This window comes from Lichenostomus cassidix, chromosome 3 (genome assembly GCF_008360975.1).
Source record: "Lichenostomus cassidix isolate B80296 chromosome 3, HeHo_3.0, whole genome shotgun sequence".
Taxonomy (NCBI): Eukaryota; Metazoa; Chordata; class Aves; order Passeriformes; family Meliphagidae; genus Lichenostomus; species Lichenostomus cassidix.
In genome coordinates this window covers 58050806-58194984 of record NC_139483.1, presented here as the reverse complement: position 1 = coordinate 58194984, position 144179 = coordinate 58050806, and the positions used below count along the sequence as shown (strand labels likewise).

At 37.8% G+C, this 144179-nt stretch overlaps 2 protein-coding genes across 3 annotated transcripts; one reads left to right on the top strand and one right to left on the bottom strand.

Annotated features, from left to right (window-relative positions):
- Nucleotides 1-31593: 31593 nt before the first annotated feature.
- SMLR1 (small leucine rich protein 1) lies at nt 31594-36018 on the top strand. Its single transcript, XM_085055963.1, has 2 exons — nt 31594-31856; nt 35223-36018. The coding sequence occupies exons 1-2, from the start codon at nt 31724-31726 to the stop codon at nt 35417-35419; spliced, it is 330 nt and encodes a 109-aa protein (XP_084912089.1). The 5' UTR covers nt 31594-31723; the 3' UTR covers nt 35420-36018.
- Nucleotides 36019-39573: 3555 nt separating this feature from the next.
- Nucleotides 39574-141753, bottom strand: EPB41L2 (erythrocyte membrane protein band 4.1 like 2). Of its 2 annotated transcripts, XM_085055961.1 has the most exons (24): nt 141626-141753; nt 103496-103971; nt 102260-102472; nt 88324-88428; nt 84582-84624; nt 79001-79076; nt 77294-77512; nt 76751-76838; nt 75338-75490; nt 74239-74336; nt 68573-68745; nt 65505-65686; nt 63318-63965; nt 61350-61379; nt 58152-58298; nt 56669-56773; nt 53863-53994; nt 52976-53029; nt 52206-52766; nt 50235-50357; nt 49633-49731; nt 47494-47574; nt 44755-44893; nt 39574-40809 (listed from the first exon to the last, which is right to left on the bottom strand). In XM_085055961.1, exons 1-23 carry the CDS (start codon nt 141654-141656, stop codon nt 44786-44788), a joined length of 3945 nt encoding a protein of 1314 aa, XP_084912087.1. In that variant the 5' UTR covers nt 141657-141753; the 3' UTR covers nt 39574-40809; nt 44755-44785. The 2 variants fall into 2 exon arrangements, with proteins under 2 accessions (XP_084912087.1, XP_084912088.1); XM_085055962.1 differs by lacking the exons at nt 52976-53029; nt 53863-53994; nt 56669-56773; nt 61350-61379; nt 63318-63965 and adding an exon at nt 61060-61122.
- Nucleotides 141754-144179: the final 2426 nt, after the last annotated feature.

Sequence of the window (144179 nt, the reverse complement as noted above, 5' to 3'; positions counted from 1 at the left end):
CTAGCCCTGTGTTTACAGAGTCAGTCTAACATTAGATATGCTTTCAGTAAATTGATGGTAGAAACAAGCCTTCCCAACTCTGCAGCCATAGCAGTGAGACATACAGATGGAGAATGTGTCTTCTCTTGCCTGTTACACCTCTGTTCCTTCAGTGGGGACACAAGAAACCAACCAACTGCCCTGTCTAGAGTGCAGAGGGGCTAAAGAGGATCTGAAATAAGATGAAAAAGAAACTGTGATAGCCTCAATAGCCTACAGGGAACTCATCTATTTAGTATTTTATCCATTCTAGATTAAGAGGTCCATTGCAATTACATAGCAGACTCACACATTTCCCAAACAGGTGTCTTTCTACCCTCTTCCTCATGTGTCTGTCATATGTCCTCATAAATGTTGTGAGCTTATCCTGAGGAAGATTTTCTACAGAAGTGCAAGATATCCAACTAAATCTCTGTTAACCTGACAGCTTCTTCCAATTAGTCCTTCTTATTTAAGCACATGCCCTCTCTGCTGCTGCAGACACATTCAATTAAGATGAAGAAAAAAGTGCAGTAGACAGGCTTGACGTTAATATAAATAAATGAGTGTCTTTCCTTCATACACAAAGAGATCACAGTTCAGCCTTCAATCGAGCTATCAGCTCAAGGGGATTTAAATACAGACAAACTTGCATCACTACAATCTCTGTTTGCAATAACTGTAAGAAAAGTGACATTTACAAAAAAGCCAAAATGTGTTTGAACATCATGTACCTTTACCTGGATCTCTGGATAATAAAATTAAGAGTGATTTTAGTGTCTGCTAATGACAGCGATTTTTTCCATACTGACAACACTGTAAAAAGCTACGGGCAATTTGATAACAAGCATGGATTGCCTTCTTTCTCAGAGAAACACAAATCTGTAGTGAGCTTTGTCTTTTGCAAGATCAGAGAGGTGTAGCCTGTTCTCCTTCCTGTCTGGAAACACTGTGCACCATCAGCTGGGTTTTGTGCAAAACAAAACCAGTTTTATACAGAATATTCTATTAGGCTACATTCTTCTCAGCCATCTACCATGAGCATCTCTGTCATTTATTTCTCTCTGTGCCAATCTCTCACCCTGTTCCACAGCATCAACTAGCTTCTCTCTCAGGTGGCCTAAGAGAAAATGTGGTCAAGCTAAACCTGCAGCAGTTTGTCCTCAAATAGTATTTAAGCATACAACACCTCCATTTCTGATCTTCTCTCACTAGCAACTTTTCTAATCTTTTGTTGGCTGAAATAATGGGATTTAAAAACAAAAATCCAAATTTTTCTCTCACAAGCTTCAGCTATGATGTCTAAACTATGAGAGTAGACTATCTTTGCAAATATGACAATTTGTCTGTTTAAAAGCATGGATTTCTTCAGCTAAAGTAGTGCTTCCCAGTGTGAAGCATTTGCTTCATGTCAAAATCCTTGGTTGAATATCCCAGAGTTCAGCTGAGGGGCCAATCCCTTCAGGAACAGCAATTATAACCATTTCCAAGAAGGCTAATTATGGTCCCTGTTAATTAGGATCTAGTCAGTGAGACATGTTCATAGGTATTCCTCAAGGATGAGACACACAGTATGAAACACTCTAATGATTGTAACAGGCATCTACTAGGCTATTAGAAGTGTGGTTGTTCAGACCTCAGCTGAGAAAACTATTTTACCCTGAGCATTCAAAATATTAAAAGCTGGCCATGTACTTCCATGCTTCACCACATGTGAATAAGACAGGAAAATATTGGCTTTACACAAGCAAGAAACATTCTCCAACTTTCTTTCCATCTTATAAACATACCAAAACCTGGGAAAAAATGAAGACACCTGCGAGAAGCATTATGAGACTTATAAATATAGAAGCCAAAGTCAGTTAGGAGAAAATCTACAAAAAAGTAATTTTAATAGTTTCAGAGCAAATTGTGTGTGTTCTGATTTAAATCAAGCATTGACCTCCTTTTTACAAACATTCACATCAGTTATGCTTTCTGCCATATGCTTACTTAGCTAATTATGTCAAAATATTCTTCTGCATGTATAAAGGAAATGGACTATGGGCTGTTGAGTGCCAGAGTAACACAAAAAGCATGTGTTAAATCCTCTTCTATTTATCCATAAAAATAATATAAAACGTCTTGAAAATGGCAAAGCCAGAATAAAATTTATTGGAGCAAGAAAAAAAGTCCAGAAAACCAAGGACATGGAAAGGCTCACAAGCTACCATGACTTGAAATAGACTAACTTGGGGGTTGGAAGAATTTCCAGCACTCTGAAAAAGCAAAAAAATATGTGAGAAAAAATTGATTGGATGTTTGGGAGCAGAGAGAGAAGAACTGCATTCATGGCTGCAATTTATGTTTTGAGTAATTTGCTCTATCTCAGTAAAAATGGGAATTCAGCCAAGAACATTTGTTTGATCTCACTGCTAAGCATGCAGATAATTGGATTATCACCAGGGTTATGTCTTAAAAGGTCTCAAGCACACATTGAGCATTAGTAGTTCCTGAAACACCACTCCCTGTATGAACAGCAGTTGTCCCTGCAACAACCAGGCCAAAAGATGGATAGCTAGAGCTCAGCACACTTCCCCGCTTTATCAATTTTTCATTATGTGGTGCCATTCGATTCTGAGATGCCTCTGAATTTCAGAGATGAACCTGACCACTTTGAAAGCTTCCTGAAAAAAAACCAAAACACTAAGTCAAACACCACACCAGCACCACAACTACCATCTCTTGACATCTTGGTATCCAGTAATCTGGTATTGTTCAGAAGTTTAGTACAGACCAACTATATCTGGACTTCTTAAGAGCAGAGGTCATGCTAAAACCCAAGAAAATTTGGTAGATTGTCATCTCAACATTTTTGCTTTGCTCTCTAGGTAAACACAGACTGAAGTGCACCAAGGGAGGTGTGGCTTAAAGATAGAAATAATGCATTAACAATCTGGATATTTTTCTTGGGAGGTTACTGTTGGGCATCACTTGGTTTGTGCAATGTTTGCTTTAAAACTTAAGGGTTATTCAAAACCGACACACTGTGGGTGTAATTCACCTCTTGACAGTAAAGCCACTGCCTTAGGTGATTTCAGCTAACCCATTTCATGGCTGAAGAATACACAGTTTGATATTACAGCTCAGCTGATATTGAGGAGGCAATTTTAACTCAGACATTTATGACTCTGAGAAAGCACTTGGCTGCTGCAGTTGCTCAGACACACTGACATCTGGAAAGATGGACTGAAGCACAGTCTGAGCTGCCTGGTCTGAGCTGTGCTGCACGTCACTTAGGGAAGAAGGCTACAAATCACTGCAAATCTAACTCAAACCATAATGCAAATCTGTGTAAAGGAAAAGAGTCAGGTTGTCTTCTTGGGAAGGTGCATGATTCCTAGCTCAATTACAGCCTGGACATTTTAACTACCACAAATATCTCCTTGAGGATTTTAGCTTAGGAGGGTTTGGTCTGGAGCATTGACAACCTGGAGTTGGTTTCATGTATGGATCAGAGCTGAAGTCGGGGAGCCATGTCAGATTGCCTCACCCCTCATGCAGGGTTTTAACTAGGGTAGTAATTGGAGGAATTAAAACTTTTTTGGATGGTTGTGCTTGCTTGAGCTGCCTTCCCACTCTAGCCACCATGTTCACTGGTATATGGACCCAAAACCTGCAGTTGCACTGGGACCATTTTAGGCAGTTTTAAAAACAGCTTGGAAGATACAAACTCTCTTGTATGTGTTTTTCTCTGGCTGAGCTCCTGTCCAGACACCTGCCCACACAGAGGTGGCTTAAATTGCATTTTTCCTCAGGTCATTTAAATAATTTAGAAACACTGCGCAGAGGGAGTGAATATTTTGTATTTTAAAAGTCTTTCAAGGGTCTCTGAGAGAGAATTAAGGGATACTGCTTGCAATCAAGTGGAGGTGGCATTATCCTTTCTCTTGAGATCAAATGTTCCAGTAACAAAATATTTAAAATAACTTCACTCTTCAAATGTATTTCCTGTTTTCCACAAGTGCAAAAAGAAAGACCATGCATTCTTGGTCTTGTATAATGAAATGTTTTTCTGCATTTCTTCATCTATACCATTCACGTATAAGACACTCCATGCCCTAGAGGTTTCCATAGCAACGGAACAGAATCTTCAACAATAGTAGCTGTTCTTTCCCCAGGTATACTTATCAGCTGGTCATAGATTATCCTTTGAAATTAAGCTTCTTTTCTTTATGGAGCTGCACATCTACAGTGAGCAACTGTTTTCCACTCAGCTTAGTGAGTGATGCCTTAACTCCAATCAGCTCATTTAGAAATGAGTACAGGAATTTTAACAGCAGAGAATACATTACTGTGTCTGAGTTCTTCAGAAGCTTTGAAGCGTGTACTCACATCTCCCTTTCCTACTGTCAGGAATTTATTACCTTCATCACAGGAGACAGGGGGAAGGCAGAAGCATGTAGAGAAAATGAGAGTCTTTCCCAAATCACACCAAAGTGCTGTGACAGAGCAGACGGTGAGATGAAGGTTTACATTTACAGGCTTTTGCCCTGTCTGGCACACCATCTTGTGCAACACCAACGAGATGCAAATGATTGTTTCTGCTCAGTGTAATCGTCCATCCAAAGTATGCTGAACTTAAAATGAATTTTGTTTCCTGCTCCTTCATTTGATGGCTGCTTGGGTATTTTTTCTGAACATCGAATATTTCCTTGCATTCATTGTAAAGAATCAGAGTAATCCCATCCTCACTTCTATTATGACCACAGCTCCTTTCTGAGTCCTTTAACTTTGTACTTTCTTGGACTCACTTCTTCATCCAGCACTCTGCAGAAAGGACAACGCTGCCCATGCTAAATGTGCTCAATTTCCATCTTCCAAAGTCTTTTTAAGCAGATACTTTGGCCTAAGATTAAACTCATTAATAAAGCTTCTTTTTTATCTTTTGTCTCAGACTGCTCTTTTGTCCCTATTCACTTAGCATTTCTTCAGAATACAGAGCATTTCACTTTGCATTTCTTAACTGCAGTGTACATTTATGCTACTGGAACAGTAAAAACGCATGAAAGACACAGATGTCGTTCTTGTTTTGTAAAATGAATGCAAAAAGACAGATGGGTGCTGGTTTTCCAAGGCCTGGAAGGCTGAGTACAGACAAGCTCCACAATCTGGCACACATCAAGCAGAGGTGGTCCAACAGGAGGGAGATCTTCCTGGCTCCAGAGAGCTGTGGCACTGTGGTTCTCCAGTAGACTATCCTAAAGAAGGCACAGCTCTGCTCAGACCTACCCATCCTGGCCCAGATAATTTAAACTGACATTTTGTTCCATTTTTAACTGCTTTCTCTGTTGAAAAGTACAGTTTCCAAAGCTGCTGATGTAACATTGAGTGGAGGGGATTTCAAAGCAACTTGCTCTGTGCCATGCAACATATCAGATCTCTGAGCTGTCCAGGTTAGAGCTTCCCAGTCTCAATCCAGAGCTGAGCTGCAGCCTTTGCTTTCTGGAAAACCACAGCAAAATCAACCACAGACCCAGGAGGGACGTGATGAATGTGAAAGTATATTGATTTTATTTTATGGGCTATCACAGCAGATGCTTTCAAGTTAACATTTTCACCACAAATACTCATTTTAATTTAACTCAGTTGCTCTTTGGTAATTCAAGAGATGATCAGTCTCTTGACAGGACAAGGCACTGAAGCAGTGAGTAAATAAAGGAGACAGGTTCTGCTGCTGCCACATTACCTCTGTTTTGTCACACTGCACGTGTCACCAGGGAGCGAGGATTACTTTAATTACCAACTGCTTTAATGTCAAATAGTTATTATGGAAAATAGTAGCTCACATTCATTTATTTTGGCAGCATGACAAAGGGATCACTTTTAATCCTTGGTGGTGGCTTGGGGAGGCTGATGGAGAGGGAGGCAGGAATGGAAGGAAAGCACTTCCACAAATTTCAGTTTCAGAGGGGCTGTTGTCATTCAAAAGAAAGTATGAGATGGCTTTCAAACTGCTGGGTCCCTTCACTTAGTCTATCAGAATTTCCATGCTGATAATGAGCTGTCCAGAAATCTTCCATTTCAGTAGCTTATAAATGATGCAGCTGGCAGGAAAAGTTTATTCCCTTAACTTCTGTTTTTCCAAATGCCATTGTAAACTTTCAAACATCTCTGATAGGTTAACATGGAAAGCAAATCCTCTCCTAGCCCAGTCACTTGGGAATACCATGGATGGGTATAACTAGATATATTTAGTGATTAAAGTATTTTTGAAACTTCTGAGTTTGATACCCCTTGTGGACAAGAGGTTGAGCTTAGATGAGTTTAAAATGGGAGACTCAGCACTGTGGTACCACGTTGAGTTGCATGCCTTTCTGCCCCTCCACCCAAGTGTCTCTCTTTAAAGGCTAAGGGAAGGTCTAAATTCAGGTAGTTTCATGTACCTTTGCTTTGCCTTGAAACCTCCTGCCTCCTGCCTGGTCCTTGCTGTCAAAGCCAAATACTATTTCTTCCATCTCCACCATACAGAAAAACATAAAACTATGTTTTATAAAAATAAAACTTAGTTTTGACTTACTTGTTGGTTTGTTGGTTTTGTGTGGTTTTTTTAAACTCAGATGGTCTCAGCAATCCACTTTCCAGTTCAGTCTCAAAAAGAGCTGATTCAGCTCAAGTGAGGAAACTTGAATAAATGATTGAGGACACAAATTTCTTAACTGTGCTTCTATAATATACAGAGAGCTGTACCATAGACTATAAATTGCAAACTAATATCTCTTGAGATTACAGAGAATTCATTGCCTTTTTTGATTCATACAAGAGCGTTTTTCCAGGCTAAAAAAATCTCAAACAACAGATATTGTTAATTAGGATTTTTCTTATCTTTGGACCTTAAAGAAATAAGGAAAGTCCAAATTTCATCCCCTTTAACTCATCTGAGTTAATGTTTTTTTACAAATAAATCAAATACACACTGAAAATGCTGGAGACTGGGGGAAGGTCAGGCACTAGATGCTCTCTCTATCTTTTTTTATTCCTGACTTGAAATGAGAATACATGAGGGCACATATTAATAGCTGATCCAGGACACAGTTGTCACAATCTCTGGGACAAGACTGGGACACTGACTATCAGATCCCCTTTGCCTGAGGCACCAGAAGCAGCTGCTCATTCACACAGGGCACTGGCAAAACCCAGGTGAAGCACTGGTGGCAGATGATGTGGATGTTGGCTATATGATCCCAGTTTTCCCTTTGGGAGAGGAATGTTGTGGTGTGAAATCTGCTATGGGAAGGGGGTTGGTGATCCTCCAAGAGGCAACTGAGGTGCACAGGTGGAGACCTGACAGTGCCATAGCAAAGGGAGCAGTGAGACACACAGGTTTAGCAGTGATGCTGCTGAGAGGGCCAGAGATGAGGAGTCACCTTAGAGGTGACAGAAACAACTTTCCTAGGGACCACAGAAGACTGCACAGAACTTGCTACAACCCATGAGCTGGCTGAAATGAAAGAAGAAAGCATCAGTCCTGCAGAGGGCAGGGACCATGTGGTTTATAAACCTTGTATTTCTGCTATCTCTTCCCGAGCTGCAGGATTTTCTCTAAATATGGCTTGTTTCCTAATAGAGCCTGGCTTGTTAAAGCTGGAAAACTTTTTGGTCTTTTAGGACTGTCACATCATAGGGAGGCCCTGGCAATCCGAATGCAAAGCACTGGCCAACCCCTCCTAGGCTTCGTAAGAATTCAATGCCTTCAAGTAAACTACATCAACAATATGTATTGCTGTGTTCTTAACACTCAGCAGATATTTTCCCTTCAGTACTTCAGCAAGGCAAAGCTCCCAGTCTCAGTCCCTCTCTGTCTCCTGTCTCCCTGGGTGGATTCTTCAAGCACTTCACAGGATGGTACCATGGTAGCATGGCAAAAACTGGGCCTTTAGAGTTCCAGTAGCATGGCAAAGACAAGGCAGGGCTCCTGCCTTTAGAGTTCCAAGCCCACTGGTGCTCCATGGGCTCCCAAAAAGGAGGGGCAGTGCTGCTGTGCTGTTGCTGATCTGGCCTACACACCCAGCCCCTCAGCTGCCCTATTTCAGTCTGGGAGCTGCCATGACTTTAGAGCATATTTCAAGCCCATCCATATCTCTTAAAGGACTCCAAAATTTGTCATTTTTCAAAAGCTACTATGACAATTACTTCAACTTCAAAGTCATAAAAAGGTTTCTTGATTGGTTGGTTTCTTTCTTTCTTAAACTGTCACTGTAAGGGCAATGATTGTGTTTGTTTTCTGTAGGTTTTTTGGTTTTGCTAAGGAGAAATAAAAAAAAAAAGATCAGAAGTATTTCAGAAACAATAACAAAATGCATTTCAGAAAACACATTTACATTTTAAGGCACACTTTGCAGAGTAAATGTTCCCCTGAGATTTCAAAACCAGAGGCAATGTAAGTTTGATAATAACAAACGACACAAGTGCAAGCCACAAGTATGCTTAACATTTTCTGTGTCATTTCTGAGACAGCTTTGAAGGCTAGTTACACTTTTATTTGGATTCCTCAAAATTGCTTCAGGCAGTCATAAATGTAAATTGAACTCTGACTTCCAAGAATACTAGTTGGAATCAGTAACTTAAAATATTGCTCTTGCTTCAAGCAAGGGCAGATTACAAGGAGATGTTGTGCCACATAAGCTGTCTTCGTTCTCTACATCTATTGTCTTCTGAAGATTTTTCAAGATTATATTAACCAGAAATACATCCCTGGAAAGCATTTATCTTTTAATAAGAACTGCAATGTCTGAGCTATGTTCATTTTCCCTTTTTTTTAAGTTCCAAGTATCCAGATGCTTTTGTATATGAGAGTTCTAGAAACAATTTAATTTCATGAAAACCTTTTTATGCTCTGACTGCCAGATACCACAGGGAAAACTGGATTACAAACAGAATAAGCAGCTGTGTATATTTAATCCAAAAGCAGCTTTTTTTAGCTCTGAGATTTATGCTAATTTAATAATTTATTTTTAAAACTTGTTTGGGAGGTTGACATCTTAGATTTGTCGAGTTGCTGTGGATGCACTTTGATATCTTGAAAATAAGCCTTGGGAAGAAGAAAAGTGGTTTGAGATACAGAGTTGTGCTGTGATTCTGCCTGGTGTTGTTCCACTAAAGATAAAGCAAAGGGGTCTGGGTTGGCCTTGGGGGGCAGAGCCCTTAGACCCTTTAATGGCAACAGGAGATTCTCGGCCCCGTCATGGGACTGAGCTTTGCCCCAGATTTAGGGATCATCACTAGGGAATGTACATTCAAATGTGCATTTAGTCCTTCTTGTGAATCAACACACAGGACTGCAGAGACATGTCTGCTTCGCAACAGTTTTTGTGAAAAAGACTCCAGCCAGAGAGGCCCTCTGTGGAAAAGCTCTCTTTCAGATATTGGCACTATCATTCTCTGGATCCAAGAACAGGGTTTGCATTACTCCAGGACTTCACTTGATTGCATATCTCATGGTAAATTTCCCACGTCACCTCAAAACTAAGATGTCATTGTGCTAATGCTGCTCTGAGAATTTATTTAAAGTGTAAAAGCAATTATTACAGCTTTCTAAATTGCTTTAGACATTCTGACCTGTTTGCCCAGAAGCACTAAAAGAAAATTTGCAATATGATCATTGCAAGGAAATTATAACAGTGTTTAATCCCCTTCTTATTTTCTGTACTCCTTAAGGATGATAAGTCCCATATTCCCTTGAAGTCACCATGCCCAACAGCACACCTGGAAGACATATCATGTACTCTTACACACGGCAGAACTTGGCAAGTCAGAGCAGAACCACACTGGAAATACACGGCAGCTTTTTAGGGACAAGGCCCAGCATTCTCAATAGAAAAACTCACTGAGAATGTAGAGCCTTATTCTCATCAGTTCAAGCATCCATTGCTATTTTTGGCACCTAGCAGTGACAGCAGCAGAATAAATTCCCCTTCCTCAGTTTCCAGATCACAGCATGAGACTCATCCCTTCACTAATCCTGAGGGATTTGTAAAGTCACTCAAACCCCTCTTGGGGTCTGATCCTTCTGAGCAAGAGTTTCTGAGAGAGAGCAGAGAGTTATTGCTTACATATTGCCCCACAGACACACTGTGCCATGCAGCATCTCTGGTTCACCAAGAGCCCCAGAGAGAGTGCAGAGATGAGCTCTCCCATTTTTGGGGGCAGTAAAAACGTTGAGATCTCCAATCCCCACCCATACAGCACAGCTGAGAGCTGCTGGGTGAACTAAAGTGAAACAAATGGGTAAATTAAGAGCAGCTTTTCCCCCAGGCAATTAAGATACCAAGAGGAAGAACGCCAAGGAAGAGGACTCATGGGAATCCCCACAACTGCTGCTGCCATTGAAGTGGCAAGAGTTCCCTTGCACGGAGCTGTGTTGAATATGTTGACTTTTGCTTTCAGTTTTTAGCTTGAGCCTGGAAACAGCCAGGGAAAGCATTGTCTCAGGGATGTCCCTCTGAGATGAACAAATAGGAAGTTAGGGCAGGGTGAGAGGGAAACTTTGCCATAAGAGCCATGGATTCAGCGCAGGGTCAAGCATGGGCAGTGGAGGACCAGAGCTCTCTTTGCATCCCACTCCCAGGCACTTCATTCTCAGGCTGAAAATATTTCCTCCAGCTGCTCCCAAGGGCTGATTTCCCGGCCCCTGTGCCACATTTTCCCTGTACACTGTCATATGAAGATGCAGACTGTGTGGGCATGGGCACAAAGAGTGGTACACAAAGCAAGCAAGGTCTTGGGCAATAGTGAGTAAGGTGGAATTAACAGCTGGTAATCATATTTCCTGCACAAAAAAAAACCCAAAAAACCCCAACCCTCATTACTTCAGCACTGTATTTCTCAATACGTTTAGGAGGTTAGGAACATTCAACACCACTTTGACTTTTGATAGATACTTGAAACACATTCAGAGAAAAACACAAATATGCTTCACTGCTATGACATAAATGTGAAACTTTGTGCTGCATTCCTAGGTTGTAACTTGTTAAGGAACCTTGTTCCATGATAGCATTTCAATGGCTTGTTCAGTTGGAATTGCCTTTCACGTAATTACGCTGCCTTCTTGTCAGCCTACCTTTCTATTGCAGATGTAATTTCCCCAAAAATTAAATAGAAGCTGAAGCAACATTTAATAAGCAATCACTGTTGCTGATAAAGATGTAATAAACTCCTCAACAGCAATAAAAATAGTTTCATAGTTCATATAAGACATGTGATTCATAGTTCTTTCCAAGACATGTGATTTCAAAGAAAATTTCCTATGTCATCTGACGAGTGTTAGATCAGAGGCCAGAGGAAGGAGCTTCCCTCTTGGCTTAGGATAACACATAGCTGTGGGCAGAAATCCTCACAGGAAGATCACGCTCCAGTTGCAGACTTTTTAGTAGAGCAGATCTCTGTGGGTCTACAATCTATTAAGGGCTGATGAGCTTCAGCTTTCACTGCAGTCATGAAAAATCAAAGGGATTACTCATTGATTCAGGAAGCATCTGTCTAACAGCAACTTATTAAGCAAAATAAATCTCTTTTTTAAGACCAGCTCTAGTCCTTGACTACTTAATTGACTGTGAATAACCTTGCTTGCTCTTCAGGAGATACATCAGAAGGAGATATGTTAATAGTGTAATGGCTCACACCTGTCTGAGAAGAAAGATTATTATTTAAAGACCAAAAATACTATTTTTTCTTAAATGTAAAAAATGGAAAGATGATAGAGGGGAGAAAGGCTCTGCAGCAGTTACATCACTGCCAAAGAGGGTTGTATTTCCCTTTAAATAGTCACCAGAAAGTGAGGGTAACTCAGGTGAGGGTAACTCTGGACATCTGGTTCTTCCTGCAGTTTGGCTGAGAGAGAAGGAATGCAGTGCAGTCATGCTACGTCCCTTAGGGAAGTCCTGCCAGGAGCAGTTCAGCTGAAAATGAACAGCAACAGTGGCAAATGAACAGCTCATGTTGGTGGCCTCTCTCAGCAGATGCTGCACTCAAACACACCAAGTCATCTGCGCATCTTTCTCACAAGTGGCTTTTTATCTTGTCCCTCCAGATCAGCAGTCTGCCTTACAACTATGTTCCAGAACCTTTTATGGCATTTCTGATGCCTAACAAGAGGGGTTGAGGGTGTTTTGAGACAAAGTAGGAAAGCTGAGTTTAAACCCACCAAAGAGCAGGACATGAACTTTTGCTTTGTCCTGGAACAGCACAGAACAGGTTCAGCAAATCATGGTCTCTGTATGTTGCATCCTGCAGTAGGATCTGATCCCTAGTTCATTCTGGCCTGATACTGAGAATTTATTGGGTGAAAGAACCTTTCCTCCCGCATTCCATCATAACATCTGGGACAACAGTAGTCAGTACTTTAGAAGCCAAGGATGGCAACAGCTCACCAAAGAGGTTCTGGGGCAGGAAAAATGTTCAATTTCTTTCCAGTGCAAGGGGGGACTAAAAAAAACCCCAGAAACCAGAGTGACTTTCACCAAAATATGCCAGAACAAATCATGCTGGGATTTGAAATTTAGTTTATCCACTTCACATTATCTTTAACTTTCACCCCCTTAGCATTTGCTACCAACTGGATTTTAAATTACAGAAACATATTTTTTAAAAAGTTCTTGCAAGACATCCACTTTGCAGGCTCAGAGGAGTCAAAGAGTTTGAGTTGGGCTGAGATAAGCTCTCAGAGGAATGAATACTTATCTGAACCAAACTTTCTGAGCTTTTTCATGTTTCAAGCAAGCGTCTTAGCTGCAATCAGGGTTATAAGAGAGCAGGGCTGGCCTTGGGACTCGATGGTCCAGCCATCGTGTTTCTATTTCTGACTCTTAACTAAAGTCCACCCATCTGACCCTTGGCCAGTCATTGAGCCTCCCTGCTCCAGTTCACTGCAGTTAAAAGGAGATAGCAGTACTTCCCTTCCTTCAAATATTCATTTCTGCAGTCTGTCCTTAATGCAGCCAGAATGGAGACAGCTGTTAATTGCTCAATACGGAGAATTCCCCAACTCTGTTGGACCCCCCAAGACATTGCTGTAATATTAAAAACACAGTTAGTTAATAGTGAGGGAAATTGCAAAACCATTCCCTTCCTAGGGAAATTCCTTAATTTCCTTCCCAAGTTTGTTTAAAAAATGCTTTTTTTTTGAGTGACAAACTATACTTCATAAAGCCATTCAGTAGAGGCTTTAGAATTATATATTTAATTAGAAATAAATTCTTGAGCATTTTAATCACTAATGCTTTTCAAAGGAAAACATCAAATATACTCAGGAAAGTGGTGCTAGATTATGTAGGGCCTTTTCATTTCATCTGATAATTTCATATATGCAAGCTCATGTCTCAAAGTGTTGGGTGCCAGAAATTAGAAAAGGCCAAAAACAGGTTTGAATGCCTGAGCTGTGACAGCATCAATTAGAAGAGGCGTGTGCTGAGTTTCCCTCTCTCCTTGAATTCCTACCAAATTTTACTGATTTTTTTTTTTTGTTGTTGTTCCTGTTCCAAACATTTCAAGTGCTTTGGAAGCCAATGAAAAATAACTAGTGGTTAAAACTAAATTGAGCCAAACATCAAGCTTTCATACTTCCTGCTGATTTGACACATGTTCCAATATTCATTAGAGGACAGACTGATATTAAGTCCTTTAAGACTGATGTGACAGTGGTGGGAGTAGTTGTTGTCCCAACACATATATTCAAGATTTTGGTGTAGGGATACCATGAAGTAAAGTCTTAATTTTCAGCTTCTAACATCTGTTTTGTACTTTATCCAGCTCAATAATCTGAGACAGGATATGTGTCCATTCAAAACTGCATAGCTGGAAATACTAAGTCAATGCAGATTTTCAGACAGGTGTTTGTTTTAAAGCCAAGACCTTAAAAAAGCATAATAATAATAATAAAAAAAAATAAACTCACAGCTTTTTTGCCAACTGTGTGCATGAATACGAAATTCTGTGTTAACTGTAGTGCATTTCTGACTTAGAGATAATAAAGTAGGTTGATGACACCTGGATAAAGAATAAAAGTACATTGTCAGATTCTATAATTTACAGCCAGCTTCCTTGCATGGCAAAGAAAAGCTCTATTGGTGGTTGAAAACAATGTGCACATCATGGGGCAGCTGACAAAATTACCCAAACAAAAACATGAAAACAAGAATTTAATCAGAAACTGTACTTAGTACCAAGTTTTCTTTAATTCTTGGGTTTTCATTCACAAAGCATTTTGTTTTCACAGATTGTGCAGCTTCAGTGAGCACACAAAGAAGGAGGGCTCTGTTCCCTCCTACCATACATGCTGCCCTACAGCACAGCAGTTGGTCAACTTTTATCAGGGGAGCCCAAAACCCACCTTGTCACTGAAGTTCATTCAGGAAAATATTTATCTTCTGGGGAAAACAAAATCTGTGCCACAGAAAGCTAGCATAAACTTTGCGATTCACTTTGCAGAACAATGTAGATATTGTGCATAATTTACATTTTTCAAGAGATATGTTCTTTGTGAATCCCTTAGGATTAAGAGTAAAGTCCAAAATATCCCAGTATGAAATCTCAACTTGTTTATGATTTAACAGGAAAGTGTGAAGCCAACACTGTGAGCTCATCTGGGCCTTAATTATCTCTCTGGTGACAGTGGTTTAATCAATGAAAGATTACTGAGACAGCTGAAGTCTGCACCTTAAGCCATGAAAATCTAACAAGGCATTTGTAAGCATGTTTTGACTCACTTGAGTGAGAGGCTTTCATTTCCATTCCTTTCTTTCTGCAGCTTCCTCCTCCCTGGTGCAGAGGTGCAGCCATGCCCTCTCCTCCATCTGCTCATGTCCATGCAAAACCTGCACACCTGCAAAATCTGCTTTTCTAGACCATCAGTGTGGAATCTCATCTTGCAATTTATCCATGCCACTACTGCTGTGTGCTACAGAGCATCAAGTCTTGTCTACCTCTTTTCTCTTCCAAGACTTCCCCTATTCTGACCCACCTGACTGACCTGCTTTTCTGAACAGCACCAAGAGACCGATAGGCTCACACTGCTAGTTTCCTTCACACAGCCACTAAGATTCAAATTACTACACTTTTATGTATGGGAGGTGACCAGAAGGTAGCAAATTAAAATTGCCTCAATGCCTGTATTCAGATTACTTCTTAAAACTTTCCCTGCTATGACAACCACCACAAGCCATAGTCACTGTGCTAGGTTTGTTGATTATTACATACACTACTGTGGTCTACTGTTTGAGTTTTTTTTCTCTTGCTGTGTACTTGGGTTATGCAGTCCCCAAGGCCACCTTTCTATTTAGCTCTATTTAAAGCTTCCAGAACTATGTATGTGTAGTTTATGATGGACGATAGATTAATACAATGCAGCAAAATGTTTTCAACTGACATTGCATGTATAAATGGTGTTGGAGTAAAAAAGTAGTATGACCCAACTATGAAGTTTTTAAAAAGTAAAGCTTCACTATTTTTTGGTAAAAGCACTTTTCTTCACAATGCCAGGGAGCAAAACTAAAACACTCAATTTCCCACAGCAGATATTTCAAGAAGAGATGAAAATAAGAATTGAAAAGGGGATCACTATGAAACTAAGAACTGAGAAGGGAATCACTCCATGCATAGAAAACAACTCAATAAAGGAAATTAAACAATAAAATATTACTACATTACTGCTCACAATTTTACCAGATGTTGAATACCATGGCCATGTTTCAGCTCATGACTTCTCATACTTGGCTTTTAGGAGAAGGTGACCATCTGTCTATATGGAAAAACTGAATCAATATTTTTTTTTATTTGCAAGAGAAGGCACATTTCCATTCCAAGTTTCAAATTTACTGAATTTTGCAAGCTACACCACATAATTCCATTATTGTACTTTCAGGTTCCATGTTTTGCTTTTTTTATTCCTAGTGTATTACTAAAAAAACCTTCCAGTTTTCTGATGAAGGGATGAATAAATGGTGTAGCCATGTGGGATAGCTGAAGGCCTAGAAACTAGAGCACACTCTATGCTTTTTCAGATCCTTACACTTAATTTAAGAGCATCATATGCCATCAAATGTATTGTTGGCAGGACAATGTCCCTCCTAACAGATGTGATTACAGAAAAAAGGTAAATATTATGCAGGGCAACATAGCAGTAACACAGCCCTTTGGGAAAGGAGAAACCTAGCAATACAAGAGCCACTCCAAGCAGCAGTGCGCTATTTGGCAGGAATTTAAACTTGCTCTGGAACTTTCAGTCCTGCATATAAAGGTTCACAAGCTATCCAAACTTTATCTCTTAGACCTATCCTGAAAATAGACATTGTTGCCCTCCAAAGCACATAAACACACTCCAGACTTTATATTCTACCTCAGAGCGAGGTTGAATAGAAGTACAATTAACTTTCAGCGCTGATGACCTGTATCAGATATGTCCAGTCCATTCATTCCCCCTTGGGACACAGACCCCTGACCAGATGGCACCTGCATCCATGAGTGATGAGAAAGCCCCTGGAAAGCCAAAAGCCCCTGGAAAGCCAAAAGCCAGCTCCTGCACCAGAGGGGACAGTAGAAGTTGCACCAAGCAATCACCAGCTTCTTGAGAGCAACCCACACCCCAACATGCACAAGAGCATTTGGGCTGCTCCACACTCCACTGGGTGTAGCCACCTTACTGCCTGGTGAGCCATTCCTCCAGGTCCTGGTGCCTCCTTCCTGCCGCTGTGCCAAACTGGGAATGGACCAAAGCCAAACCATTTAACAGAAAAACAGGAGGATGAGAAGACAGCAGAGGGGAAGAGAAATAAAACAAAACAAACCGCAAACAAAAACAACCACAATGAAAAGGTGAATGGAGAATACATGAAAAAGGAAACACAGAGGGAAATTATTTAAAAACTGCTTGAGCTTTAATGTTACGTCTTGCCATACAAACTGGACAGCCAATGCTATTGCATGGGCTAATGGAGAACAGGAAAGCCATGTAAAGATACTTTAATCTCTTGCTTACTTGTTTATTGCTAGAATATCTCTGATATTAAAAAAAAAATTGGCTCATTTGTATTATTTATGTTATTTAATATCAAGGATGAAATAGCTTTAAAACCACCTTAGTTACTGCAAGATAAAATAACTATTAACTGAACCAGTGTAGGCTAAAATAGAGTTGAGCTTCAGCGTTCAGCTGCAACTGCCAGAATAATTGCTGAGTGCAATTATTCCTTGTGCTGGCATGGAAACTGCTTTTAACTGTAGCCAGTCAGGCCTCTGGCCAGCTATGGCAATAGAAAATCCCCCATTAATGTCAATGGGCTAGCTAACTTATTCACTAAATGGTTGTAGTTCAGCTAGCATACATGTTTGATAAGAAATTAAATGGAAAGAGGATGTCAAAACGGTTTCTTTCTAAAGATACAAGCATGGAGAAAACCCCACTGTCTTTTTATCAGGGAAGCTGATGCTCTACAATTTTGACTGATGTCATTGCAGAGTTTCCAACCCCAAAAGCAAGTCCTTCCTCAACAACACTGTATTTGTCAGGAACAAGCTGTAAGAAACCTTTTCATCTTTTCCTCTGAAAAGATGACTAGTTTCACATAGGGAAAGAAACTACTGATGCAGTATGTCTTGATGTTAGCACTCCTTTGATACAGTCCCATTTCTGTTCTCAGAAAAGAGCTTGAAATAAAGCCTGCAAGGTAAATGCACATTTGTATGTTGGACTATCTGCTTTAAATGAGAGGGTCATTCAAGTCAGGTCACACAGTCTCTCCCAAGACAAATCTATTCCTTATCTTGATCAATGACTTGGGTGATGAGTTAGCATGTAGGTCACGCTAAAATGAGATTAGGATTTAAAATGAATGTGAACAATTGGAGTGATATTCTGAAAATTATAAAATACAAAGTACAAAGGACCATGTCAGAAGTAAAACTGAATGACACACATACACCATGGGTGATAGCCAAGATGTGTTCCAGCACTGGGGGGTTTTGTGGCTTAAAACATGAAAGTGAAGAGACACAGTTGCAAAAAAAGGATATACTGAAAGTCACCCAGAACCACCTTTCTTTCCCTCAGTTGGAGGGGGGTAGTGACAGTGTTCTCAGCACTCCTTTCATTCTTTCCTACCTTTTATTTCTTCTCCAGCCCATTCTGTAGGTACAACTCTGTGAGTTTTCCCCCAGACAACAATTCTCCAGTTGCTCCTCTCCATAGGAACTCTTTTAGAGGAGCACCTTTTCCAAGAATAGTAGATCTACTAGACCTGCTAAGCCAGCAAGATTCCTCCCAGGAATTTATACCAGTCCAGCTTTCTGTAAGATTCCCAACACTTCCTTAGGCTTTCTCCTGCTTGATCTCTCCTTAAAGATGTGGTCTTTACATATTGTATAGGATGGTCCCAGTTACCAAGTAATTCTCCCTTTTTGAGCCCTCAAGATCTCCTTTTCTGAAGATAGAGCCACTCTGTTTCCTTGTCCCATTACTCTCTTTCCAGATGGTTCAAGGCCCTCTAGCACTGCCTTAGTATCCAGGTCACTTCCCTCTTCCAAGGTCCATCTTGAACCTGTAGGATCAACCTACAGGTTCTCGTCTTTAGCTGATTTCCTACTACCATGCTCATCTTTTTGTTGGCCCACGCTTGCCAGACATGGAAGGCACGTCCAAATGAACAGTTCTGGCCTGGGTAAGCCCTACATGTGAAAAAAACATTGCTAGACAGAGAAAAGCATTATAGTCTGGAGAATACTTGAGACCTTTAAGTGGGTTTTTCTCAAAAATGTTGGGCATAATTCAGAGAAGAAAAGACACAATTATAAAGCTTTCAAAAATAAGGTAGGGAAATAACAACAATTACAAATATGGGGGTGGAAATGGCTTTTTCCAAAATTGGAATGAAAGGACATATAAACCAGAGGACAAAGTTATGGTGTGTGTCAAAAAAAGGATAGCAATAGACTGCAGTTGAAAGATAAAACAATAATTCACTTAATTTGCAGTTATGGACACAGGCTGGACAGCAGGGATGTCTCAGCATACCACTCATTATATGGCACCCCAGGGAAGCAGTACCTCAGGAGGTTACTGGAACCTTGGTCTCAGAGGGTGTTAAGGATAGGTTATTTTGACACGTTCAAGGAACACAAATGCTCCTGACCCTGCCTCAGAGGAGGAGTATTGTCTAGACAGTTTCCTGAAAACTTTTCCAATGCTGTTTGTTTGATTTCTTGTATTGCTCTCAAATGCTAGAAAATACCTACAGTGAGAATTAACAGCTGCCCAGAGATTGTGTCTATGTGATCATCAAAGCAGAGGGACAGTGAATGACAAAGACCATCTGGGGTGTTTGTGAAGGAGTTAAAAGAAGAAATACTCTGAAGCAGAGCAAAATAATTCAGCAAGTAAAAAGAGCAGATCTCCAAATGGTTACCAGAGAAACTGAATGTCCATCTCAGCCTCCCTTCAGCAGTTACCTGCATTGTTAATGCAATCAGGGTCCTTGATCTTTATTTCAGCACCAACAGTGAATTTATAAAGAGAAAGGAGTATTTCATATTCGCTGAGACAACAAACCAGCAAGAAGCTCACAGTATTATGTTTTAAGAGTGTTTTCAAAATATACCTAACTTTTCTGAGTAATTTTTTTCTTTAAGACACTCTTGTAGCCTGAAAGCTTTTCAATACTCTGTGAACTTTTTTAAAGGTACAGCAAATTACTTCAATTAAGTCTTTTTTAGCCTGATGGTGCTAACTTGGTTTTGTTAAACAAAATCAACAGTGACAGAAGACTAGGCACTTACATAAATTTCCTGAAGTTTTACTGGAATATTGCTAGTATCTGGAACAAAGTAGTCCATCCACATTATTGGTACTACTTCTCCCAGTAACTCCAAATAATGGCTAGAGCAGTAAACTGAGTGATTTGCTTTCACTTTTCCTGCTTTTTTTCCTTGTAATTTTGGCTACTAGGGTTTAAACTCCCTTTCCTTTCTTGCAGCAAGCAGAATTAACTTAATGGGAGCAACATATGTGCTCGTCACCCTCTTTTACCAAGTAGGTTGTAGGAGTCATTCTTTCTGTCTCATTCCACTTCAGCTGGTAATGAACACTTCCAAGCTGGATCATTATTTAGAGAAGTGAAGTAGGGATAGAAATGTTTATTTCTTTTTGAGAAACATTACTCATTTTAGTAATCAAAAAATAGGTGGACTTTGCTTTGCTTTTCCAACTTCTCAGTAGCCAACAGTGCCCATTAACACAGCTTCTCTCAGGCTATAGCCACCAAAATTTCTGATTCAACTCCCTGGTTTGCCTATTGCCTTTAGACTGACAGGCTCCATTAACCTACAGCCATTACCTTCCCTCATGTTCAGAGCCCAGAGAAAGTCCCAGCTCTTTTCTGTCAGTGTGCCATCTCACCTTTTCCCTACTGATTTGTGATACGGGAGATGTTTCTTAGTTCTTTGGGTATCACCAAATAAAGATACACTGAGTTACTCTGCCACTGATTAAATGAGATTATTCTCTGCCTCCATCCAGCTCCAGGGAAATCTGCCAACTACAGCTGCCCTGTCTGTCCTCCATCAAGGGGACCTTAGAAAATTCTTAGAAGATAAAGCCATTGCTTTCTGATTAAAAATTTGTTAAGACGGGGTAAAATCTTACTTTTGTTGCTGTAAAATTAGAATCGCCAGTTCCAGCATTCCCAGGAGGTGCTGAAGTCCCAGCACATTTAAGGGAGTGAATCTATCAGAGCTTTGCACAGCGCTTGGGGACCCTTAGAAAGAAAGCCCTATTAGAACTTCAAATGTCGGCATCAGGACTCTGCCAAATGCACAAATAAGCACTACAGAAAGACAGGAGAACATATCTCTGTAACGTTGTTTGATTGTAACCCATTATCTGAGTATCCCTGAGTGCACTGTACTTCTGCAATCCACTGATTGAAGAAGAGTGCTAGATAATGAGTGCTGTTGGAAGCCATTGAAAAATCAGCAGGTCGCTGTCACACAGCTAACTATAAGTGAAAACAGATAATGCCACCAAGATAAAAACAGCATGAATGGAAGAAACAGTGTGGGGGTGATTGGGAAAGAAAATGAATCAAAAAACTTTTTAAAAGTGTATTTTCACTAATTTCCTTCCAGTCTTTCAACCTACCAGAGAAGAAGCATGCTGTAAAAATAATTACTGATGATTGCAGCTCTGCAAATGCCATGTTGGTTCTGTTTTTGTAAACAATAAAACTGCCTGGATATTCAAGACTGATAAATCATAGCCTTCAGATCCGTGCATGCACACAGATATAACACAAAAATATGTCACCAGACAGAGCAGGCTCTGAGTTCACTGTTAGTCCCTGATTACTGCCCAGGCAAGCACATGCTCACCAGTAGAGCGATTAGCCACCACACGTTGGCAGGGCAGGTAAAAATCTGCTCGGGGGCACATACCCACTGAGCTGGCAGAGTGCTACTCTGTGTTCATACACTTTTCAGTCCATGCAAACTAAAGTTTGCTTGATAGCACACTGTGAGGTAGAGTCCTCAGTGTGTTTAATACCTTAAACATATCTGCAGCTCTTCCTGCCGATGTGTTTTATTTGATTTCCTTGACATTTGTGACTTCTGTTATTTCAAGGAGTCAAAGCACTTAATGTATCTTTTGAATAAGGACCAGACATCTCTACAAGGGCAACTCTGGCAAAGCCACTGCAGGAAAGCTATTCCTATTACAAAATTCCTTTTGTAAATATTCACTTTGGAAGAAACTGGGGACATTCCCATACTGGAATTCCTGGGTGGAGAATAAGGGGGCAGCAAATATCTGAAATATGAAGTGGCTGAAGAAGAAGTTACTGAACTGTGAAAATGAACACTAATGTATCCCTATTATTCCCTGAGGAGTTCTAAGAGAAATTTAAGATGAAATAGTTGATGTACCAAGAGTCATGGGTAACTGTTTAAAACTGCTTTGCTATCTCAGGTCTTGATAATGTAAATAATGCAGTGGGTTTTGTAAGATACCTTGGGAACTTCAGTGTAAAAGCCAAGTTAGTAAAATTGCTATTTTAAGCAAAAGAGATTTCATTTCCCCTCACTCTCATCCTTCAGGATCCATTATGCAATCAATGCCTTGAGGTACCAGTATAAATCAGCTTGAGTCTTGTCCCTCCTTACATATTTGCCATTGTATCAGTCAAGTCTTACAGGGTCTATCAGATTTCTCAGTACAATGTGAAAAGTCAGCAAGTTGGGCAGTAGATCCCCAGAGCAGCTATACCTTTTTCAAACAGGACATATTTGCCTCAGACATTTCCCCTTCTTTCTATTTTATCAGTTTGAAGCTCCTCTATTCTACTTCCATGGTTCTGCATGGTTTAACATTCATGCTAGAGAAGTCGCTGCCTATGGGGCAGTTTTCTGATGAGGATGGACTGTCTTTACCTTGCCATTATTATGAGTAAAAGACCTTAGAATGCATTCCTCATTCAGGAAAAAAATGTAGTTTTTGCTCTTTTAAAACACTACATGAACCTTCCCAAGACAGAATGTTCACAGTAACTATTATCACAGTAACATCAAACAATGTAGGGTTAAAAACTCTTTCCTTGGTCTCAGCAGTTGCATGTGTAAATTAGCATTTGTTGTTGCCAATGTCAGTGTTAAGCATAAGGTTTTCTGGATATGTTAGAGTATAAGGAAAAACATGAAAGGCGGTCTGTCTATCTCCTTTCTGGGGAGAAGAGGAAAAAAAAGATCATTTCATGCCAGCAGATGGCTACAACTCATTACTGTGTAAATGTACAGTGTGGAAAGTGGAATGACAAATTAATTAGCACTCACCAGAAATACATAACAGAGAATGATATGTGCTCATGCCATTTTATTTCATGTCACATTAATTGAGTACTAGATAGCTGACAAAATGCATTAAACTAACCATAGCTTTTGCTGGCAGCAGCTGAAAATTTGTCTCACACAGAGATTTCATTTCCTCACAGACACTATGACAGAGGAGGCAGCTTTGCACACACTCTCACTTCTCCAGCGTTACTGACGAGCTTGCTGTACTGCTCATTTCGCTGTCAATTATTTCCACCCAGGGTTGCATCAGGCCTTAGCCCAGTGAGTTTCTGATCATCCCAATTCACCCAGCAGCTTGGATCCCTCTATGGAGGAACGTTCTTTCTCCAGAGAAGGAGCCTGTGCAACAGGAGGCAGGCACAGTTCCGTTTCCTATGAGGGAATCTTGCAGGGAAAACCCACATAAAATATCTGCCTAGCATTTAATGAATAACTTGAAACTACTTGAGTTACTGGCAACCGTGGCAGAGACCCTTTTAACGTGGATCTTGAGCTCTCTACAGCTCTACCAACTCTATGAAACCTGGGCTGTTCCTTAACAGCCTCTGTATGTCTAATAAGGACATACAGAGATACTGCAAAATCCTCAGACATCCTATAAGGCAGCTGAAGTGTTGTGGCTTAAGTCACGTTGGGAACACAAGTGGGTACAAATAAGCTAATATGTCCTAGAAATCACTGTAATCTGGAAGATTCCACTTTTTTTACTTTGCAAAGCCATGCTTCAAATTCAACACAGATAAACATTTGTGGATGTTTAGGCCTTGAATAAAATGCAGCTTTTAGCACCACCCCATATCTTGTTCTCAGGATTTTAAACCAGCCTGTGGCACTGGTGTGAGCTTCCCTCACCACCCACACTGCAGATGCCTCAGCCCCACACTGGATAAAGGAATCATAGAATACCCTGACCCTGAAAAGATCACTATGTCCAGCTCCTGGCCCTACATGTGACAACCCCAAAAATCAGCTGGGGGCTGGGGTCAGGCTGCCCAAGAAGCAGAATCTGGGGCATTTCCAGTTCAGCCTCTAGAGCTGGCAGGACACAGCTGTAAATCTTGCTGCTGTTGCCTGCTCTCCATCACCTTTTACTGTGGGGAAGTGGGAAGAGAAACAGTGCGCTGCTCTACAGCTATATGGTGACTCAAAACTCCCTGAGGTATGGTAAGGTAGCAACACTAGGGCAGCAGTCAGGTGGCAAAGTAATATCAAGAAGTATTAGCTAATCAAGAGGCAACAAATGGCATAACACATTTGAAATCAAGCCAGCTAAAAATAAAAAAGTCAGCCTAGCTTTTACAATTGCTCTGATCACTTCTCTGGACCTTTACACAGTGGTTTCAGGATCAGTTACAAATCAGGACACCAAATGAAAGCTGAACCCATCCTAGTTTCTAGAAGCACATCTCCTTGCTTTGTTGCTGTGTGAAAAAGCGAGCTGGCAGTGAGCAAAGAGTGATACAGCAAACTGCCATCACAGCTGGGGCCATGGGTTATGGATAAGACAAAAAAACAGCCCTGTGTTACCACTGTACAACCATTCCCAGGTCTTTCCAGCATATCAGAGCAGCACCATTTTCACCACTCACTCACTTATCTACACTGTCTAAAGGTTACATTGATTTAATCTTTACTAATAAAGGAGAAAAGCACACTGACAGGCAGCTCAAGAGATGCCCAAGAGATGGGACGGGAAGAGATTTGGTTTGTTTTGCAGTGCTTAATTAAAAAGATAAAGATACTCTTCTATTTAATACACTGTTGCTTGAACTCTCATGCAGGGAGCATTCATCACATGGCTTCTAAAGATCCATGATCTTCTAACAGAAAGGGATTCAGGGATTCAGCTGTCAGGAGGGATGCTGCAGGACTAGGTTATGCCATGTACAGTGAAATAATCCCTGCACTGCAACTGGTGAGGAGCAGCAGGTTACAGAAAGTCATTGGGGACCAGACTCAGTGGATATGGGTGAACAGTGGGCAACTCAAACAAGAAACTGTACACTCACACAAAAATGGGTATTAGAAATTGACCCATTTCCAAAATTTTTAGCAAAATTGCTTGATGGAAAGAGTAAATGTTTATTAACTTAATAAAACATCTAGCACACTTTAAAATCTGTATTTTACAGAAACACAAATAATAATTGCAAAAGAAACTTTTACTGGCTCTCTGTCAAGTCATATTTCAATTCAAGGACAAGCATGACTAGCCATGAACATAAAAAATGGACTCTGTGGAAAATGCTCTATGGAAAATGCAGAGGATTAGGAAAAATCAGATTTTTCTATTCTTTCAAGATTATACTGGAAGCAAGAGAGATGTTCACAGCATATATCAAGATGTTCAAGTTCATATCAAGGTGGTTTAAGTAATAATGAAGAGAATGCATTACTCTCAATCAATGTTTTGGTTTTTACTCAAAGAGAAGGCTCATCCACTTGTACCGCTGCCAGATGGTTGTGCACAGGTAGATTAATATTCACCTGTGCAGGTGATTAACTACAAGGCTGAAATTTAAATAACCTGTACTGAACTTTGAAAATCAAGAAGCCTGAAAGAGGCCTAGAAGTCACCCAAGAAGCTTTTGGCGTTTTTTCCGCTTCAGCTAATTTTTCGTAAAACTTAAGCATAATATTGAGAAGCCTAGAAACCAATTATTTTAATGCCAATGCTGAAATTATCTGGCCTAGTTATAGGTAAGAAAACTAAATGGAAGCCAGGAAGAATGCAAAGATTGTTCAAAGAGATAGAAAATCAGAATATGAATAAGCTACTTAGCACGGTTTATGCAAAATAGATGTTACTTTTTTAATGAGATTACAAGTCTGTTTGATAAAGTCAGCTACAGCTTCAATACACCTAGAAGTCCTAAGGCACTTGAATTAATAGCACAAGATGTGCTCATTAAAAAGTAATCACTTTTCTATATCAATAGAGCACACAAGTAATGAATTAGGAATTACTGCAGGGATATTAAAAGTCATATCCACAGGGTGGCTGCTGCAGTGCCTCTGGTGAGGGGGTGGTTAGGTATTTGGCAGCAAATCCATTTCCAAACTCCACCAGAAAACAGATCCAGTTTCACAACAATCTCATTAATACTTTCCCTCAAAGCCCAGAAACAGTTTATACAGCTTTTCAGCTGGATTGATAACTTGAAGTAACTTACCCCATGAAGATACAAATGTTTGTACTAAAAAAGCAACAAAGTAGAAAATAAGCAAAGTAGGAGAGGGAAAAAAAACCCTCAGGTAGAAATTGATATAAAATCAGCACTTCTAAAAGGTGCAGATAATCAAAGGCATGATGCTAAGCAGCAAGGAGAAGTAATAACCAGTTAGGCTGTGTGATCTCGATCATTTGTGAGAAGCTGGGATAATCATAAAACAAGCCATTGCAATGTTTCCAAACAAAAATTTTCCATCTAGAAACAAGTTTAAAAGGCCATCTCTAAACCTTGCCCTGGGCAACCACAATCCTGAATAGGACTGAGACCTAGAGCAGGTGTGTAATCTAAGTGCCTCCAAATGCTCTAGCAATCAGGGCCGCACAAGCTCTGCTGATGAGGGAAAAACTGATTAGCAAGTGGGAATAGAGACATGAATTCACCTCTAGGAGTGTCACAGGTGACACTGTTATGAGATTGCAAGTGTCAGGATTAGACAAGGCACAGAAAACCTGCAAGGAAGTTTCAAGGATGGGCAAAACCCCAGTAATTCCTGCTGTAAGGAATTAAAAGACTAGCCTGGGTAGTTTAACAGGAAAGAGACTGAGACATGATGCTGCAAGGCATAAGTACTTTCACAGAGGAGAAAGTAACAGGTCTCCCAAAACTCCCTGATGCTCTGAGGAAGGTGCAGGCAGAACAAGTGGCTGAAAGCAGAAACACAAGAAGCTCTAAACCAGACACGAAGTGAGTGTTTTACATCATGAATAAGGCATGGAAAGAGATAGATGATTCTCCATCTCCTGATGTTTTCAAACAAAGGCTAAGTGCTTTTTGAAAAAACAAGCCTCAATCAATTTATTGGATTCTGCAAAGGACATGGAAGGAAATGAAATTGCCTGTAATAATAAAAATATCAAACTACCCAATCTAATAACCTTTATTGAATTTATGCTGGAAAGGAGAATAAATTATTTTGGTGTATGCTGTGGTTTTACCCTGGCCAAATGCCAGGCACCTATGACATCTGCTCTCTCTCTGCTCTCCCTTGCCACAGCTGTGCAAGAGGAGAGGAAAAAAACCTGTTCAACACACACATACACAGAGCCCAAGAGCTGAGATAAAGGACCAGTGGGAGGATGCGCTGAGAAAAAAGGGAAAAACAGGGGATGAAAACTTACAGTTGCAAAGTGATTTTTTAACCTAACAAAGTCAGAGGGCCAATGAGAAGTAAAAATAGCTTTTAAAACACCGTTTCTTCACTCACCCCCTCCCTTTTAAGACACTTTTTCTGCTCACCCACTTCCCTCCTTGCAAACAACAGCATGGGCAGGGGGCAGGGTGAGGGGTTTGTTCTCTGGTCAGTCCAATCAGGAAAAGAGGTTCTCTACTTAGCCACGGGGTCCCTCCCACGAGAGACAGTCCTCTGGGAACTTCTTTGGTGTGGGTCCAATCTCATGAGCAACATCCTGCCCGAATCCTGCTGCAACATGAGTCTCTTTGTCCATAAGGTGCAGACTCTCCTGAGCTGAGGTCAGGCTGCTTCCATCCCTGGAGCAAGGCCTTTCTCTCCCTTGCATGGCCTTTGTAATTTTAACTCTTTAGATGAGACTCCAGCTGGATCACAGCTTTCTCCAGGCATCCACCTGCTCCTCTGGCATGGGCTGTGGGTGAATTTCTGCACTCCTGTGGACTCCATGGGCTGCAGGGGGACCTCCTGCTCCCCCATGGCCTTCACCACGGCTAGCAGAGAGTTTTCAGCTCCGGCACTGGGAGCCCCTCCTCCCCCACCTTCTCCACTGACCTTGGTGTCTCCATGCTGTTCTCCCTCACGTATTCTTAACTCCTCCTCCTCCTCTAGCTAAAAAGAAGTGCATGCTCACATTGTTTTGATTACTTCTTAAACATATTTTCACAAAGGTGTAACTAACATCTCTAACTGGCCCAGACTTGGCCAGCAGCTTTGTCCATCATCTTCAGAGCCATCAGAGATTGGCTCTGCTGGACATGGTGAACACTTCCAGAACCTTCACACAGGACACACAGGAGCCATCTTTGTACCCCTCCCCACTCACTAGCAAAACGTGGACTAAGAAAAACTAACTCATGAACACAGGGATATGCCAACCTTCTCCCAACCCTTCAGACACTTCTTCAGGCCTACCACAAGAGCTTTTTAAGGGTTTAAATTTCTCTCAGATGCTAAAGATACCTTGCTGATGTTGTGGGCCAAACAAAACCAACACAATGTTCTAGCAGAACATCCATTATAAAGATGACATTTAAATGCTCATTTAGCATTTAAATTCAATAAAATTAATATACATTTCAGGAAATATTGTGCCTTGATAGACCAGAGAACTAAAGCTCTTTTTCATCCAAAATGTGTTTTCTGAGCAGTGGAAACTTACCAACTTACCAACAGCCTTGCCCAGCTTACCAACATGTGTCCTGGGCTAGGGACACCTGTGGGAATATCTAGCCCTGTGGGGCCATTTCCAGACCTGGCTCAGGGAGGAACAGGAGTTTTGACCCACGGGTGTGTGATGGAAGGCTCTGTCCTTACTGACCCAGGACCAAACTCCTACTTCCTCTTTCCACCATAATGACAAAAATATTGATTTTATTTTTTTTTTCTAAAAGCTTCAGTCTCACAGCACCTTTTACAGTGTCTTCCCTAAGAAAGTGCAGCCTCAGCTCTGCCAAGCATCTTGGCTTCTGCCCAAAAGGCTCTCAAGCACCTGCAATAATCTGGGATTTTTAAAAATTTATTGTGGTTCAGTCTTTACAGGCACATCTTACTCTTTCCCCTCAGCACCAATTCTTTGCCTTTTTATATTTCCTAGTAAAACCATCTAGAAATTTTAAGGGAATGTTTTCCTTTGGAAACTGTGATTGAAAGAAAATATTCAACAAGAATGTGTGTGAAAATATGTGTCCTTAACACATACACACACAAAGATGAGCAGTAAAAGTAATTCCTTCCAACAAGGTAGGTGTGATGTTCATAATATCTGGTGTGAGTTGGCAATTTTGGGAAATAGAAAGTCATTTGAAGTTTGAATTAATTCATTTGTGTTCATATTTCATGCAAATAATCAAAATTACATAGCTGAAATACGAGTTTCATTTGCTGTAAAATAATGTTCCTTAAATTCCCTCTCACAGGAAATTAAGTTTCTGATTCAAGCCAAAAGGAAAACTTAGAAATGGCTGAAATCCCTGTTAACCAGAAAGCAAAGCAAACTTTGGGCACACCCACCCTGCAGTGCCATAGGGGTAAGAAGCAATCTTTTCCATTTGTCCAGTGGGTGAGAAGTCAGTGACAAGTTCGCAAAGCTGTGAATCCATCTATTTTCCCAAACACACCAAAGCTCCACAGATCAGCCAGGAAACCATATGTTCTTGTGTTACTAATCCACGCCTGGCCCACATTTCTCAGTTTTCCCCTGGCTGTGGCAGATGACACGTGAGGCATTGCCTCTGGGACCGGGGCTTGCTGGGGAGCAGAAGCCCCACGCTGCCAAACGCCACTGCCTGTCCAGCAGCAGAGCTCCTCTTGGCTTTGCACAAACCATCCCAGCCAGCCCAGGTAGGAAATGAACTGCCTTCATGGTAAAAGTGTGTTTAACCCTGTTCCCACCATGTTTATTCTGCTTCAGTATGGAAACTTGCATTACACATCTGCCACATGTAGCAGCCACAAACCAAGTTTTGTTTCTCACGTAAATGCTGAGACCAGAGCTGGCACCTGCCATTTCACAAGGAGGTTGTACAAATGTCGAGGGTTGAGAATTTTCTTATCCTTCCTGGGCAGAAATTAACCACTTCCAATCCATCACCTGCCTGATCCACCAGAGGCAGCTGTGACAAGCAAGTCAGCTACTTACTTCACCTCCCCCGACTTGCAATTGACAGAAAGAAATTGCATCACAGGCACACAAAGGAAACCAATTTAAAATCAAGTGAGTGTTTTGCCCTTGTATGCAGGTATTTAGCTCCTATAAATGTCATTACGATCCATAACAAGTGTACCAAAGAGAAATATCTCCTGGCTCATTTTGTAACGTCACGGTGGTCAGAATTCAGTCACAGACTTCACCCTCAAAGACGGAGTTCTCTGATTACTCAAGGTATTTTTATTTAAGAACACCGGTTAGGAAGGAATTAAAAAAATGTGCCAGAGGAGTATTCATCAAATACTGCAACTGTTTTGCAAACTGGAACAGTAACAATCACAATATTTAAAAAAACCCCCAACCTGAATTAACTTTCCATGCACAAAGAAAAAGTCTAAGGAATTTATTGATCACAGCTGACAGGTATCTATTCAAGGAAGGAATCATCTGGCAACAGATGGGCCTATAATAATATTAATATCCTCACCATCTGGCTTTTAATCCATGCTTTTCATCAGTAGATCATAAAGCACTTTACGAATGAGGTCAAACATCTTGTGAGAAAAGGCAAAATAAGATATAATGGTTAGAATCTGAAGCTGAACAAGTATAAGCAAGAAATAAGACAAACCCCATTTGCTCTTTTATTAATTACAACAACAGGTGATTAACAAAACAAGCAGTTTGCCTGTAAACATTATATTCTCCATAAATAATCAAAAAGGGAGTGCCTCTAATATCTTACAGTTCAAAAAATTTACAAACTTCAAATAGTTTTTGGGTAAGGTTGTTTGCCTTTTGAAAACAGTTGGTGAAGAAAACAAGGTGAACACAGAATTACCTCTTTCCCCCGAAAGCCTAAAAATCGACTACATTTCCCCTTGGCTCCAGCCTACCCACCTACCCAGTAAGTCAAGCAAATCTCATACAGTCTTTCTGGGTGCTTGGACAGAACTGCTCTCAATAGGCTTGTAAACCTGAAGGTGCAGAGGCCTACAAAATGACTAATCATTCTTAAAAAAAATTATTAAGGCAATCAGTCTATGCTAGGTACAGTTCTGCCATAGGCTGGTGACCACATGGGAAAAACTGAACACACTGAACTGCTCAAACACAGCTACCTGAACAGTTAAAAGGTTCTTGAATCCTCTGTGCCCCTCCAAAAACATACATTTTCAACTTTATTAAGAAAGAAACCTCCCTGAGTTTCACTGTTCTGCAGCTGCTGTGTGGAAAGAATGCTGTTGGTACAGCATTACCTCAGTCACTTGCTCCTTGCCTCAATGGTTTGGTCTGAAAACTCCTCAGAGTAGAGAACACACATATGCCTGTGTGGTATGTTATGTACAACAGGGTCCTCACCCTGAGTGAGCATTTGAGATCTACTGTAAAATTAATAACATATCTAGAAAGGGGGTGCTTATTATTCAGAATGGCTCCTACAGGGTTAGCAGATGACAGAAGCCACACTGCTCAAAAGGCAGCAGCAGCCTCACATACCGAGCCCTGCCCAGCCCAACATATCCAAAGGTTTCAAAGCCCTACATTACTTCAATACACACTTTTAAACTTTGTTGTTGAGTAACTTGGCGAGTGAACTCCAGTACTACTGGGTTCACAGACCTACATAAACAAACCAAAGTCCAAAGAGATAATGGCCTGAGCAAAGGGCAGAATGCCCATCAGGGAAAAAAGGATGAAAGAAGGATAAATAAGGTCTAGACTTGGAGACCTTAGAGATCTGGCTTGGCACTGCTGCCAGAGAGGAAAATGAGCGTGGGTTATGTGTTGTCAGTGTTTGTGAGGGAGCTGCCTGGTTATGTTCTCTTTGCTGGGATCTTTATGCCTGTGACTTTACTCCTGCTGCTGCTAATTGCCTACTTCAGGATCAAACTAAGAGAAGGTGAGTCAGGACTCTGGGACAAAGACTGGGTAAGCAGACAAATCGTCTCATTCAATAGAAAACTTAAGCTTGTACCATTAACTAAACCGAACTATGACCAGAAATAATTTTATGAAGTTGTACTGTATTTTAGACCATTTTCTATTTGAAAAACACTACAGGTATTTGATTAGAACTTGGACTGACCCCTCACTTAAAATTGTAGTTTTATATACCATACCATAGAAGATTTTACTGTTTTACATTATAGGAGGGGCAACCAGAATAAAAAAAATAATAGGGAAGTTAAAGTACAGATCATTTTCTTCTGCGCTTACACTGTGCAAGTCTTCAGTGAGACAAGTAGCAGCAGTTACGCCCCGTAAGTAACTGGCTTTCGAGTACATCTGTGTTCTTTCAAAAGAATGTATTTGCTTTTACTTTGGACCTAAATGCACATTTTCCACGTTGCCTTTTCTATTTTAAAACCAGCTTATACTCACTTCAAAAATCTATTTTCTGAGTAAAACCAAAACAAACACCCACCCCAAAGCAAATGCACAGTGATTGTAACACATACTGAGAATCGAGGCTGGTCACAGAAACCAACTGGGCTACATTTGTAGCAGCCAGGGAATTCCTTTTAGAAAGGAAAATCCTGTACCACAGACTGTCCAGTCTTGATGGGATGATCTTCATGCCTTCCACGTCTGGGTCCCAGCTGCAGCAGCAGATTCACACATGCTCTTGTTTTAGGGTTCCAGCTGCCAAGGCAGCACTGGGGCATGTTCAGATCAGAGGCCTCAACCATTCATTCCTTCAGCCCTTTGAAAACACTCTCACAGACACTGGGCTAAGCTTGTTCCTCAAATTATCTGTCTTTTGAACCTTTTCTCCATATGGAGTGGCAGGAGAGCTAAGAGGACAGCCTGGAGTTTCTCTGTAAGTTTCAGATGCTTCTTGATATAGCTGGGTGAGGATCCTGCTTGGGATTTGTTGTTTCACAGCTCTCCCACTATAGGTTTCAGCTCTAGCAGGGACCTGGCTGGGGCAGACAGGTCAGTCCTGTCCACAGGGCTCTGCAGATCAGCTGAGGTTTCTCACTGAGCTGGTCCAGTGTGCATCAGCCCAACAGGAGAAGGATTTACCCACCAGTGCAAGGCTAGGAAAGAAATCTCAGATGCCAGGCCAAACACTATACTTTGTGCACTCACATTTTGCTCTATCCTGAAAATTGGGCCATTTAACATAAGAAAGGTCATATGTAGCCAGAAATATAAAATTAACTTCCCGATCTGTGTAACATCTCCAGGCATTTAGATCCCAGGCTTTAATAAAGAAAGTGTGTTTGTTTGCAAGTTGCCTTCAGGCTGCTAAAACTTGAAGACTTCCTGCCCAAGATGTGCTTTCAGATACTGAATTAATCTGCAAGGGAAGCCTGCTCCCCATGCCTAACCCAGCCCTGCCTTGGGTTACAGATTATCCTTAGAACAAGGTGCTGATGGTTTTTCACATACTAATATAACAACCAAAAAACTCCTTGGCAATGAAAAAACATTGTGCAATTCAGTAACTATAGGGAATAAGGGAATAGGAAGTCTAAGTACTTAGAGCTCTTTCTTTGACATGGTTGAAATGGAAGCTAGTGAAATTATCGCATTTGACTTAGGATAAAAGCAGGTATTTCCCCTTTCAGTAAATTATAAGCTCTGTGCTCAGATGTTTAAGTCACACATCAGTTATTATGAAATAATACTGAGCTGCTACTGAACTCACTGTTACCTGGTGATGCTCCTGCTTTTCTATTCCAGCTAGGCTGAAGCAAGCCAGGAAAAGCAGGGGGGCTACTGATCCTACCAGTTCAGGTATTTTTCTGAGGTTCAGACAATACTTTCATTAAGCCAGATGAACCCATCTGAAAAAAACCCACAGACATTTGCATTCGTGATGCATGGTCAGCTGCTGAAACACTGTCCTGCCTTTTTTCACAGCACTCATATCCTCCTCAGCTACACTTTCTGCAGGTCTGTAAATAATCTACAGCACCAGATGTTAAATTCTGCTCCTCTTAAGGCACAAAAATTTTAGCTTTCGATTTGTAATGAGTTTAAGCAAGCAGCAGTTTCCTTAATTTTCTAAGATTAGCAATCAAGGGTGTAAGGGAGAGGTGAATGAAGTAGTTGGCAGACTAATTTGCCAAAGGAATATTGCTGCCGTGCTTCTCTCTTTCACAACCAAGAAGGATGCTTGAAGGGAATCATCTGGCTTTTCAATGCCTCAGGAAAGGAGAAACTCAGTCTGTAGATCACAGGTGTTCTGTCTGGAATTCTCAAGAGGATGCAAGATGAATTCCTGTCTATTCAATACTATGGGCATTGCATTCCCAGCTCTGACTCCAAGATCTTCTTTTTCTTGAGCTGAGACTGTCAGAGTACAACCTACTGTTTTGGTCTCCAGCCAACTTACACAAAACATCCTGAGCAGCTCTCCTCATACAGGCAAGCAGAGCCAGCTTCAGCTTAAGACCATCAGGTGAAAGAAACAGCCACAGAGAAGCCTGAGAACAGACTCCTTCAAATGCCAGCTCTCCTACAGAACATCAGAAATTCAGCAGGTTTCAGCTACCTATTTCCTTAGATGTCTTTTTTTGGAAAAAAAACCCAAAAAAACAAAGAAGAAAAACAAAAGAAAAGAGGAGAGAACTTGTCATTACTAAAATCAAGGCTATCTTGCTTCATTAAATAAGCATTTTTCTCTGTGCAGCAAGAAAGAAGATTAGCATAAATACCTTATAAATAAAACTAAATCATCTAAAAAAACAGCAGAAAAAAACATATTTCTCCTGAACAATTACCAATGACAAGGGGCTTTTTTCTATTTTTTTTCTCTGTTTTTCCAGTCTTCTTCAAAAAATCTCCAACCTCCACACAGCACTGTGTTCTGAAGATGTCCAGTTATGTGGGCAGTGAGCATTTTTCTGGTCTGTCTGTACCATAGGCAGCATCAGGAGGATAATGCCAGGTTGATGTTCTCACAGGACAGCCACAGCAAAGTAGAACATGAATTGCCTGTATAAGCTAACTACACACTTGGTTGTTGTTTAAGGGTTTCACTCTGATTGAAAGCTGTGGAGGCAAATGAAAATAGAGCATTTCTGCTGATGTCAATAATTTGTGTTAGAGCTTCACTGGGCATAGTAACAGCTGCAGTCTCACACTCAGAAGACTTTTTTCTAGGAGCATGGGAAAACTAATACCAGTGTGTTACTTAGACACCTTCACCTTAACAAGATTAGTTCTTAATATATGCCAGGTCTTTTATAAAAACTCACCATAAGAAAACAGTATATTCTTAAGGAATTTTTGTGTTGTTTGGATTATTTTTCAGTTGATGAGGAAATGGACATGGCACAAGACCCCAGGAATGCCTTCCTGAATCACCATGGCCAGTGGAAGAAACCCAGGAGATTCAGACAAAGGGAAAACAAATACAAGAACTCAAGGACATTTAAGGGAGCTCAGGTCTCAGGAAGCAAGCTTAAACCCAGTACTTCGTGCTGCAGGTTTAGCAATAACCAGCTGTAAATAAATACCACAGAGGAAAACAAAACTGGAGAGAAGGTTTAGTGCTGTGCCACCCTAATGGAACAGCTGCCGCCATTCAAGGAGTTCTTGTAAGCTCCAAGCGGCACTTTGTGCAGCTCAGCAGAGACCAAAGACCTCCTGCAATGGTTTCCTTGTGTGACACAGGATTTGGGGGGAGGGACAGTGCCTTCCCCACCAGCCCTTCCCTGGCTTACCAAGGAGAAAGCTCCATAACGAGCTCCTGAGAGAGCTGAGCCGGCACATACAAGGCAGGCAGCCTTATTAAATCGAGATGCATGAATAAAAAGTTCCTATCAAGCACCGACATCTGGGAAATTGAAAAGGGTTTTGAAGGGGAACTGACATTTTTTTATTAGCTTGCACACTTTGGGAAAGATTGTGGGTTTTGTAAAGTATCCTTTTCATAGAATTTGGAAGCAAATTATAACAGTAATGGGAAACAAAAGGACTTCTCTCTGCTGACTGACAATGCCAAATTTTGAAACCATGAAATGATTCAGTCAGTATTCTGTAAAACAGCTATTATTCTCCTTTAAGGACAAATGGATTAACTTTTCAAATAAAAAACTGCATAAGCATAGAGCTATCTTTTTTGTGTATCAACTGACACACATTTTAAAAAAAAATCTTCCCCCCACTCTCCCCTAGCTGTAGATGCACAATTTTTAGTGCATCTCAGATTGGTTGCGGCAGATGGCCCACAAAAATGCAACTCAAATTGTTTGCAAGTTCTACTGTCTTTTAGTTTCTCTGATCCTGACTCTCAAGTTTAAGCCCAAACTGGTGAGGAATGAGAAGTGACTATCATTACTGTCCTCAGTGTTTACTGTCCCTGTCTGCTAGTGATTGCTGTCTGCAATTACCTCCCATTAAAGCTGTTTGTCATTAACCATCCTACAAGAACAGAGTGGATAACGTCCTGTTCTGAGATTGTGTGTGGTTTGCACAGGTTCAATTCTCACAGGCTTTTAAGAATTCCTTGGAATAATTTTATAGAAATACTAATGAGGCCATGATCACAGGTTTAAAAAAACACTGCAGTTTATCAAAGCCTGTGGAGAAAACAGAATTTCAATAGCAAGTACCTTTACAGTCCTCTCCCATTTTAACACTACCCAATTTTTAAAAAGACAGAATTCATCACACTGGTTTACATCTATGCAAATAACACAGAAAAGGCACAGGTGATGAGACTATTGTTTGCAATTGCAAACACAATCTTTTGCAGGAAAGCTGAGACCACTGCTGCAAAGAATTTACTTTCTACATTTAAGAGGGATGCTGCCTTCTTAGAGCAGTGATCTGGGATATTGATCAGATGCTAAAGAAATTGTAACATACACAAGCTCAAACACTTATCTCTCAGTGCCCAAGAAAAGACTGGCCAGGACCACATGTAAAAATACAGAATGAAAACGGATTTTGTAAATTCCAGTGTACCTGAGAATGGGGAGATTTGAAATGTCAAGAAGTGGTAACACTCTTAAACAGCACTTCACTGTAAAATGGTGGTATGGATATTGAAAATACTACTATATACATACATTTATTGAGCTGTAACTGCTAACATGTAGGAGGATCTGACATTCACAATTTAGTAACATGAAATGAAAATTCTCAGGCCTTGTTGTTTTCAGTTTCATTACTGAACAGTGTCAAGAAAGGTGTTTTCATGCTGCTGGCATGAATCATATAAACATATCCTATGTAATTCCTTCACAAAGGAAAAATATGTTTTTAAGTAATACCATAGAACTAAATATTTGTCTAGATAAATTATACAAGCATTATCTGAACATATACGAAGAGAGTGAGTACAAGGAAATAACTGATTTTCAATTACTGCTCTCACTGAGGAGTCCTCTCTCTTCCTGTCTCTAGCAATAATGTGAAGTTATGACTCTGCTCAATCTACAACCAGTAAGCTCATTTAAAACCTTCCTGCCTGTGACTGCCTCCCCTTCACTTCCCAGAACAAAATTTAAAGTCTCAACACTCTAAGGTGGAAAGGTACAGAGAAAGATGGCAAAATTATAAAGGATTGTGAAATCACTTTTGGCTGGGGAACAACTGAAGAGAGGGATTGTTAGTTGTCTATTCCAGTATCTGCAGTGATGCTGTCCAAGGAAGCTAGAGCAGGGGCAGTTTCAAAAGACACAAAGGGTTTTGGTTCTCTTTGTCCTTAAGACACACAGAATGGTTAAAATGACTGCCAGAGGAAATTTTTTTAAAAGCAATTAGCCAAACATCAGAGGCAGATAAATATAAAAGACTGATAGACCCTTAGGTCTTTGAAAATCGCTCAAAGCTGGAATATTTGGGAAAGTACTGCCTTCTAGTATAGTAATTATACTTACACACACCCCAAGGCAAATACCAGTAACCTCAGAGACAGAGATCTGGGAAAGTTGAGTTAGTAGTAAACTCAGTATTTATTTTATTCCATCTGCTTGATGTCTTCTGTGGCCAAACTTAAAGGTGCTATTCAGCTTAATTGTCAAATAGAAGAATACTTCAAAAAACACTTTGTACCATAGTTGCTCACTGCTTTGAACAATAAATCTTTGGTTTAAAGTTTTTCATTGGAGTTACATGCTTGCGCTTTACAAAACCTTTATCTAGGAAACAATCTGTAGAACAAGTCCAACATTTATTATGAACCCTTAGGTTATCATTACTAAAAAGGAAGATGTATTAAGTGTTTTTGTGTAAGACCCACATGACTCACTTTTCTAAGTATTTAAGCGGAATTAATTACTGGAAAATGGGTCTGTAATTGTATTATTTGAAATTGCCCATGTATTATAAAGCTGGCTTGTGAAGTGCCTTGAGAACAATTTCTTTTTTTGTATGTTGTAGTTTTTGCTGTAGATATATAATTTATAAAAAAGTAACAATGAAAATTCATCAGAATTGCAATATATTTCAGAACATTGGAATAATTACTGCAAAACTACTATTTTTAGGACTGATCATACTTAGAGCTTATGTTTTTCTGCATGACAATGGCTGTTTAATTAGTACATGTTTAATCAGTGCAAGTGACAGCTATGCACAAACTATGCTGACCAGAAAATACTATTATTTTTTTGCTGACAAAAGGTTTTATTAGTGTTTGAAGAAATAGCTCAGTGAAAATATTGTTTCAAGAATATTATATTTGCAGTTTTAAGGATTAAATACAATTGCAATTAAACTCATATTGATCTAGTGTCTAACTAATCAGACCAATCCAAATCAATGAGTTCAAGTAATATGCTTTCCTCCCATCAAATGAGACATGCAACTCATACTACACCATATCAAAAATACCTTAAAGATTTTTATATAGCTTTTTCTTTCGCTTTTACAGGAAAAATTCACTGAGACATCCTTCTAAATGCATATGTGTCCATTTTGACCTACACTTACAATATCCCAAACTTGCCATTTCTTTGACAACCTCCCTACTAAAGCAGTGCTGTGGTAGTGTTTTGTTATCAGGCTGGATGGGGTTCTCTTCCCCTTTCTGAAAGGCAGAGTATCTCTGTTTTAGAAGGAAAGCAGGCAAAACTGTTATCTGCTAATTTTCCAGGTAAAGTGGATGCAATTGAGAATGACTACATATGTACAGAAATTAACATCTCTGTTACTGTTGTCTTATGTTATTCAAACTATGCAGAGCCAAAGCTAACACGGAACTTCTGTTACATAAGCATGCTGACAGATGGCAGCCATCTAAACTGAGAATAGCACCAAAAATACATTGCTCAGAAGTGAAGAAGAACGTAGTGAGAAGTTTTATGATTTGTTTTGTTATCTGAAAACCACAGTAGATCCTAACTCAACAAACTCAGTAGAACCACTTGCAGATTGAGGGGCATTTTAACTTCCACTGTGATGTTCAAATCTCCTGTGTTTTTGCAACTGAAAAATTTTTCTCCGAACTACAGAAATCAGGATGTTTATTGGAAGATGTTTAAAAAACCCTGCTACTGAAGTATCAGGCAATCATGCCACCCTTCTGGCAGCCCTGCAGACCTCTTGCACTAATCCCTGTTTTTAAGGTTCTGTGACCTCTAGAATTGCAGTTCTCAGAAGTAATCTGCTCACTTTAAATATCCTCCAAGCTTATGTCTGAGTGCCAAAAGTCATACAGAGAATAAACAACTTTATTTTATAACAGAATTACAGAAAGCAAAATATCACTTAATACAACTTCAAGCTACTATAAATCTAATTTGGCATTTTAACTATACACAGAGTCAACAGCAAAAAAAACCCCAAACAAACAACCCCCCTGCAAGAACAAATTAAAAATAAACCCCAATATAATTAACAGGTTTTTGCCATGGCAGTATCAACTGATAGTACTCTCTTATTATTTTATGAATGTAGTCCATCTTACACCTTTTATTCAGTATCCCAAAAACCTGCATTAACCATTAGAGGAAGCATGTGAAACATATACCTTCTTTGTAACAGAAATGTCAGTTCTAACATGGAGACACAGTGAGGTTTAATAGCAAGCGAGCATTCTACACATGTATTCAAATAATGGAAGTATTGAAATTGGGACACAGTAAGAAAAAAAGCACTACGGTTTTAAGCTGCCTAGATCATCTCTTGTTGGAAAAAGAGAAAGATATTTTGTTCTTCCTTCTTTCCTTATCTGGAATGCTGCAGACAGCAAAAAGTCTGCAAAAAGTTGAGCATTGGCACCAAAGTGCAAAAAGAACACAGTGCTCAGTCAGAAGAAATGTGTCTGCAACTCCTTCTCCTCTACAGACTGCCACACCATCTCTGCTCTACAGAGAGGAGAACCTTAGAACAGAAAGAGTTCCAGAGATACAGTATAAAATTTATTCAAAGAAATATATTTTTTCAAATTTTAGCAAATGTTTTATTTTTATAAAAAACTTCGTAATGTGATATCATATATTTACCCAAATAATCTGAAAAAAAAATCTGTAAATTACTCCAGTAAGAGATTTTACTTGAAATATTTGAAAAAACCTATATCTAAATTAGTAAAGATCCTCCTTCCTGCACAATTACCACCTGCTCCAGTGAACAATGCTTTCCAGATTTCTTTTGTTCACTTTCATATAATTAATAATTGGTTTCAAAAAATACAAGTATTTGTGCAAAAGAAGATCATACCCTCTAAAACTTCATTTTAAAAAAATCCTCTAAGATTGTTAAGAAGTGGTTATAAAAATAAACAAGAAAGATTGTAAGGGAATATAGACCAAAGATGTTAAAATGGAGTTTGGTATTGGCATTTAAGTCGTGAACATCTGGTCATCATTGCTAGGCCTGGTGGATTCAGTGGAGTAGTGACGACTTGGAATGGTTACAGTTCTTCGTGGTCAGTATCATTTTTATTTCTGGAAGAAAAAATGAGGTGGAAGGTTACATAAGCATTTGTAACGTATACCACATGAATGTCACATCAGAGTGAGAAATTAACTTTCTCTATGCAGGGTTCTTAGGGTTTTTTTCACAGGAAAGGGAAGGTTATTTCATAAAAACAATGTTGTATTGACTAAAATCCCCTTCAAACATTAGGCAAACAGTACTACACTTTCTCCAAGTACTCATCTTGCTTTAGAGCATTTTTCCTGTCCCAAAATTCTCATGTAATTTTAATTATGGCCCCTTGCACAGTTTACTGACAATTTTAAACCACAACACAAAGCATAAATAAAAAAGGAAGGTTCTTGTTCAATCCAGCAATCCCTCAGAATTAGAATGCAGTATTTTTTTTATTAGAGGAAACAAGTCTACACAAAGAATACTGCTATAGTCATCAGAGCTTTCATCTGAAACACAGAATTAACACAAAATTCATTGCATGAGTCCATTGCCTAAGCACAGGAGAGCAAAGGGCTCTTGACAGATACTCAAGGCACTTCAGGTGGCTTGCTTTTGTTTAGACCACTAAATTTTTTCCCTGAAGTTTAACTGAAAGGCATCATCAGTCAAACAAGTCTCCAGGTCTGACACAAAAGCAGCACGGAGAAATGTCCTCTTTTGCTCTCACACAAGCATTACAGACCATGAGCCTGTAAAGTAATTGGCAAACACAGACAAGAACATCTGACACACTCTGGTACTTTGCAAACAACCATTCCACAATATATATGTTTCCAAAATTCAAAAACACACAACCCTCCACCAATGGAAGGAATTCTTCGAATGCTTTTTTCCCCCAAATAAAATTTTTACAAAGTAGTTAAATATTTGATGAATGAATGGAATCAACTTTGCAGCTGAACAGTAATGTAGAAATGAGGTGCAAACGCACCAAGATAACTTTTTCCTCCCATGACACAGCCTCTTCTAGAAAGATGTAATTACTCCTATGGGATAGATTCCGTTGAACACTGATTCTGGATTAAGGATGAAGAAGCTGGCACATTCTACACACATAGAAGAGAAGAGGCAATCCCTGCTCACAAGACCTTTAAATTCACACTGATTAATAATAAATGTAAAATGTGATGGTAGCACATATAATAGCAAAACCTTGCAAATCCAAACCATCTGTTCTGCTGTCTCAGTGTATCTTTCTACCTTAGATCCTGCGATGGAAGTGCTGAAAATATGCGAGGAGTGGTCTGAGTGTGCATGTTTAATGTTGCTGTGTACCCAGGGACCACTGAAATCACCCAGAGCACAGGCATTCTCCTTACTGCAAACAGCTCTCACAAAAGTAATGTGTATTTTTCCAAGCCTTCTAGAACATTCATGTGATGTAGGGACTCATTGACAACCCCCTATCTCACAGTTCAGTACAGTTTCCTGTTCTCTCCTGTGCTTTCAAAGCAAATCTGGAGCACACATGTTATACTCATTTTCAGTGTCACTAAGCAACAAAGCTACGAAACAAATCCAACTGAACGCTGAAATAAAGGTACCATGAAAAAACAGAGATCTGTGTTTTTCCCCCATGCCTCACAATCAACCCCCAGCTCCATTGTTATGCAGAGTTTCTACCATTATCTAATGGGAAAATAGTTTTTAAAAGTATTAATGCTATAACATTAATATCCAAGTGAGTGTTGATCTAGCACTTCTGAACGTGATCCATGTTTTCTCCTGATTTGTACATTTATGAGCAAAAATTACTAACTTCTTTTTCAAACACACAATAACCTGACCAAATCTGAAGAAATTTCCCGTAGGCAGCTCAAACATGTAAATTTACATGGTGAGAAGCTCAGAGAGAAACTGGCCAGAAGATACTGTCTAAACACACACAATCCAAATAAACATTGTAGTTCTAGCACAATCTGTATGAGGTCAGGAAATGCAAGTAGAACCACTTTGACAGAGAAGGTGGATAAACTTCCTGACTTCAGGCAGAGGGCAGGCATCCTACTCTTATCCTCATATTCTCCACAGCATTTGACATTGCTGCTCTATGCAGTAGTGCACATAGTAGGAGTTCAGGACAAACTCTCGGAAGAGTTACATGTTCAGTGATGAAATCCAACAATTCTGCCAGCAGATGAGAAAAGCTCTCACCCCAATACCCCACCACAGGCAGTCTCTTAACTGACTGTGTCAACAGCTAGCAATGTATATCAGCTCTCCCCTCCCTCAGCCACACACAGGTACCCCCACTACTACCCAGATGTTAAGAAAAGAGACACTTGTAGGCAGATTAAATAAACTAAGGCTTTAGTCTACGTCTTTTAGCTGAAAATATGCATCTGTGATCACACTAGCTCAGGAAGAGTCTAATTCCTCAATTACGGTCATCCTTCATGGAACAGCATTCAATAGACACACTTTATATCCTCTCAACCAATATCTGAATCTTTTCTCTTCTGGATCCCAGAAGTGATACTTGACAGTGAAATCTTCAGCTCTTAGGAAATTCAGGCACAGGAATAAAATGGATCTTTTTAACATGACAAATTATCAGGATTATGTGAAAAACATCCTCCCCTCTAGTAGCTTACACCAAATTTGGAATCAAGTCAAGTGCATAATTTTTCATATATTCCTGGCACTTCATGACTGTGCTCAAGTCTGCTAAAGCTGCAGGTTGAAATTTATAAAAGGTAGTTTCCTCGGGTAAAGAATTTAATTCAATACTAAGGGAATGCCTGTCAGCACAGGACATAGAAGTCTCTTTTCCATGGGCAACAACCACCACTGTATAAAATACTGAACCAGGGAAACAAGAATCATGACCACTCTAATTTCTTTAAAACATATAAAATATATTTATTTTACCCTGTCTGCCCCTACAATAACATTAATCAAATGGCATAATAAAAGCTCTAAGTTGTACTAAAGCAATTTTCCTTCTTGAGATGAGCCAGTAACATCGCTGCTCTTCTAGCTAAATCAGCTACAGAGACTGATCAGTGAAAAATCAGAGGTCTCCTAATGAAGGCTTAAAGCAATGGTTTTTAAACTCCATTTCTTTATAAATCTCTCCCATTGGTATTTAACCCTTCCACACAAAACCTTTTTATTTAATCTGAACCTACCATCAACAAAATCATCAAGTTTGAAAAAACCTGAAGCTTGAGTCTCGTACTAACAGCATGGCAAGCAAAGGAAATCTGAAGCTTTACACCCCCAAATGGTTACTGAGCTTTGAGACATTAGCCTCTAACAAGTGCAAGAACAGATTATTCAGTGCTCATCCTGATCTTTCTATGGAATACATGAAGCAGAGCTGTATTGTGGATTTTTTCCTTCTTTGTTTTCTTTTTCTACCTAGAAAGGTGGGCCTAATAAACTAACATTACTTCAAATAGCTTTTTCAGCTGATAAAAGGTTTTAAAACTTGAGCTTCCAATGCATTTACCTTCTTACCCAGGAAAATGTTAAAAGGACAAAAATTTCAGTGTGTTTAGGATTAAGAATTAGCTGACTAAACTCAAACTTCCAAATGTGTCCTTTCACTACTGGAAACTACACAGTCTTCCCACTAAACAAGCACAATGTGAGGCAAGAACTATAAATGTGCAGGTAAACAGAAAAGTGTGACACATCCTTCATATTTTGCAGAAATAGCTCAAACTCACTTCAATATAAACTGTAACAACTTGACCAAACATCGCAGAAAATGCCATGAGAGTATTGTGACAAAACTGGAAGACATATATAGGAACATTTGCAAGAATAAATGACAGCTTAGACCTAAGATCAAAATTCTTACACTAACAATCTTCTATTAGCACCTGTTTCAACTCACCCTTTCGTGAATGCCTGTTTTAAAGGTGCCCCATATTCCTCAGCTGAAAGACATGAATGCAACAGAAAACTGATGCTACATTTTCCTATGGTAATTATATGCATAAGCTTACCTGAAGTATTTGCTTGAGGTCGTTTTTGATTTTAGTCTTCATCTTCCTCAGCAAGTTCGGTTTCTTTGTGCACCACCACTCTTGTTACAGACATGTCAGGGTGCTGTTCTTTGGCTTCTTTGATTGCCTGTGCCAGGGCCTGCAAATGCATTTGAAACATGGAACTTAACAATACCAAAAGGACATTCATGGGGGAGCCAGAGAATGGGAGAGTAGCTTTGATTATAATCTTTCAGAACAGCAAATTTCTGAACTTGAGAAGGATCAAGGGTAAAAAAAAAAACAAGCAAAGCCCAAACCAAACCAACCCTCAAAACACAAAACCCAAACAAAAGGAAAAGAAAAAAACCCACCAGCCAAAAAATTTACCAAGATTTCCAGGAGGTAACAAATAACCATAAAGTTGTAAGATAACTTTCTAGCTCATCTCAGGAAAAAAAAGTATTCTTATATCGCAGATGTTTTTGAACTTATACAAAAGATCTAACAAATAATGCCTTAAAAAGAATGTAAGACAGTACAGAAAAATAATAGTTTCCTCAACAAAACAGAAATACTGTTCCAAATTCCAAATACTTTGGAATGTATACTAAGTATGGTACTGAAACTCTGGAATACGATCATAACAGAAATTCCTTTCTCAACAGAAGAATCTAATTTTTCCCCTTGCACTAGTTTTAGAGAAATTTCTCTAGCTTAATTCAGGAAAGTGTAAATGTAAGTATTATTCAGTTTCTAATAATCCCTCCTTCCCATTCTGAGAAATTTTATCATCTTAAGAGCTGTACCAATATACACAGGTGGATTAGATGACTATCATAGGTCTCTTCCAACTGAAATGTATTATTTTATTCTACATCACAGTCAACCACATAAGATCGCCCTTTGAATCATCACAGGTGAAACAGCACCTGGGACATTCTCTTTCTTGCCCTGATCTACACATCTTATTTCAGTGAGCTGTATCACTGCTGGAACCTAACATAAGAAAAAACCAGAAGACATGGGAAGGTGTTCAAAGGCAACAGTTCATCTGTTCACCTTAGCACCAAATACAACTAAAAAAAACCCCAAAAATACTAGAAGGAGCAAGAAAAATCTAATGATAAAAAAGGTTTATTTTAATTAAGAAAAGTGATTATTTCCTGAGCTAGCTACAGGTATTAAGTGAGAGAAGAAATAACTAACTCTGAAGAGAGATTGAAAACACCAACATTAGGCATCCTGTTATGTGATACTGAATTTGAAATCCTATTAAGGGAATATTTACAGGACACATGATGTGCATTGGTACAATACTGATGTTTGCTGCTTGTTTACAATCAAATCAAAAACAATGAAAAAGCCCTAAGTCTCTAACTGTTAAATTACAACAAGTAATACAAACATTTGTATTCTGAAACTCCAAATTGAAATATTATTTTTCTATTGAAAACTGTTCTAGTGATATAGGGAGCTAAAAGACAAAATAAAAAACATCCAGCATATTCTTTGGGCATTTAAGAAGCTCCACATTCACTTAAGTGGTAGATATTTCTTAGATCTCTTAAAGCTGCTCACTGCGCTTTTAAACTTTAGTGATTAAAACTATATTTCGAACTTCTTTTTTTATAATTTATTTTTTTACTTCATTATTCACTTATCTCAAATTAAAGAAGGCCTTTGAGAATTGTCTGGTATACTAAAGCTATTTTGTGACCTTTCTAGACATCTGAAGTACACTGAACATGAGGCAAGGCAAACAAGCCATCCATGCCTGATGCTAAACAGAACTGTTTTACGAGTTTCAAGAAGAGATTCAACTTTTCAAAAGACACTTTCTGGATGCAAATCAAAATGTGAAAGTAAATTCCTCAAGAACTCTCAATATATTACAATTCATAAGTTAAATTAATCCCTGTTATGCTGATTTGTGAAACCTTTATGAAGTTAGAAATGGATTCACTGCAAGGTAGGTTTTTCCATTTGTATTATCCAATGACTGGCTTGTTACTGGCTTGTTGGCTTGTTGATTGGCTTTCTTACTATAGTTTCTTAGGTAAAAAAAAACAACCCTGTGTAATCATCACTACAAAGGCCAGATAATTAAGTTTTCTCAATTATTTTCCTGTGTATTGCTCAAATTCAGCCTTAATAATTGGGCACATACAAGCAATTTTAACTGTAGTTTCTAAGACATTGTAAAATACTGCTTTAGTACTGATGGAGATGAAAGGTACATACAATTTCAGCAGATCAACAATTACTTTTGTTACACATAATTCTACAAATACTGCCCAAAACCTAATTTTTAAATCGAGCAGTTTATATTTTAATGTATTTCAAAGCTTTCAGCTGAAATGAATGCTGCATTCAGATGTTGCTGATACAATGCAGTAGAGACTCCCATCTATTCAGATTAGCGTATCAAAATGAGATTATTTCAGTAATGCTTTTCCTCCCAATGCAAAAGCTGCACTAAATAAAACGGATCTCTTCCAAAAAGAGTAATCCCTTCAAAAATAGTAAAAATCTATTCACATGACCTATGATGCAAATTTACAAATGCTGTTTTTCTTTCACATATATTCAAAAGGCTTCTTATTTGCAAAACACAACTTCTTAATAACTATGCCACAATTAACAGTCTCAGGATCTTTCTATATCCTTTTATTCAATTTTTCTACCTTTTTCTTACTTCAGATTTCTGACACATGATCTAGATCTCACACATTTTAAGTGTTAAGTTTGCATACTCACCTCATCATGGTCAATATCTGCATCTCCAGTAATGACAATGCGCTTCTCAATTCTTGTTTCTGATACTCCACCTTTTACCATCTACAGATGGCAAAAACAAAAAAACCCAAGAAAACATCCCTGTAATTATTCCATATTTCCACAAAGCACTCCTTTCTGTTGCACTGAAGCAAACAGATTTCTGCGTCTGAATTGTGATTAGTAGTAAATGTGTTCAGTGCTGAATCATCCTTTCCTTTTCCAGCTACGCAGTTGGTCCCCTTCTAGAAATTGCTAGACTTGATAAAAATCAAGCAATAGAGAATTACTTCTGTTACATGGAGCCCATGTCCAGCAAAAAAATTCCAGCTTCTTCCACCACATAAATCTGGCAACATGGAAATTTCAGGAGCCTTTTCTTTGATTTTAACCCATCTATCACGGGCCTCTCCTCAGTCATAATTCTATGCCATTAAATACAAAGACAACTGAAAACCATATCTGGTTTTCTGGTAATTTTTCTCTGGTAATTCTGCCATTCAAAGACTTTCATCAGATATTTTCAACATATTTTACACTGCTGAATACTTTTGGCTTTTTTTTCTTCATTTCTTATTCTAAAGATTAAAACACTTTAACTTACAAAAAATTCTCACAGAAATAACATTCTTTGCCTTTTAAATCAGCCTGTGCATGAGCAAAGAATAAACTACTACTTAAGATACACTGACCATACTAGAGAACAGTCAAGATGACTCTGTTAAGAACACCACTAGAATGTTGAAATTATTTTGGCAGGTCCCTTTACCAGTAATGAAAAGTTTGGGATATAAAATAGTAAGTTAAGTTAGAAAATTCAAACAATCTTGTCCCTGTTTATCATCAATTCAAAAAAAGGTAAGAATCTATTGCATCGTGGTAATCCCAGTAATTTTTCAGTAGAAAACAAGACTGAAACTATTTTCTTTAACTGTTCCTTCCAAGAAGCAAGATTATTTGACATCTGAAATTGACAAGCAAACGTACACTTCCCATCAAAACTGTGGGTCAATTCACTGAATAAAAATTTTTTCCTAAAATGGTGTGGCTTAATGATTCCAAAAGGGAGCAGGAGTCTGAAAAGGATCTGTTGACTGGTCTGTATAACCAAACATATGCATTTTCAATTCTGAGCTTATTTTATTTCATGTGACTCACTTTCCGAAATTATCCTTCCACTGTCATTTTGTGCATACAACTTTCAATCTTCAGAACATTTCAATCTTTAGAAAATATATCCAGTAAGAAGTGAATTATTGTTCTATTCTGTCATGCAAAACTTCTGCATCTTGGGGGGAATCCTGAGTTCACAATTTGTGTTTCCCTCTTCCATTTTGCTTTACCCTAAACAAAGCTTCTGTAATTTTCTTAGAAAAAGATGCTAAGAGTTCAAAGAGGAGTTGAAAACTGTGCTGTTTAGGCATGCCTAAAATTTGACAAGTATTTACATAAATTAGCAATAACAATAATCATCATCCCACTTTCGTAGTTCTAATGCACTCTGGCAAGAAACATTTCACATTTTGTATTTTACGTGAAAGAGATGTGATGTCTGGTTAACACCGAGTTTTCCTTTCCTTTACAAGCATGGAATGCAGAGCAAATAGTTCAGCATCCAAATACGCTTCCAAAGTAATCTAGCAGAATCATCTGTTTGTAAATATACCCTAAACCTAACACAAAGTTTGGGAAAACATTGTTTCAGTTCATCACGGTGCCATTAGCAGGGCTCCTGTGGACTTCAGACAAATTAGTTACATTAGTAAAGATTCTGTAGCATATCAGTGAGTGATGACAGGACTGAATCAGTAAAAATTTAGTTACATACTTATTTGTCAAATGCTGAAAACAAGACCTATATGAACTACTAAAAACCCACTAATTATATTTTTCACCCTTTCCCTATCCTCTTCCCAGATATTCCTGCTTATTCATTAGGGCTTCTGTCTACAAAATCTGTGTACAGAAAGATTAACTCTCACACACACCTGGAACAAATCCCTTCCATTTCAAGTTACTTTTTCTCAATGAATTAGCAGATATACAAGAAACTTAATGCAAAATTGTTTTTTGAGGGTCTGGTGTCTTTTTTAGTTAAGAAAGACATTAGACATATTTTACCTTTGTGATGTGTGTAGTTGTGGTAGTAGAAATGGACTCTGATGTAATTGTCTGTGCACTCACCAGCACGCCGGTATCACCACCAGCATTGCCATCAAGCTATAAGAAAAAAGAAATTGTATTTTTGTAGTTTGGCATTTAAAAAACTTTGTTCCCACAAGAGAAAAGGCTAGTTTTCTTATTAAACACATTCTTTAATTCAGCTAGAACTGAAATCTAAATAGAAGCTATCCAAGTTTACAGAGTCATGTAAGGATATTATTATGGCTCATGCCTGTGTAAATTTCATGATCACAGTTACATGTTCCTTTCAGGAGCAATGAGGTATTTTAATCAAGTTTCCAAAACTGTATTAAAGTGAGTTATACATTAGTAGACGACAACTAAATCTTTATGTAGAAAATTAGCACTTCTGAAGTAATATGGTTTTGTCACATTTCACATACCTAATTCATAGCCAAAGTATATTCTTATCAGCTAGAAAAAACTATATGCTTTTGAAAAGCATATTTGAACATTATCTATTTTAATCCATGTAACTGGAATAAAAATAAGATTGCAAATATAGCAAAAAAAAAAAAAAAGCAAACCAGTCACCATACCTGTGACGACTCATATGTGATAGTTTTAGTTTCTGTTTGAACAATTGGAATTTCTTTAGTGGAGATTTCAGTTCTCTGTGTAGCATCTGAAATGGTTACCATCTCTGTTTTCACTACTGGAGGCTGTGATGCAAGAAATAAGCAATCAATTCAAAAGACAAAAGAAGGTTTGTAAAGTGGACCAAGTAAACACAACCAAAAGCTCAGAAAAAACGTAACAGTAAGATAAGTATTTGACTGAGTTCCCATATAAAAAGCATGCAATAAATAAGCAAAATGAAATGAAGATTAATACATCAGCCCTCTAGTATATCAATAACATCGAAGGAAAATTTAATCTCCTAATAACCTTGTCAAAGATCAGTGTTTCAGCCAACAGTGCGTATCAAAGAACAATTTCTAAAACAAAGCTGCAACACATATATTGAAAATGTGTAAAAGCACCACTACAAAAAAAAGTTAAAATCTTAGTTTGAGTAAAGAAATTGATAGCTAGCTCAGACAGATGAACTTCATATTAGAACTAATCTGGGGAAATACCTATCATGCCTCAGTCTGCAAATCAGGACTAGAAATTCTGTAAAAGTTCAACTTTTTAATATGTACTACTTCTGGAAAAGAAAATCTTTCGAAAACTGGATTTTAAGCAGTCTAAATTTAATGCAATACTTCTCTAAGTCAATGACTTATTTTGAACAGCAATCATAAAAAGCCACTTCAAAAATTTAGAGTTAGCTAGTGGTGTTCTCTGCAGTATCACAAACAAAGCAATTAACCTGGGGTCTGTAAGCTAATGAATTCATGACTTATTATATTGGAGCAGATTTTAATTATATTTAAGAACTAAAGCCTTTTGATCTTTTTCTAGATGCATCAGCTGCTATCTTATATTGATTTTGGATACACATGGGATAAATCCTAGGAAAAAAACCCAAAACCTTTCCACGCTTGCACACACAGCAGTCCTTCTCCCCTTCCTCCAACCTATCTATGTTTTTAGGAAGTGTGGGTGCTTGCCAATTTTAAGTCTAATAAACTAATTCTTTCACGTCATTAATCAGAGCAGCTGTGTATGCAAGAGACTACAAAAGAAAGAATATGAGTTGTTTGGATATAGAAGTAGAGGGAAAAAAATTGCCACCATTACAAGAACAAGCAGGTAGAGAATACAAAAAACCCACTGAGTTATTGAAAAACTAGGCAGAAGATCATGACAAATTTACAAAGACATACATTCCTGCATTTCATTTTTTCCCCCTTCTGCTTCTTTATCATTTGCCCAGTAATGAACTCTTTAACCTTGTTTGGATTGAAACAACTGGTTGTGACAGGAACCCATGCATACTTCCTCAGTATCTACTGAACTAGGAGACTTCACAGAAACATTGTGATGTGAGCCTCTCCCCTTCACAGTGCAGTGCTCTCACCTGTGCAATTTCTAGCCATACATATTCTAGCCCACAAATCTGCAAGGTTTTATTGAAGGAGGAAAAAAAAGACAAGAAAAGCAGTGAATAATTATGGGGGGAAAAGGAACAAAAATTTGTGACGGGTGCTTTCTAATTTCAATTTGCAAGAGTTTTCCAATCACAATTACGTCATGGACTTGTCAAAAACAGTTGACAAATAGACAAGACAAGACTTAAAACATTTGAAACACGTAAATAATAAATACACATTATGTATGTGCATATAAAATAAAGAGGAGATTAAAAAAAAAAAAAGAGAGATCTCAGTCTTCGGAAGGTTTGCCTTTACTGGTGATTTTCACTCAGTTCTAGCAAAAAGTCAGAAACCATAACTGAAGGAGACAGAATTTCACTGCTCATCAATGGTTTCCCCTTCCAAATGATCTGAATCTTGTTGGATGCCAGAAGATGTGGAGGAATAGGAGAAGAAGAAAGGCAGGTATATTTTCACCCCAAGAAATATCTCTGCTTAATCTAGTTGTCATACTGTTCTACCATTTACCTCAGAACAACAAATTAATTGTGGTGCAACATCAATGTCAACATGAGACACATCTCCATTGAGTTTGAGCTGTTCCTCCTCTTTTTCTTCACCTAAATCTTGCTTAATTTGCTCTGACAAATTCTTCTCCTCTGTAGCTACAGTAACTGTATTTTCCTGGACCAAATCTTCAGCTGTAACTTGTGTGTGCTCAACTGGTACATTTAGTTTACTGCCTTCTGTTGTGGTTTCCACATGCTGCGTTTTTTCTTCATGCTCTTTCCTTTTCATGTCTTCCTCTTCTTCCTGTTCTTCCCTGATGACTTCCTCAATTGACCTATGATGTGGCTGGTACTCTCCCACCTCTTCATCCTCACTCTCACTACTACTGCTGCTGCTGCTACTATCTGATGGCAATGATGAAGAGTCCTTTTTTGACAGGTGCTCCACCTTACATGTCTCCCCAGCATCAGTGGCAACTTGCATTTTCCCTTTGTTGGTTTCGTCTACGACTAGTGTTTCTTCTATCCCAAACTCTGCCTGCTTCTTCTCCTCCACTATGTCCAGAGTCTCATGTGAACTCTGCACAAAAAACATGGATGAGGAAAAACAAAAGTAGAGTATATGAATAAATTAAAATGATGAAATAAAATTAGCTGATGGCTGGTTCATGTCATATGGAAGACAAAAGATAGCTGTGATGGTTAACTGAAAAAAGAGGGAAGGAAAGAATGAAGATGGATTGAAAGAGTTAGAGCCAAATTTAGCCATGGAAAAAAAATCTGTAGAACCTTATCAGCATCGCTGACTCCAGTACAAGGCCCTTCTGCTCTGGAAGCATGTCTCTGTGAAACAAAAAGCAATCAGGGACAAAAATCAATGCATAACCCTTTTCAACAGTGCAATATCCTGCAAGCAAGCTTTTAAGAATGTATACACATGATACTAGACAGATGCTACATAGTCACTGCAAGATGCTAGTTTCCTTACCCTCCATTGAAAAAGTTATCAAAAGTAGACAAGAGTTATGGAAATTATTATTGGCATTTAATTTAATCATGAAAACCGGAAAATAAAAGCATAAATGCACTAGCCAGTGATACTACCGAGGTGATTACTTCTCTCAGTTAAATCAGGAATTAAGAATAAATAATATTAAAAATAAACCGAAAAAAATAATGTTCTACTACCAGTTTGCCATAATTAAAAGAAAAGTAAAAAAGGCTTTATTGTAGGGTTTTGTTAATTGTCTTTTGGTCTGTAACTTTACAAAACTGAATAGATAACAAGAGGAAGACTGTTTAGGGTAGTAATACATGACTATCAAGAAGATGTTATTAGAATTTAGTTTGGAGCCGAAAGGATGATATTAAGATAGTTATATTAGTATTTGTTTCATAACAAAATAACGGCGGCTATCCAAGAGCCCACAGTAAATGATGCATCAGGCGTCAGTTTTAACAGAATGTATTTTTAGCGCACAGTTTGCAGCAAAATTAAGAGCTCGAACGAACACAAAAAGCAACACACCATCTGTGACTTAATCCTAGCTGTCGCTGCCGTTTGCCCAGCGCAGCAGGCAGGGAGCGCCAGCTAAGCGGCGGCGGGCCGGACTCTGGGTCAGCCGCCCGCAGCCCGGCCCGCCCTGCCCCGGCCCCGCGCCCAGCCCGAGCAGCACCTGGGCCCGCGCCGTCTGCTCCCCCGCAGCGCCCTCTGCTGGCCCCGGGCTGGCGGCGGCGAAGGGCCCCGTGGTGCCGGCGCCGAAGCGCTCCTTACTAAACAAAATGGAGGTTATCTCCTCTTCCAGGCTCTAGACGGGTCAGAGAAGGGAAAGGGGACAATTAGACAGCGGCGGACGGAGCGGCAGCCACCTACAAGGGAATGGTTTGGCAAGAGAGAGAGACGTGACAAAGGCAAGGGCAGGAGCGAGGAGACACGGACAGAAGACACAGCACAGCCGAGCGCTGGGGCTGCGCCTCCGCCATGCACAGCACACCGTGCAGCTGAACACATCGACATCTACACATCCACATTTACACGGGATGCCTAAACAGCACCGTTTACTTAGTTGGTAACTCCGTATCTACTATTATTTACTATTATTTACTATTATTTATTATTTTTTCCTTTTAAAAGTCGATTTTTGACACTTTCGAATGCCCAGTTGGATCAGAGCTCCAGGGCTGTCAATCACATTTGCTTAGAATACATACCCACAGCACTGAAATGTTGAAATATTTCTTATTTCTTTATAATAAACGTTATATATAGATATGTTTTAAAAGACTTAAATATCCTAAGCACATTAATGTCGATTAAAACTCTGTTTTCAAAAAGCCTTTCCCATTTTAGTGGGAAAACATGTTTTTCTCAAACCTATATAAAAGGTTACACATTGCTTTAAAGCATAAGTTATGTTCATAGTCTGGTCTGTCTTCTGTAGGGCTATAAATCTGTATGTTTAAACAAACTTTGAAAGGTCATGTGGGTACAAGTGTCTGAAAAGGCTACAATTCTTTATTCCAGGTTTCCTTCCACAAGCTCTGCTAAGAAGTTAGAAGTAAAAGCGGTTAAAATAAAAAGCCAACAACATACAAATACATAACATGGACATAACACAGATGTTGACAACATTCCATGAGATACATTTCAGCCCTCCTGCAAGGCACTACAGAGAATCATGCCAGAAGCAGACACCAGAGGAAAGCCAAGGTGCCATGCACACAACTGCAGCCGTGGGGACTCACCGTGTGAGCAGTGATGTAGAATATGAACTGACAGAGGTTACACCATGTACATACACTACAATGCATATGGCATGCAGAAGAACAGAGAAGGAAAAACAAAAAGAGCCCCTAACTTGGGTTTTTTTTTTTCTACAATAAAATTCAATGGTGGCTAAGAAAAGCTAATAGGAATGCACACTATTAAATCTACATTCATGCAACACTGAATATCCATCTGGGCAATGTGCTCCTTACCTCTACTTTCTTTCCCTAGTTTACTACCCACAAGAAACGTTCATCTTTTAACATTATATCAAAAGACAAAAATGTTCATGATCCTCCTTTCACTGTAGTCAGTTTTTATGGGGTATGTGGTCAGACTGTGTGCATCTCTCTCTATCCCTGTGCTTCCCCTTACATATACAATTAAAGACAGGCTCATACCACCCATCTTTTAGCATCTTCCCACCTTCAAATTTTTGTGTCTTCCAGTCTTTTGAAAGGAAAACCCCAGTCACACAATTTCATTATGCAACCCCTTTTCCCTGGAGCATTTATTAAAAAAGGTTTAAATGTAAAGATAGAATTCATAAATTTTTTATCAGCCTGTGTTTAAATTCCTGGCAAATTCCTTCTGGTACATGGTCATACAGTATAACATGAAATACTGTTTACAAGCTGTGGGAGATGGATTAAAGAAAAAAATATTGTGGGTATCCATAAAATAGAAATATTTAAGGTATTTTTAACATATATATCAATGTGTCATAATTTTTGTTTAATTAAGTCACAGATGCTGTGCACTTGCAAGAGTATGGTGATCTAGAAGTATAGTGGCACAAATGAGATGTACCCAAAATAACATTTCTAATACACAGAAAATTACTTATTTGCAAGCATTTTTGCTGAAGCAAAAGAAAGAAGAAAAGAGAGAATATTAGCAGTAGTATCCCTGCTTTGTTCTCATCTACTATCCAGCTATCCTAAAGGACAGGCAGGGATCAACAGGCATCCATCAACAAATAATTCAGGATGGAAATACAGTTTCCCAAACATCATACTTATATGTGTTACTGAAATAGGACTGCCAGCTTCACATAAACCTAATAGGCTAAAAGTGATGTAAAAGAGCAACATCACAATTGCAACTCAGCATCACTATCACACTGTTCCTAGTCCCACTGGTTACAGAGTACTTTTCATTCAACAGATGTTAAACCAGTTTATCAGGGACAAAACTTCCCTCTTTTCCTGAATGAAAAGCGACATACAAAAGTGCAGAGGTACTTGGAATATGTTGCCTTTGAAACAAAGCTGCACAGCATTAATGATGTGAATAATGATTACACAGTGAACAAACATACAAAGCAAAAAGTTCTTGTGTGAAGTGTCAAATAACTGCAAGCAATTATTTCCATACAGAATGAAAATAAATGCTTTGCTGTCATCCTAGTCACATCAAATACAGTATTTTTTCAGTGAAAAACTGGTTTTCTTTTCAAATAGTGGCCATTCAGAACTTCATGCTTAGCTTGATGTTAAAGCAAAATGTTGCTGGCATTCATATATGTGTGTATCTATACACATATACACACAGAGATCCTGCTTTACAACTCCACATTCTCCTCTCAGTATTGGCTTACAAAAGTTATTTCCATCAAGGAAAAAAAAAAAAAAAGAAAAAGAAGAAAGTGCCCAAGCAACCAAGCTAGCCCACAGCAGATACAGCAAAAAAGCAGCAGGTTTCAGGGCAGCCACCTTATCGGTTTCCTCTGGTTTTGCTCCAGCAATCCATGGCATTGCAATCCATTGTTTCTCCTTCCCAGGCAGTGTTTTCACTTGGAAAATGTGGTCTCCTTTTTTCTATTTGGTTTTCATTTTATAAAACCAGTGTAAATCAACAAGCAATGAGACAGACATACACTATACATAAACATAAAACCAAATCATCTGGAAGTCACAGAACATACTAAAAAAGGAATGAGAAAAAAAAATCCCCAAACCACCAGATGATATAAAACAACTTGCAGGAGCCTCAACTTCAATACAAAGAAATCAACACAGAAAATACACACAACCACATAATAATAAGTTACACTTTTAGATAAATGTCTGTTTCAACCAAAAATATATTCATAGCTATTAAATGAACCACTGTGTCATGAATATTTAAAATATGACCAACATTTCTACCACACCACTATGCGTAGAAATATTAAGGTACTACTCAGAAATTTGAGGAATTTCTTGGCAGTAACCATAAATTAACAAAATAAAGAAGTGATGCATAGTCAGTTGCTATGTTTTCTGTACGCACATACTCGCAGTTCAGATCGCTTACATATCTTACTGAAATAATGTCCTATTATCAAAAACAATTTTGTAGCGCCAGGCCTGCTAAATTGAAAGCTCACCTTTCTGTGGACTGAAAAGAATGCTGAAGAATTTTAAGGGGATAGGGCAACAATACATTTAAGGAAGGACGGGTGGGAAGCATGGTGATAGACAAGGACAACAACACAACAAATTGATTGCTTTAAAAGATTGATTTACTCCTCTACTGTATGAAAGAGGCAGCTAATAACACAATAAAACTAAAAGTTTCACAACAGCATGAGAAATTTGGGCAGCTTTCTTGCTACAGACATTCAGGATGATATCTGTAGAAAACTGTTTTCCATACTGCTGTTTGATGGTTCAGTGAGTTTCTCGTTCAGTCAGAAAGGAGCAGTATAGAGAAAAAGTAGATAAATTCATTTTACAGACTAAGATAGGTACATTTTAACAACTACATTAAATGTGTCCTGAAGTCACCACTGCAAATTAACTGATCACAAAGTCCTTCTGAAACAAAACACAGACTGTGTGTGTATTTATGCACAAGCTGTCTATGAAAAAATAAAGATAGGGAAAAGAAAGGAAAAGTTCTACTGTCACTGAAAAGTTATCTCCATCAATCTGTGTAAATCAGAGTGAAATTTAAGATGTCCTTAACATACAGGAAAATACTGCCATCACTTCAGTTTTCTTCTAATTCAATTGTTCATATAGAAAAATAAAATTCCACACACTATTCAAAGTCAGGTCCAACAGTAAGTGGTAAAAAAGTTAATGTATACTTAGTATAAACAAATATTACATCAGACAAATCAAGTGTTAACCTAAAGGACAAACTGCATTTGCTGTATTACATGCAAGGCTGTATGGAAAGGCATGCGGACAGGTGTGTGCAGTGACATACCCCTTGTGTCTGTAGGGACAGAGGTGTGATACGCCGCTTTTCCCACTCATTTGGGCGTGGTTCAGGTGTGGATTCCATGAAATTGCGCTTGAGCTCACTAATGCTAGCCTGGTGTTTCAGTAAGTCGTCCTGGGTCTTATCCAGGTCCTAGCAACCCGCAACATAAAACAAAGTAGGACAAAACACGACAACAAAAGCAAACTTAACTGGAAAAAAAAAAAAAAAGAAACAGAAGCAGCCAAACCAAGGAAAGTGCCTTGTGTCTAAAAAAGGTAACCTTCTTCGGAGTGCCTCAAAATAAAAAAGTTTAAGGCTATAAGGGACCAAGCTTTTTTGGGGTTGTTATTGTAATGAAGGTCTCTGCATATACTGTTACTTACTTATTTTAAAGCAAAGGAAAAGAATGCCGTACATCGTTATTTAGCAGAGGGTTACTTTCATCCAAAACATGAAACTACTAGCCCTTTGAAACACTAATAATTTCCAGGAGCTGTTTGCTTTCACTTAAAATTTGTAAGCACAGAAGCAAATGTTTCACAAAAGCACAGCTAACATAACTGAAGGTAGCTGTAAGAAAGAATAGCTTAACCCAAGGAACATAAAAATGCATCTTTCTTGATATCCCAAGCTCATGAAGTGAACACAATACTACATGGCTGAATATGCACGCAGCTAACACCAGCATGGCTTCAGAGGGACGACTCATTCTGTCTCTCATGGGGGCTTAAATTTACTGGAAGTATCAGATTTAAAGACTTAAAAACTGTTACCTGCCAATTCTACATTTAAGAACCTGACAGCAGACAGACACAATTAGGAATGGTTTTTGTGCATGCCAGTACCAAAAAAATTATCTCCCTAAATTGCACCTCCACAGACCACTGCCAAAGGGGACACCACAGCATGAATACCAAATTAGATTTTTTGATGACCCTTTGAGGCCAAACTGCAGCACCTTGGATCAAGTAACTACAAGGTATACTTTCACTGCATACCAGCTACAGGGCAGAGGTAAGGTTTAGTAGTTATGTCAAAATGTAACTAGTCTAGTAATGAGGCAAAAGTATACATGCTTAGCTTTCTTGGGAATTCATTGTCTCCTAAATACAATATCTGGGCTTTGGTGGGAAAAGTAGATTTCACCCTGCTTTCACAATTTGTCCTCCATCCAGCATTCCAGATGTCAAGAAAAACCCATGTTGCTTATGCTCACGCTAAACAAAAATATTTTTTCAGTAGTATTCTGTAGTTATATTCAAGTTTAGGCCTCGGATCCATTTTTAGTACAGAACTAAAAGACTGAAGATTGAAATGAAATATTACCAATGCAGACATAATTATTAAGGAAGATTTGTCGAAAGAATGTAATCAGAAATAATAATATAGGTAAAGAATCTGGATTTTTTACAAAGATTTTGCATACTTTTTAGCAGAGTGCTCTGAAATTTACCATTTAGGTCAGGATTTTTATTGTCAATGATCACAATGCAAAGAAACGTCACATTAAGTAATGAAAAATCCAAACCCCAAACTCATTAGTTTCTAATTTCCTTTCACTTGCACATTGAGCCACAGTAAGGGTTTGGTGCTGCACATCTATTTCCTAACCCTGTGGATAAGCCTGCATGCAGTTTGAACATTTGAGCCTCTCCCCTTCTGGCAACTCAGTAGGCTTGTATTGTCACAGGACCACTTTTCATCCTGGACTAACAAATGAGACATTAAATATGTCCCCCTAAAGTTTGTATTTCCTGAGTGAAGTAAAATCTTATGCCAAAGGCATTCTATTATACAACTGAAGCTCGTAACAATCATGTCATTATTTTAAGACCTGTCTTGGCTTGACACAAGGCACATTTCTTGGGCTTGATCAAAGCACAGTTATGCAATGCACACTTTCAGTGCTTTAGTAAGTTATACACAAGCAAAGTTTCAATAGCGATCAAAAGCTGCAGAAAGCCATAAAACATTAGTCGGGTTACTGTGATCCACGCATCTCCTTATTACTGAAAAAAAAAAATTTTTAAAACCTCAGTTTTTGTGACAAAGGGAATTATTTATAGCCCCATCTGGATGAATAAAATAAAGACAGCAGTAGGATTTTCTAAAACATCTTCAGTTACTAGCTTAAGTTATAAACCACAAATTAAATGACACTGATTATAAGTACAGTCTCTGATAAAACAATTGAGATTAGCAATCTATATGAAAATTCTTATAATAAAAATCTCTACTTCAGTGACAAAGCACTACACATGAACATACTGTTCAAAGCTCTTTGCTGGTGCTCATCTTCTTGAAAACCAACCTTCAAGACGTGAAATTTACTTCCATTTGAAAAGGAAAAAATAAAGCAAATATTTCAGAAGATATCCAAACATTCCCTTTGAAAATCTAATCCTTACATCATTTCTCAATGCTCCTAAAACCAGTATCAGAACCAGAATTAGCTTTCTATACTTCTACTGCTTTCCCCTTACTAACTCCATTTATTCAACTAATGCATTTGATGAAGGTTGATTAAACTGGCAAAAGCTAGAAAGTCTGCTCAACAGAAGATGCAAACATTGAGGTGCAATGTACAAAAATCCATTTAGTATTATGAATTGCACTCAAGTGTTTCCTTATCTAAATAGGGCTATTATTCCCAGTTGCCACCTTGAAAACATTTAGCAAAAATACACAAATTTACATTCGACGTTCAAGCTGAGGGTTGGTTGTGGGTTTTTTGCATTTGTTTGTTTTTTATTTAAACTCAGAAACTAGAATGATAACATGCAACATTTCCAAGCTGGTTTTCCCCATGCACTTCATGCACTGTGACGGTAACAGCCTGCAAGTGACCTCCCATCCCATGCAGCCTGGCAGCCCGTGAGAACGGAGAGTATTTGTTGTATTATATACAAACCTCCAACATTAAATTGCTATGTCTGACATAAATATTTTCCCCGTCTACTCTCAAGGAACTGATCTGTGAAATTGAGCCACATAAAAAAAAAAAAACAAACAAAAACAAAACAGAACATAAAATGGACCAGCAAGTAAACAAAAAAGGACCCTTACAATCAGACAATTAAATAAAGGAAATAAAATGGTAAGGTGAAAAGGCACTATTCAGACAAAACCAAAAGAAAATTCAGGGTGCTAACAAGGCAGACAGCCACAGCCAGGTTCAATTGTAAAAGAACAACCAAGCACCTTCTGCTGTGCTTCTTCCTCTTCGTCCACCTATGCGAGCGCATGAAAAATTATCAAGAAAAGGAAGCATTAACATTCGCTTACAGACTAACACAGAGGCTTCATCACTTTGTAAATGTGGCAAAGCGTGCTGGATTTTACAGACCTTTACTCTTTCGGCCCCAGATGTCGAAATTAAGCGACTTGGGTCTTCTTGCACCTACATTGTTGTAGAATGGCTGAAGTAATTTTTGGCATAAGTGGCATGAAAAATGGAAGTTTCACACTGTGTCCCTTTCTTGCTGTACTTTTTATTGTTTCCCAGGTGAGAATTTAGGAATGAGTAACGAAGAAAAATGATACACATAATTTCTATGGTAAGCAACTTAAATTCTCCAACAGTTGATAGAAAATGTAATCTAATCCAGGAGTTCTTTTGGGAAAAGAGACTAGGGTTCAAGTCAAACACTTATACACTGTATTTACAAACTAACTTAAATTTTAGAAATGTTGTTGTCTTGGGATGAGCTATTTGCATACACACAACACCCCTTTTTATGGGAATATATTCATTCTTAAACTGCAATGCATTCTGTTGGAAGTGATAGCTAATCTTCCTATCTTATCTCCAAGTATTCTAAATGTCTTAAGGAACAGCATTCCTTAAAAAGTGAACCACTTCCCACTTGTCTTTCCACAAGTACAAATATCAACTGGTAATCTTAGGAAAAGATGCATTTAGAAGTCAACACTGTGCAAGTTCATAAATTTGAAGAGAGATTTACTGCTTATACTGTTGCATTTTGGATTCTGTGTGAATGCACATATGATGTGGTACATACCGCATTTTTATTAATTTCTGACTTATCTGTGGTTCTATTTTCTCTAACTATGTTAAAAATTATGGATTGAATTGGGCTATGGAAAAACTGAAAAAATCTTTAAAGTCATGTTTTTCATTATTTTACACTTAGACTGGTATTACAATAACATGTCATATTTAGCATGTCTTTAATGCATACATCAGTTTAGCAGATTTTGTTAGATGTAACATTAAACAGGTCCTCCTCCTTTTTGATTCTACAATAATTTATTTAATATTTTCTTTGACGATCAAAATAAAATACCTTTTTCTAGTGGTATTGCTGTAACATGTGCAGCAGATACAAGGAAAGGAGGCATTTTGTCAGCCACTCCAGATGATCAGAGCAACATACTAGTGTGACTGAGGCTTCTGTACAGCAATTTTAGCAGTGTATTCCAATGAATGCTCAGACTTCAGTGATGCAGTCTGACACAACCTGCAATTCCAGCTAATGAAGGAAATCAGTCTCAACTGCTACTAGAAATTAACCAAAGTATGTAAAAAAAGAAAAAGTGCCTTGGACAGACTCAACTTTGCACACACCCTTGTAGAGCTGAAACATCTGAAATCTGGAATAACAAAACACTGATTTTAATGTATTCACAGTTTCCTGAATTCAGCTTTTGGGAATTTCATTTTTGAGATCTAAACAGAACTTCAGAGATGTGCATTCCAGTCAATGCATGCAGGAGACACGCATCTTAAAACCAGTTGACAGTGCAAATAGAACTTGCAAATAGTATCAAATAATATATCTATTGTTACACAGAGCACTTTCAGTATTCAGATTTATGTGCTCATTAACATTTTGAATTACAATGAAAGTCCACCTGCAGCTCAGTATCTGTGGAATTCAATGAAATTATGCATGCTCGAGGAAATTAGGCAGAAAAACCATAAGCTAACTATTGACTAAAGATCCCACAATGGCAATTTTTCACAAATGAGAAATGCTAAAAAGATACGGATATACACATGTGCATTTTTGTATTTATAGATATATTTACAGGCATGTACACAGATACACCTCTAAACTAGGAAGTGTGCAAAACTGAGCAAGCCTCGTGAGAACAAGCATAAATGCAATGTGCAAGTGTTAACATTTAAGCAGCAAAATTACACACCTCCTCTTCCTCTGCTTTGTCATTCAGGTCATTGCCATTAGAGCTACTAAAGGAAGTCACCTTAGGCTCCAGGTAGCAGAGGGACAGAGCAAGAGGAAGGGAAAATGTGAGTGAAAAAGGAATAGACTGGAAAGCAGACAGAAGCAGGAAGAAGATAAGGAGAAAAGAGGGGATGAAGGAAGGAGAAGTAATAGGAACGTAGTGCTGAAGGCCAGGTGGGAGGAAAGAAATGCAAACATCAGGAAGGCTAGGAAAAGTAATATAGCCATCCTCATCAAGCAGTGAACGGAAACTAAAAGAAAGGCATCTGAAGAAGCTGAATGAGACGCACAACTCAGTGCTTTTGTAGTCATTTGTATGCATTCTTCCCTCAACAGCAGGGGAGCCTCGACTAGCTAGGGGTCTCATAGATTCAAAGGTATTACTTGGTGAAGCTGTTCTGGTTTTATTATGATCTGATGTTTGTTCCATGGAATTGCACTCTGAAATGTCTGGAATGGTAAGGAGGGGCTCTTCAAAGGTATCTTCCTCTGAAATATCTGAAAGCATGTCCATCTCAGGGACAGGTGACAAGTTTGTGAGATGGGATGACACAGAATGGATGGGCAGTGATGATGGGTGTACGTGAGTGAGCTGAAGAAAAAAATTCTGTGCACAGTGGAAAATGAAAGCACAACAAAAATGCAAGTTTGAAGGCACATGAAGAGGGGAAAAAAGAGAAATTATTAGTTAGTGGAAACTTTTACTTAGAAGAAGGGATAGCTTTACTAATGCAATAGAAATAAAAATAAAAATCCCGTTGTGTTTTACAAGCAGCCAACTTGTTTACTTCTGTGGATTATGAAAGGAACCCATTACAAATGTTTTGTTCTCAGGCTGTAAAGAACTGTGCACTTTTGAACTGTAATAGTCACTTAAAACAGATGGAAGCATACAGACATTCAAAGCTTTGGCAGAAAGGTCAGAGGACAGCACAGTACACGAAAGACAAGCTGGCACTTTGATTCTTGGGTTTATAACTGTTTTCTCTAAGACTTAAAGAGAGACAGAAAGGAAATGAAGCATCTGCACTAGGGAGAAAAAAAGCTGTTCACAGAATAGGCGTGTGTAACAAAACCTTACTGAACAGCTTCCTGGAACAACTTCCCAAAATACTGCCTCCCCCTCCACCACTGTTTTGGTTAAAATATTGAAAGATTACACCACTTGGAAAACAAGGGACTATCACTACTGAGCCCAAAGGCTTGGTAAAACATAGTAATTTATTTTACCGTTTTTCTCCAATAAGGAAACTGTGTGTGCCTTTTTCCCTCATCCAAATCAAAATTATTTCAACTTGCCAGGAAACAAAAAAAAAAAAGCAACTGTGGTATTTGTTCTCTTCCTACACATGAAATCAGTGGGAACACATGAACTGCACAGAGAAACTCAGCAGTCTCACAAAGACTAAAATGGCTAGCTAACTTGCAGAAATGTTTGAGGATAAAATTACTAATTAAATATTAAACTAAGTTCTGAAGAAATGCTGAAATAGAAATGATCTCTGAGAGAAAGAGCAGCAGATTTTACCTGGCACTCTGGGAGGAAATTTTTACATCAAATTATACAAAACATAAATTACTTTCTTTTACCTATTCCCCCAGCAGCTCAAGCAAACAAGACAAGCAAATGGTTGCAACAGGAACAGATCACAACACTTAACTTTTCACAGAAATCTATACCTTAGTCAACACACAAATTTTTAAAGGATGAAATAATTCCGCAATGGCTACTAAAACAAAATCATCACCTATGGTAACTAAACTCAATGATAATATACCCAGCTTTGAAGAATGTACACATCCATGGTATATTAACATTTTTATTCAAGTCTGAACAAACTAAGGAAGTGAATAAAACATGAATTACCCATTGAAACATTTTTTCAAGAACTCATGCAAGCTTACTGAGAATTTAAATTATATTTATAGCAATAAAGGAAACTCTAGGTCAGGGCCATTTAGAAGTTTGCATTCTCTTTTGCTTACATACACTTAAAAGAAGTTAAACACACAGAAAACACTTTACAATTTTTCCTTTAATATTTTCATATGTTTTGTATGGTACTCAGATCTGATAGGCACTAAATAACCACATGTGGACACAAACCACATGAACAAATAATTTAGGTGTGAAAGTCAGACATACCTTTCCATCCTGAGTCAATTCTAATTGTGGAGTTTTGAGTGGGCTTTCATCTTCTTCTCTGACACCTTCTTTTAACTTGGCCTGACCAGAAGCTTCAAGATCAATGATTTTATCTCCAGCAGCCTTCCCTCCAGTAGCAGAGAAGTCTCTTAGAAGACTTTGGTCTGAAATACCCATAGGAGCTATTAGAGAACAAAATAATTTTGTTTAATTTGGGTAAGCTGAAACATTTTGGTTTGAAATCTTCTTCTGAAAAGCATTTTATGATGATATCAGCAATGATCAATACAGGCTAGTTACTGAGTGATAACACTATTTTTCAGCTTCTTGGATTTACAAAAAGTCTGTAGTTCCCATTGCACTGATAGGAACAGCAATGCACCCTTGTCATAAGACTTGCACTTATTATGTATGGAAAAAACCCTCGCAGTATCAGACAAGTATTTATCAACTTCTTGATTATCAACTTATTGGAAGATAAATTGAAGGTATTGTACTTTTGGCTGTGTAAATCACCACCAAAAAAAAAAAAGAAATATGGAAGAGTATTTTGTGGATATTCAGTATTTGAGAGGACTACTTTAATGCAGTCTAGAAATAGCTATGCATATAATTGTCACAGTATTTTTCACTGGAACCTTAGCAAAACTGCACAAACAGCTCAGTGAAAGTAAGAACTTTCCTCCTATATGCTTGCAAAAAATGGAAGGGGTAAATACTAAGTATGTATACTTGAATACTTAGTCAAAGCATAAGAGAGTGAAAGGCCTTAAATGCTCTTCCTCTTACTTGATTCAGTGTAACAGGATTAATGAGCAGGATGGCTCCTTTTTAAAATTGTGATGATTGGCTTATCAAAATAGTAGTTAATGAAATAGAATTCATGAAATGAAGGAGTTTTAATAAATACAACTTTGATACAAACTTAATCAATTTATTAATATTCTGTAATACCTTCTGTATGCCTTTGCTTTACAAAGCCAATATGCAGAGAGTTGAGAGGAAGAGGTCTTTCTTGGAGTACCTATCCTCTTTTGAAAAGTCTAAGCTTCACACCAGAGACTCCCTTAAGATGCTAAGAAGCCAAGAGAGCTAATGGGAAATGTGGCATTTGGGATGTAAGGCTTTTGGGGGCCTCTATAAGTTCTGCAACTTAATTTTCTATTCCCTTCTTGGGACCTTCTTGGGTATATATCCATCAAGTTCCACAAGAAAGTTTTGACAAGTCACAGAGTAACTTTGGTTGGAAGGAGCATCCAGAAGTCAGCTAGTCCAAACCCTTGCTCCAAGAAGGTCAAATTAGACCAGCTTGCTCAAGGGATTGAGCAGTTGAGTTTTAAGCACCTTAAGGTCTGTTTAAACAAGGAAAAATTTGTTACTTGTAACTGAAATTTGCTGTGTCTCAACTTGCAGGCACACCCCACTGCCTTATCAACAGGCACCTCTGAGAAACACATGGCTCTATTTTTGATATAGGTTCCCTGCCAGTAACTGTAGACAGCAATACCTCATTACAGCCTTCTCCTTTTAAAGCTGAAGGACCACAGTTCCCTCAGTCTCATATATTACAGGCCCCTAGCCCTCTGGCCAGATTGGTGGTCCTTACTGGGCTGGCTCATTGTAATATATCACTGCCCATCTAATACTGTGGAGTCCAAAGATGAACCCAGTATTTCAGGCATGGTCTTCAGAAAGTACTGAATAGTGAGGAACAGTAATTGTTTCTGATGTGCCAGCTATGGTCTTGCTAATCCTGTATCAGCCCAGGATACAGTCAGCCTTCTTTGCTCTAAGGATACTTTAATGTTGACTTGTGTTCAACCTGTTCCACAGGAGTCCCCAGATCCTTTTGTGTCAAGCTGCTTTCAAAACAATGTTTCATCGTGCCCAAAATTTTGACCCTTATGCTTCTGTAAGAGTGAAATTTAGGGCCTGAACACACATGCATGCATGCCTGTGTTCTATAGGTGATGCACAAGGTACGCCACAGAGGCTTGATTATACAACCTTTGAGAGTTGTGAAGAATTCAAATTGTCTCTAACCAAAAGAAGAGGAACAAAACCAGACTCAGTAACACTGATGTGGTGATGGGTCTTTTGGTTGCCAGAAGTCATCACACGCTATACCAGTGCAAGCACTTTTGCCTCGTGTTTTCACTTTAGTTCTCAGAAGGTAAGACTTGGTAGGTTTCCCAAGCAAGTGTCACAGTTTGTTCATTTGTCATAGTGTAGAAGAATGAATATTTGCAGAAGTAAAACTCTTCTAAGCAAAAGAGTTTTTTTAGAAAATTGGATAAAGTTGACAGCTCAGTTGTAGCTAAACTGACATCTCTATCTTGGATCACTTATATTCCAGTGAAGTTGTGCATGCCTGAATCTAAGTCAAGCTTCATGTTATTTTGCTGAAATGTTTTTCTATTATATATTATTGCAGAAGTAATTTGGAGTAAGACGTGCTTTTACATTTCTCACACACAGTGCTGCAATATCTGCCTTTGGAAAGAATGCCTGTTTCCAATAAAGGAAACAAGAAGGTAGTTCTGCTCAAAAAGAACAAGCATCAATAATGACAAAAAAAAATTTAGCTATTTAAAGTCAACATAAAAATTTTTAACTAAACACTGAAGTACTGAATAAATATACTAGGATAGCAATATACTGAAAAAATGATAGCAAACTATAAGAAACAACTTGTTCAGCCTTTTCTGTTTAGAGACACTCAGGCCAACCCAGATCCCAAAAGATGCTACTGACCAAATCCATTAAGAGTCAGTGTGTGTGCCTATCCCTTAAAAAACGTATGACTAGTGTGCACAGATACTACATACCCAACACAGAATTCTCCATATATTCACAGCAGTGCCATACCATTTAGGCAGTGACTAAACTTACTGCTTAGGTCACCTAACACTGGCAAGTACCTAAAGTGGCTTTAGAAACTGAAATTCATACATTTGTCAAATGACCTTTTGGCCACCCGTAATGTTAACATTTCTGAATGTTGTTCAGATCAGAGTGCCGACACATAATGTAATCATAACACTACAAAAATAAGTTGGATTTCATACCGCCATCAAGGCTTCTGGAAACACGTTTGCTGGAAGTGCGTTCGAAGTAGGGAGCTGGTCTGTCGATGAGGTTGCTGGCCTGCCGTGTCTGTGCCTGCGTACGGCCGCTGTAGCGGAACTTGGAGCCCAAGGTCAGAAACTTCGCTTTTGGAGGCTGCTCTGGTGATACAAGTCTAAAAGGTAAATATGAGGAAAGTCAGTTTAAGAGGCTTTATTTTAGGTATTTAATGGGGTAATTTGAAGCTCCTTATTGTACTTCAGCTTCAGTTCAGAGTGCATAATTTGTGCTCTCCAAGGAAGGACTTCACTGTAAGCTCTGCAAAGACCTTCGAAAACAATGCATGTTATTTACTGTTTGCAGTTGGAGTTGAAGTGATGCTGATAACCATCACATTTTTCCATGGTATGACTAAGCATCTGGGATTCCTATCTTTTGGTGCTATCTTGGTTAAATTTTAATTATTTGTAGAAAGCTGAAGCCATTATTGGTCCATGTAGAATACCTCTCAGATCTCTCTTCAGAATGTTACTTACAGTAAAAACTATAAATACCATTTCCACTGCCTTTTTTTATATTCTGAGGTACCAATAGAGTAGCTGCTGTTCCTCAGTTAGAGAATGGTGTCTCAAAGCTGTATAGAAGGGAGTATTAAGTGAAAAAAGATTGAGATGGCTGGAGAGTTGTTACCCAAGAGCAATGAGTTTAAAAGTCCACATTCAGACTCTAGTTTCTTTACAATGTCATTTATAAATTTATATAGATTGATGTTTGCTAGATATAAGGAGTGGGGGGAAGAATATTGTGAAAAGGATGAAGAAGAAAGTCAGTTACACATATTGGTAATGCTGGGTATGTATGTTTGTACCATAAGTGTTGGAGTCATTGTCAGAAGGTCTAGTACCAATGTAGCAGAATTTGCTGTGAGGGATTCTGTTTTCTTCACAGAAAGAGTGGCTAGGCATTGGAATGGGCTGCCTGGAGAAGGTGGTAGAGTCACCATCCCTGGAGGTGTTCAAAAAGAGTCTGGACGTGGCACTAGTGCTATGGTTTAGTTGATAAGGTGGTGTTAGGTCATAGGTTAGACTTGATGATCTTCAAGGTCTTTTCCAACCTGGTTGATTCTGTGATTCTGTACCAACTGGTTTTGACATCACATGAGTTTGAAAACAGGTCCTCTCTACATCCCTGAATTTCCTTCAGTATGAGGACTTCCAAGTTTACATTAATCTAACCCTTATTGCTTGTACTTTATTTTTGAAATCTGACCATCAACTGCAACACCAGGGGTAGTGTTTGTTCCACTGCCATCCTTGCTGATAAGGCAAAGAGTGATCACTGCAAGAACTCTTCCCAGTCCCTGCTTCTCTGGAATGGCCTTTGATGCTGTTTCCTGGATCAGTGTAATGCTGCAAATACATGCCCACCCATCATGGCCTACTCTCTGTATAAAACTATCACATTATTGCAGACAAAGTGTCTTGATTTGAGGATCTGCAAAGAATAAGCATCTCACTGAACATCAATTTCTTTCAAGCAGAACCAGCAATTCTGTGTCCTTTGTGCTGAGGGTGGCACAGATGGGCAAGCAAGAGTTCAAACTGTGCTTTGTTCTCTTTTGAAGCATTTGCACAAAAATATCTGTGCCAGCAGAATCCAACCCAACGTATGTTAAGACAATATCCAGTATTGGGTTCTGACATTCTAAAGGTATTTCAGCAAAACTGAAGAACTTTCAGATACATAGCAAACAGAACAGTGAGCTAGCGTGGTGAGCTGACTGGCTGGATACCAGGGTCACACCAAAGACACTCCTTTTTCTCAGTGGGACAAAAGAAGATAAAAAGATATAAGGAGCAGCTTAGGGGTTGAGATAAGGACAGAGAGATATAATTCATCAATTGCCCTCATGAGCAAAACAGACTAGACTTGGGGACAAATTAATTTAATTTCTTATCAGTCAAGTCAGAGAAGGATAATGAGAAGTAAATCTAAATCTTAAAACCACATTCCCCCACCTCTCCCATTTTTCCCAGGCTTAACTTTACACTTGATTTGTTGTACCTCCTCACCATCACCAGTGCAGGGGGACAGAGAATTGAGGCTGTGGTCAGTTCATCACACACATCAGACACATTGGTGTCTCTGACACTCCCTTCCTCTTAAGAGGCAGGACTCCGTAGACCCTTCCTCCAGCATGAGGTCCCTCCACCAGGGAGTCAGTCCTCCACGAAATTCCCAGTGTGAGTCCTTCATCACAAACAACTCCAGCCTAAGTCCCTTCCACAGGGTGCAGTTCTTCAGGAACAGGCTGCTCCAGCAGGGGTCCCCCATAGAGTAAAGAGTCCTGCCAGCAAATCTTCTTCAGTGTGGGGTCTCAGCCTCCTTCAGGCATGTCCCTGCTCCAGCATGGAGTCCTCTGGGTGCTGCAGGTTGAGCTCTGCTCCACTGTGGACCTCATGTGCTGCAGGGGCATACCTGCCTCACCATGGTCTGCACCAAGGGCTGCTGGGGAATCTCTGCTCTGGCACCTGGAGCACCTCCTCCTCCTTCTTCATTGACCTGGGTATCAGTGGCATCACTTCTCTCACATATTCTCACTCCTTTCCCAGACTGCCACTGCTGTTGCACAGTAATTATTTCCTCTTCTTAAATACATCATCCCAGATGTGCTACCACTGTTGCTGATGGGCTCAGCCTTGACCAGCAGTGGGACCATCTTGGATCCATCTGGCATTGGCCCCATCAGACATAGGGGAAGCTTCTGGCCTTTCTCAGAGAAGCCACCCCTGTAGCCTCCCTACAACCAAAACCTTGCATGCAAACACAATGCAGGCTAGGTAGAAGACTACCATTTTCCCTAAGAGGGGATGTTTATGGCTTTATCACGGCTCCAGCCAGAGGGATGCAATCACCCATGCCTGAGATGCATATACATGCACCCGAATCTTAATCTGTTCCAACACTGATAAAGAAAACAATTCAAGGCAGACTAATACACCCTTCTGCACTAAGGCGACTTAGGTAATAAAATTGCAAGTATCTGGAGCTTCACTTTCATTGCTTCTATAAAACAGTCTTTCTCCCCATTATTTCCAAGAAAGAGCGCATTATGTACTAAGAGGAAGAAGGCTAAGAGGGTTTTTCCAAGGTTCCTCCTGCTTTTGATTTTCCAGTCTTGGCAAGGCTGCAGCATTAACTGCCATTTTTATCTTCCACCCTGCTGAGATAAACTTTTAATCTTTTAATGTGGAAAAAACAAGAGAACTAATTACTTCCTGATTAAGGTCATTAGAATGGATTTTTGTATTACAGCCTTAATTACATAAAATAACTGAAAACTATGCTTTTATCACTTTTAAGACATTCTGGGAATACGCTCAAGCGATCATGAAAATTTCAAATAAAATGTCATGAAGTGGAAATATAAGCAGGTTTCTGCAGACATTGGGTAAGATCCAGAGTTGCCAACTAAGCTTACTAAAAAAATTTTCATGTAGATATATAGACTGACTGTATTTTTAAAGTAGATTGCTGCTCTTTGAAAATGGTACTGGAATCCTCCAAGTCTGAGCTGATAACAAGTGAATAGAATGCCCTTTGGTTGTCATATTCAATATAGCTCATTACAATTTTTATAAATAACTTAATATACTGGCTGAATTTCCTATACATTATAAGAAAATGGATCTTAAAGTGATTATTTGAGACAAACTGAAACATTACATAAGACACACAAGGAATCTTACCCTGTTATACAGGACATGCTAAGAGATTTGGAAGCTAAAAATATACATCTAAACTGTATACAATTTACTGTGGCATCATAAACAAGGTTTACACATGCTCTGAATGAGCTACAGCCTCTTGGACTGTAGCAATTGCTTTCTGCTTTTTATCTTTGAAGGAAAATAGAGCTGGCTTTATTTTACTGTTTTTAAACCAGGATGAGAGGTTCTGAGGATTTTGTCTGATGACATCAGTGGAGTATATGGATTTACAGAATGGTTCAAGTATTTGTTACATAATTCTTGTTATAATGTATTCCTGGTTAGGAAAAGCCACTTCAGATTGGAATAAAATCCAATTATTTTTATTATGTCAAAATTTCTGTAGAAAGATTATCTCATACCTATTAATGCTCCTGAATGCTTTCAGACTTGCAAATGGTAGCTGTCAGTTTAGGATTTTTGACTTCCATAAGATTTGCTTTTTCCTTATTCAGGTCTATTTTATTACTGTAAAACTAGGAAATACAGCTTACCAACAAAGGAAATGACTGCATGAGTTATTTGAAGAGTATTTATAAACTTTTCACTGTGGACAGAACCGCGTACTATTTGTGGTAATAGACACCACCAGCCAAAACAGACTTCAAATTTTCAAGAAGAGAATGCTGGACTGTGCTAATAAATGAATTATATTAAAAAAAAAAATCTTTATTCAGGATTTTAAAAATAAGTGCTTCTAAATTAAGCATTTGGAGACTGATTTATCTGAGATCTGCCAATCAGCATAAATTCTACATTTTACATTTGCATTCAAGAACATGCTACATTTAATGAAAGTCTGAATACTGAAAACCATCCAATGAGACAGTTTCAGTAATCATCTGCTTAGGTCTCCTAGTCCCCAAGCTCTCTAAGTTCTCTGTCTAGCAAGTGTATTCAGGATCAGGATTGCATCTACCTTAAAACACAAATTAAAAAAAACCAACTAACAGGCTCATGAAGGAGAAACCTTACCATTTACACACCCTAGTTACTATGCTTTGAAGCAAGAAACTCAGATTCAGTGCCTATTCAGTTCATAGGAGATTCAACCTAAATCTGTGACTCTTAGGATGCATGGGGTACATGCACTCCCCCATGGAATGCATGCCATTATAAAAATCAAACAAAAGTTTTTTTCAAAATCCTTTTCAGTGGAGGGAGTAGACAGAGGAAAAACTCTGTGGCCTATTGTTAAGGTGCTCATTTACAAATAGATCATAGTTTCAATGACCAGTTCAGAATTCTATGTCCCTCAGCTGCTGGAGAAAAAAACGCAGAGGTTATGGATTATTACATAAACAAATAGTCCATGTTAAAAGTGATTCTCTGTTCTTTGAGGAATGATTGTGAACTCAGCCCAGTTTATAAATAGGGAAAAACTCACCTAGAAGTATTTATACTCAGCACAATGTTCAAGTTAATTGAATGAATATTACTGTCAAGCCCTAAGAGCTTCTTGTGAAGATGTATAGTGGCTTTCTAGAAGGTCATTCTGAAAAGTCAGGCTCTCAGGAAATCTTATCACAAATTACAGGATGGCTCAGGTTGGAAGGGACCACAGTTGGTCATCTGGTCCAACCTCCCTGCTCAAGCAGGATTGTCCTAGAGCACATGGCCCAGGATTGAGACCAGACAGTTCTTGCATACCTCCAGTGCTGCATGACCACTTGTTTAGTTCCATCCTCTTACCACTCTGAAAGTTTTGATAAAGGAGTTAATTGTACTTGAGACTTTAAGAACTGGTAATTTGGGGTGAATCACTATCAGGATATTTTCTGTCTAAGAGATGTTACTGCACACGGCAAAGAAGGGGCAAATCATCTTTATTTCCCTCCTATCCTTTAACAGAAAGATATGAGCATACCTTGCAAAGTGGGGGAAGAATTATCATTTACCTGAAGAAAGTATGGTGCTCCACACAAACCTTCCATAACCTTTTAGCAGCCCGATGGTTTGGCAGTTTGAACCCAATAGTGCTCTCAAACTGTTCCAGCTGGAAAGAATCCACAAATAAATTAACCCATTTCCTTAAGCTGGCTATTAATTAATAGGTAGAGTTCAGATAATTCATTACTGTATCAAGCTATAATACTCCTGCCATAAGACTTCATAAGATTTTTTTAAAAGAATTATACTTGGTGGGGTATGTCATGGTGGATAAATTGCATGAAGCAATTGTACTGCAGGTTGTGCTTCACACTTCACTTGGATTTAATAAAAGCCTGAAATCCATCTTGCAGTGTTAAGCTTATACACACAGTATCAGTGAATGCAAGAACAATACATCTGCATTCAAAAACTTACATAACTACAATGTTAGTATTCTAAAATTGGTGTTTGGATGTCTCATTTTATTTATGCACACAGTAAAAGCCACCGTAAAACATTTTGCAGTACAATCTAAAAAAGCATTACAGTATTTGACATTTTGGGGTTTTTGCTAAATTTCCAGTTATCAAGTGTTCAAAATGTAAACACACACAGAAACACACACACATGCACACCCTTCAGCAGCTCCCAGAAACTTTTAGCAGTAACTAAAGAGAAAGTTGAATCCACTACTTCCATGGCAGCTAACAGAGTTTTAACATCCTACAGGACAACTCAAGCCTTTGGTTACAGCCAGAAGCTTGTGCTGGCATTTAGTGAACAATTATACCCAAAGAGGAAGAGAAGCTGGCTCTCTCTCTGGACTGCAAGTTTGCAGTCAGAATATGGCCAATGTAACTAGCTTTTTGTGTAAAAAAACCCATAAAACAACAAGACAGCTTCTATTAAGAAAAAGAAAATAGATTTTCTTCTTGGTTCGCCTTTACTAATCAAGACAAGTGTTTAATACAATCATTAGACTCTGAAGAGGAAAAAGCACTCATAAGTTCTGCTTGAATCCATCATAAGCTTATGAGGACAACTGTGGAAAAAATGAGGATGTTTTCTTGTTGCTGGACAGAAGTGATCTCACAAAAAGGAACAAGACAGAAAGGTTCTACTTACTTCTGCTGGCCTGACTTTGATGTAGAAATTACTTCGCTTGTAGGAAATCTTCAGAATTTTTGGCCAAGCGAAGCGGTTGATCCGGAGTCTGTCTTTGTAAATCAGCAGACCATTAGCACATACACCCAGCATGATATCCACACCTTCAGAATCCTACCAGGTATGAGACAATTTCATAAAAATCACTTTAATAACATTCCAAACAAGTTATTATTCCTGACATACCTTGAGGGAATAATGTAACTGGGATATGTTTCATATTCAAATATGACTGACAGTGAGATTCTTAAATCAGAAATAGCCAAGTATATTCATTTTATAGGAAAGCCTTTGGACTCTAAGTAATGGTTTTGGCATTCATATGCCACAGTTCTGGGAAATTCTTCAATATTCTGGTAATAGGGACTAAGTTAACAACTTAAAAGCAGGAAAGGTATGGCCAGTGTGTGTGCTACCAATAATTTCAAGCAATATCAAAAGAAGAAAAATGAAAACCAGGCCTTTCCAACTTAAAGCAGCCAGTGCAAGTCTGAATAAGCTGGTGATCAAGGTGATCTTTTACAGTCACATACTATTCCAGCAAAGACAGAGGACCTAACAGATAGGTTTCTGAGCATTCTCTTTCACTGACAGCATTCGATGCAAGTTTTACAGGCTACAAAACAAATCACTTACTGATACACCACACAATACAGCAGAATCTCATGTCCTCCCAACAACAGATCAACTACATCAAATGCCAACATGTCATTAAGGAGTTGCTACACTGGCATAACTAACAAAACAAAATTAAACAATATTTCTCCAGTGCTAAAATGTCTTGGTTTTCTTTTTAAAATGCAAGATTAATATGCTTACAATACTTTACATTTCCTATTCTGGATTCTGCATTTATGTGAGGGAGTGGGAGGAGGTTACTAGTTTGTCGTTTGGGGTTTTAACTAAAAAACAAAAAATTTAAAAAAAAATTTAAAAAAAAACCTACTTGAAATGAAAACATCATTTGACCTACGCTGGGAAGTGGAAGAAGCACCAAAACCCTCCCCAGGACCTCTGCCCATATTTTTTTAACTCTTATGGTGTTATCAAAGCAATTATGTTTTCTTTTCGTCTTTACTTTATTGGCCCTCCATCTCTTTGGCACAAAAAAATATAACATTTTAAATGTATTTATCTGCTCTTATGAGTAAAATATTAGTTCCAAGCTGCACCTGTCTATATAATAAATAAACTACTATATAAAATAAATTCTAAGTAGTTGTAAACTGAGTAATTATTGCAATCAAGAGATAAAGGCTTATAGCCAAAAAGTAAGCATATGAGTTTGTTTTCTAATAATCTATATATCCTATTTTCTTTAATACTTAGCATTTCTATCCTAAAACAAAAGCACACAAACCCAATCCCCAATACCTTGGCATGATGTAAATCCACTCCATACATGGAGAGTCTCTTAGCATTTTCTAGGAACTGGGAATCCGCCTGTGCTGGAGTCAAGCCCCTAAAACCATTGAATAAGCTTTGAGTTTATTGGCAAAATACTGAGAGTCAAAACTGAGTGGAATCCTGGAATCCAGACTAATACAAAAACCTTAGTTTATAAGGTATCAATAGCATTTTTGCTCTACAGGAAAAGTATTCTTTCACAGTATATTATTTGAGTACAGATTTCCGCCTTTACTCTTTCAAAATATTCTGCCTGTATGTTGCTTAAACTAATTCATATGGTCATATAAAAATACTTTTCCAAAAGTTCTCTATCAAGACCTTAGTGAAAATACTAATTTCAAACTCAACTTTTTAAACACATCAAAGTACAAGCTTCTAGATACATAACAAACGATTTCCAAAGTAGCAATAAGTTTACCTCAGCAGTTTTACAAATACTCTTAAGGGAACTAACAAAAATGTGACAAAGCATGATGACTTCATTTAATCTCACTGTATCTTGCATACTTGTGTGTTTTGTGTAGCTCAGCCACTTTCTCTTCCATTTCTTGATTCTGATTGGGTGCAAATTGGAATTCACTGATATAATCACTGCGGTGCTCCTCTGGGTCATGATCGCCCAGCTCAGCCTGCAGGGTATATGAACCAAGGAGGGCGTGAGTCACAAAAGAACAGGGCAGTCGGCCAGATGCAATATCCTGACGAAGCTGTAGGCACAAGAAATACCTGCAAGACAAAGGAAAGGGGAAAAAACACAACCAAAGAGAAAGAACAAAGGGAGTGTTACCAATGGCAGATGATGAGAAATATGACAGGATTCATTAAGATGCATGTAATCATGTAAGCATGTTTTGAAGTGAGTGAATGCATTAATAATGTCACACGTTACATTATTTGAGCATTTATTACCACATAGCAAATTTCACTTGATTTTTAAGAGTCAACATTATTTTCATTAAAAATGTGAAAAGAAGGAAAAATTCTGATTTCCAGTATAAAAGAATAAAAAGCTACCTAGTTATAAACAAAAGCTGGCTTAGGAGCTCCTTCAACTCCTAGCCTGTAGGTATCTATGGTTAAAAATATAAGCTATGCATTTCTTTGACATTTCCCTTTGGCTTTAAAACTAACTTTTATATCCCTTGCAGTTCACAAGCTAATCACCTCATGTAATACACAATAGAAATCCAGTTTAGTGCTGAAACCATGATAACCTTTCTTAAACCATGTATGTATTAGAATTTAATATTTCCGGTACTGTATACAATCTTCTACCGAATTTAACGAGTTAACAAACAGCAGACATCCTACCTGAGCAGAGATTTTTTTTAAATGTTAATGAAAAAAGTGTCTTCCTAGTGAAACTTAAAGGAATTTAGATTTAAGATATAGCCAAAAAATGCTTTCATGAGTTGAACATGCAATTGAAAAACCAAACAACTTGCTGAAAATTTTCAAGGAACATACACATAGTTTCTTGTAAATACACTCTGCACTAAATGTCATTTATGATGCTATAAGTGACTATGTGTAGCAATATATTAACTGCACACTTGTATAGCTATCTCATTTTGTGCAGAAGACTGACCCAATGCAACATGTAGTAACATATATCCTGCCTCAGCAGAGTCAGCTAACTCCAAACCAAAACTATTAGGTTTCCTGTAACTCCTGAGGAAAATAAATCAGTTCCCTGCACTCTATTCCCAATGATCAACCTTACAATGCTACTTTTTAGGGGCTTAGTATCCACTGCATTCCAAGTATTTTCTATCTAAGACATTTGGAAGACAATTATTTTCAGGTTTTATTATGTTTCATGACTTTATTTAAAGCACATGTGTAAACCCACATTTTCATCAATCTAGTCTAGATTATTACTGAAGAATCTTGGCTCCCTTGAGCTTTGCTCAAGACCCCCATGTCCTGATTTGTTTTATAATAAAGCAGCAGTAAACCACTGGCTTCTTTCACATATGATCACTCACACCTTAGCTGCTGCCCAAATCGTATCCCCACTTATCATTAAATTTTTCTTGCTAAGATTTCATCCAGAAGTTTTCATTTTACCTTTTCAACCTTGTTCCAAAAAGCAGTTGATATATGTAAGAATATCTATAGCATACGGTATCCAGAAACTGAAGAAGAAATTCTATGTGGCTTTCAAATTAGCCTAATAGTAATTTAAAGTTTAAAATTAGGACCTGTGCATACCTAGTGATGTCTTCAGTCAACTGTGATGGATCAGGGGGATAAAACTTCACATTAAAGGTGAATATCCAAGGTAAACCTAAACATGGGAAATATCTGATTGTTAATCTCAAATAAGCTGAAGCAAAGAAAAAACTTTACTGAAAAATGTTAGACAGTAGAATAAATCTTAATCACTGAAATCTTGAAGGAAGTTTTTTCTGTTTCTTTATTGTACATTAGTAAGAAGCAGACATTATTTTCCTTACCAAGTAGAAACTCACAGACATACAATAAAAGATTGACATGTTAAAAATTATTTTTAAATGATGTTTTACAGTAAGTCACACAAATATCAGAAGACATTTTTAATTTGAAAACTACCATAATATATTAACACTTTCAAGATATTGTGTGTTCAAAGGCATTTGCATTGAATTTGCGTGTATTTCCAACTCCTCCAAGGCTAACAGTCTTCTCCTGTCTAAATGACTTAGTTTGGGTGTTTTTCTGGGGAACACCACATTTAACAACTATAATAGCAGTGATATTTAAATTCCTATGTGTTAGAATTGCTAATAACATATGTAGTTTTTTAAGCAAAACCCTGCTTAAAACTAGATAATTAATTTGAAAAAGCATAAAGTGTTGCCTTTGGTCATTGCTCTGTTTTTAAATAAATTTTTTAAGATTTGAAAGCTAAGTCCCACATCAATAATTAAATACATTTTCAGAATATTAGAATTGTGGACAGTAAATTATTTTAGAAATCTGTGTTACACAGATAAATCATCCTTTGAAAAAGATGTCGCGCTACAGAGACAAAAAAGACGGAAACACCATTTCCAACACAATGCTAAAAAAAAGTGCTGACATTCTTATTTAAGGTTTATTGCTAAAAAAAAAAAAACAACAAACAAACCTGTTCTGACATTCCATATATGCTAAAGGTAAAGAGGTTTGTCAAAATTTCTAATGTCTTAGAACATTTCAAAAATTATTTTGGCTTTTCAGACATGACTATCCACTGAAGCACTTCAATTAAGTGTGAACCTCATTCTACACCTGCCACTATTTCTTTCTGAGAGCTCAGGGTTTTAGCGTATCTTAACATTCCCAGTCATCATCTTTTTGTTAGAAAAACTACAGTTTTGTGAACAAAATAAGGCAGGACCCTTAGGTGAGAAGGTCTCATTTATCATTGCATCATCTACTGCAATGCAGTACAAAACAGAATTACAACAAAAATACCTTGAAAAAAAAAGTCCAACAGTAATGAATACATACAGAATAGCAAACACAGTTAAAGATAGAACAGATTAGCCTACTTCCATCATCTCCCAGGGAATTAGCATAATTTAACGAAAATATGCTGGTATTGAGTAAACCAAACTGATGAATATGAGCAATAGGGCCAAAATATCCATGCAAAAAGCATTCAAGGAGAGTTGTCATGTTAACAGAGCTGTGGAGAAATGAATGAAGGATGTGTCCTTCCATACAGGTACTAAACCAGTTTTCAAGTTTTTCCTGGTCTAAAATTGCAGTTAAACTAATCACATATGAATTCCTGTTTAATTGTTGCTCTTTCTTGTCAGCATTTCTACAGCTAACTTTCAGAAAGCACTGCAGTCAGGAGACATAGACATGGTTTGAAGAAAAAAAAAAATTGAAAGAACAGTATTCTCTATAATTAGCTAAAATGCGCATAAATCCTCTGCATGTGTAGACTTTGTAGAAAATTTGATGTGTTTACTCATACTGATTAAATTGCTAATTTATTGAAAAAATATTGAAGTTATCTTTGCACTAAATATTTTCTGGACAGTTGGTGACCACGTATTTTACCTGATTACTGAAAGCACATTTATCCCCTAAATATAGGCTAGAAAGTGTATTACAGTGTGCACAGTCTATATTTATATTTCTCACTAAAGCATACTTTTAATAGCTGCACAACCAAGGCATACAATTGTAGTTGTCCTCACATAATAATGAACATTACTGCTGGCTCTTTATTGAGTTGGTAGCCAAGACAAAAAAGATCAACCCCAAAGCTGATTTAAAATTGTATTTAGCATTCTGTCCCTGATAAGGTTCTCTGTTTTGATGTTCAATAGTATGGACTACAGAAATATCAACATTTTTTCTAGCCAGCTTGTTAGATCAAAAATGCTTCTGTGGCAACTTTAGGCACATTCTTAGAGAAAAAGAAAGCAATATAACCAACCAGCTAGCAGCATACAATTAACATGATTCATCCCATTTAAACTGGGAAAAAATCAGTGAGGGTTTTTTTTTTCCAGTAAAGGCTTTTTCTGGCTTTTACTTATGATCTCTTTTATGTCAGCTTTTGCAAGAAAACTCTTCCCTTGGCACAGGTACTTAGTTTTCTTCAACAATAACAAGTTACCCTCTAGTGTAATCACCTTAATTCAAAACTAGCTTCAGCTCTTACAGATATACAGCTATATACATAAAATAGATTGATATAAAGTGAACTTGCATTAAGTGACCAAAATATTTTGATGCCTGAGCATACCCATACATTTGTTACTATTAAAATCAGACAGACAGAGTTGTACATTTAAAATGCAAAGTCTCATTGATTTTAATTATAACTTCTCTTAGCACCCCAGCCTATTCTGTCCTCAGAACACCTGAACTTTCTCCATTTGTTTCAAGATACAGAACGTGGAGTATGTGATGTGGAAGTATTTTTTGCAGTAAAAATACTAACCATGCTGCAGACTAGAAGAAGATTTAATTTACATAATATTACCTTCAGTTTAAACATATAAATTTTCAAATTGAATTTTGTACAAGAGTGACCCAACACGCCCTCTGTGTAGTCTGAGATCTGACTATTCCAAGGTCAGTTGCTACTGCTTGTACCATCACAATATTCAAGCTGAGATTCTCAGTTTTGCAAAAGCCTGAATCCACTTGAGATGTTGCAATTTTCAAGAAGATAGTGACAGAAATGTAATTACCTACCTGTCCCTGAAAGAAGTAATTAGAGGTTTTAACACATGCCAGTGGATAGCCAAGTACATGAGTTAAAAAAAGTCAAGAACTCATTTTCCTGAAGAGATCAGGCTGGCTGAAAGCAAACAAGATTTTTGTCACCTTTGTAGCCCTGGTAACAGAGACAGTAATTTCTGGATCACGTTCAGTAGCTGAAGTAACAACAGTAATTGCTGAGATCCAACATAATTGCCCAGCCAAAGGCCAACCTGTACAAATAGATCACAGAGGGCCTGAGGGCTGTGATATAGCAAGAGAGCCAGCAGGACATCACTTGGGGAAGACTACAGGATTCTTATTTCATCTTTCCCAGTCACAGGTGGTATATACATGCCCAGTGTGCAGAGTAATGGTGTTGCTCACGTTTAAGGGAGAGACTGAGATTGTTGTAAATATTATGTGTTGAACTACATTTCCAAAAGTGTCACCTTTGTATGTTCCAATCAATGCACTTGTTCACATACATTTATCCAGCACATTAGTGCTTCAGTTTGTGCCATACAAGAGAAAAAGAAATCACAGAATCACAGAATATTTAGAGTTGGAAGGGACTCACAAAGATCAGCAAGTCCAGCTTGTAAGTGAATGGCCCATAGTATCTTAAATTTAATGAGTATTTTTGTACTCAGAATTGCCATTCTTGATTCAAAGACAAATATATTTTGAATTAAGCCTGAAAAGAAAAAAAGTCTAATTACTTGATACTCATGTAACTGGAGGATTAAAAGTGCCTGCAGTGTATTCCAATATCTGGAAATTTTGATAAACTAATGAGGAAGAACACAACTAACAGTATGCCAATTACTTGCATATTGGTGTAAGCAAGTGTCATTTTAAAATCCTTAAAATGGTGTTCTTACTTGGCTGGTTTTTTTAATTATGCCTATTAACTCTGAAATACTGTAGACCAAGAAAAAAACATGTAGTCATGATTCCTCTTTCAATAAATGGACTTGCTCTCCAGTATAAAATGTAGGTCTTCATGCTGTATGGAAAATCACATCACCTTAACATAATTTTTTTTAGTGCATATGATAGAGCATTAAAAAGAACTTTGTGTAGCGCATCCAAGAAAATTTCAGGTTAGCTCTTACACTTCAAATTTGTGACACTAACTTGTAGTCTAGATAGCATGCAAACTGCTACAGAAGACAAAAAGATATCAACATTTGTATCAACAATGTTGATACAAAAGTATCAACACCCTCCATCTTTTGTCATGTATTAAAACCAAATAAAACAGCCTTTAGCCTGCATATTTGGACCTGCAGAAGTCACAATACCATTAACTTTTCCTTAACTAAAGGTATGGCTTATACTTGCATATTAGTATATTCACCATTTTCATAGGTCTAGTCTGCTTACACAAGAGCATGTTGGATAAAAAAACAGCTTCCAAGGATGCTTCTGTAACTTTCATTTCTGTACTGAAAATATAAACCACACCTTCCTAGTAAGGACTTTCATCAATAGGCAAAGATCTAAAGAAAACGGAATTAACACCACTGTGATTTCTGAAAAAAATGTGTGCTGCCTTAAAAACATTGAAGTTAACAGTAAAGAAACCATCTGTTTATCATTATAAATAACACACTGCTGTTCTTAATTAAAAGTACAGTCACTTTCTTAGCCTAAATTCTTGCTGTGTTGTAAGTCTAGGCATGCAAATACTATCACCCTCTTCTCCCCGCTTACATTTCCTATCAGGTACTACCGAAAGGTTTCCATTAAAAACAAAACAACAACAACCACCCTGTTTTGACCACAAATGAGTAAAGCAACGGGAAGAAGTTGGTAAGGACAAGGGCTGTCTAGCATGTTTTAGTGGCCACGCATTTTGTGATATGTAGACTCAGGCAGAGTATCACCTAGATTTACTCTCCATGCTCTCCCCATTTACTGCAAAAGATACCCAGCTAGTGAAGAGCTTTGACAGAGTTTTATGCAGAGTAAAATACACATCATGTACTGAGTACAGGAAGTAAAAAGGCATTTCAAGTAGATTCTGTCTGAAAAGCACTGTAGTGAGACATTCCAAGACTATGCGTTCTATTTCATCTCTGCTCTGAAAATGATGGACTGATCAGTATTGAAGAACATACATTTTCCATAAAACATATTAATTCTCTTTTTGTAGGTTCATATCCTTCTGGCGAGTCTTTGAAGTAATAAAATCCTATGGCAACAATCATGCCCATCTTTGCATGATCACATTCTCCATCCAATAACCCAAATATCAGCACAAAGTTGAAAACCATCTACTGTCTCAGGATGCAAATGTATCAACTATTAGTCACATACAACAAGGGAAAATTCTGGGGCAATAATATATTTGATTAGCTTCTAATATAATATAATATAGTGATTAACTTCTACAGCATAATGTTGTGTGACTCTCTCTACCCTACTTGGACAGGGGATGGAAATAGAAGATTTGCTTTTGTTTGAAGGCTGAACACATCACTATCAGAAATTATTTTAAAGCTGTAAACAATCAACATCCAGGCTACTAAATTTATGAAGAATATTTCTGTAAGGAAATAAAAGGAGCATAACATCTGAATACAGAAGTACTTACTTCGAATTTGTTTCTTAATTTCCTTCGAAAAATCTAGCCAGTTCTAAAAAAAAAAGAACAAACAAATCACAGCCAGCATTTAAAATCCTCAATACCAAATATATTTTTATATAATCTGTGCAACCTATTACATAGCTCATAGCATTCCAGTTACTACAAATATGTGCAAAGAGACTGTTTTGTGACAGATTACCAAAAATTTAACTAAGGAATCAGTAACATATATTCATCAGTAACTCAGACCATTACCCATACATGTTAGAAAACAGGTTGTGTGAGATACAGGAACATAAACCTTTTAACTGCAGTTACATAGAACTTCCATAATTGAGTGAACCTTTACTTCCCATGGCCAGACACACACACACACACAAGCACATTCACAGTAGAAACACCTGCACACAGCCAGCCTGACAGCAGGCCTTGCAACATTTCAAAGACATGCACAATGTAGGGAAGAATTAGAAACTGCCTTGGGAGGCCAAGGACAATATCTGCTTTTTCACAGACCACGGAGGGTATTTGCAGCTTTAAAGTCTAAGGGAACACCTCAGTGCCCGCATGAATGTTGCCAAATGCATATTTCTACCAATGCTTCTCACCTAATAGCAAAGCAGTGCATACAGGGTGTCATGTGACCCACCTTTTTCAGTCCATGGTTCCAAATTCCAAATGCAACATTGTTTCCCAATACCTATCCCTCAGTCTCTATTACAGGCTTTTCCGCCAAAAGTCCACCTTATTTCAAGGAGACAAAAATGCTAGTCTAGTTTCACAGGTCTGTATGGATTAGGAGAACACGGAACTGTGCTTTTGCACTACATAGGAGACTGTGTCTCCTATGAATATGGCCCAAAATACCAAGTCCCCTGTTGTAAATGAGCTTGGTCCAAGTAGATTTCTTCACAACTGCACATACATCTACATATATTTCTCATATATGTTCACCTAATACATATATACTAGATTAAAATAATTTACAAATTAAAAGCAAAACACCCTTTTTATAATTTATTACAATTGTATTTTTTAAAAAAAGACAATAATTTCGTATTTCTTGCTTTAAGAAGTCTGTGACCTCTATCTTCCGTAGCCACGATAATTTTCCAGAGAAGGCAAAGTCCATAACATTTTTACAAGGGAAGAGTTATAAAGCAATTCTCCAAAATCCTGGATACCATTTATAATGCTCAAGTAAAAAAAAAATTGGTTTCTGTTAGAAGAATCTTGACATAGAAAGAAGACGACATAAGTCTTCAAATAATTTTAACTGAGACTCACTTCAGCTACAGTTATCATCCTAGGTGTTCAGTTTTGGCATTAATTCCACTCTGAAATTACACACAGCCATATTCTTGCAACTACAACAGCTGGAAGTATCTTGAATCCTTATATTTTAGAGATAGCATAAAGTAAATAAATAGAGAATATAGCATGGCATAACTACAGCAGAAAAATAGGATTCCTGAGTGCATGTTACTTTCAGGGCTTTATCTTTTATCATTACAAAACAGGAGAAAAGAACATACAATACAGCATGTACAACAAAATGAGAAGAATAATCCCTCATTTTCTGATTTTTTAAAGCCTGAAATTAGCTTATTGGAACCAGACTTTGCCACCAACTTTCATTACTGCTCTGTCAAATAAAATCAGATGCTTATATTCCATTTATAGGCATAATTACGGGGGTGGGTTTTTTTTGCATCTGTGCCTTTTGTTATGGAAAAAAACAAACACCACAGAAGAATTTACCCTAAATCAGAGCTCTTAATGCAGAATAGACAGGTCTGTCTTTCAAAACAAAAGACAAAGTGTGTACACACTACTTTTTGTTCCAGTATGCAGAAATCTATTTGTTTAATTTGTGAATGGTAAGGTTATAGATGAGACAAAGTAATGTATTGTCAAAGAACAAAATGTTCTCTACCAGTACAAAAGTATTTTGTACAAATCCAGAAAAGCAGCATTTCCAGCTGGCGCCCAAAACATAAGAGCAGAAGCTTTCTAACACTTCTGCAAACCAATTACAATGTGAATGGAGCATTCATGAACTTTTGAGGGTGCAATGCAATGAAATCCCTAACTAAACTTTAGGCTAATAAATTTAACATTTCTACAAAAATGAAATAAATTGTTAATTACTAATTTGGCCTAAATAGTTTTCAAACGTGTATTAATGCTAACAAAAATCAGTCTGATTGGAAGACATAACATCTCTCCCAGCTGCACAGAACACCCATGGAGAAGAGTTAATGGGACTCCTCCTCCAATGGTACCCCGATGGTGCTTTGGGGAGCAGCTCTGATTTAAAAGAGTGCCTGGCATTCAGTTTCCACACACCACAGCTGCCATCGGGTTCAACAGCTGGCTCATAAATGGGTGGCTGTGATGAGTGCACAAGAATGGGAAAAACACATCATTCAGCATTCAGTACTGACCAGCCTGGAGGTCAGGGATTTATGGTATTTTAATCTAAAAAGGCAACAGTCATAAAAGAAGAAAAAATAAAGACACCAGAAAGGACTGTTACCAAAGTTAAAAAGTAACTGAAACAGACTACAGAAGTGAACAAAAAAGAGGGCCCTAAACCCACCAAAAGTTCTGCAAAAGTAGGAGGTGGGAAATGTAAATTTTATAGGAAAGAGTTTTTTTTTAAGTTTCTCCAAATAACAGTAGGAATGTATTTGTATGAAGAAGACAAAATCCAACAACTGTGGTTGTTTAGCCTTCGTAACAAATGGGACCAGATTTCTCCAGAAGTTTTTAAATAAAAGCCTGCTGCTGTCCATAATTCAGGTGAGAAGTGATCTATTCTACTTTGAATAAGGACCCCATTATCAGATATTTCTCGCTTAATTTACGTAAACACATCACTTATGAGTATTGCTACAGTACTGCCTTCACAGTCAACAGGTAAGGCATTCAAGACCTCATTCACACTGAGAGAGACCTCCGGAAATAATTGGTCCAAGTGTGATTTAAGAGCCAGTTTTGAATTAGATTAGGTTGCCTGGGTTCATACCTAGTCAAATCTTTAGTATCTTCAAGGAAAAAGACATATAAAAAACCAGATGGGGCCTGTTTCTCCATTCAAATGACTGAGGAATATAATAAAAGTCTTAGTCCAACTAAAGGTACATTTAAAAAAAAAAAAAAAAAAAGCTAGGGGGAAGTGTGGAGGGGGGAAGACATACCCCATAACCCTACACCAATCCAGACTTTTCTGCTGAACTTTCAAAAACCCAAGGCTCCCTATTTTACCCTGAGCAGATCACTCCTGTGATTAATGGAGCACTTGCCACTGACTGATTTAAGATTTTTCTCAGCTGAACAATCTAGATGTGCTCAACCATCCAACATAGAAGCAAGCGCAAAAGAAGACTGAAGATCCCAAATGGTGTTTAAGAAATCCTTTCAAATGTAGTCATCTCAAACACCATTCATTTGTAAAATTAGCATCCAATACCAGTGATGGATCAGCTCCAGTCTCTTTACAAATGCCAAAAATTTTCTTTAAGCTTAAAATGTATAAAAGAGGAACTTAAAGGCCTAGACATTACAAACTTATGGGCTAGATTCCCTTTGTTCATGAACAAAGCATTCTTACACATAAATGAGAAAAGGCAGCCAAATTTACTCAAGGGTGTGTAATGGTAAACATTTAATAGTATATACCTCACTGAACTATTGAAGTGAGTGGCAGTGATGAAAAACAAACAAAACCCTCATACACGCTTACCTTCTGTTCTGAATTCTCATAAAACAACAGCCCAAAATAGTCCTTTTCCAGTAAATTGAGGTGTTCACATACTTTATCAAACAGCACTTGTCCTTTTGCTCTTTTCTGAGGGGTGGGAAGGTAGGAAAAGAAAAATAAAAAAGGAAAAATAAGAAAAAAGAGAAAATTAATATCAGTAAATCAGTAAGGTCCTTAATTACAGGTACTGTTATTCAATGATATTATTCAGGAAAATTTAAAGTATCAATGAAGCAGATTATAAAACTGTAAGATTTCTTACAAAGACTGTTCACCAGATTTGAAAGCTACACATATCCTTGATACAAAAAAAATCAAGACAGTTCAATTTTTTTTTTCAGTACATCAAAAAACCCCAAAATAACAAGATAAATACACAAGGAAAATCCAGTACCTAAAATTATCTAAATACTTTGCACTATTAAGTGTCACTAAATAGTTTTAGTGTTTCTGGATCCTTATTTTTTAAATAATGGAAGACTTCTTTATTTGAGCCAACTTTTTCTATATAATCTTCTAAAAATTAATAAAGTTTCTAGAGTGTTCATTTCTATTAACTTTAGCATTTTTATCATTTTGGCATACATCTCAATGACTTATGAATCACATTATATGAGTGCACTGAAAAATAAAGTGTGCTATCTTCAAAAGAGAAAAAGAACAAACAGACCACTGAAAGTTGATGCTCAGACCAGCAGAAGTAGCATGCAAGCACAAGGTGGAAATATGCAACATGTCTAGTTGCCTATACTGCAGTGGTTTGTTTTGAGGGGCAGAAAATAAGATTGCTGCTTTCTACTCATGTATTTCTGAAACCTCTCTGTACCCAGCAAATTCATTAGATGCTCAAAAATAAGGAAACTTCAAAATGTTTATTCTTCCTAAAAATATTATTTGTGGAAGGAAAGAGAATGATGAACACATTTTTATTTGAGGTTACTTTCAGTAGTGTAGTTTGCTACTTTGTAATACTAATTGAAGACTGATCAACATTTTAACACACTCTTAAAAAGTGTCTTAAAACGGCCACTTTTAAACTCACTTGCTGAGCTCAGTATTACCAAAGCTTAAGCAAATGGCAGTCAGTCCTGAAGTTTTTCTCTGTTCTTCTTGTGACCTTACCAGCAGCCTTCCAATACCTGAAGAGCACTTCAAAGAGAGCAGGGAAGCAAAGGGCATGTAATGACAGGATAAAGAAACTAGAGTAGGGGCAGATTAGATACTAGGAAGAAATGCTTTACTGTGAGGGTGGCAAGGCACTGGCACAGGTTGCCCAGTGAAGTTGTGGATGCTCCATCCCTGGAAGTGTTCAAGGCCAGGTTAGATGGGGCTCTGAGCAATCTGGTCTGGTAGAAGGTGTCCTGGCCTAAGCAGGGGGCTTGAAACTAGAAAATCTTTGGGGTACCTACCAACTCAAACCATTCCATCATTCTGTGATTTTTGTACCTGAAACTGGGAATGTAAACATTCTATACATCTATACTGCCAGTAATGAAAAGCAGGCCCAGGCTCTACTTCTCTGTGCTAGGTTTTAAGAAAAAGATTTGCTGTACTGGAGGTGGCAGCTGACAGGAGACAAAGATTTAGAGCAGACAGCTCGGAACACATGCCCAGGGGTGGGAAGACGAGAAGTTCTTTCCACAGTTCAAATCTGAACATGACTGGCATGCAGTCTCCAGTTTGAACCAACTCCTTCATGACAGCTCTGCTATTTGTGGCATTTATCATTTAGGCCACAACATGGCCTTTTTAGAGGCCTGTCAGCTTATAGGAATTCTTGCATTTGCTTATCCTACAGATTTCAGTAGATGCCACACACCACTGCCATTCCACAGAAACGCCATCGGCTGCCCCTGTGTAGGCCCTGGTGACACTGTGGCCATTGTCCCCGCAGACAGTGGTGGAGCACTCCCTGGCTCCTGCCCCGGCACTGCCGCAGCTCAGCTCCGCGGCACAGGGCGGTAAAGGCCAAGAGCGGAGGGAGAGGGGAGAAAAGAAGGTATGCACTGAGCAAAGAGGGAAAGCATTGTTGGTTAATTCCTCAAGAATCCAGAGCTTTATTCAAAATCATATTGAGCAGCAGACATTCTACTCACGAAGATTGGAAACCTTTCAGAGAAGCAAAATTATAAAATGACCACATTTAGTTGCAGAAGTAGCAAGGCAGTGGAATGTAGAAGTCAGAGTGACTTCTAAAAGGGGGAGTGGAGAATTTAAAGTCTGTTTGGTACTTCTGAAGAATCTTACTGCTGAAGAAAGATAGATTACTACTTCCCCTAAGCATCTGAAGTAACCACTTAATTTTCTTGACAGCTTCACCTTCAGCTTAGTAAGAAAAATTACCAATATAGAAATGCAGTAAATTGAAAGTAGGAAAAGTACAAGCAAGAGAGAGTTTAAAGAATCTTAGCCTGCTAAGATGCATGTAATAGCTACCACTTTTTTTCCAAAGTCAATGTGCAGGTCAGTGATCACACCTTGCAAATGCAAGTTTCAGTTATACATATTTCAGTAAAGGAAATCTATAGATTAGTGCAAAAATAAGATATGCTATCATATCAAGCCCACATCTGGAATCATCTGCTTCTTTATAAAGTTCATATACTGAAATGCACAGTTAATATCAAGTCTTTGACATACGGAAACATAAAGCAGGCAAATCTACAGGAAATACATTGCAAGTGTAACTGTAAAATATTGCAGTTTCTTATTAGGAAGTTATAATCAACAAAGAACTTGGATACACTAGCATTGTTCACTGTATCTTTAAGCATCTTTTTGTCAGTTCATAGTACTTCCACATAAGGAAAAACACCACCATGTCACAAAGCCCAAGTCTACATTCTAGAAAGCAGCAAAATGAACAGACATTATACCATCAGCAGCTCTGTTATGCATTCAAAAGCATAAGAAGCCTCTCAGTACCAGCAATGGATTTTGCTACAAGATCCTACTTGTAAAATGGAAAGACTTGTAGTTATTTAATTTATATAATGATATAGTTTTAAAAATCTAAAAGAGTATTTAATCTGCAAAACCAAACTTTTTAAGTGCAATTTTTTGGTAAACCATTTGGGGACAGGCACTACTACACAGCTTAAATGATATGATAACATAACTTTTCTGGAAAAACTCATGTTCCTAGTAGTGTCTCTAAACATGAACTGAAGATAACTGTTGTGGATCCAGTCAGTTCAGAAGTTAGAAATATTGTAATAGAGCAGGGGACTCTTAAGGAGGCAGCATCATGGTTTGCACAGTTTGATACTTTTCAAAATTATTCCATTTCATTATCTACCAGGTGTTTGAGATGTCAACTGATAGTCACAACTAACGTGTAAATTATAATCACTATCCTTATATATGTATACATACATGTAGATTTATGCATAGGTATATACACACATTTGTGTTTATAGCACAAGTACTAGCACTGACAACAGGAAAATCTTCATGCTCCAAATTCTCATGCAGAAATGTCAGTACAACTCTAAATCCATACTTGCTCCCAACAAGAAGGGGAGCACATTCAACCTAGCTATACTAAGAGGCTGAGAAGTGAGGACATGCACAAAGAGCCAGCAGTTTAAGAGTACTCAGATCTGCAGTATTCTGTATTGCTGCCAAGTTATGCTTTCTTTTAAGCATAAATATAAGTGAGAACATAAAAAGAACACACGTAACCAAGGTTATTCTAGTACCAATTTCAAGCCTGTATTTATATACCGCAGATGACACCTCATAATGCAATTGCTTAATAAAACCAAGAGGTAGCATGTTTCTGTTCTTTACCTCTTTCTCCCAAAAAAGAGCAAACCAGAGCAAAGCAATTGCAGCCAACATACACAATGGAAATTTCTATGCAACTGGGAATTAGGATATCATGGATCTGTTTGGCTATGTAAGAGTTGCCAACTACTGATGCAATATAAACACTCACAGCTACCAGTTCTGTTCAATATATTTATCTATGATAGGGATGCAGTAGTTGAATGCACCATTAGTAAGTTTGCTGATGATACTCAAGTGGGAGGTGCTGCTGATTCTCTCAGGGGATGAGAGACCTTACAGAGCAATGTGGATAGACTGGAGCACTGGGCAACCAGTAGCAAGAAATTTAACAAATGCCAGATTCTGTGCCTGGGACAGAGCAATACTGGGCACAGGTATAAATTGGGAAAGAAATGGTTGGAGACCCTTCATTAATGGATCTGGGGGTGCTGGTGGGCAGCAGCTCAGTGTGAACCAGGGGGAAGCCTGGGCAACCAGGAGGGAAACCCCATCCTGGGGTGCATCAAACTCTCTGTTCAACCAGCCAGACAAAAGAGGTGATTATCCTGCTCTATTCAGCATCGGTGTGGCCACACCTCTAGTACTGTGAGCAGTTCCAGGGCCCACAAATCAAGAAGGATGTGAAGGTCCTTGAATATTTCCAGAGGGCAACAACAAAGCTGGTGAGAGGGCTAGGAGGAATGTCCTATAACGAGTAGCCTAGGACTTTGGGCTTATCTAGGTTAGAGAAAAGGAGGCTGAGGGGCAACCTCATTGCTCCCTACAGCTTCCTGAGGAAGATGGAGAGGGAGGTGCTGAGCTCTTCGTCTTGGATAAGTGACAGGACATGTGGGAACAGTTCAAAGCTACACCAGGGGAGGTTTAGGTATGACATTAGGAAGCATTTCTTTACTGCAAAGGTGATCAACCAGTGTAACAGCCTTCCTAGAGAGGTGGCTGATGCCCCAAGCCTGTCAGTGTTTAATCATTTGGACATGCTTTATCTTTTGGTCAGCCCTTTTGATGTGGGTACTTCCTTACCCTTAAGGGTGCGTTATCAGGCAGTTGAACTCAATGATCATTGGAGGTCCCTTCCACCTTGCAACAGTCTATCCTATTCTTATTTCTACTTTCTCCTTTCTCTAGCAGTACATGCAGAGGGAATCTTGACATTTCTTCCCAGTCCTGCTCTAGCACAAAAGATTGAATGGATAATCATGTCCCAGCCCAGGCATTGGCTGTCTGTGTGGGAAGGAGGCATGTACTGTTTGATGTGCATGAGAGCTGTGGATCATCTCAAACTAATTTAATCATTTGAAGAAAATTGGAGGGGGAGGAGGAAAGTCAGCAAAAACAAGTGAAGTACAATTTTTAAAAGTTTTTAGTGTTCATTCAATTTATTTGGGCTTCCACAGAATGGCAGAACTGCACATATCTACCCAGGGATCAAACCTTTAGCCGCATGCAGGACACGATCCCAAACAGAATGACTGCAAACATTTTTAGGCATTCAATACCTATTATTTCTTCAGGGATTTTTTTTCTTCTTTACTCATTTTTAGAACTGCCTGAGTCGTTTCCCTTTGAGAAATGTAATAAAACATTTTATTACATTTGAGAACAACAGTACTCCATCACAGCAAGAGGCCATCTCCAAAGTGGCTAACCACAAAGGTCTAAAGGCAAGCACAGGAGCAGTACCCACGAGTTGGCTGACTATGAGATCGGTATTTACCTGAAATGCCAGGGTTTTTTTCAGCTCCAAAAACATTTTCAAAGACACATATTACAAAGGTTACAGGTGGAAAAACAATTTGATTTAATTTTCTTTTTATTATTCTATTTAAGGGCCAATGCTCACAAGCATCAAACCAATGCAATTCAGTGGCCAGGACGAGGATAATGTATTCTTCAGTTTTGCTTAAAAAACTAAAATCACCCCTTGCAGTCCGGCAAAGGCAAGGCCACAAAAACGAGAAGCAGGAATATGAACAAGGCAGTCCCTGTTTCCTGAGACTTGAAGAATACACGCATAAAAGAGTACGAGATGTGCGACAGCTTGGGTTGTTTTCAAAACTATGATAGATATCAATGACAAGCATATTTTTTGGCTGCAAAAATGCTTCTTGGTCAGTGATGCATGAAAAGTGCTCTCATGCCTGGATTGCATGCAGAGAGAGCTGAAAAGTGGCAGTTCCTGATGCTGCTGCAAACCAGACTGCTTTGTACAAGCAGGAGCCTCTAGGGAAAACCAAACCAAGGGAATAGAGGAGCTCACTCCTGCTACAAACTTGGAACGGCAAAGAAGGACAGAGAGCAAGGGCAGGAGTGGTGCCTTGGAGGTGCAAGAGCAGCAGAAAAGAACCTAGGCAGAATGGCCTAAAGGCCATGGCAAGGGCTGCGCTCAACACTGCAGAGGAAGGCAAAAAATCCCCAGGGACTGAGATGACTTCACATATAAACATTACTTTCAGTAGTGTCTGTTGAATCTGGACAAATATTTTAAGAATGTGCCAAATTTAACATCATCCCTATTTTCCTTTTTCTAAATAAAAGATGTCATACTTTAAACATACCACTTGGTGTTTGAATAAACCTAGACTACACATCTGAGCAGTTAGAAAAAAGATTTGCAAATCAAAACTCAACTACAATTAAACATCTGTTCCATATCAACTTCATTCAGAGTTTTCTTAATTCAGGGTTAAAGACTGATCTTAATTGTACATTGAGCAAACATATTTTTACTTTGTATTAGCAAACTGTAAGTAATCATAGAGTCTGTGTCAGCTCCAATATATTTCACTTGTTCATACGTGCATAAAATACGGTCAGTGCTGGCATCCTTTAAATGCCTTTTGTCATAAATATTTAATTAGACCACTGACTGAATGCAGTAAACAAACCAAATAGGATCTTCATTTGCTTCTAACTAGTAATCATTATGCACTTAGCACTTCTTTTTGTTTGTTTGAACTGTGTTATTCTGTACTAAAACACAGTTTATATTTAAAACAGAAAATCTGAGCAAGTCTTTACTGCAGAGCCCAAATTCAATGACAGAATTTCCTCACAACTATCTACAAAACCACAGAACAGAGGAAAAAAGCAAGCTTATCTCCCCTCATGAAAGGAAGAGATACATAAAGTTCATAGTAATATATTAGTAACTTATACCTCCCACAGATGTCAATTATCAGCAAAGGTGTAGGTTAAAATTACATCATTTGCACCATGTTAAAAAAATTAACATTGCTCCTAAAAATTAAGTCTTAAATGTTCCAACAGTCTGCTCATTCAAGCTATTAAAACTCAACATCCTTACATCTCACATATTACACAACTGAATAATGAACCAAGGTTATTTCATCCTTTAATATGGTTCTGTCATTTCAAGCATGTACAAAGGTTCAGTCACAGTTTTCGGCAAATACCACTCAGCTTTCATCCTCAATACCTTAACAACTCTCTGTGATAAACTTACAGGCTGTTATTCCTTTAACTCTCTTTAAAGTAGTGAAAGGTAACTGAAAGTTTTTCAACAGTTCACAGCTTGTGAAGTTGTTTTAAGTCATGCTCCTCCAGAACTATTCAACAATAGCTTCTTCCTCTTTCCATCTCTCCAGGCATTCACATGTTACTCTGAAGAGTCTGAGGCTAAGTAGATGTTATCTTTAAGAGTTACAATAGTTTTAAGCTTAAAATAATTAAATTATTTGCTCATGCTCTATGAATGCACATACTGTGCACATGTAACTCACGTTGTTTAGCACAGTACTGGCATACAATATTATTTTGTGATTTATTTCAGAAGATTCCTTTAAAGCAACAGAGCACAGAAAATCAATCTATTTTATTACTATGGAACCTATGGACTTAAGGAACTAAAAGACTAAAAGGAATTTAATACAACATTTTAATGGAGGATATTTTTCTGCCTTACAAAACTTTAGAGGTTCCAAAATAACAATACAAAGGAAGTTTGAAGAGTGGCTGGTATAAATGCTCGTGACACTACTCCCACTCAAAGATTTTAACTCCCCAGAGCAAGTAGCCAAGATACAGAGTAATTATTTACAGACCACATTTTATCAACCATGCAAGATTACAATCAGCATCTCTTCATTGGTGAACTGAGTGCAGCTTACTTCTGGGAAAGATCCAAAACCACAAAACACTACAGTGAGAATTTCAAACTACAATGAACTGGGGAACATGTTTAATGAACTGGGGAACAGGTTTCACCAGCACAAAGTTTAGCTTTATTACGGTGTCGTGTCAGGGACCTCTCTAGGCAACAGTGGAGTACCTTAGATGTTGTATCTACACTGGCATTCAGACAAGGATATTTGGAGAAGCTATGCTCCAGAAAGACTATAAACCAAGTCCTTCAAATTTGTGTCTACAAAAGTAATGAAAGTACAAAGACAGATGAGAAGTAAAAAGAAAATAATCACAAAAGAGGCTGAAATATCTGTTCAAACAGTTCCACAGATAAAGAATTATTGACTTAAAGTTCAAACTGGCAAGTTGATACCAGTCAGAAGATCTACTAAGGCAAAATAAAGAGTTCTAAGGGAAAAGAATAGATGACTCTCAGAGGTGATAAATTAATTTACAAAGTAACCTCAAAAAGACAAATATCTGAGATTTGTTTTATGCTGAAATCCAAAGATCAACCATGTCAGGCATGCCTGGGGCAATGGGAAAGACATGTAAAAACAAGCCTGAAGAAATAACTCCACTGTTAAACAACACTAGGTGGCTGCAAAAAAGAACTTAAAGTAATTATCAATACACAAAGCCCAAATGGCAAAGAAACATGAAGGGTTCATATGTACCTGTACTCCTACAGCAACATTTGATGACAAATTCTGAACTACGGAAGAACAGCATCAAATTACAGTCATTTCCAAAGATGTTTTAATATCCCATTAAAAACATGCTAATTCACCACAAGTGAACTGTTCTTTTTCCCCCACAATTTCACATATATGTATACTATCTCAACATCTTAAAGCTGTATTTTTCTCAAGTGATTATCTCCCACCCATTTCTATTCTGTAGCACTCACCACAGGAATTCACTTTCAGAACATTTTGTCACAGAAATCTGTTTTTGTTCACTCTGATGTATCTCAATGCAACCTGCATGTCACATATACTTTTGCTTCCAAAAGGTGCTTTAACTCAATACAAATTCCAAGAAAATGCCTCATTAGACAGAAGTTACATCAATTTCATATTTAGACTTTAAATTGCAATAAATCCCTTTTTTATTAACATAATAGATGTTAAGTTTGCACATACAACTAATCCAAACAAAATATACTGAACTAGTTCCAGTTAGAACAAAATGTACATCCATGCAAAATTTTTATAAATTTTTATGATCTTTTTATAATTAAGTTTATAATTGGATTACAATTTGTGCTGGTTAACTTTTTTTTTCTTAAATAGTACATATATATAAAGTTTCTTACATATATTTGCTCCAAAAATTCTGAAGATGCCAGGGTGAAAAAAAAAAAAGTTACATAATATATGATTTCTTTATGCAAAGTCTACTTTCCCCCCTGTCCTTTTCAGTTGACAGTAATGCTTACAAGGGATCTTGCCACAACAGGACAAGAAGATCCTTCAGAATATAAAGATTATATAGGCAGGACAGGAAACAAGAATGTCAACACACACAAACTTGCTTCAGTCACATTACAATTACAGGACTTCACCAATTCACTTAAATTAATCCCTCTGCCTATCTCAGCTTCATACTACAGAACTCAAACATTTCAGAATATAGCTGAACTCAATTTACAGCAAGTTAGGATATCCACTCGTCACTTGGTAAATATTAAATTTCTACAAATGTTCAGTGAAGAGTGGAGAACCTGGTCCAGAACAACCTCTATAGAGCTTTTGCTGCCTAGTCTAAGTCTCAGTGATAATACTTTTTTAAAAAAACAAATTCCAGATGAAGTCTTGTTAAACACCAACCTTAAGCACAAACTGTAGCCTCTTCTGCAATACATTTTTTTACATATTCTGTAAAAGCACAATAGCACTTTATTGAATTGAAATATCAATTTTTTTAAGCTTGAAAAAAAATCTATTTCAGTCACCTTTGAGAAATTAATCTAATTTAATTTGTACCAAACATGTTACTTTGCAAAATAAGAAACAAAATCAGCTTCAGCGTTGGGAAGAACAGAAAGTGGGGGAGTGGGTGATTGTGCGTGGGTAAATAATTGGGTTTTGCACAAGACATTACATGAAACAATGTTTCCTTCTTTCCATATCCAAACTTCAAAATCATGTTATAAAAAGTTAAGTATGTTGAAGTGTTTTAAATCACTGGAGCTGAAGAAACATAACCACAAATATGCCTAAAACTAAATTAAGCTCACAAAGCAAAAGGGAATATAAGCAGGATAGAAAACTATCACATGGACAGCAGTTTAGAGAGCAGTTTCTGGTCTACTGAAACAGCATTTCTTCCTAAGCACACAGACTATTGTCAGTGGATATTCTGTTCTCTCAGGAAAAATTACAAACAAGATGGACAGAAAAAAAGAATGAAAATTAACTTAAAAAACCTGTCAGAACTCCACATCTGGCACTTCAATCTATACTAAAACTGCCTTTTAAAATAAGGGAAAATAAGGAGGAAACAATGAGATAGGTGTCAGACTAAACAACTGGCATATATAATGGAATTCAATGAGCAGTAACAAAAGAGCTGCTATTTTAGAAGCTGTTAATAGGAACCGGTAGAGATATTATACCTGAACTCATCTGTCCTTCCAGACAGTGTGAAGTCTCAAAGTGCAAGCTTCTAATTGCACAAGTGCAGAACAAGCCTAAGAGTTCTCAAGTATCTAGGGATTTATCTTACTTGGAAAAAAAAACCAAAAACCCAAAAAACCACAAAAAAACCATTAAAACTAGAGAAAAACAGGTACTTGGACAACCACAATAAACAGATGAGGTTTTAAGGAACTACCTTTTCCTACAAGCAAAAGTAAGTGAGAATTTACCATATTGCTAAAAGGGCCATACACAAAATTATGAATTTTAAGAACCTAAGATGGCATAAAAAAACATTTCTTGAAAACAGGAATGACATTTGCTTCCCCACCCCCCCCAAAAAAAAAACCAAAATTCCAGGAAGTTCCCTGACTGCTGGAACATTTCCAATATGGTCAAGTTCGGCCTTGAAGCAACACCAGGCAGCTCACTCAGTATTAGTGGGTGTATTCTCTAAGGTCCCATGGGACTTGTCTCTCTATCTCAAATGTTCCCTCCTTTTTTTCATTAGCTCCCAAATCTCATCTTCAAGCTTTTGCCATTAACCATTTACTGATCAGAACATACTCAAGCTGGAAGAGTAAATTCTTGTATAATTTCAGTAACTTTGGAAAAGCAGAAATAAACCAACATTTACCCATACACTAAATACTGAAGGAAGACTGAAAAAGAGTATCAGAAATCTACTGGGATCCTTTGCAGAATGCATCAACTGAAATTTCAGTTATCAGTTGATAGAGCTTTCTGAGACTTTAGGTATTTTGATATGGTAGCAGAGCATGAAAAACTCTACATGTATTTAAGAGCATGAATTCATCTATAAAATTGCAGTCAGCACTGCTCATGTCCTATAAATAATTAAAATGAATATAACACTAATTTTTTCTTCACCACTTCTTCCCCCCCTTAAATTAATTTTACTATTGTTCTTACAGCAAACTCCTACTGCAAATGAGAAAACTTATTCTTGCCAAATGACTTAACTGAATCATGACAGACTTTAAAATACTGCAGAATATAATTTTTTAGTTATAAATACAAAATGTTATATTCTTAGATCTGTGGTAAGCCACCACTTCATTTAAGTCTCATTTTAGGATGGGAAAAAAGCCCAGGAATATAAAACTTATGTAGCCAGTAATTAAAACAGAGATACCATTCACATTTAAACATCCTGATTTATGTGGGGGAAAAAATCCCAAACTCCCAAACTAACAACTACTCCAGGGTTACTATCCTGTAGTCAATTTTTGTTTTCTCTATACATATTGATACTAAGACATGAATAGAAATACTTTTCAAGAATTTCTGGTGACAAAATTCCGGCAACTTTAGACCATAAGTATGCAAAGCCCTATACAATGGGTTGTGGAGAGCAATTATTCTGTAATATATTTTTGATGTTCTTGTTTTACTTATGTCAATAAATTTTTTTCTTCTGGAAACACAGCATAATAAAAAGCAGACCTAACTAACAGTAATGAAGGCTTTGCTGCTGCTTTTTACAGTCAGCCTTATTTATGGGGAAGTGGTCTACATCTGACAGGGCCAGGGATAGATCTGTGCAGGCCTAGAATACCATACTTTAAGAAACATATACTGAAATTGCTTGGTTTTAACATCAAGAATAGAAAACTAAAAATGGAGTCCTTAGAAAGCTTCTACTACTAACAACTACAAAACACAAACTTTAAAGCTTCCATCCAACTGCAGCAAAACATTCCCAAGGAGTATTTCACATAGATAAACAACAAACATGAATTTCTTAGCTGATAGGAGTGTTATTAGAGCATGGGTTTGAAAAGCCAGCTGTACTAATGCATGAAGTAAGATACAAGTTGTGATGAAGCTTCTGAAAGTCTTAAAAACAGGCATTTTTTTTTTTTAGTCTTTTAGTTCTGCAAGATCTGGAAGGACAGGTAAATAGTACCCATCCAGTGCTCTATCACAAAATGCAAAAGAACTTGTACACAAGTGTCGCTGTTGAGCAGCTAGCAGAGTAATGAAGGCACCAGTTCTCAGTGGCAAGAAGGAATGACCTTTATTGTTTTGATTTCATCATATATATAGAGTTTTCAAAAGTCACCCAGATTGGTCGGTCAGAAGCCTTCCCCCAGGCCTGATTGGCCAGGCCTGCACTGTCCAAGTTCTGGGACACTGTTCCAATAACATCCAAACTTTACCTTTATTTATAAAACACAAGAAAATTCTCATGGGAAAAGCCTGTGCTAGCCACACACAAGCAACTAAAATACCAAGAAGCATAATGAAATCCACAATCAAACAGCATAGGGACTGACTGAAACACTGGACACTGGAAAAATAAAACAGCACAAGAGCAGACAAAAGGCTTCAAGCAGAAGCCTGCATTACCACATGATGTGTAATGTGTGTACCACAACAAAAATTGAACAATACATGTTAGACAAAAATGGAAATATTTTCCATTGATCAGCTGGGTCTAGGAAATGCCATAACATTGCCACTGTTTCATCCTTAGATCAGTAGGTAAGATATATCTAGATGTCGAGTTTTCGAAAAGGCACAAGATTTTAACTGCTTTTCATAACTCAGATATTCAGCCTGGACACCACTGCAAATCAGTTGGTTACATCATGCAAAATGTAACAACTACAATCATAAGTGGGGTTCAGAACAACTGTTTTCCCCCCATTTCAAGCAAACAGATGATCTAGTGTAAGATATAGGATAGACATGTAAAATATCAAAAAACTATTATTTGACTTAGAACTTGGACCCACATGTATATTCAAAGGATATTAAAGCCATAAAACCCAGGAAGCTATTTTCCATTTAGCCCAAAATGTCTGTTTCTGTTAGTGATCTTAAGTCAGATTTAACAAACACACACAGTATCTATCTAACCCAGTGATTTTCAGTTGTAAACAAGCATTGCACACAGCTATGAAAATGTGGAACTAGACCATAACTTTAAATATAAATACATGTTTTATATCTGTACTTGAGTTTTTTGTTTCTGAAGAGAACTTCTTTTAAACTTTAAAAAGTTTCAAGTTTATCTTCAGCTGAGATAACTTAAAAAAAAATTAATAATCTCAAGAAAACTCTATTAGCACATGTCACACTACCTTCAGGAAAACTTTAATGTTTTAGAAAAATAAAAAATTAAGTTTTGAGCTGTCAAATGACCTGCCAGTGTACCTCAGAGGGTATTTTTAAGATTAAACTGATAAGGTTTTAAAGATGGAATTTTAAATGAAACGTTAACTGACTCCTAGCGATAGCATTAAACACTCAGTAGAATGAAAGCAAGTTTTCCCTATAGAGAAAGCTCTTTATATAAAGACTTGGTGCCTTACCTCTAGGTCACAGCTGTATTCCGTGCCATCCAGAAGCATCACCTTACACTGCACAGTTTTAATTTTCTTTGGAGACTTCTGAGGAATGTTATCTGTTTTAATTTCACCTGTCTGCACTTCTTTTGTCTCCCTTTTTTCTTTTTCTTCTTGTTTTTCTTCCTTTTTCTCTGCAACTTCCTCTACTTCTGTTTCTTTACCATCTTCTTTGGGAGGCTATATTAAAATACAGTTAAACTCAGGAAGGAGGACATGTTAAACTTGTTCATTCCTTTTATAAGCTCGAATAAGTAAGACATTAGTCTTTCATTGAAGTTATGTGCATACTGGAAGCACAATAACCAGCATAAGCATTAAGGTCTTCTTTTAGGGACCAGATATTCTTGCTCTCAAGCCACAGAAGGTGCCTTTTTGTCCCTTTCCTTGAAATGAGGTTTGTTTGGGTTTTTTTTTATATGTGTTACTGGCTTTCTTCCTAAGAGAAACAACTTTATTAAGAAGCTCCAGGAATTATACTAAACTAAACTCCAGAGCTTATGAAAGCCGAGTGATACAAAATCACAGATTGGTTGAGGTTGGAAGGGGTCTCTTGAGATCTAGTCCAGTGCCTCTAGGGACACAGAGGGTATTTTACCCAGGACCATATTCAGCTGGGTTTTGCATATCTTCATAGGGACAGACTCCACCACATCTCTGGTCAACCTGTTTCAATGACTGACTCACCCATTTACCACCCTAGGAGGCCTATAATCTGCACAACCACCACCTGGCCACATTCCTTACCAAGGAAAGGTTCTATCACCATCAGAGTAAAAAAGATTTTCTTGCGATTTGAAATGTAATTTCATGGGTTTAACTAGGGTACATTGCCTTTTGTCATCTAACTGCATACCACTGAGAAGGGGCTGGCTCCTTTTTATTTCCTCCATTCAAATATTAATACACACTGATAAGACTCCCCTTCATCCTTCTCTTCCCCAGGCTCACCAGTGCCAACTGTCTCAGCCCCTCCTCATACAAAACATTCTCTGTGTGCCTTCACCACCCTAGAATATGAAGTTTGAATGTTAAGAACTGATATGCAACTTCACAAAAAGCAAGACTAGAGCCTAGCAACTAGAATAGCTGTCATTTTTTTCCCCAATATGATCCTAAAAAAGCTTTGGATGAATTCAATAATTCATGAATCAGGTTTCATTAAAATTACTCCAAAGTATCTATAAGCCTTCCCACACGTACCTGTATTTCAGCACTACTAACGGAGTGTTTTCCTTTGTTGTCTCCTTTAGCATTCTGCTGGTTTTCAGCTGCTTCTTCCAAGCTCTCTCTTGGCTGAGCCATCCCCTCTGGTGTCTGGCTTTCACTTTCTTCAGCTACTTGCTCTTCCCCTGTGGCCCTTTTCTTGGCCTCATCTTTGGGCTCTGCCAAGGTGTATGATTTTTGTTTCTTAAGCCAAGGGGGAAGGAAACGAGAAATACCCTTGCTTTCAGGTGAAGATTTTTCCTTCTTCTGGCTACTTGGACTACTTTGGCCAGTGGGTGCCGGGACAGAAGAATCTTGAGCTTCTCCAGAGGATGTTTCCTGGGACTTTTGATTTCCTGGAGACTCTGATGCTTCTTCAGGCTTGTCCTTGGCTTTGTCTGGTTCCGGCTGCTCAGAATCTTTCTTTACTTCGGTCTCTGAACCAACTTCAGTTGTCATTATCACAACTGACACTAAAAGAAGCAACAATAAAAATAGTTTTGTTATGTAGCATCACTACTTTTACTGACTACTTATTTGAAGTAATTTGTAATAATTTAGAAACTCTTGTAGATTATTAAACTTACTAGGGTTAAAGAAATACTCCGTTTCAAATTTTCACTTCACAAGTAAAACCAATAAGCTACAACTTAGTGCTCTGCAGATAAAAGATCTACAGTTTCATTCTTCTTGATAAAATTCTAAGTGTGCTCACTGAAAGGCATTTGTTTTGTTATAAACTACTCCTAATGTTATTGGCCAAGATTCTTTCAGAAGTAACTTCAGTTCTCTTTCTACTGAGCTCCTTGGTTGACCCAGAAACTGAAATTTCAGAAGAGTATCCACCTTCTCTAGTAAAACTGGTAGATACACCCCCCCTACTATTTGGTGACACTTAGCAACTTAAATTATTGGAAGTGAAAGAGCAAGATTACAAAAGAATAGAACAAAAAGATGGTAAGCATAATATTGAGTATAAAAAATTAGGAAATTACAAATCAGTGATCCTGTTGAAATCACTAATAATGCTGGGGAACATACAATTTAACTAAGTTTGGGGTCTTAATAAGGAGTTCATACCATTCAACATAAAATCATACATAATTTTATACTCTCATCACTTCTGCTTACTTTTCCTTCAGTGAAGTTGAAGTCAAATCCTAATACTGTGACAACAGGATATGCAATAATGACCTTTAATCTTAACATTATTGGTATTTATTGAAAAAATACTAACTAGAATAAACAAATAGTGTTATCTGTGTGGCCCTGTATTTTGCTGCATTGCTTTGGAAGTGTAGTATAACTTTTTTTTCCAATTTATTGAAGTGAACCAACAAAAATAAGCACACAAGGGTCCAACACAAGTTTATAATTGTTAGATTTCATTATTCACCACTGGTATTTACTTACAATCATCTTAAAGTAATTAGCTTTAAACTCACTGTCTGTTTGTCTGGCCTAAAGTTTAGCAGGTTAGTTACAATCACGTTTATATCATTATAATGGTGACAGTCCTGTGTTATAATTGATTATCATCACTGCATGCCACTAGGGGCAGGAGACTCTTGGGTTCAGGACCCTTGCTGAACTCAACAGCTCCTGCCCCGATCCCTGCCCAAAAAAGAGTCAAAAAAGTTATCTAGTTCAGGGTCGATGCCTTGCACAACACTTTAAACTGCACCTGAAGCCAACTGGGAACTAGTGTACATCACAAGATAGCAGCAACACTTTGCCTCCAGATTTCCAAAGCACATCCATAGGCAGTAAGAAATAGTTAAACTAGGCCATTCCCTAGGATGGGAAAAAAAAAAAGGAAGCTAATGGATGCCTAAATATACAACAGAAGTCATTCTGGCCAAAGAAATGAACAATATTGAGCCAAAGGAAACACCATCTTGACAGTTATCTTACTAAGAAGCATAGACATAGGAGCCTTCAACTATCTACAAGCAAATTCACATTAAGCATCTTGAGACCAAAGTAGCTACATGGTGTGTGTGGTTTCTTTGTTCATCACTTAACATTTCACTATCTAAAACAAAAGCATTCCCCAATGAGGAATTAAATTATAAGTTAGTACCTTTACTGCTAGGGACTTCTGAGTACGTTTCAAGCTTAAATATTACAGTTATGTAATACAGCCATTTCTATCACTTTTTAAAAAACCCTTCAAGTTTTAACACTAATAGAGCTTGTTGTGATACAGTATTAAACATTATGTAAGTACTATTTATCTCGGAGGTAACAGACCTCTGAAAGGCAGGTTTCCATTTGACTGTTGAGATTAAAGAACTTGCTATTTAAAACCATGTATAAGTATACTAGTTTTCAAGCTACTACTAGCCAAATTACATTTTTCTGTCACCTTTGTATCCTACACAGAAATGTTGTTGTTCTTTCCTAATGGTAGATATCTAATTAACATAATAATGTAAAGCTTTATCATAAAAATGAAAAAATGAACAATATCTAGAAAACCAAATTCAACTTTTACTGAGAAAAGTCAAAACTTCTGCTGATCAGAGAACATCAATCCACTCTGCTTAATAAATTCATAAGGGAGGTTTCCTAATTAACAGAGAGGGTAGTGATTTTTTTTGTCACACGTGTCTAAGAAAGAACCAATTTTTTCTCAGCAAGTAGCTGAAACAATTTTATAAGACTTTATATACAAATCTTCAAAGAAGTTATAGGGAAAACACTGTATTTCCTGCACTTTTTTTCTGTACTTTTCAAAGTATGCAAAGATGCGTGAAATACATGTACAAACTAATAAAAAATCATTATATAAAACTCTCAAAATTAGTATCACAATTTTATTATACAGTCAAAAAGGAGCCATCTCTGGAAAATTCCTTAGACCTGAGCAAAGTAAGTCACCCCATACACATCTCAGTGATTTTGTCCTAACAATAAAAGAAACTGAGGACACCAAGTCACACATTTTAACTGATGAAATTTAGGATAGCAGTGGCTGGTATAAACTTGCTCAATGTGAAACAATTAAGGTTCTGCATCTCTAAGTGTCCAGGTTTTAATAATCAAAGTTATAGTTACAAGGAGAGCTTGACTTTATACTGCAGAAGCAAGGGAAACTTGTTACAGCCCCTGTCTGAATAGGGCTGTCCATGTTCACTTAATGCCTTCATTTGATGCCCACAGCAGGAGGGATTTCTTTCATGAGCTCAATTTCCTATAAGCTTGTAACTTCAGTGCCTTTCCAGGGGTGAAGGGGGGAAAGGGAGAGAAGAGGAATAGAGAGGAAAACCCTACAAAACAAAGCACACCTCTCTGCTGAGCCTGTGTATTTCTTTATACTCTCAGTGGTCTCTAAATTAACTGTGAAGAGGTAGATGAGACAACAAAACAAGGGAACCGACCAAGAGTGTAAATTATAGTCTTCCCAAAATACCTTCTCTACCACATTAGCTTGATACGTTTCTTTTTTCAGAGTTGCATGTTGGTGCAAGAACTAGGTATCCGTCGAGATACACAAAATTGGATCTCACACTCCCTATCTCAATGCTCTGTCAGATCCTCCAGTTTTGTGGTTCACAGAAAAAACAGAGATAGGGAGGGACAAAACGCTGGAGTTCTGCCATCAGTCTATTCTTTCAATTGTTAAAGCCTCTGATGTTACTTTCACTATAGTCAAGCAATCAAGAAACCAGGTTTTCTGAAAGTGGCTCTTTCATTTTTCTCCTGCAGCAATAGAGAAGACCTCACATGATCCAAATACAGCTTTGGGTCTAACAGCCAACAGTGTGCCAGAAAGAAAATGGAAATGGAAACTAGCAGCAAACAACATTTGTCTCAGAAATTATATTGGGAAGAAATAAACCAAATTAGATAAAAAATTTAGAGTTCCCAACTTCAACTGCATGTTTTCTCACTTTCCTTTCCCCAAGTAGGCTCTCATTTATTCTTACTAGACAGCATAATCACAGTACATATTTTTGCCCCTCTAATTTTTCATAAGCTCTGTAACAACTGAAGCAGGACAGGGTTCTCCTTATCTCACCTCTTTTGTATTGCAAGATAACATTAAATCTGTGTTTCATTTTGAATTGAGAAAGGAGAATAAGAATTTTGCAGCAAGAGTAGACATAAGAGCAGGAACCTTAGGGTGATGCTCAAATAAAGGATTACCAATGTCTGAAGAAAGAAAAGAAAAATCTTGGTAGATTTTGCAACTGACATTATACCACAAGTGGTAACAGCTGTATCTTTTGTAATCCTCCAGAAAACTTGGCTCATGCAGACGGAATGACTACCTAAACTGCAAGAATCAAGGTGGGGGGTAGGATGGCAAAAAGTACTGTATAACACTTCACAATTTCTGAAGGGAAGGTGAGTTTGTTAAAACAGATCCCACTTTTACAGGAAGCAGATGATCTGCTCCATTCATAACTCTACCAAGTTCCCCAAGAATGGGTGCTGACCAGGAAGCAACCGAAGACAACAAATATTCTCACTCATCTCTATTCAGCCCTTCCTCTCTCTTTTATTGCACTGAGAACAAACTTAGTGCTGGCCAGAGTACACAGCTGAAAGCAGATGCTACATTCTTTCCTTACACTCTTTCCTCTCAAATATATAGATTGATACAGGTCAGCTAGTTGATACCTTCCAGTTTCTAGCATAAATTCTTGAAATGTAGTTTTCTGACCAAAAGGATTCCTGCCACCATAGATAAACTAGAAACAGAAGACATATCAAGTATAACATGAAGTAAAAAAAAAAAAAAAAAAAAAGGAAAAAAGAGAGGGAAAGAAAAAAGTGTAGCTCAAAGATCACAGACAACATTAAAACCAACTGCAGTAAAATGAAGTTTTCTATGATGATGCATGTTTTAATTCACTGCTTCTGTTCTAGTATTTCTTATTTATCAGCACAGAGGAACAAATCCAAATTCTTTTTCCATACATTTCTGGATGTCATTTTACTTATTTTCTGAGTACATAAAAGTAGAAAAAGGCAGTCCTAAACTTGTTTCTTCTTTTTTCAGTTTTGTCACTGAAATTCATAGCAAACTCAAGAAATAAAAATTGCTTTGATAGCTGTATCTTCATCAGTCTACTAGGATTCACAGAAAAACCATCATGTCATAAAAGCAAAAGGAAAAAAAATCAACCTACTTCTACACAAATAAATTACAGCTCAGTGCACTAAAAGCCAATGTGTGTCTGTGCAAGTCATGTAATTTTCTGGATCACCATAGTATTAATAATTCATTCTTAAAACTGCTACCTTCATGAATATTCCAAATATTTATCTCACATGGGCTACACATTAAAAAATCAGAAGAAATGTGAAAGAAAATTTCTAACCTCTGAAAAAATATACATGAAAACCTGAAACAAGGTTTTCATGTGTATTTCAACTGCCTAAAACAAGGCAAAAAAGCTCCCAAATAAAGTTGTTTATTTCTTGTCATATTATTGATCTGAAGCTCAGCAGAAGCCTGATCTGCATTTCACAGTCGGTTAGGACACATCATTCATGCTTGCTGCTTTCAACATGTAAGATTTGTTGACATAAAAGCTATAAAAAGAAGTAAAATCCTAGCTGGAACAGTTACTCATATTTTAGAGTGCAAAAGAATCTGGTTCAACCAGTAAGTATTACCTGAGGAACTTGGTACTACAACTAGATTTTTTTCAAAAACATAAATCAGTTATTTTCTGTAGAGCACAATAATTTATATTTCAAATCTGGCTGAAAGTAGTAATTAAATAACCTTATTTCAGATTTTTGCTAAATTTTAAAACTTGTATTTTATCATTGGTATGTAAACAAGAAAACTCATGGTATACCATGATTCTGTGTAGCATCTTTTTGCTGAAGGTGCCAATATAACCTGCACACATTCTATTAGCAGACAAAGCAAAACGTAAAGCCAATTTTTTTCTTTTAGCCATTATTTAGATGGATTACTACACTTGCAAAGACATGGAGTGCTCTGAACACCAAGGAATAAATTGACAACTAAAGAACCAAGTTTTCAATTCTGGGATCCTTAAGAAAGCAAAAACACTCCTAAAATCGGCTTATATCAATTGCAACATTTTCACCATAGAGATCCCAATTAAATATTGTTCTTCAGTCAAATACCAACCAAGAAAAAGTCCCAGTTCTCCTACAGGAGGTTACAAAAGTGTTTATACATACAAATATACTCCGAAAACTGAACCTAGTAATTTGGATTACATTCATTTTTAAGCACATTCCTAACACAAAATAGATGAGATAAAAGTCAAAGATCAAGTTTACCAAATTACTGAGTATGATAAAAAAGTTACAACACAAAAACTAGAGGAAATGGGTACATGTGTAATACATACAAAATCCAATCACCTATTTTTAAATGATTAATAAAAGATGCTATTCTAGCAATTGAGCCCAAACCTAAGTATTTACACAGTGAATATGACAAAGACTGTTCCAGTTTTCTCCTACCCTGATGATCACTATGCACAAAAATCAAGGTTAACTGCAGAGGCTGAAGAGACAGACTGCAGACTCGGCGTTTCTGTGAATCTTTGCAGTAGCCACAGGGCAGAAGCCTGTCAGAGTCCATTGGTTTCCTGGGCTGTGACAAGACCACCAGAGCTGGGGCATGGACTGATCTCATGCTGTCATGGCTCTTCTTTGCAGGCGTAGAAGGTAACACATTGAAAAACAGGCTACAAAGAACAACCCTATGCCACATACAGCCAAAAAAACCCCTCAAATTCCCTCTTTTAAAGCTTTTAAAGCTATAATCCAGGTGAGTAGACAACTAAATCTGTATCAATACAGACTTCTGCCTTTATAATAGTATCTCCTAGAAAAAAATTTTGCCAAATGCAAACCCATAAAAAAATTGCCCTTTCTCCTCATGATTCTGCTTCATCTTCCTCCTTAACTGGGAGCTTATTCTCAAGGAAGTAACCAGGTGAGCAAACTGACAATGCCAGTCTGTGCATTGGTCAGCAGATGGTGCCATAATAGTTCTGAAAGCCAGTAGCACATTTCAAAGGTCAAACTTTAAACAGCAACAATACTCCAATTTCAAGTGTAATTCCAAAATTATGACAAGTACTGGAATGCTTTTATAGAGGTTTAACATATTTTAATAACTATAACTTCAGAGACAGACAGTGAATCATGACTCCATGACAATACCAACATGTGTGTCTAAATACATACACATATTCACGTAACATCTAAGCTTATCTCCAAGAGTAGAAACAGCACACAGTGGCGTCCTCCCGAAGGATCCTATGTCTATAAAATCTACTTTCCAGAGAATTACAGGCATGTCACTAGCTAGCAGCCCCTGAGCTAATAGAAACTATACTCTAAGCTTCCTTTTATCTATTCAAAATAACAGGCATTTTATTAGCCTTCATGTTTATATCCATGCTATCATATACTTGATAATTTGCAAACATGCACTTTTTCCCTCCCAAACACATTCTTGTCCTTATTTAAATATTGAGTTTCCAGAACTAATTTTATACTGTGAGAAAATTATTGTAGTTCTGTAACCATTCCTTGCAATACACAGGATAGAGGACTCACCACAAAAACATTGACAAGTCCCTACATAGCATGGTGAGAATTTATAAGGCAGTACTGAAATAACAATGTAAGACAAGTACTAGTGTAATTCTGAAGAAAAAAAATATCTAGGATATAGACAGCAAATTAAATGTGACATGAAAAACTACTTCTGTCTAAAATTGTGAAGTGAGTATCCACAGTTTAGATAGAATATTTTCACAATAAAACTATTATGCTGACAAATTTCTGTAAAGCAACTCTAGGGAAGTCACCTCAACTCTTTGTAAACTCAAATTACATCCTGGAACATTTCTACTTCTCAAAATCCTTTTTCCTGTTAAAGCAGCACAATACATACCTATTACTTAGCACCCAAGTGCCCCAACTTTTCATAAAACACCTGCTGCAAGCCATCTCCATTTTGTCTGGTGAATAACTTGGTTACTGCAATCCCTATACAACTTTAAAGGCTTAGTTTTAATAGATAAGTCAGCAGCAGGAATACAATTCTCCAAAAAGGAAAGATAATACTACAAGACATTAAAACCAGTGAGAATTCTTTAAAAGCCATTTTGTTAAAATTTATGTCCTGACACTATGCAGCAGTCTAAAAATGTGTAATAAAACATAGAAAATATTGGAAAGCGCTGTTTTCCAAACTAAATGAAATTCATTGAAAACCGCATCATTTTTATAATAACACCTGTAGAACATGTAAAGCTCAATCCCAAGGCTTTCCAGAAAATCAGAACTTAAATACCTTTCAAGTGCTACATGTAGAAATGTTGCGATGGCCACATTGTAATTTGAGACTACATTCAAGCAAAGATACATCCTGCAGCTCTCTTGGTGCTATCTCTGTCATATCCAGAGATAACAGAAATATGTTCTTTCTGTATTTTTAATCTACCAATACACTGCTATCTATATCAAGGCAAAAAATAAGTCTTAAATAGCAAATTAATTTAAATCAAGGAATTTGTCTTTGCCAAAGTAGATATGCACAAATATAATCTGTTTATCAAGATAGCTTTGTGCTCTTCCCCAGCACTGAAAAAATGTTGTAATCTGACGAGAATCCAACAGACGTTTTGAAAAGCTGTATTGAACAAGTGACCCCACCCAGGCCCTGACACTGCTGGAGAAGGACATGCTCGAGTGGAAAAAGGGGATTTAGTTCCAAATTCATTCCAGCAGACAGAAAATGAACACGGGTCAAGAGACAGCTCTGTTTTCCTGTTATCTGTCCAACAAACTAAGAAAACCACAGTTTTTGAGAAAAATCTCTGCCCTATTTTTAAAATCAACTTTGCAAGTTTACAGTGGGTTTTGACTGTACACATTAAACCCTCATGATAACCTCAATTTTAGAGATTAAAACTAGAAGTGAGTATTCATTTGTTCTAAGCAACTCTGTCCCTCTAATCTCCATTCCTATCCTTCCACTCTATCCCACCTTGCCAAATGGCTGTTTCTATGACAGTCACACAATTTCAATGAAGCACAGGCAAGCATTTAATTTTTTCCAGTTCTTTATAAGAAAGCTGTGGGAGGTGGGGGTGGAAAATGACAACCCCATTTGTGTTCTGTAAATTATTTGCCTTGTTCTGATTTGGAGGTGATTGATTTTTAGATGCCACAATAAAAAATTATTTTCCCAACTATGATTCTATTTATCATGTATCGGCAAGATTAAAACCAGGTTCTTTTTATACTGACAACATTAAGCTCACTCTTGCATGCAGTATGCTTCCAAGGCACTTACAATAACATAGTTAATCAAAGCACTTGCCAACTTGGTGAAAAATAATGTACTAGTACCCAAGAAATTTTTCTACTGAAAACTGGAAGGCCCCAGCGCAATAAAGTTCCTGAATGGTGGAATTCCAGATGCACTCATTGTTTTGACAAGTATCCATTTCCTCTTCAGTGGAAGTCATATAGAGAATTATTACCCTCTTGCATGTTCAGGAAGTGTACAGCAGCATGCAAAAAGAGAAATCTCTGCAATACCAGGATTCAGTGTCAGGAAAAAGAAATGAGAAGCAACTAGCCTCTGCTTTCAGCAGTGACAAACCAAATCACACACATTTAAAAGTAATTTTCATAAGTAGATACAACCATTAAGTTTTTCTTGCAAGCACATCAAGGCTGAATGTCACAGAGATGTGGACTGAGATCACATTCAAAATGCCAGATAGCTTTTTATTTCAGCTCATCCAACTTAGGAACAATGGCCAAAAACCAACTGATAAATTCATTTGGACAGTTTGCTCTGTCATGTACAAGACTAGAGCTCAATAGACAAATGTTTACAAAGCTTTAGAGTCCAAACATAACCACAAAAGTGCCTTTTTTTGGCAGCAACATCAGTTATACATTTCCACTTTAGAGGGCATTTCATTTTTGCTACTGCCAAATATAAGCACCACAGAGGGCACAGTTCACTTAGGCAAGCCACTTGAACAATACTGGTAGATGTTTGCCATTACTTATGGAAACAGAGCTGGAAAAAGTGACTAGAAAATTACAAAGCCTTTTATCCAGGTGACAGGAGAATCTTCTGCTGACACTTTTTTTAATGTCTGTTTTCCTGAATCAGGATTCAAGTTGAAATACAGAAATTGATACTGCCACACTTTCCACCAGTAATAAATTCAGTTTCAAGTACTTGACTAAGTGGCATCCCTGGAAATTAATCTTAAACAAGCTTAGTCCAAATTCCAAATAAGTGCGAAGTCTCAAGCTATATGGTTAAGTATTTTTGGACTTGTGCAGGAAAGTTGCAGTTGTGTCTTTGCTGGATAAGTTGTTACCAGTATGTGAATCATCTGTTGAAGGACCTGCAGAGATCTTAATGCACATGCAAATAAGAAAACCCAGGTTTACTAATCGTATAACATATTTTACTAAAAAAAACCCCCAAAAAACCACTATTCCAAATTAAAAATAAAATAGTTAAAACCACAATAATTCTCAGCTCCTGCTGCAATGAATAAATGCTATTCCATATTCCCTCATTGTTCTCCCACATTCCCCAAACCTCAGAAGTTAGCCACCTGAGAGGTTGTGTTTCGGTATTTCAGTTTTTGTTTTCAGCTAGCACAAGCTAACCGAGTCTTTCATGTGCTACTAGAACAGAAGTATTCCCTTGAAAAAGCAGAACCAATTTGCTCAGTGTTTCTCACCTACTCCAGATAATTATAATGAACCTCAAATGATATATGTAAAGCACAACACTGCAAATGATTTCCTACATACTTATGTTTACTGAATATATAAAAAGTACTGAAACTAGAGATAATACTGCTCTTCTAAAAAGCATGCATCTACTGCTCCTGTGGGAGTTAACTCTGCCAATCCCAAGCAACAAAAAGCAGTAGAGATGCCTCTTAGCTGAGCAAATAAAACTGGCAGCCAAAATTTCATCACTCTCATGGGCTCTTCTGAATGCTGGTATTTGATTAGAAGAGTGAAAACATGAGCAGTTTTCTAAAAGTTTCCTACTTTTCATGGCAGTGGCTTCACAACTAACAACACTTCACACTGCAACATCTCTGGGTGAGACAAAGTGAAAGGAACCTAGCTCATTTCTGAATTCAGAGGTCAGAAACAAGTCAAACAGAGAAAAAAGGCAAAGGATAATGGTAATAACGCTGGTTTTGTGCCTGGACTTCAGCACTTAACATGTTTATTAGTCATCTAAGTGCTTTAGCTGTTTTGTGCTTTTTGGAAGGACATTCCCAGCATGAAAGATTGTAATATAAAACAGATAACAGGATATGCATGAAAGTCCCAAGGGAGTAACTATTTAAACAAAGTTTTCTTTGGAGAGTTAGGGAATGACAATACATAAGAAAGATTTAAAAGAATAATTCTTTTGTAAATACCAAGAAGAAGGTGGTGAGGAGTATTTAGAACCGTCCTGCAGAAAAGGAAAAAAGAATGTTGACCTGCCAAACCACAAAGTTAATTACATTCCCATATAAATATAAGAATATACATCACAAACTGCAGTTTACCAAAGCAGCCTCACCCATTGCAGGAAAGCCTTTTAATGACCACATACAAATGGGGATGGTGTGTTGTCACAGTAAGCTTTCAGGCCAAGTAGAGGCTTTATTCTGCCTTTGCAGGCTGTACTTTCATTCTGTACACACACAAAAAAGTTCTCATTCTGTACACACACAAAAAAGTTTCAAAGCTTTGAAACAGTCCTAAGCAAACACAAATCCAAATCAACAACAATGTATTATCTTACAATTTTATTACACAAAAAACCAGTACAATATTATGAGCTCTACACCAAAAAGACTCCTTTGAGTGAAAGTTCCAGTCTGCATTGGCTTAGGGGTTTCTGTGCTTCCTTTTGGGATCATCAGTTTATGTGCTGACTGAAAAAATGCTTGGAAGCATATTTACCCGGCTTTTTTTATGGGTATGATTCTTATGCATTTAATGCTAAATCCAAGATCATATTTGAGCTCACAGTCATGGATTTCCCTCGTCCTAACTTTTCAAAATCCTAAGTACTTTGAAATTATAAAGCAATGAGAAAGTGAAAATTGGTAGAAGTGTACAGACAAAACTAATTTCAATTTTTTTTCTTTTACCATAGTATACTGGTTAACAAATAGGGGTTTTTGCAAGACCACATTCCTGTGTGGAAGCAGTAGAGACTATACATCAACAAAAAGGACAAGTCACAATCCTGTTTAAAATTACATGTTCTTTCAGAAATCAAGAGTACTTGTAGCTCTTGAAGTGAGGTGTCAGAGATCAAGAACTGGAGCTCTGGTCTGGATGAAGTCTTGAGGCACGCTAGTCTCAGAATTCTGCCTAAACCTAAGAACCTCAACAAAACTACGTGGAAACTCCTAGCACTTAGAAAATGTGTGTATCTGGCTCTGGATTTAAATGGGAGAAATACATCTATTTGACAGACTTGAGTTTTGGGAGACAGTATGAATACCATGCTAATTAACATTTAATAAATTCACTAACAAGCAGGTACAAAAATTCACTAAAAGGGAAGGACTGATGCTAAAGCTCTGAACTGTTTCTCATGCTCTTCCTTTTATGAAGACAAAACTTGAAAAAGCAAGCTAGCAATGAGACAAAGCAAAGAAAGTAAAGACACCACGGGAGAGAAAGTCAGGAGTAAAAAAAAAAAAATGGGGTGGGGGAGGGAAGGAAAAAACAGGAAACAGACGCTGAAGACAAAACAGGAAAGAAGGTCATGATTTGTCTAATAGCCAAAAAGCTGCAGCGAGGCCAGAGAGGGGGGCAGGGTAGGAAGACACCAGTATGGTGTATGGGCTAAGTTATATCATAGAGGCTACTGGTCAGCCCACAAGATCTCCAAGTATTGGTCCTTCAAGCACTAGGCTGCAGGAGATCCAGCATCTATATACACATTACTTTTAAGACTCCTCCAGTAGCTTCTTCATTTTTGTACATTAATTTTGTGACAAGTCTCAAGATTTGCTCCACTGTTGTAAGATTTAAACAAGAGTACTCCTTCCTTTGCACTTGTAATTATTTTGTGTACTTATTTTTAAGCAGCAAACGCCTGCTTTGGATTGCCTAATGAACTAAGTTAAAAGTTGTACTTCTTGGAAAAGCTGTTACTGTATCTCCAATCAATAAAATGACAGAATTCTGATTAGTCCACTTTTGTTTTTCTGGGTTATCTACGCGTCCTTAAGTTCCATTCAACACCGAGATTACAGGCACACCATCTCAGCAATTCACAACATCTTTGGCTAACCAGTTCCTCCAGAGTAAGCTTCTTTCTGGTTTTAAAACACATCATGAATTATATCCCATTTACCTTCTGCTGAAGAGCTCTAAGACCAAACACCTGTGTAATATATCAATCTGAAGATAAGCTAAGTATTTCGTGGAAGTTATAAAACTGACTCATCTACAGAAATATTTCTGATTTTAGCAAAAAATAACTTTACGGATAGACAAAATTGAATACTATGAGGAGAAAGTGACACTTAAGGCATGCTCACTAGGACAGTGGTAGAATCAAAACAAAAATAGTTCTCTGTTCTTAAACACTGACATCAAGTACTTCTAAATGTTCCAAGTAAGAAGACAAAATCATAGTCTTTCACTTATTTTCAGTAGAAACTCAGAGGTCACTTCTCTCCAAATATATAAGGGTGATGGTCCACAGGGGAGGTTTAGTTTTCCTTAGACAAAAGCAACCTTCTCAACTTCATACAAAAGAGAAGTGGAAACAAGTCTTTTGACCTTACATTATGAAGTCCTCTAGACATGCACAAGAATTGTATTACATGTACAGAGTGTCAAAGCTGGTTTACATGGGAGTTATGAAACATACAAAAAGTTATGAAATTAGCTTTTTTACTTCTAAAATGATAAACAAGAACAGAAGTATTCCCAGCTCAATTTCTACTAAAACTATTACACAAGCTAAAAGTTTGTGCACATCAAGTGATACAACACTTTCACGTTGAATATTCCAAGCTAATTCATACTGTATGACATCACTGAAATGCTGAAGTCCAATTCAATTCTGGAGCAAACAGACAACATTAGCTACATGTTAGAATTCAAGATAATCAGATTTCACCACATTTATGTACAAAATGAACCAAATCCTCATCAGGCGAAGAATTCTGTGCTAGCAGATTAGTCTTACAAGGTACTGCTGTCATCACGTGATTCCCTGCAACTTCATTAATTACCATGACCACATTTGCACAGAAACAATTCAATACTTGAAGCAAAATGAATATGCAGTCTTCTTTCCGCAAAGAATAACTGCAGCATTTCTCATGCCAATTAAAACAATGTTTCATTGTCATCTTTAACAAAGGAGAAAGAATTTCAGACTGCACATGTCTACAGAACACACTGTAACAGTTGAGATAAAAATTTTAAATATTAAGCTTACTGGAAATAGGAAACAGAACAAAACTGAAGTCATTCCTTTTAAGATATACAGATAAGTAATACGGTACATTTGATGTGACTTCCAAGTAAGAGTTTCAGATTGTTGAAGAGACAAAATAATTTTTGTCACACAATGGTTATGTGAAATATTTAAATATTGTACAATACTTCACATGAAATAGAAGCTATGCTAAACTATCCAAAAATATGTCACAAAGGTTATTTATATAATTCTTATTCTGAAAATGTATTACCAGCTTGTGTTACTCAATGCTAAAATGAACAATTAAGCCTTTTAAAAATATAGATATAGTTATACAATCAAGAGACATTCCAACGAAAACAGTGCAAAAAGAACTCAGTTGGAGCATGAGGTTCCATAATCCTGTAATGGGATACAGATCCCCTAAAATTCCCAAGACATAGCAACAACATAGCTGTTTTCAGCTATCATGTGTGGGCTTCACCATTTGCAAAACGCTGAAACACTTCTTCATATTAGTTTCATGTATAAGCATCTCTTTCATCCGCTTTTCTTCTCCCTACCCTCTGGTACCTTCACTTAATCTTACTTGCTTTTTTTAGAATCTTCCTGATTATCAATTAAGTACTATGTCCTCCACTCGTAATTCCATCACCATTGCTAGAAAGCCAGGGTGCCAAACTGTGTCAAGAGCCTGGCTTACATCCAGATAGTTTAGCACCTCACCTGAACAAAAAGAATATGAACAATTTAATATGAAAGCTGAAATTTTTCTTTCAAATTATATCCACAGAAGAACAAGCAAAATAAGCTGTTCACAAAAATTATGTGAACCTCTTTATTTGCCAACTGATTAAAATGAAAAAAAATTCAAATGTAGTACTTAAAAGTCATTCAAGTAATGACAAATTAAGCCACAGGCAAATACATAACATGAATGAAACAGCTTCAGAAACACAGAATACTTTTCTGCAGCTAATTTTTTAATCACAACTATACTACTACCTAGTATTGGGATTTGCTTTCTGCCCAAAGCACTGGAAACCAGTACAGCCAAAATATCACAAAGATGTCCTGGGAGGCTGAAGATACTCAGTTTTTCTTCCTTGCAACACCACATAGATTCCAATAAGTGTTTTCAACATCCAAAATAACTGGGGAAGTGACAGAAACACTCTTTAAAAAAAAGAGATAATAAAATCTGAGAATGTTATAAATCACCAGATTTTTCTGCTCAAATCTCCCAAAATACCATGTTGTGAAAAGCATGGATTGATTATGTTCTTGAATCCGTAGGTCTCTATGGAGAACTTTGCATTCCCCAACTGAAGGGACTACAGGTATCAAAAACAAACACCAGATTTCCTTTCATAAGGAATCTCTTCCAGAACAGCCTCTGATTAATGGAGATGAAAGTGGGAGGCCTAAAAAGTTCTGATTCTGCCTGACAAAAACCTCAAGGCAAAGCCTGTGTAGAAGAAAAGGATTGTATGCTCTGTTGACGTTGTCAGCGACCTCCTTTAAACTGTCATGGCTGGGATGAATAGCCTAAGTCACCAATCCATTTTATGACTGCTCAATCTGAGCCAGGGTTTAAGCTCATGCTGTGCTGCACAGGCTATGTTAATCTCAGCACACGTTAAGATACATGGAGAGCTGCAATCTGCCCAGCAGACAAAGAATATCCCTCATCTTCTCTCTAAATGAAGACTGTGTTTATTTAAGGAGTAAATTTTCCAGATCGAAGAATAAATATAAAGTTTCAGCAAAAACATATATTCTTCATTACTCAACGTGGAGTAGGTTTTACTGCTTGCAGACCTCATGCGGAGGTGGTAGAAACATCACAGTCTTTTTCTTCTCTCAATTTTGACAATGACACTACTTTGAGAATTGGCTCTAACTAATCCATAGTAATCCTTTAGTCTGTGAAAATAAATACATCCTTGAGTAAATGAAAATAAACCCAGCAGGAACAAAAATCAATTATCAAAAGAAAAACTGTAAGAGGGAAAGATGTCATTTGTCTTTTCACTAATTCCTAGCATAACGGACCTGCAGAAAAAGAAAGAATACTGAAGTTTCTTGGAAGCTGTGCAATATTTCTTCTACTTAGTGTTTAATCCCTTCAGGAAACACAGCAAGAATAAAAGGAATGCAAACAAATTTTAAGAAGCTCTATTAAAGCAAGTTTTTCTTTTTCTAGCTCTGAGCACTTTGAGAATGATCCAAGAAAAGTCTTTAACATTTAAAAACTAAGTTCATGAAAAAAGCTATCATTTATAAAAGACTTTTAGAGAAAAAAATAGGTTGTTTTGCAAAGAAATTTGTATTGCTGTGTTTTAAAAATTCTTTTACGCTGCTTTAATTATAGATACTCAAACAGATCTGACAACTAGTTTGAAAATGTTAAAATCTTCAAGTTCTTAAAGAAGTGACTGTTATATTCCCTAAAGCTCCTTTCTAAACATATTTCAAGTTTTTATTTGAGACATCACTGAAGCCCTTCTAAAGTATTCAGTCTAATTTTTCATGAATAAAGAGAGAGTTTTTTCAGAAAGGATACACCAGTAATCATAAGTTCTCTGTATGGCAAAGCAACAAAAGCCCTCAAGGTTAGATGCCAACTTTCAGGTACATTCTAAATAGAACTAGACCGAACTATGTCCTGAAACAGGAAAGTTGTATTTCTTAAACAACTAGAACAATTATCCGAATACGTTACACACCCTACTTTTAAATCAGTTGCCCTGTTGCCAATATTTATTGACCAAGTCCATCAATACAGGGGAGAAAAACTTGTTACGTCAAAAGGTCAGCACAGCCTACAGAAGGGCATTATTTCTCAGGTTTTCTAACTATACAGGTTGTACTGATTTGATCATAAAACTATCTGAAAGAATACATCCTCTGATTTCAACTGGTTGGCAGTAATTACTGCTCTGTCAAACTGTGTGCATTTGCCTGCACACAGGTATTTCCAAGATTTTTCTCAAAAACCTCCATTTCCTTTTGTTCAATAGTTGTCAAAATGTATTTATTTCAGCAGCAATGTAATCTTACATTTGGCATTGCTGTTGTGATACTCAATTACACACATGGTGAACCCCTATGGTCACTTACAGTATACAAAGCAGCAATGCTTTTTCCCCACTCCTACTCCCTAATCTCTTGCATACCCATCAGAAAATACCAGTGGTCCTTTACAGCTCTGCCATGTCACTAACAGTCTGTCACCCTATTTTGAAGAGTAAGAAGATGTATCAGAAATTCTGCCACACATGATAGAAGCTTGAATGGGTTAGTTTAATAGTACAAATGTATTCAACTGAAGTTTGAGCTATCCGTTTTCTGAATTTAAGTTTGGTGTCCAAATATTTATAGTCACATCAATTCTTAACAGGCAGTATTTAATTCCCAAACAAAACTATATACAGCTTAAGATGGAAGATGCCATATCACAATTCACAGTGCCATTCTGAACACATCCATCAGCACATAAATTTGTCTTTAGATTGGTAACTAATAAAGAGCATCAGTACGTGATATACTTCTTTTGCTGATGCAACCATATCACAAAAAATGGTACTGCTGAAAAACATGGATTTCTTACCCAACATTTCCCGTTTTAAAATCACAAATCTCTAGAAAATGTATGTTCTCATTGCTGCTTTTCTCCAGTATCTCAAAGCAGCAAGTATGTGTCTGTATACACACAAACTACTTCAGAAACTAACAGTAGTTTAAAAGGAGTAACTGTAAAACTCAGATATACCCATTAAATTTTGGGGCTGGTACCCCAAGTTGCAGCATTTTTGGTACCTCATCCAATTCACTTAACTACATCAACATCAGCTGCGGTCCCATTTTTGACCACAGGATAAATACTTTCTGAAAACTTCCCAAACAAATGTAGACATGGCCATTGGAAAGAAAATCTGTTCAATTTAGTCTCCCTTATTAAACTCTATTCCTTACCTTTGTGAAACTACAAATATGTAATCAGCAAGCAAGGAACGAGACTAATCCCAGGCAGAAGTAAGTATTTTGATTGAAATCTTGAATCAGAGGTGCTCCTAGTGAGCCAACAGATTTATTTCCAGTATGAACAAGAAGTAGGACTACTACATAAATAACACACCCTCCCTAGCTTTAACCTAGCTATCACCAGTGCCAAAAATGATACACTGAGTTCTGATCCATACAGGATACATTACCAAATCTCCATACTATTCTAACCCAGACTTTTAACAGAGTTCTAATATGCATTATTCTATTCATATCTTAGATAAGTTTAATAAATTGAACAGCACCATAGATTTTCCTTTAACACAGGGATTTCTTTTCATGCTTGAAATCATGTACGTACTCTTGGTGAATGAAATGTTAAAGAAAAAATAATGACTGAACTACTATCGAACTAAATTCTTCAATTTTAAAGTGTCTCAATAAACAGGGTGGAGTTTCAAAACAACCATAAACTCTGATTTCCCAGTTAGGGCCCTTCATGCAAGTGTCACATGAATATCCAATGTATTTTGCTACTTCAGGATCATGACCCCTCCAAGGAAACGTTTCATACAAACTCTGCAGCTGAATAGCGTAAAAACAAAATGAACAACTTTGTCCACAACCGTGTATGGTAGTTCCACCTTGCCAAAACACTTCAAACAAAGACTCCCTTTGTATCGGAACTGTGTAACTACTCGATGAATTTAAGACTGAACACTAACAACCCTTTATTTTAAGCTTGTATTTTCTTGACCTCCCATTATCCATTAAGACTTTTTGGTGGGTTTTTTTGCAAATGAAATAGTTACAGCTAAACGAATCAACAATCTAACTGGCTCAGTGCTCTGCACAGTGCAGGGGGACCACCCAGATTAATCCATCTTCACTGGCAATGTGCAATACAATTTGTATCTTTTCCAACACAAATATCAAAACAGATTTTTAAATTGTCAGATCTATCAATAACATTAGACATTTCAGACAAAAAGAGTTAGGTGAGTGTTCCTCTCCTCACTGTACTCCTCTCCTCCATTCGTGACACCTCAGTACCATAAGACACTGACTCCAACACAGCGCTACATAACGCTGGCAGGCAGCCTCTCTGCTGCAGCACTTTGCTGGAGTGCCACACAAGCCCCACCTCTCAGGAACATAAGGCAGGCAACATGCTGGGCAGCACAGTTCAAAATAGCTCAAGAAGTTTAAGGTGATTGATAGCAATTCTTAATGAAGTCTCTAAATATGTTTAACTTACTAAATATTCTGTATCACATTACTCATAAATAAAATTAGGCTTACTGTAAGAGCAAGGAAAGCACATTGTAAACACACATATATTATGCTCATTCGTTTGCTGTAATACAAAAGCTACAACAGCTTTCCAAGTTCCCCTACTACTGGATAAGGAAGTCTGAACTATATAGTAACACTGCAGTGGAAAGAAATTGTAAACAATTTAATTGAGAAAATCTGATCTAAAAATGAATGGTTATAAATTTCTGGACTAATTATATTAAATACAAGTTAAGTGGTTTGGTTTTTTTCATACAATAAATGAATGAGATTTTGGGGCCACTTTCCCCAAAAGGCAATTGGACTAACAAACTAAAAAAACCTTGCAATGGTACTTGCAAAGGTCTTGAAATAGGTGTAGTTTATTTTCAATTCTTGATGACCCAGAAGGCCTATTCCAAGTCTTTAATATCTAACAATTCAAACCTCCTAACACACACCAAAACTGAAACTAGGACTTTGTCAACTTACATTGCTGTCATAGTGCTCAGCATCTCCTTTATGCACTACTTTAATCTTTCAGAATAGGAACACAGATACCCAATGTACTTTCTCTGCTGCTTTGAACAGACAACTCTTTTTAGCCACTCAAAGAATGTGTTCTGCACTCTCTCATAATTTAATCACTGTCAGTCATAACAGCCTATTGTGAAAAATAATCCACTCATTTATTTTATCATCAGTGCTCTCAAGCATGGTCAATTTACGAGCAACATAGTCACATGCATCGGCCACGAGAGATCCATTACAGAGCTGCTGGAAAGTTTGTGAACAAACAAGCTGCTTTCCTCTGATTATCCATAGGCTAAAACTAGAAGTCTCACAGTCTTTCATCATCCTAGTTTCACAGGAGAAACAAAAGAAAGCCTTCAAGCAATAGTTCTAGTATTTAGCTCAAAACATGCTCACACAGACAGTAAGTTAATTAAAATTTTAAATTTTAATATTAAATGGCACTAATAATATTTCATCCAAATCAGGCGCTTATGGAAGAAAATGTCGTTTTAACCCCATCACAGTAGCTCACAGGACACCTGACACAAGCAGCAAAGCTGTTAGTGCTGAGAGACCAAAAGCAAAGCTGTCATTGAAAGTGTGGGAGCTGCAGAAGGAATGCAAAAAGGCTTGGGAGCTAGCAGGCTGTAGGACAATCAGGAGCTGCCAAATAGCAGTCAGACCAATACACCTGCACGCACTTAACTAGCCCTGCTCACAGTGTCAGGTTAATGAAGTCATGCAAGTAATGTAAGTACCAGCTATGAGCTCTAAAAGATCCAGACGTTGCTAATCCAAGAATTGTCGCTATGCATTAGCAGCTACAAAAAGACAGAGGAGTCAGGCGTGAATACACGTGAATACACACATTTTTTAAACACTTGCACATAAATGAGTGTGTGCCACTCAGCAAGGCCTGGACAGGCTAGAGAGCTGGGCAGAGTTGAATGAAGTTCAACAAAGACCAGCAGGGAATAACACCAAGCACCAGTAAAAGTTAGGAGTTGACCTGCAGCACCTCTGCAGTCCTGGGGGTCCTGGTGGAAAACAGGCTATTCATGAACCAGCAGTGTGCCCTTGTGGCCAAGAAGGCCAATGGTATCCTGGGACGCAATGGAAAGAGCATTGCCAGCACGTCAAGGGAGGTGATCCTGCCCCTCTACTCATCCTTAATGAGGCTGCACCTGGAGTTTTGTGTCCAGTTCTGAGTTTCTCAGCTCAGAAAAGACAAGGAACTACTGGACAGCCAAAGTGAGGGCTACGAAGGTGATTAGAGGACAGGAGCATCTCTCTCAGAGCTGTGACTGGCCTAGAGACAACCGACATGATCTTATCAATGTGCACAAATATCTTAAGGACAGGTGTCAAGAACACTTCAGTGGTACCCAGTGACAGGACAAGGGACAACGGACACAAATTCAATCACAGCAAGTTCTGAGTTGGAAGAAAAGCTTTTTTACTGTGAGGGTGACAGAGCCTTGGAGCAGGCTGCTCAGAAAGGTTGTGGAGTCTCCTTCTCTGGAGACATTCAAAACCTGCCTCTCCATGATCCTGTAAAATATGCTTTAGGTGAACCTGCTTTAGCAGGGAGGTTGGACTATGTGATCACCAGAGGCTCCTTTCAACCCCAGCCATTCTGTAATTCTGTATACTACAGTCTTATCTGCCATTCAGCTGAGGATTCCTCAGGAAATTCCCTCCTACATGAGACATCATTTAAATTTCTATTATAATAAAGATTGGTCAGAAAATCATTCAGATTATTGCAAATGCTAAAGTCTTTTAAGAATTTTCAATTGGTAATGGCCAAAACTGAATATGTAAAAAATTCTTTTAACTAGAGCAACTCATTGAATCCTGGCTTTTTGTGTGCTATATGCAGAGCACTTGCACAATATCCAGCCTTACAGTTCTCTCATCTCTTCCATTTTTAAAACAGGATATAATTAAAAATGTAGTGGCTAAAAAATCCCAGATTTCCAGTGTTAACATTTTCAGTCAGGATATGCAGATAAACCTAGAAATGATCTACAACTAAGTTTAAAAAGAAACCCAACTATAGAAGCACTGCTTGAAGCAATCAGCCATTAAGTTCCTTGGCAAGGTACAGAAGCATCACCCACCCATCCTTTTGGCAGCAGTAGGATGCTACAGGGCAACCTTCGTGGGAGACATGGCAGACATCACTGTACACTCTGCCAGAACCTCACACATTTATCTGGAGAAAAATTGTGGAAGTACTGCATATGCTGACAGTTTGGAATGCTCTGATTTGCATTACGCTGTGTTTTGCAATTTACCTGACCAAACCAGCATTGCAATTCTCACAATGTAGAGATTAGGTATTTCTTGAACTCTGACAGAAAAGATTTCCAGACAAATCATAGATAATTTATTTTTATTGCAGTAAGATTTGCCTACAAGTCAGAGCATAATTAGTCCTCCATACGAACACTCAATCATGTAATACAATGCACTCCAGCTAAATAACAGAGCCAATATATTAGGCAGCTACTTAGGTATTTCTTGTCTTGAAGTGCATTTTTGGCTGCTAGAAGCAAATCTGCTTTGAATGGAACTACTTTTACAATGGAAGTTAATAACTTACTTCCATAAGAAACCCACAGTATACCACAGTTGTCTAAGAAAGTGTGTATATATATATATATATATACACACATAAAAACTTGTATGAAGAGCATCATGCCTATTCTCGCATTTACAGAAATTTAATTTAGCTTCTCTAAGTATTTGGTATCATGAAATACGACTTTTTCCAGTTAAATGAAATTCACATTTTGAGTTATTTCTTTCTAAGCACAAAAATATTAGTATTGCAAAACTCCTGGTTACTTTCCCACTAAGCTACAAATCACTATACCATTCAACTTGTAGGTGTCAAAACAGTAAAGCAACAGAGCAGCACTGCAACTACCCCAAAAAACTGAAGTAACTAACGCAAGCCAATACCTTTCAGGAAACCTTTTTGGGCTCCAAAGGTTACTATTGTCAAATTTTCCAAAGTACTCAGTGACAAGCAATTTTTCATGCAGCAATCGGTATTAAAGTCTGACCAGCCCTCAGAAAAAGGCTGAGAACAAAAGCTGGAATTTATGACCCAATTAGGTCAGACACACCAGCGCCTCAATGAGTAAATACACCAAGTCTGCCGTGGTTAAAACCTCTAATTCAGCAATGTTCACGTTTGGGATTCATGCACTGAAAATGTAATTCTGTCACTTGTCAATTAACAGATGTAAATACTAAGCAAAATAAAGCAACACAAAAATCCACTGCAGCAATCTCATCCACAAAATTAGGCTATCAGGCTTCTCTTCGTAAAATGGGTGGATTTTGATCGCTGGTTTGTTAACTCTTTAACATTGTGCCCCTGCTACCTCCCCAGTCTACAAGTTGTTTCCTATCAGAAAGCACTGATGGCAATGTCCCTCATTATATACACCTTACACAGGTATTTAATACAGACTATCTATAAATTCCCAGAAATCACCAGTTGTCACTTCTATAGTAGTCTTCCGTTTCAAAATTAAGTCTGAAATGTAATGTTGTTTTTCAAATATTCTTGATGGACTTAAGCATAAGACAAATATATTTATATAAATAAGACTTAGAAAAGCTAACTAACTGATTCCACTTCACCCCTTGAGCAACAGTGTGGTCCCAGACAATCTGCAACTACAGCAAATGTCTCTTCTGGCAGCCTAGAAGTGGGTCCTCTTCTAAATTAGTTATCAATATCAGGCTATCACAATGGCTAACATGGTCACCTGAATCATCACTAGCCATGGGCACAGCACAGCATCATCCTGAGATGACAGTGAATCCATGTGGATACACTGTACTCAGCACTCCCACTCATTAATTACTACTGATCCTTCCCCATCTACAAAGAATGTGCAACTCCTGGATTCTCACCAAATAAAAATTTTGGTGTGAAGTCACAGGGCAATGAACTTTACTGTCACTTCAACAGCAGTGCTAGTTCAGGATAGCAGTAAACAACTATGAACAATTTTGTTTCCTACTGACTATTAAACCATGTCCATTTCAATGCCCATTTAAAATCATGGACATTTCTGGAAATTTCAAGATCTTTAAAGGAATACTTGCTGTAGGGGGAAAAAAAAAAGTGACTAAACCTGTACTCGAGATTCTCCTAATCTCCTTTTCAAAATTCTAATAGACTGACATAATACAACTGTTTGCATCTGACTACACACAACAATGAGAAACTTAATCCACAGAAATAAAATTTTCAAGGAAAATTTGTTTTATGCTGGGACACACAGCACTTTACTTTGCAATGACTTGCAATGACTGACTTGGCAATATCTCTAACCTGTGGATGCATTTGGAATCTAATGTAAATATATAACCAGATCCAATTTGAAGCATACTGTTTTCCTGAAACTGAGAAATATCCTTCTATGACACTACATGCATTAAAAGTTATAGGAAATACACTTGATCATCTCAGAACTCATTGTCACGGTAACTGCAAGATTGGCATCCAAGTAATATGTCAGGCATAACTAATGATAAATTCTAACGATAAAATCTCTTCAAATGCTTGTACTATGAAATAAGTAGAAAACAGTCTTAAAGGTGAATATTTCATGCCTTGAGAAATATTAGAAAGAAGCAAATTTGAAAAATTAAATCTTTAGTAGTAAAAAGTTTTCTATTGCCATGACACAACCATCTTTATTCCAGTACTATGCACTGACATTTTTTTAAGAAACTGAAGGCTTTCATGGTAGTTAACATATTTATTTGATTTATAAAGGATTTCTTGAAGGTCTTTTTGCTGAAGACTGTTTTCTACACAGTGGCTTTACTGGTTTGGCTAGTTCCTCCAATTCTAACAGCCAACTAGAGCAGTATCATAGGTCAAGCACCACATTTCTCAAATTACCTTAGTTTAAGTTTTGTACTCATTATTGAAACATTAAAGCTTTTCAAGGTTACTTCAACCCTTTATCCTATTTCTAACATCCTGATAAGCCAAAGAATCAAAAGGAAGTTTATTTTACAGAAAATAAAAGCTATCAGAAGAGATGTATGATATCACTTATTGTTAATGCATTCCCAAAAGCAAATCACAAAGACACTTTTAAGCACAGCTGATGTTTAGCTTTTGCCTATTCTGTTAGGACACACCAGTCACATGACAGAGTAACACCACTAGCCATTTGATTAATTTGAAAGTTTAGGGACACAGCAGCACAAATTAAAGGTTTCCCAAGAGTACTGACAAAACTAGCTTTTTCCAGTTAAATTCATTTTTGCTGCAGCAACAGTACCAGCTCCAACTTCCATCCTTTCTTACATAGTTTAGGAGTCACAGTGACATTCCCAGCCTCAGTGCTGTGACTGTGCTCCTGACTTGTCTCTGCCCAAATGACCAACCTTTGACAGCTTCCCAGGAATCTCACCACCTTCAACCAGAACAGAAACACAGCTAAGGATACTGCAGAAATTAAGCTTTGCTCTAGCTTGCCTCTGCCTTTCGCAACAGAGAGCTGTTGCAACAACATGCAGGAGTCTTACCCTCCCTCACCATAATAAATGCCAGGACAGAACAGGGAAGGATGCAGAGGCAGAGGAGTGGGCTGCAGACCACACTCAGCATCAGCACCCTCACAGCCAGCCTTTGTGCCAAAGCAGACAAAACAGAGCCTCCACCCAGAGAATCCTATCCTTAGGTTTTAGACTGAGGTTTTGCTGCCCTTACCAGCCCCACCAACAGATTAATTCAGTGACAAAAACTGTTAAGCAAAGCATGTAACAAAAGCAAATTTTGTTTGTACCTCCTCCTTCCAAAAACTCTGAAACTATGACTTTGCCCCCAGCATTAACTTTTGGTTATAAAACCCCAGCTGTTTGGCCAATTTTTGTATAATCATTCCAATAAGCCCTCACAGGGGTTTAAACTAAGCATTTCAGTTAAACTTCGTTCTTTGCAGGGGGTAAGGGTGGGTAGAGAAAGAAAGCAGGCTGCTACTACTACTACTGGAGCAAAAAAATAAGTTAGTTTGTTTCCAGCTACTGCTAAATTCACTGTGAATTATTTTACTTGATCCTCCCAAAGTGCCGCAGGAGGCGTTGTTCTGCATAAAGCTTGCAATTACACTACAAAGCTATACTATAAATTCTTCATCCCTTTACAGCTGTCCTCTGTTTACAGCTACACTTAACTGAACTGTTGCCATCAGCTACCTGCATTTTACCCAAACTCAGGGCATACATATATATCTTAAAAACTATTTTATCACATCTGCATTTCCCTTAAACACTCTTCTTGATATCTGCAATATCTACAACTTGCCAGTACTTCTCAGCCATAGGCTCACTCTTTAGGTGTTTAAAAACGTTTCTTCACTATTCTTCATAATCTGTTAGTCATTAAGAGCTTTGCAGCTTAGCCAGAACTATGTCATAGGCATAAAGTATTCTCAGTAATAATTTTAAAGAGTTCTTTTTGTGTCTTATTAAAGCAATAAATATTGTTCCTTTCATTCAGGAATACCAAACAGGTGCATGACTGAATTGGTAGATAAGTTAGAACCATTTTTTAAAATATGGTATCCATTCAGTTAAATCTTTCCCCATTTGGTACCCCTCCAAAAAATTGTTTACAATATTCTTTCATTCAGCTTTTCATTGCAGTGCACATCAATTGTGTCCATTCCTAAGCAAGTTAATTTTTAACAAACTGAATGAACAGCAATTCCATACCTGGAAGAAGGATGTTAGGTACCATCTAGTAAGGCTACAGATGCTCATTACAATTTTGGTTAAATATGTGACTTCCCAGCTGATATCTAAAATTAACTACTTCAGGCATATTGTTTAAGGAGAAGCCACCTAAACAGCTAACAGAAGTAAAAAAAGGGACAATCCCTCTGTACAATTCAGTCCCTTCATGTGGTAAGGAAAAGAGGGACTAAAGAAGTATGTACAGTGGCAGAAGTATCCTAAATGAAGAACTGCTGCCAAAGGAATTATCACAAGTAATAAAACCTTTGTTTTCACACTATACAAATAATACTTAGTCTGTGAAATCAACAATAACACTTCTCTGCTAATTATTACCACCTTAATGACTGATCAATATGATACAATTAAGGTAAATAGTAACAATAATGTAATTTCTTTTTCCTTGCCTATGGTTACAGTGTCTTGTGAAATATGAAGTCCTCAGATATGAGATGCAGGATCCTTGACTCAGGATCGATACCTAAAGGTAAAGACCAATCTCTACAAGTTATGGTATTGGCTTTGGGAATCCACTTCTTGAATCTCTGTACAGAAAAATCTAGTCTTGTAAAATACCTTCAGGAAACAGCTTAGACACGTTTGTGATGTTATGAACTCAATTTCAATTTCATGCTAGATTAAAAAACAAAAACAACCTTCCTTTATCTTCATGACAAAGTCTCCTTCAATACCTTGATTCTTAAAAGACACAAAACACTTCAGATATAGCAGATACAAGGAAACTATGGAAGACAGCAGTTATTTCAACAGTCCTTTTATTGGCAGCACTTCAGTTTGCCCTTGAGGGAAAATAAATAATTTTTGTTGTTAATCTAATTCCTTTGCATTACAGAGAGTGGCTTCTATATGCACGGTAACTGGAGTTTTTACTCTTTGTAACTTCAGCTTTCCTTGTTCCAGACTTTAAAAGCTACATTTGAGATCAAACCACAGACCAACAGATATGTGATAAAACTAATCTAAGAGCACCAACAGTTTGTGTCATTTCACACAACCAAATGGGTATATAGGAAATCTACATGCCATAAAAATAGACCACAATACATGGCTTACATGAAGTTAAAAAGAATGTCAGTAGATAAGCTTCCATTTTTTGTTAAGATACTAACTTGAAATCTCCCTAGTGTTAGAAAAAATTGACTGGATTTAAAAAAATATTTCCAGAAAAAAAAAATCACATTTTAACCAAAACTTAAACATGTAACTTAACTGCTCCATAAAATCAGTTTACAATCCAAAAATGATCCAAAATATTCTTTATACATTTCTCTCCCATCTGCTAAAAACATTTACTTTAATATTAAAGACAATATTCTAGACTTTAATATGTAAGCTTTAAACATTTTAAAGCAAGTTTTAAATACAATAGAAGTTTGAATACATAAGTTGGAAAGACATATGAAATTCCATTATTTGCTACTCTTCATATTCATTCCACAAAAACACAATAAAATGGATTTGTAGATGGAATGCTCCTGAAAAATTTCAGAACTGTATTCTATTCAAATGACTTTGAAGAACAAGAAGTTGACGTAACACTCAAGCTGTATTAATGTAATACTTTATCTACCTTGTTAAGCATGCTTACGTAAACAATTTGAGTATCTGAAAAAAACAAGCACTAAAGGCACTAAACTCGTCTTGAAAATCAAAGGATATCTGGACACTCAGCCTTTTCCTCAGAAGCTTTCCCATACAAGAACATCTACTCTCGTCATTTGTCTCTCTTCACACTTCAGTTGTATTTCATTTAAAAAGTCTGAGTTATTTCAGCAGCATGATCATCACTCTCACACAAAGTCTTAACAGCAATCAACTATGCTCAGCTATTTTTCCCCTGCTTTTGTGTAAATGGGGAAGCCACTCTCACCTCAAATGGCACAGTTAGCAATATAGGGCTGAGCACTGACTGAGGATTAAAGTTCACAACACTATGTTTGGTCCCAAAAGAATTTTAAAAGAGATTTACCCTTTAACTTTTCATTTGATAAGCAAGAAAAGACTGTGTCCACAATTTCTGGAATGCCTGTGTGGGCAATGCCATTTGTATTTCTGGGGGTTGGTGCACTCAAACAATGGTTTATTGGAGATCTTTCACATACAATTAGGTTGCAGACCATCAGTTCCATCACAACAAGCCTGGACTCTCCTCAAATTTAGACAGGATTTTTATTCACAGGATATTTAACTAGGATGCAGAGGGAGTTAGCAGAAGCCTGACCACAATCTTGTTCTCCATCTATCCCCTACCCTCTCTTTTCCCAGTGTACCAGCGAAGGAAAAGGAGCCAAGGAGACTAAATAGTACCCATTCCCACAGATCTTTCTGCCCCACTGCAGAGACTGGGATTTATAATCAAAACTGTCTGGGACACAGACTGCTGCTAGTGTTGCCTGCAATGCTGGCAGGCTGTTAAAGTTACAAAGAGAAAAATGTGCCAAAATATGTACTCTTGCTTGCCAAGCATATAATCCTGATGCATACTTCCTGATAGGAAAAGGATTTAATAAATATGAGACAATTTCCTTTTCCCTTTGCTTAGAAATGATCTTCTTTCCCACATACTTAAGGCCAGAGAAAAAGAAACAGCACAACTTCCACATTTAAAAGAAGCTCAGTTAATTTTCTGCCTGGAATACTCGAGTTCATTTGATCAAGCATATTCTGTATTTTCTTAGCAACTCAGATGACAATCACCAGAACAAGTTCTGGAATCTAAGAGAGCCTCTGTCCCCTGTTACTCATGAAACATTTCAAAGCATGTTGGAGGGCTGGATCTGTTGGTGGATATGGTCCCAGTTGTTGCTGGGCTCACTCCACAGCATGCTGTACCAGTAGGTTCTCTCCTGGTCACAAACAGCAAGGGAATACCTGTGAAGGATTAGAGGTTCTACCCCTAAACCAGGGCATACCCTTGCTTTAAACGAGCAGGAGGGAAGTTTGCTACATACTTTCCATGTCAGCATTTTAATTAGAAAACTGGATACGTATAAGTTGAGGGGCAGCTTCTGTTGCTTAGAAAGACCAAAGTAAGTACAAAAGCGCAATTTGTGTGTCAGGGAATCAAGTAACACAACAGAACAGGGCTGAGGCACTCAACCTTACTTCATTACTGTAGCATGACAATGTTCAGTAATTTACTTAGTATATTACCATGAATGATGGTAATTACTTGTAAAATGCTACTCACAACAAGACTAGAATTTCAAGAGTCCTCATCAAGGAAAAGCTAAATGTAACTAAAAATATATTCAATAGATCTGTTGAAAAAAACATGTGAGGGAGATACTAGAAACTGTATTAAAACCTTCCCGTATTAAAACCGTCAGAAATAATACACTTAAGAAAACTCTCACTCTCATAATAAGGCTTTCAAAGAAGAAAAAGTTGTGATTCAGGTCTAACAGAGGAGAGTTTCCAAGTACTGAAAGATACCCAGCAAACTACTTAAGTGTCACTAAGGTAACGATCACAATTGTATTTTGCCTAACTTGTAACATCCTTCTGCCAGTTAACATCTTACCCTATTAGCAAAAAAAGGAGGAAATAAGGCCTTTCACTCATAACAAGCTGTCAGAGTGTTCAGTTGTTAAATAAGACATATTCAGCATAGTGAACATAAAAGCTTAGAAAGGATACAGCAAAACAGTTGACGTGGTTTTTGGAACAAAGGCTGTAAGCCAGATGAGTGTCTGCCTCCCAAGTAACAATAGATAAGACAAGGGGAAAACAGCCTCAAGTTGCACCAGAGGAGGTTTAGATTGGATGGAAGGGATAATCTCTTCACTGAAAGAATGGCCAGGCATTGAAACAGGCTGCCCGGGGAAGTGGCTGCCACCATCCCTGGAGGTATTTAAAAGACCTGTAGATGTGGTCCTTGGAGACATGGTTTAGTGGTGGACTTAGCAGTGTTAACCTAACAGTTGGATTCAAAAATCTTAAAAGTCTTTTCCAACCTGAACAATTATATGATTCAATGAACAACAGAGTTTATACAGCAGCAAAAATTTGCCTGACAGCAAAAGGCAGTCTACAAACAATCAGTTTTACCAAAAGCATTAACCATCCTTAAAAGTAAAAAGCAGGCAAAAGGACTAAAGACTTCAGAAAACCAGCTATTAACCTAATCAAACTGAGAACAAGAAATATCAACCATCACATGTATTAGGAACAGGAGGACAAATATTATTTTGAACTCCAACAAGAATGCTGTTTGAAACATTTCAGTTGTTGGCCTGGTTTCCTACAGAAATAAGACCTATGCAATCATACTGCCTGTTCATCTGTTTGTTAACCTTCTCTAGTAATGTTTAAGTTCAATGGTCAAACTTAACCAAATTTAGCAATGGTCCAGAGGTCTCAATAATACTTAATTTCTACAGGACATGCAAAGCCAATTTGGTAGGAAAGAAACCCCCATCAGTGAAGAGTGTCTTGCATAAACCCATAAGTAACCTATTCTATTTGGCTTACAAGCTCTACAGTCAGCACCTACCAGCCACACAAAATTAATAGTTATCTAGCATATAATTTGGATGGTTCTGCACCAAGTATACTTAAGGAGTAATATAAGAAAACAAAGAAAAGAGGTACTGACAGGACAAACATTTATTAGTGACAGGAAGAAAAGCTGATACTTTGTTATGAAGCAGAGCATGAAAAAGTCAAGGAAGACCATGTCTCATAAGTTCTTCCACTACAACTTAGTTTTAAATATTGAAAGATCTGATGCTTTCAGGTAAACCTGAAATTAATTCTGAAGGTGTTTACAAGAAGGTCAACAACACATTTGTTACCACTTGCTAAGAAAGGCTATTATTCCAGTATTCACAGAATTATTTGGGTTCGAAGGGACCTAAAAGATCATTTAGCTTCAAACCCCTCTCACCAGAGCAGGCCACTCAGGGCTCAATCACAATCTGGCTCTGAACACTTCCAGGCATGGGGAATCCACAACATATTTGGGCAATAGCCACCTGTTCCAGTGCCTCATCATACTCACAGTAAAGAACTTCTTCCTAACATCTAATCTACGCCTATCCTCTTTCAGTTTAATGTCATTTTCCCCATATTACTACTTCTAATTATTACTGAATATTGTATAAGCAGCATAAAAGCATGAAGGGAGGAAAAAGGAGAAAGAACATGAGTGGAACAGTATTTCAAATACATGAAAAAATTATCATTACCTAAAAATTCTACTGCTCATATCTTGCTTTTACCATCTGATTACCATATTTATTAGAAAGCTTTTGAAATAAGTTAGCAGAAGAAAATCTAAAAATATACACCAATTTCAGTTGATATTAGATAGATGGGATATTTAAATTCAGTTTATTCATCTTACAGGACTCATGATTTTTTTGTATTCTGGGTTTCTTCCATCTCCTCCCCATCCACCACCATTACACTCAGAATGCAAACTAATTTGTGCTTTTAACCCAAAGAATCTGCAACTCAAACATGTGAGCAGTTAGCTGACCATAAAAGCACAAAACTGCAAAGCTGTGCCTGCTGCATATATATGAACTAATAATGCACAGAGGATGATGTCAAAAAAATAAACCCCAAAAAAACCCCACAAAAAACAAAAACAAAAAAAAACCCAACTCCTCTGTCTCCTGAGCTGCTAGTTTGACAGTTTTGGTCAGATATTCATGCTAGTTTTGCAAGGGTTTAAACTGAGTCTGCTGACATCAGCTATCAATGCAACATAACACAAACCTTTAGACAGTCCCCCTGAAATTTTGGCAGCAACAATTCCTCAGGTTATGAATAACTCATGACATCATTTCTGTAGTCCTGTCACAAAGGCAGAGAATTTGTGACAGTTTACTGGGTATAGTGACCTCTTAAGCCTGGAAGCAAAGAACACATCCACTGTGCATGGAAACAGAAGTATCATGTCCTAAATCATGATACCGTTACTCACAGCTGGGTAGTCCATCTACTTCTGACCTGAGCACTAATGGACACTTTGGAAATGCAGTGATTGCTTAGACAAACATCTTCACATATAAACAATATACAAAGCACTTTGGTGTCACCCAGGGAACTGACTATATCAACTTCCATATATTATTCCTTTGAAGAACATACTAAGTTCAGCAGGCTATGTTAAAAGCATCTATCACAAAATACATCAGACAGATTCATTTTCAGGCTTTGTAGAGCTTAAATAAAAAGCCGCTAAATAATGTTTCTTGACTTGGGAGAAAATAAAAATATAAATCAAGTTACAATATTTTTCAGACTCTATGGGGAAGGAAAAAAAGTGAAGGGTCTTTGACATCTTATAAATATTCGGCAGATCTGATTCAGAACTCTCAATAGTATCTCAACCTTTTCTGAAAGGTCAGGAGATACCTCACACTTAACAACACTCTAGTCTCCTAAGTCTATGTAAGCTACAGAGCAACACAGATAATATAGTCACAAGACCATCAAAAAGAAAATAATTACAAAACATTCATAAATCTCTTAATGCATCCATTTCAACATTTTTGGAATAAAATAATCATCATTTTCACTACATTAAATTCCTCTCAAAAAGGTATTTTCCACCTGCCTATCTACTGCTTCATTTCAACATCCTGCCTTGTGTGAACTTCTAGTAACAATTTTAGAAAATCACTGTAACTAACCATTTTGATGCAAGAACTTCTTTAACTGAGAGGTCAGTTTAAAAATATGGTAATACTGTAGGCAATGATAGAATCATAATCAGAAGAGATTAATTCTGCTAATTAAGTAATGTATAAGAAAAACAGGAGTATTAAGTCAACAGCAACATCAATTAGTGAAGATGTTTTAGAAATATTTTGGCTTTATAGATCAAATTAAATGTTTAAGTAAAAATACCCCTATACTAAGAGGAAATAACCATTCACAGGAAACAAATCAGTATTTTACTGATCATACAATGCTGTGATGTCTCAAACATCTTGCAAGCACAAACTCACAGCAATGCTGTGTTACTTCAGACTGCTAAGTCTGTTTACTTCTCCCTTCTCTACTTTATGCTATTCAGTAACTAGCTCCTAGTCAGACCTTTAAATATCACCATTTGCACTATGAAGCTTAAAAAACAGCCACAAAGCCCACCAGTTGTGAGAGAAAAAGACAACCAGAATTAACCCACTAGGTGAAATAAGTACATCTTATCCTAACAGGGTACCAAGGCTGTAGAACAAAAAAGCATACGTGACCTAGGGGGAAAAAAGGCTACTTTAGATCCCTACTTTTCTCTCAGTTCTCACCCCAAAAGTTAAGCCCTCTTCAGCAATCAGAAAGGGAAAGTCAGTGAAAGCCAAAGCTGAGGATTTCTGCAACTATGCACTCCACATGCAGTGACTTTTCCCTTGCTATCACTTCTCCTTGTGTAGCAGCAAGCCAAGAGCTTGAGTTGATCTTTCTGTTCAGTTCTTCAAAACTTCTACACTAAAATTTACAAGCGTGTTTTGAAGCAGAGCAGCAATACAACTAAACATAAAAATTATTCAAAAAAGTAACTACAATAAAATCAGTGGATCAAACTTGAAAACTGAATATAGTACACTCTCCTGGCTGAAAAGCACTGAATTACTGGTAAAAGTCTTGCAGATTATTTCAGCCCTTTGCAGAATTACCAGCCCTTCAGAGTATCAGCTAAGACAGTTCTGTCCTGTGAATGGATGCATACTATTGAAAACTAAGTGTAGCCTATGGCGTGCTTTTCAAATACAAAGACAGGTCAGTAAATTGAAGGATTTTTCACGGAAAGGAAGATACACCTTAATGGCCAACCAGGCATCTCCCTTAGTCTAGGAGGGTGAAAGGAGCAACAGGTGCTTTCGAAAGAAAAGTTCAGAAGCACTAACTAAATATGGGAGCATATTCAGCTTTGCTTGATTTTACATAATGGTCTTCATGTTGCAATCATGTTGATGTAAGGCCTGCATTAGATTATCTAATTGCAGCAATAGTTATGTTGCCTATTTTTAACAAAAGTATTCTGAGGTGACTGCTTCAATTTCAGATAAAGCCCTGAATGTGATCACTTTCACATAAAGCCACAAGAAGCCTTCCATACTGAAATAGTGCAGCATTTTAAAAATCCAGCTCTGGATCAAGTAACATTTTACTGCTTACATCAGAGACAAAAAGTTTTGCATAACTTCACAGCATGTAACTATCAGATCACTCTCAACTCACTACAAATGTTTCTTTAGCAATGACCAGCAGAGCAAAAGCCATCTTCAATTCTTCAGCAGCACAGGACTTTGTAAACAACAGCAGTGTTTACTTTAATTCAGGGGGAGACCAAAAAAGACAGAACAGAAGAAAATGAAGTGGGGAGAAGAGATTACAAAGGGTTTGTTTGGAGCTGAAAGAGTGAAGGGGAGAGAAAATACAGTGAACCACACCTTTAGAGCATAAACTGAAACAGAAGAGAGGGAAAAGAAACCATACAACAGCACATCTACTGCTGAAAATGAAAACCCAACTTCTGTTGCTTAACACAACCTCCATGCAGACTAGAGATATTCAGCCTCCTAAGTGCATTCTTCTTTTTAAAGGTTCCACAATATGAGCAAATAGCTCAAAAGCATCAGCCTTGCATGATCAGGACAGAGAGCTGCCCACTGACATCACAACTTCAATTATCTCAAATTTAGCACTGAAGAAAAAAGAATTCCTATCTAGTTAGTGACTGAATTTGCTATTCAAATGTTTGCACATACAAGATAGATATGATCAAAGATACAAAAGCCACACTCTGAGCTCTCCAAACCAGACAAAAAATAATGAATCATAATCAGATACCTCCCAAGTATCTCCAGTTCCAATTCAATCCCACACAGTGGTACATTTTCACTTCATGCTGTCCTAATTTACATACCATTTCAGGCTAATAATGCTCTGCAAACATATTTCTAAAGAAAAATTTCTGTAATTTTACTTTATGTTACTGAAAAATGGAAATAGTTATAAATTTAGGCTTGCAAAAAACCTAATGGCAGAATTGTCTTTTATAAAAAGTGCTAATACCCTAATAATAGCAAACAACTAGAAAAATGGTACAGGTGAAATTCCCATTACAGCAGAATCTTGCTGTTCTAATAAGAATATTTAAAACCGATGAAGCTTTGCTTTGACAGATGACAAAGTTGTTATTCTACGATTTTGTTTCTCTTTAATTTTATTAAAGACATATACACTGCAAAACTTTCCAACTCTGTTTCTGGATGAAAACCAAGCTAACTGCTCTGTCATGCAAGGACGTTACTCAAGCCTCTACAACACCAGAAAACTTCAGTAAGAGAATTTCCACACAGCTTTTCAAGTACCAGTTACCAACCTGAACTATTAAATAATACTATACCTGAAGCATCTGGGAAAGTAGTTTTTAAGAGTAAAACAGCAATATGAACATCGTCAGATTCCAATGGATGTGGTCAACAAAATAGTGGCCATATTCCCACTGACCAGCAGGAAGGAAACACAGGCTTTCCTGGCACTGTGGGTTTTTGGAGGATGCAATTCCAGATTACGGTCAGGTTGTAAATCCTCTAAATCAACTGACCGAGAAAAAGAATGATTTCAAGTGAGGTCCTGAACAACAAGAAGCTTTTTGAATTAATTAAACAGGAGATTGTTCATGCAGTAGCCCTCAGGTCAGTCAGAAAAGGACATGATGTGAAAAATGTGCTTTACACTGTAGCCAAGGAGAAAGGCCCTTCCTGGAGTCTCTGGCAAAAAGCACCAAGGGAGACTCACGGATAAGCCCATGATTTCTGCAGTCAGGAATACAAAGGATCCCAGGCCTGTAACATCCCAACTGAGATACCAGCAGCTTATGAAGGAGTCTGAGCTGTCTCAGAAGTGACTAGCACTGAAGTACAGCTTCTGCTGGCACCTCGACTGCCACTACTGGGCTGGATGTTCAGAGGGAAAGTCCCTGCCACACACACATCATGCCACTGACACTGTGTGGAGTAGGCAGGTTGTGCTGATCACACAGCAAGCTCAAATAGGAAACCCCAATCACCCACGGATCTTGAAGTCAGCTCAAACTGGCATGAAGGCAAAAATTTCAGACTATCATCATCAAAGGAGAAGGTAACACATGCTGAAGAGGCCCTACCACATAATCAACGACCAGAAAATGAAAAGCAACACACTCTCTTTACTGACAGTTCCTGCCACACACTGAAAATGGAAAGCTGCCATAAGAAGTCCTATACAACAAGCTGCAGAAGCCATTAAGGGACAAGATGGATCAAGTCAGGGTACAGAGCTGAAAGCCATCCAGCTGGCTTTAGATATTGCCGAAAGAGAGAAATGGCCAGTGCTCTACCTCTACACTGACTCAAGGATGGCAGCAAATGATCTGGGGGGTGGCTGGACCGATAGAAAAAGGTCAATTGGCAGCACAGAGGGAAACCCATCTGGGCTTCTGAAATGTGGCAAGACAACACTGCCTAGGTAGAGGAGTTGGCTATAAAAATGTCACATAGATGCACACATACCCAAGAGTCAGGCTACCATAACTACGAGGCATGGGCTGCAACCAAACAGGCCAAGCGGGTCAGGCCTCTGCAGTATGGCAGACTATGGTTGAAATATAAATATGAGAAGGCCTGGCAGGTTGATTACTGAAAACACAGTGAGGCAAGTGCTACATGCTTACAATGGCGGAAACAAGCCCTGGCTGGCTGGATATATACCCTGTGCCACATGCTACTGCCCAGAACACCATCTTGGGCCTTGATGCCACACGTCCTGGGGCAACATGGCACCCCTGCAGAACTGAGTAGACAACAGGACTCATTTCAAAAAGAGTCTCAAAGACACCTGGGCCAGAGAGCACAAGATTGAGTGGGTGTATCCTATTCCCTACCGTGTACCAGCCTCTGGGAAAATTGAACAGTGCAATGGACTGTTAGAAACCCCATCGAAAGCTATGGGCAAATGGGGCCTTCAAACACTGGGATCTACACTTAGCAAAGGCCACCTGCTTTAGTTAACACCAGACACACCACAGACTGAGCTGGCCCTGCCCAATCAAAACCCCCACATACCATAGAAGGGGATAAAGTCTCCATGGTGCATTTGAGGAATATTAGCTTGGATTAGTCCTGCCTAAAGCAAAGGCAAGCCCAGCTGTAGGACCGTTGTTGCTTGAGGTGCAGTTGGCAGGTAATGCAGAGGAACTGGGAAACACAATGCATACCTCAAGGGGATTTGATTTTTGGGTGAAAACACTCTGTAACATTGAATTTTGTAATACTGGCTGCTAAATGACACTGTCACTGCATGCCATAACTACCATGGGCAATGAGCATGGTCTGCTCCAGATACAGCAGGCATAAACTCCTGATGTAGCTTAGTGAAGATGTTTTAGAAATATTACCTGGGTACCACACCAGCCCTCCTGCCCTAGAAGACATCTAGGGGATGTATAGAACCCAAAGTCATGGACCAAATTAACTCAATGGACATCTTAGAGAGACAGACATTGACAACTGAAATTATACCTATGCTTGTATGTGTGTATATGTATATTTATGTACACATATAGTTGGTAAGTGTAGCATTTGGGCAAGACATATATGGTACAGGACTAAAGGGAGGATAATGTCCTGGTTCCAGCCAGGACAGGGTTAATTTTTATAGTAGCCAAGAGGGGCATGGCCAAGACACAGATTATTCCATACCACCTCACATCATTTTCTGATGACAGGGGACATTGTGTAGTGTGGTGACAGTCAGGTATTCACCGGACTCGATGTAGCAAACACTCACATGTGAATTGTTCACCTTCCTAGTACGTTCTGTGATTAATATTGTTGCTGTTACTGCTTTTTATTTTCTTGTTTCATTGCTATTTCCAGTAAATTGTTCTTACCTCAAACCACAATCTCTACCTTTTGTGCTTCCAATTCTCCTCTCTATCCCACCACAGGGGGAACTGGGGGGGACACGGGGGCAGAGAAGTAAGTGAGCAGCACACAGTTTGGAGTTTTCCAATGGAAACACTAAATTGAGGAATTCCATTCCTAAACCTTCTTTAGGATGCCTCAGTGAGGTCCCACAGTCTCCCCACAACCACATAGAGTGCCAGTAGAATAACTGGAGATAAGTGACTGGTTACAACGAACTGGTGGGAGGCATAACCTGAAACCAGTCAGCAGAAGCTGCTTCTTCTCTGAAAGCAATCAAAAACTCCATTAAAAAACCCACACACAAACCAACTTAGTTTCTCAAAAACAGAGGGATCATCTTTATTCCATTTTATACTGAAAAACAGGAGTATAATGAAAGAACAAGCAAGATTTGACAAGCCACAGAAACCACTTTTAAGCTACTAATAAAATTAAATTAAATAAGATTCCTGATATTATTAAATTTATTTTACTTTGAGTTGCTACCTTCGTGATCAGTTTACCAAGGCATACATACAGATATATTGCCTGAGTTACCTGAACCAAAGCTTCAGAGAGGCATGCAAAAAGAAAAGAACAAAAAAAGCCAAACACCCAAAATGAATCAGCCAAAGAAAAACCACATTTTTCCCAAAATAAATGCTTGTGTTTACCTTCTTGACATAACCAAGGATGTAAAGATAGTCACAGAATATAAAATCATTTGTTGTGTCTTGAGCTGTTCTTTAACGGCTTATATACTGAGCCTTCTAGCAAGAATCATGTACAGTTGTTAACCTTAGGAATAATACAACATGAAAACCCACTTACAATTTTAAAAATAACACTTGCAGAAAAGTCTCTGTAGCATTACTACTTCAAGTCTTAAAACATTTAACCAAAACCATTAAAGAAAAATTGACTTGTTTTTAAAATGAGTAAAACAAGAACATCCTTATGAGCTTTTGAGCAGAAAGGATCCACAGATTTTTTTTCTTTTTTTAGTGAGTATCCTTTACAAGCAAGCAAAGCTCATACAGCAGTAAAAGAACAAAGCAGGTTGATTTTGACTTCAATAGGCTTAACATGTGGACCACAACATACTAGCCTTTTTTCCTCTGTTTTTGCAAGTAACTTCACTAGGCAAATTAATCTTCCCACATCATTCAACAGTTTATGGAGACAAGATGTTTCAAGTCAGAAAACTAGGGATCATGACAGTGACTAAACAAGTTCACCCAATAAAAACTGTTTTCATCTAGTCCCATTCCAAACTGTTAACATGCTACACACAGCACATATCTCATAATTTATCTAAGAGATGATATACCACCACTGGGTAATTTTATGGTAAGACAACCAGTTTCACAATATGTGTTGCCTTGGAATACAACTTAAAATTTTTTTAAAAATTAGGGAAACTGAACAGAAGGTCCAAAAAAAGCCAAGCTGCATTTCCATCAAGGCAAATTTACTCCCAATACATTGGGAACTTGTTTTGCATTTTGCACATAAGTTTTATTTACTTCTTGCAATTGGATTTTTAAAAGCTTAATTCTTAACCCAGTATATCAAATCTCATGATTTCTCAAGATAAAGAGTTGGATTTGTTGAATTTTCAAACAAGTCAGCACAGGTAAAATATACCTCAGCTAATGTGTTTTATAAAGCTTCACTATGGTTTTTGAAACAAAAAGAAGTCTAGAATACA

Bases quoted from the DNA above. Each gene is read 5' to 3' on its own strand.
- SMLR1 (XM_085055963.1), top strand. From the start codon at position 31,724: ATGAGCGTGGGTTATGTGTTGTCAGTGTTTGTGAGGGAGCTGCCTGGT. The intron at 31,857-35,222 runs GTGAGTCAGGAC...ATTATTTTTCAG, and splicing joins CAGGATCAAACTAAGAGAAG to TTGATGAGGAAATGGACATG.
- EPB41L2 (XM_085055961.1), bottom strand. From the start codon at position 141,656: ATGCACCATGGAGACTTTATCCCCTTCTATG. The intron at 75,491-76,750 runs GTATTGGGGATT...CATACCTGGTAG, and splicing joins TGGATTTACATCATGCCAAG to GATTCTGAAGGTGTGGATAT. The intron at 49,732-50,234 runs GTATGGTGACTG...TTTTTCTTATAG, and splicing joins TCACATATGAGTCGTCACAG to CTTGATGGCAATGCTGGTGG.